Source organism: Grus americana, chromosome 1 (assembly GCF_028858705.1).
Source record: "Grus americana isolate bGruAme1 chromosome 1, bGruAme1.mat, whole genome shotgun sequence".
NCBI classification, from domain to species: domain Eukaryota; kingdom Metazoa; phylum Chordata; class Aves; order Gruiformes; family Gruidae; genus Grus; species Grus americana.
Window position 1 is genome coordinate 214,062,363 of NC_072852.1, and position 144,179 is coordinate 214,206,541.

The window sequence follows — 144,179 nt, forward strand, 5'->3', positions numbered from 1 at the left end:
CAAGCACAACTACAGGCTGGGCAGAGAATGGATTGGAAGCAGCCCCGAGGAGAAGGACTTGAGGGTATTGATTGATGAGAAGCTCAACATGAGCCAGCAGTGTGCGCTTGCAGCCCAGAAAGCCAACCATGTCCTGGGCTGCATCAAAAGCGGCGTGACCAGCAGGTCGAGGGAGGGGATTCTGCCCCTCTATTCTGCTCTGGTGAGACCCCACCTGGAGTACTGCGTCCAGCTCTGGGGGCCCCAGGACAAGAGAGACATGGAGCTGTTGGAGAGAGTCCAGAGGAGGCCACGGAGATGATTGGAGGGCTGGAGCACCTCTCCTATGAGAACAGGCTGACAGAGTTGGGGTTGTTCAGCCTGGAGAAAAGGCGGCTCCGGGGAGATCTAATTGTGGCTTACCAGTACCTGAAGGGGCCTACAGGAAAGATGGTGAGGGACTGTTTATCAGGGGGTGTAGTGACAGGACAAGGGGGAATGGTTTAAACTGAAAGAGGGTAGATTTAGGTTAGATATTAGGAAGAAATTTTTTACCATGAGGGTGGTGAGGCCCTGGCACAGGTTGCCCACAGAAGCTGTGGATGCCAGAGGTGGTTCAACTGGCAACTAAGTAACAGGTGGCCGCTTGCTCATTCCTCCTCCACCCGTAGGACGCGGAGAAGAACTGGAAGAAAAAGGCAAAACTCACAGGTTGGGATAAGGCCAGTTACTAACAGTACGAATAAAAGAATATACAAAGCTGGTGATACACAATGCAATTTTCTTACTGCCTGGATCTCAGCACTCAGTCCATCCCCAAGCATCCTCCTCCCTGGCCAACTCCCACCCTTATATACTGAATATGACATCATATGGTATTGAATATCCCTTTTGTTAGTTTGGGTCACCTGTCCTGGCTGTGTTCCCTCCCAGCCTCTTGTGAATATTAACTCTATCCCAGCTGAAAACTAGGATAATGCCGCATCCCTGGCAGTGTGGAAGGCCAGGTTGGATGGGGCTTTGGGCAACCTGGGCTAGTGGAGGGTGTCCCTGCCCATGGCAGGGGGGCTGGAACTAGATGGGCTTTAAGGTCTCTTCCAACCCAAACCATTCTATGATTCTATCACTGTTTTGTCAGGGTTTTTTTTAGTCAATAAATTGGTTCATCATTCTTTTATTTAAGGAAAGAAAGAAAACCTGGGAAATTCCAAGCGAAAAAAAAAAATCCCAACATTTTTGCTAAAAACTAAGTATAGTTGCTAAGTGCAAGCCATGTACTAATTTGCTGCCTCATATTTAAATCCCAAACCCTTAATGTCAGGGGAATTAATGGCTAAAGATATCATAATGCTTATGCTGAATACATTATAGATGTAAGAGGATTATTCTGATCAAACAGATGGAAATGCATATTTCATCACACTACTACAGCCTTAACTCTGGCCCAAAATAAACAGTGTTTTTCCATCAGTGATTTCAGAATGTAAACAGAGCATAGCACACAACCCTGCTGAAAAAGAAGCAGTTGTGGCTGAGGTTTTCTAAAGCAGCCAATGGATCTGAACAACTGTTTGACTCCCTAGGCTTTGTAAAATCCTTCCTAAAACTGTAATCTTTGTACACAGCTAACATGTCTAAAAGAAGAGGTAGCTCTGAAATTTATCAATTCATAACATTGCTTTTCTCTTAAGATCTCTAGGCTCTCTTCAGCTGCGCTTCGCAGTTTGTACAGACTGATACAGTACTAATTTTTTTTTTCTCTTGCTGAGGTAGACTTAATATTTGAATGTGTGAGGCATACAGATGGTTCCCTGAACCAGGACTGAGGTGCTGCTTCTGGTTACTCAAAGTAACCCTGTTTATATATTATCGGTTATTCCTGATCCTAGACTGATTTTCTCTTTTCTGAATGGTAACTTGCTTAATCTCGAATAAAATGTTTGAACATAAAAATGCAAAGGAAAAGATATTTTAGGGAAAAGTGAGAGAGCACAGCTTCAAGTAACTGCTTAATTCCTTTATAATCTTACAAAAACACACATTGAGGCGTGGAGAGTAATTTTACAATGCATAAAATAAACTTTGTCCCACCCTATATTAAGTTAATATAACTATCCCTAGGTTCATAAGAGAATCATTAGAAACCTCTTTGGACTTTTTTGCCCAGAGTCATTATTCCCCTCACATTCCTGTCTGTTGGCCAATCCAACACCTACACAAGCCTTTGGAAAGGATTTTATAAGCTTCTGGGGATGCTGAGGCATCTTGAGGATTCAGGACAGGAAACCCACCTGATATTATTGAAAAGATATCCGTTCTGTCTCTCTACCCCCCCCCCCCAAGAAATAACATTCAGTTCCTTTTTAAAAAAGGTCTCCATCACAGGTGAATGACTTGTTTTAGGCTCTCTACTTTCATTTTTAATGCAGAAGTTGTCCAACATGTTCATTAAAAAAGTCCCTTCTGACACTGAAATTTAGAGTTGCAAGGGTGACCTCTAAAGAAATTGCTGATTTCATTTTTCCTACCATCATTTTAAGAATTCATTTCACTTCTTGCCATTACTTATATATTTTTTCATAACATTTCAGTTGATTGGTTTGTTCTACACCTTCCCGGATTTTTCAACTGTCGCCAATGGGGTCTTCCAAGTGGAAGGCTCCACAATAAAGTTCAAGTTCACTGAAAACTCTTCAAAAATAACTTCTGAATTTAATCAATCAAAATAGCTGAGTACAGTAATGTCAGTATTTATTTTCTGGAAGGGAAAAGGAATATAAGCATGCCAGAATTTATATTTGTCTATCCATGTGTTTCAGACACACTCCGCACCATGAAATTCATGACTCTAAGTAAGCAGTGACAGGACACAAGTTATTCCAGTCTGAGTATCATGCACCAGTATCAAAAAACATAAGAACACACTAGATGGAACTCAGCCCTTTAAAATTCTGTGTTATTCTGATATATTTTAATTTTGTATTCTAGTTTATGAACCTTCAAGTCATTTTCCAATTGCTTCACCACTTCAAGTCTGATGAAGAGCAGCTGAGGGAACTGGGGTTGTTGAGCCTGGAGAAAAGGAGGCTGAGGGGAGACCTTCTTGCTCTCTACAACTGCCTGAAAGGAGGTTGTAGCCAGGTGGGGGTCAGTCTCTTCTCCCAAGTAACAAGTGATAGAACAAGAGGAAATGGCCTCAAGTTGTGCCAGGGGAGGTTTAGATTGGGTATTAGGAAAAATTTCTTCACTGAAAGGGTTGTCAATCATTGGAACAGGCTGCCTAGGGAAGCAGTTGAGTGACCATCCCTGGAGGTATTTAAAAGACGTGTAGATGTGGTCCTTAGGAACATGGTTTAGTGGCTGGACTTGGCAGTGCTAGGTTAATGGTTGGACATGGTGATCTTAAAGGTCTTTTTCAACCTAAACAATTCCATGATACTATGATTCATCTCAATTTTCCTGGTGGTGAAAAAAAGGTCACATGAAAGGAAAAGTTAATATAAGTGAACATGGAGAGGAAGTTCTTGTAGATCACAACATTTCTGACATATCTTCACAAACTTAGACTGAGCCACATATTGAGGAATGTTATTTAATGGGACCTTATCTATTGACTAATTTTAAATCTATGTATAGATGCAGAGCTCACTTGATTCCATAAGCTAGTATCTTTAGAAAAAAAGAACCAAAATAAGAGCAAGAATATAGCTAAGAGTCAGTACTGATATCCAGATACCATTTACAGACATTTACAGTAGTTTCTATACCTTTGGTATCTAGAGTTTACACTTACCTACGTCTTGTAAGTACCGCAGTGTATAAAATATATCATCAGTACAATGGTCTGAATTTTACTGCCAACATGGTTTAAAAGTTTAGATAATGCCAGCTGCATAGGAAATAGTAAACGGGGGGTGGGGTGGGTGGGGTGGTGGGCAGGAACAAAACAAAACAAAAAAACGTTTGTGAAGAGAATCACTCCTTCACTCCATACTGAAGACCTTTCCTTTCCTCATCTATGGGTTCATAGATTGGGAAATTTTTTACTCTTTCTTCCATTGTTGGTAAAGGGACCCTCACTTGCACTAGGCCCTTCACCTTTAGATATGAAGTTAGTTTAAATGCCAGTTTCTCAGAGCTGTTATCTTACTCCCAGTCTTATTCACGAAGGCTTGCAAGAGGATCCAGAAATAGGAATGGACTATCTTCTTCCTAATTTAGTGAAGTGGCATTATTCAGCTGTTCTGGTTGAAAGTCAGAACATCTAAACTGGTAATATAAAGTTAATCATCCGACACGTGGCTATTGAACAGATTTGGCTAAGTCTCAGCTTGAGTTCAATAATAGCTTTTTGATTATTCAGGTCCAACTGCAAAGAAGTCATTGCATTATCAATGTTACCGCTTCCTGGTTCCTGTGGGTTTTGAAAAGTATTCCTAGAGCAAATGAGAGAGGAAAGTGTGTATTGAAGTCACTCTTCTGTCTCCGCTGGAGAAGAATGTACTTGTAATTTCCTGTAATGAAGGAATAATATTCTGTACACAGTGATCTAATTAACAACTTAGAAAAACACTTTGCCAATACTTCTTCATAAACATGTGGGTGAGGATAAGAATGAGGCGGGGAAGACAAAAGTTATTTCTTGAATTAAAATTCAGAAATGTAACAATTTTATGCAACACTACAGTAATTACTATATGTGCTATTAAAGAGAGCGGATGGAATTAATTAGATATCTTCTAATATTACAGCAATAATAAGTTCTTAAGTTCTTGCAGCCAGCTGAACCGATGAATAGCTGCAAAGCTCAGTTTTCTTAGGAAAACTGTCATCATTGTGGATCAGATGAGTGGTTTATCTACTGCACTATCTTGCCTCCAGCCATGGCCACTGGCAGACAGTTCAGAGGCAAGCACCAAATCACCATAACAGACAACTGTGGATTTCAACTTGAGGACATATATCATGGAGCTTCACTGCTGTCTTGAAGATAAGGCTGGCTATCCTTAAATCTTTATCCTACATGGTGTAAATGCACCTTTTTCTCCTCTTATCCTTTCAGAGGTAGTTTACACTCCAAGTGGTAGTTTTGCTTTATGGTAGGTAATGTTACAATCTGGTTCATAAATAAACAATTGAACAACTCTTTGAACGAATTTGGAGAAACGCATGTTAATGGATTGCTGCTGCTGCCTACCGGTTATGTTCCCAGCCAGCAGTCAAAAATCATATCATGACTTTCTATTCATTAACTTTGCAAGTGGAACTGGTAGTCACAAAAATCACTGCAATTCACTTTGCTATCAGCCATACACGCCTTTGCGGTATCAGATGCTGTAGTTACACTGTGCCATGCATCACCATATAGAGGGACTGCCCTTAAAGACCAGCTCTCATATTTTAGAAGTTGACCTCTGTATTGAAACACCAAGACAATAGGCTTCTATCAGGTGAGAGAAGTAAAAATACCATCTACTGAGGAAGTCTTCAATTTCAGAAGAAACTCAGCCCTTCTACAGACTGGATTTGTTTAAAAAGTGTTTATTCTCACAGTTTCCCATTGGAGTCAGCGCTCAACCCTCCACAAAAGGAAACTGCAGCTATTTTCTTCCATCTGATACATTACCATTTTGCAATCCTTTGTTTATTATTATTTTCTGTATTTACTCCCAGCTGTGCCTAAATTGCCCCAGTGCTGTGAGATTGATAACAAGAAGCCAGAGGAGCGTATGGGGATTTTCTTTCTCTTGCTCTCCAAGACCCAGAAACTCTTCCACCAGAAATGGAACAATGGGAATTTTTAAGCTATTGTTCCCATTTCTTTGTATCAGCTTTCAGTTTTGCAGGTATCCTGTACAGGGAGGGGAAGAGGGGTGAAGAATAGGGAGGCGGAGAAACTGGAAGATATTTGATGATTAGCCAGGATGAGACAGGCGAGAGGTGTGGTTATTGTGAGATGAATCATACCCCAGGGGCTTCATGAGGCTTCATGTATGCTTAATGCTTCTAATTCTCCTGGGCTGCAATTATCTCAGGATAGGTAAAAGAGCTATTTTTAGAAATGTCAATTTTCTTGATTTATTGGAATTTAAGAGCTCAGGCAGCAGACTCAGGGAGTGGGATTTATCTGCCCTGTAAAGGTTGACACACCAGCCATTTCGCAGTAATAATCTGAGAGGAAGGAAACTCTCGATTTCCCCATCCCAGGAAGGCCAGCAGACCTTCTGAGACATTGATTTATGCCTAGTAAGTAGCTCTGCTTTCCTTTTTTCTGTTCTGTGTGGTTTCTTCATTTGCCTTTCTGCAACCAGCTCTTTAACCCTTAGAGCCTGTACTGTCCCCAGTGCATCACTGGGAGGGATCCCCCAGTCCCCCTTCAGCTGCAGCTCTGTATTCCCCTGTTCCCATATCTCCCCAGACTGCTTCAAAGCAAGCTTATTTCTTTATTCAAATCCCCTTCTATGTCTGTTTGCTTGTTATTTGCATCCTCTGTGATTTCGCCATCCTCAAAACAACTCCTTCCTTGACCATCTCCATGTTTGACACGAGGCCGGGGTTGAGGTTGTACGGAAAGCTGACGGTAAGGACAGGCGAAGGAATCTCAGCAGGGAGAACTGCTGAGACTGTAACCTGTGCAAGTCGTGAACACCCCTCCGCTGTGCACAGCTTTCATCACACTTGTGCCCTCAGCCTGTCCTGCTGCTAAAAAGCAGCCTGGGATTTGATATTTATTACACGGTGTATTTAGTGAGTTTCCCTGTACGTCTAGAAAAAAACCCCCCACCCGTTCCCAGAACAGACTCACGCACAAAAGGAAATCCTGCACATCGCGAAGTGTTGGAATTACAGGCTAAGAGAACAAAACCTTTATCCAGCAAATTATGCAGCTGCTATCTGTGTCACCGTGTGCTGTAGAAAAGAGGTCACTCAGTTCCTGGTTACACACAGCTGGTTGATTTAAGGTGCAGGTTCCACAGTAGAGAAGAATATGTATAACATTATTCATTTGTTTCAGGTGCAATTAAGTTATTGCTCTGTCTGGGTTCCCTGCTGAGTATTTATTCACAGTATGATCTAGAGCAAATCAGTCTCAGGCCCTGATTCAACAAACATTTAGCTACACTTACCAAGGAAGGTCTAATCACACACCTACGTGTTTTGCTCAAGTCATAATCCCCCAAAAAGTTACATAATACGGCATCTTTTGAATTTTTTTTTTTTTTCTTTTCAGTATAGCTTCATTAAAAACACTGGAGTTGTTATGGGTATGTGCCTGGTTAGCAATGATCAGAATTTCAAATCTGTTGGTTGCATTTTCATTCACCAGGGCAGATCAGAGTGTTGTATTAGTTAATGCTGTTATACCAGGGTTTACTCAGGTTTGCCTACGCACTGCTAAACATTTTTCTTTCATCTTTTAATCTTGCCCTTCCCCAAATCCTTTTTGTTAGCAATACAAGCAATAGATGGTCTCTTTTAAAACTAAATTAAAACGCTGTGATGACAAATATGTATAACAGTTATGTGTCCCCCTTAGAGTTTATGAACAGACATCTGTGCCTTTATTTTATCTTCTTGTGGTCAGAGTCAAGGTTGAAATAGGTACTCTGTGGGGTACAGTGGCTGTAGTATTTGGGAAGTTCACTCTCCCAGGGGAGACAAGATTTATCTCATCAGATAGAAGAGCAGAGTGCTTCCTTCTTTTAATGATTTTGCTTTATAATTTGGCTGTTATAACCCAAAGTTAAGTGACAAGCAAACCCCATTTAATTATACTAATATATGCCTGCATATTATTTTGATAAAAGAACTTGAGTTGTTTTTTTCAGGCAGAAACCCACTGCAGTGATTGCTGCGACAATGATAAAAATGTTTGGGTCTTAACGACCTGCTGTACCACAGCTTCCGCATTGTGTAGCAGAGCAGCTGAAGGCATTCACGTGACGTCCTCCTCTGCTGAGATTTGAATAGCTCCTGGGAACCCACTTCAATGTCGTTTGCAAGTTTGCCAAGCAGACCTTTATTGATCAGAATGTCAGTTATGGTTTCTCATATGCTTACATTAATTACCCTGTCCAAGAGAGTGTGGCAGAATGAAGGCTATCACGGCTGATATTAGGTTGTCAGACTATGAATTTGTAGCTCCTTGAGAACACCGAGACAATCATTTCAAGGATAAAATTGCACCGAAGATTTCTCACACAGCAGCTATATGTCATATTCTGATGTCCAAGCTCTTTCCAATATTTTCCCTTTCAGAATAAAAGAAGATCTCAGGCCTCATTAATGAAATCTATAGCCCAGTCTCATGTGATAATAAAAAATTAACTCAGAGAGCTCAGAAAGGGAATTAGCTCTATATGAATTAGTAGGTCATGCAGGTAAAGTCTGACACTGAAAGTGTTACCCACTCTGATATACAGAGGAAAACTTACGTTCTGGCATAAAATCTTAAATTCCAAACCAGGTTCCTTTAAAGAGATGCTGTCAGTCTGCTTTTATATTTCTACTATTTAATGATATAATAGTTCTTTGGATGTTTCCCTCCTAAATGAATACAGGAAAAATAAATCTAACATTGAGTTTAGCAAGTATATTTCATGCATCTGACTAACATTTTTAATTTAGATTTACTCTTTCCCTTGCCGAGCTCCTATCCAGTAAATAATCACAGGCACGCATGCAAACCACGCCAACTCTGAATGATTAGCACACGAGGAGCTAACACAACAGGGCTTCTCTCCTGCTTGAAAAGAAAAACGTGGTGGGCACTGCAGATTCAGGTCCTGCTGTTGGGTGACTCCCTTGGGCAGTGCATGGAAAACCGGCAGGAGAGCAAGGAACAGGGAGGAATGTGCAGCACCTCAAAGCTACTTTTAACTCATCATTTATTTAAAATTGCCCCCTTAAAAATGCAGCTCAATCTAATTTTTCATGATCCTAACTGAAATGCAGTATTTGGTCGATCTGTGCAGTGTTACATTATCGAAGCACGAGCTGCTGTGGAAGTTTCTAAGTCTACTTTGTAAACTATTTGTCACCCAGAATGTAAACATAACGTGGATTTTGTTACTGATTAAGAAAACTGTAAATTTAAGAAAATAAGTTGTCCCCCAAATCAAATTCTTCATAGCTTTCCATGAATTACAAGACTAATTATATGTTGGTCCAATCAAATATTCATTAAATCAGAAATTAACTCTATTTTTAAAGATTTTATATGAACTTATACATTAGGAAGTAATGGAGCCTCTCCAACAGTCCATGTCCCTCTCACACAGTATGTATGGAACAAGGTTTTACACCCCTTTGCACAGAGCCAGGTATTGAAAAAGAACCTTTTATCTCAGAAGGTAACACCAATTCTTCCAGGTATTTTATGGTAGACATCTTTCCACCTTTTCTATTGTATGTACTCTGTACGTTGTCCAAAGCAGAGAAAACCTCCACACCGCTACCACAGTGCAGAGGCTAGGGAGGAGAGGAAGAGAGAATATTAACTTGTGGTTTCTGCTCTGAGTATATTTTAGCTATTTTAGAGAAAGCGTGTGTCTGAAACAGGCACTCTGTTCTCCAAGGGAGAAGAAAAAGTTACCTTTAGTTATTCCCAAATTCATTCTAAGAAAAGTTTCACTTCAGTAGAGTACAGTAGACTTTGAGAAAAATAACTGTGGTGTCAATTGAATAGGATGTATAAGAAATTCTGCTTGGAGTGACTTAAAATATCTGCTGCATTGAATCATTCAAATAACGTTTTACAATGGCAATGCTAAAAAAAAAAAAAAGCAGCCCAACAACCCTTTAATAGCAGCAAGAATGAGATGCTATAAAGAGTGTACCTTGTGCAACCACAAAATTGCCTTTGTCTCCTTGCTCATTCTGTGCTCTTGAGTTTAAAAAGTCTAGGACAAGCTCAAGGAAAGATTTCTCCTGTTTTGTAAGTAAAAGGTAAGAACTAATAGGAGTGAGATTTATTTAAGGCGGAAAAAACAACCCCCAAACCCCAACAAAAAAATCCCACATTAGACCTCTCACGTTTGTCGTAAAAAAGAAGAGTGTAGTATCATAGGTCCAGAACTGTATCATTGGGCACAGTCTGCAATTTTTTCATCAGCTTCTCTCCAAGCAGAAATTACATAGCAAGATGAGCATCTTTAGGGGATCCAGAGGAGTAGTTCACATGAAGGCTGCATAGTCAAAATACTAAATCAGAACATTTCCATACTTGTCATACTCTTCACTGCATCCTCTTTTGGGGGTAACTTGTGCTGAACGGGGACATACATTCGAATACAGATAATGGGCATCTAGAAGTGGTATTCTCAAGGTGACTTGCGATTCTTGTAGATATTTTCCAGATCCTGTTCAGTTTTATCACAGCACTTACAAAAGGTCAGTACCATTATCGGAAGTAGTGCTTCAGTTATGATTTCATGCACCATCTCCTCAAAACTGCTCCTTATTCCCTCTTTTAAGGGATATGTTAAACCGTCTTTGGTTAAGGTGGCATAGTGGTTTCCTGGGTCACCTTGAACCAACCCCTTAAAAACTTCGTAAAATAGGAATAGTAGCACCTCTGCATTTTAGAGGGCTAATGTGGATGAATAAATCAAAGGCCTTCAGTGGATATTTAATGACCATGTGCCATTATAAGAGTCACTGCTTTTTAGGAAACAGGTGGATGCTTGTGATTTATATCCTTAACTCTAAATGAGTAAAGACCTTTCCAAAAGATACTCTTAAGAATGAAGTGGGTTAATCTAGTTATTTCTTTTTCTTCTGTACAGTTAGTATCTCATAAGGGCATTAGGAAGATAGATTCATTAATGTGTGTTAGGTTGAGACACTATGGTGATGAGCACCAGAGAAGCACCATTGAAACAATTAATAGTTTCTTACTCAGTTCAGGCTTTGAATAATGGCATTAATTAGGGTAGGGAGAGTCAGGCTGAAATTAAACTAAACAGCTATTTTTACAAGTTGTAAACCACATTGCGGGGCCGGGGCAGGGGGGAGTTGAAAATAACCTGTTCTGGAAAAAAAATTCTGCACGGTTGGAGAAATCCTGGAATGTCTATGTCTGTTTTTCTTTGTTCTCTGTAGATGTGTAGAGAAAGGATTCATTATTTCAATCTTTACTGTCATCATGAATCTCCACACAAAACCACCTAATTACATAACATTTTTTACAATTTTCCTTTATGCTCATGTGTGCCTTGTTATCCTATCCAAATCTCCCCAATATTTGTGTAGAAGTCAAGCAAATAGAGAATGAAAGGGCAAATTTGTAAACCAGAGCACATCTGGATCTGGCCAGAGGAAGTGGAAATGCCTGAGTGGTCACCTCTAGATTCACTGGGTCATGGGTAAATTTGCATATTTCTTCTCCAGATAAACATGTCTTTCAGAGGAATATTTTTATTATTGTTAACACACACATAAGCACACAGATACAGAATTATATGCTTATTTATGTGCATGAGCATGTAGATTTACACATATGCATTCCACATAATGACTTTCATGTGTGTGAAAGTGCTTTCACTTGTGCATTAAAATATAAGCTGAATTTTTATAATATTTGCAAAATATTTCACTGATGAGTATTTCTTAAATTATAAAAATAACATCCAGTAACAAGAATTACCACAGCTTTTAAAAAATATTAACTTATTATATCTAGACATTTATTTTCAAACAAATATTTTGCAAAAGAGATCAATCCAGATTTTCTCTAGTTTCCTCCAGGAGCACACTCCGCTCCTGCTCTACAAGCGTGTTGTTCAAGTCCGTTGTTGTACAAATAAAAACATTACATTTGCGTGGGCAAATGAATGAGAGACTCCTCTTTAAATTTGATACTATCATTTGGGCATAAACCAGTCACCAATTAGTGGCATCTAGTTTTAGATTAGTGACCCTAATACATTTATTGTTTCTATTTCGTAATTCTATCTCTCAGAGTCTGTAATCAAACTATGCACTATGCTGGAGGAGGCTGTATGAAAAGAGACTGTAGGAAGGTGTAAACAACAGTCACTTGTGTTTTACAAAATAACGAGTGGAAACCTGCCCCTGAAGACCTGCTCCTTAAGACCTGTCTGTTATTCCCAAATTTATGAGTTATTCTACAAGAAAACATAACTTTTTCCTGCCAGCCTTGCCTCACCTACTTTAAGACTCCTGAGAGGACTCTACACTGCAAAAAAAATCATGGAATATTCTTGGTCTGGAGAACAGCTCTTTTCATTGTCTGTACCTGAACTGCCACAATCACTAATCTGTTCTGAAAATCTGTCATATTATCTGACCTAAAAGCTTGGTAACCCATTAATAACCTTCAGAACTACCCAGTCTCCTCTGCAATATATGCGTTAATGATGGATGAAACACCCAAAGAAGAAGCTAGAGCATCAGAGAAGGAAACAAACAAGCTGGTGTTGCCCTTACAGTATTTGATTGATTTAGAGCATGTGTGGGAGCCGAGTAAAGGCTCTGCTGAGGTTTGACTAGAGTTGCCAAGGCAGTTGGTACTGTGAGAAAAGGTCAGAGGAGTTAGACGTAGCTGGTTTGTTCACAGATGGCTGATGCTGTCAGTTTTATTTGAAATAATCCATACTTGAGTTTCAAGGGATGAATCAGTCAGATTCTACCACCAAGAGGGCAGATTGCTCACAAGTTTTATTTTACTAATGCTTGTGGTTCTCTTGGAAGCCCTCTGCATACATAGTACCAGGAGCAAACAGGCACTAAACCTACAGTTTTCCAAATCCGTTTGATTAAAAGCAGAATTGTTATGCAGGACTTGAAGAGACATAACTCTTGGCATGGTGCCTCTGCTTTTTGTCATGTCTTTATTTACAGGTCTGGCAGAGAGCAGGTTCTGTGCTGATGTGATTTTATGACTTAAATTTGGGAGGGATGGACTCATGCTTTTACGCACCTGTAGCTTACTATGCTATTATTTCCACATAATGTGTCTTAATTTAGCATTCAAATACCGAATAAGCTTTGTAATTGTTTCTCTATTTTCCCTAGCCATTGCTTAGCATAAACATTATGAATAGCTGCACAAGGTAGAATTAGATGGTCAAATGTTTTCCTGCCTTCTTTAAAGGAAAAACAGGTTTTCAGTTTCCTGGAGTTTTTGCGGTAGTCAACCACTGTGTAGAAAATGAAGGTTCAAACCTGAAATATTTTGGTTAGGGGAAAAATATTTCTATTTTAAATCATTGCCTGGCTTCCTCATGGGAGCTTTAATTTTGCTACCACAAATCCCTAATCTCCCTTTAGGATGTCATAAAATAAGTGTGCAAAAACTTCATCTTTATCTCTTGGAGAGGGTGGACTTCCAGCCAAGGCTGCACGGAAAATATGTGTTTGATATTTGGCAACATCTTGATGGCTGGCCCATAACCTTCAAAGAATTGTATCATATGTGCTCTGAGGATGAACACTTCAATAATTAGAAACCTGTCTCACAGCATAAATCCTTCTCTGTGTTTCAAGTATATTGCAAAGTTAAGGCGCTCTTTCTGGCAAAACCAACACTGGCTTTACTGGGCAAGCTGGTGATTTTCTGAGCTGACAACTGTCTTCCAGTTTCTGTTATGGCCAGTTTTATTGGTGTAATCATTTATTTGGCTACATTTTATTATCTTCATCAAGAAGTGGATTTCTTGAGAGCACTTCTCTTTCTGAAAGTTGCTTATGGAAAATAGCAAATGATCACTCCACCATCGGAAACTACAAATGCATTTAGAAGCAGTTAAGGTGTTTCAGTGAGGAGACAGGTATTGGTGCTTTTCTGACAATACAGAAATGCCTGAAACCTCAAAATTTAGTCAGTCATTTACCTGAAAAATGACTAGAGCTTCTTTTTTCACGTTTGGAATAAAGTTTGTCTGGACCAAAGTGCTTTTAAGATATGGACATTGACAACACTGACATCCTCTCTAGTCTCACAGTTAGTCATGTTAAGGGTTAGTCAAAGCGTTATAAATATTTTTGCAAATAGTTATTGAGCTTTGAAATTATAGGACTATGGAACAAGTTGTCCTGGACTATCCTTCCTAACCCTCATATATCTCATCCTCTTGAAGAAGGTCTCAGGTATAGAGGAAATTCTAAATATCAGGAATGTATATGTTTATCTTCTGAACAGAGATGAAGAAAGAACTTTTTTTTTTGAGAGAGAGAGATCTGCCAGTACAATAAGATGGCATTTAATTTGCCAGAGACTTTGAAATTACTCCACAGTCAAGAGCTTGCATAACTTTTGTCCTGTAATTTTCTATTCTTTTTCCAACTTTCCTGAAGGTATTGGTAGAAGTGCAGGATCTTCTAGAAGATTTTAACAGTGATCATAAATGAACTTCAGTCATAGGGTACTTAACTCAAAAATTTCCATGTGGACCGTGTTCACAGCTGTTTGCATTTGTTAAAGTACCTGGAATTTGATGTGGTGCTGTGAATGCAAAATGTTTCCATTTTCAAATGCATTAGGTTTCCCTGACAGCTCCAGCCTTTCTTTACAGATGTTATTCAAGGCTGATGTTTCAATAGCGAGGACATCTTATTAGGATGTCCTTTATCTGTGTGTAGTCAATATCCCCAAAGTCTGTAATGATTTCATATGCAAATACTTTTCTGCCTGCAGAACAGAACTGAGCAGACTGAGGTATAATATTAACAACTTGTCTTAGCACCGATAGACAAAAATTACCCTAGGAAAATGATTATCAGCAGCTTGATCTCATTGATAAGTTTTGAGCCCTGAGACATTCATGTCTGAAGGGTAAGACTTGCTATGACGTCTGCCCCACATAGATGACAACAGATGGGTCTGTACCAGAGACATGTACTTGTCTTGGGGATGTTCAAGATCCTTAATGACATAAGGAAATATTCCTGGAAACACAAAGCAAAACAGTTCATCAGTAAAACAAAAGCTAATGGCTTATGGAAGGCAGGTACCTAAATTACATATTAAAGCAAACATCAACAGGCACATGGTTAAAGTATTCATCTACATTGATATTGTAATTTTCTTGGGACTGGAAAGATCGGTCTCCCACTTCCCAAAGGAAGTCCCAGCAAGCCTTTTCTGTAAACTGATATGTGCCTGAAAAAAATTAATTCCAAAACCAATGTCCTACTTTCTATAAATCAATCTGTTCTATTGAAACACAGTTTCAGTTAAAATCAACATAGCTGCATTCAGTGCCCAAATTTTCTTGTTTGTAAGCTTCAGTGCTGTTTTCAGTCTCATTCACAGAGATGCATCTCGTTGCTTTCCTATTACTTCTTTGATGTCTCTGATGCTCTAAGTGCTTGAAGAAACGAGCATTTCACATTCGCATGTTTGATGGCCTTCAGTATTTCAACCTTATGGTTGCCGTCATCCTTAAGAATGTGTGAGTATCAGGACACACGAGCTAAAAAGCATTCCAGTACAATGAAAGATAAATTCAGTAAATAGGTAACAAGAACTTTACACTAAAAGATTTGAATTCACAAATAAAAGTCACATAAAAATGTTTATCTATGGTACTCTAAAGCTGGTCACCATGTTTCAGGGTTACCCATGCTTAATAAAAGTACTTTTTGTAGTGAAGCTGTAGAAAGCATTATTGAATAAGAGGATGTCAGTTCAAGAAAAGATTTCAGGGAAACAAGGTGCTTTATTTTTATTAAACGAAATCCTTAAACTCATCATTAAAGCCTCCACATAGAAAGAAGTCCTTTATTCATCAGAGGACATTACTCAGTTATTTGAAATCTAGAATTTCTTTAATAGAAGTCAAAGATAAGTGATTTAGAAGAAAAACATCCTGTCCTCCTCACCTCCATTTTTTTTTTTTTCTTTTGAGAGAGACTTTTTTGCAAAGGACCTTATTCACAAAATGTGAAAGATAATCTATTGAAAGACTGTAAGTTTTAAACATTTCAGAGGAGATTGTAATCAGAACTATACAGGATGCATATTTCAATACAAAATTTCTATGTACATAGGTGTCTACGTACGCCTTACAAGTGGAAGGAAAAGCACTGTTGCTTCATCGCTGTGTTGCAATTCCCTTCATTCCCTGTCATGGGGATTTTGAGTCTTAGCAGTTCTTTAGGGAATCCACTTTTTACATCTCAAGTTGCAAATACAGCCTTTTATGTATCAAGATCCTCTGGAAGGTCCCCCATCCGGTGTGCAGTTGTGAATAAGCTGACAATCCTCACAGAAAGATTTCCTACAACCTAATCAACAAATGAAGAAATCCAAACAAGTTCGTGTTACATTTTCTTATGCACAAAGAGAGAACATACTGCATATACGAGGTTTATTGGTTATAAACAGGGAAGCTCAGAATTATTCAGAAATCCTCATTCTACAAATCTGGGGGCAGATTTACAGTCTCCATTAACTGCTGAGGGATTTAGGAAACTGGCTGGTTAACCTCTAGGTGACACTTAACCTCTAGGTTAAGCCCTCTCTGCACTCAGATCATTCTAGCCATCTAATTTAACTTGATAGAGGATGAATATCCAGGTTAAAGCCTGGTTCGTATAGAGGAGTCTGATCTGCACACAACAAGGCGTTCATCCAGCAGTCCTCTGCGTGCATCAGCTACAGGCACGTCAGGTTGTCTCCAGTCATGACTGCACCCTTTTTCCCACAGAATCTTTGGTGTCCAAGCCATGTTCTCCGAGCTAGAGATATACTTTCCTTTCTTTCCCAATGTATTTCTTTACGCAAGCTTTTATCATCATGTTTCCTTGGACTGTGATCATTAAGCTTGGCAGTTCAGATTGTCTCATAACAGCAACAAAGTGTCCTTCATGTTTTACAGTCCCGGTTTTACTGGGTTTCATGTTATCAATTCACTTAATCAAAAATATCTTTATATTGTCATCTAAATCAAGACTACGAATATTAACTAGCAGTGGAACAAGAGTGCTATTTTTGGGTGACCTTGTGTAATGAGTTCTTCTCGCACAAAATTAACAATTGCATTTTGCAATCTGTTAGTAAAGCAGATTTAATCCCTCTATCATAGGACTTAATCCATCCATCTTGCATAAAATTTAACTTTTAATCATGATGCCATGTGATACTATGCTATTTTTTCATATAAAATCAACTATACTCCACCTACCAGACTTGTACTTTTTATCATTTTATTTTATTTTATTTTATTTTATTTTATTTTAAATATTTTTTATAAACTCTCCTTCCAGAATCCAAGTGCTTCTGGTCTGCAGGTATTTTTGAATACGAGTATCATAAACGGAACTGCTGGATACAAATGAGCCTTGTCATATAACTTCGAAAATGTGTTCATGGTTGTCATTTTAGGTGATCTAATCCAACCTTAATTTATTTAGTTGATTATCTGTGAATGAAACCCATTGGATACTCTGCCATCATTTACAATCCTTAATCTTATCTGAATCTCTGTCTTAGCTTTCTTTTAAAAAATTAAAAAAAAATGCCCTTTATAATCATAAAAGGCAAGCAAACATTTTCTGTGTCTTTCCCTCCAAGCTTTCATTTCCATTTCCAGTTAAATCCCTCTTTTTTTCTGAGTAGGACAGTAATTAGAATTAGGTTAAAGAGTACTCAATACTTTCTCCAAATCTACTTCTCTCTCTCTTTTCTTGTTCTCTTCCCTCTCTTTCGCTTTTCCGTTCCTGTTGGTAATATCAGCATCCTGTCTATCTTTGTAACTCGTCAGTGGGGACCTGCTGCTGCTCTGCTCCCGCATTCTCAGTGGTTCAATACAATTTTTGCTCCTTCTGCTCATGCTTTGACATACCAGCCGATATGAGCCTAAATATCTATTTGCCAGCCCTTCTCCACTGTCCTTATAACAGCGTCTCCAAAACTGCCTGCCAGTTATTTCCTCTCGTTTGAGTACTATTGCATTCACAGTGGGTCAGAGGAAGGACAAAGAATTTTTTAATACCAGTAGAAGAATCAGCTAGGTTATTTCCATGTTGTGTTTGCCATGATTAGATTTCAAAAATGCTTTGGAAGCATTGGAAGACTGAGATAAGTTATACAAACAAAATAAGTACGCCACTACTGATTTTAACCTTGTTAGTGCTGGGTGGAATCCATGTCCTCTACGCAGGGCCAGAACATTCACCTGAAGTTGTCAAAGTTATTGGGTGAAAAGCACCATTTTTCATAATTTTTATATTTCTGATTTAGTTAATATATTAATTTGTGGCGTGGGAACACATATTGGTTTTGTTTCTTCCTCGCCTTTAGTTACTAAGAAATAATCACGTGGTTTAAAGGTAGGTTGTTTTGGGGGGTTTTGTTGTTGTTGCTGGTTTGTTTTGTTTTTCCAGTTAATAGATTTATGTGTATTAAAGTATTTCAGTGCAGGTATTAGATATCTTTACACTTATGCACTCCTATATAGTATAAGAAAATTCTTGGCCATTTCTAGTAGTAAGTACACCCATCATGTGCACGGCAAGGAGAACCTGTCCAGCCACGTGTTCATCATGTGGCTTGAAGTAGGGGCACCACGTTGTCCTATTGCCGTGTGTTGTGCACTTGAATTTTGAGATTTTGGGTGCCACGAGTGCTGTTACATTACACATTTTTATAAGTAACCGTTCTGCTCCCTGCTTAAGATTACAAGGTATTTCCACTGTACTATGTAATAGATACTTTGTATTAATATCATCATTTTATGTTCCTTAAAGGCAGAAAAAAGGATGTGGAGAGTTGTGTAGACCTGCCTAGAAATAAAACTTCGGGGCCTATAAAGGTAACAGAGTCTCTAAAATTTTCTGGGCTGGAAGGATTGTGCCGTTTTACCCATTTTTGTGTTGTACCCCTGTGAGGGTCACTCCTTGTCATCAGAAGAGTCCCCATAGTCATATAGCCCTGAGGAGTCACAAGTGGAGCTCCATAAAAACTGATGAATCAGCAGGACCCTCCAGGCTGAATCCTGCGTGACTCTAGTGAGACAACTTGTAGAAACATTAAGATCAGATTAGTTTCAGAGGAGCAGGCTGGGAGAAGATTTCTGACATGTAGTCAAGGTAAATCCAGTTCATAACGTTATTGGATTAGCCTTTCTTGAAGTTTAATTAAATTGGTTTTCCCTCTATTAAATGTTATAACTAGGAAATGGCAGATGAGAATGAAACTTCATCTCATTACAGTTTAATAAGTTAAATCTCTTCTTGTGTCTCTAATGCTAATAAATATGCATTATTTTATATGAATCAGACAAGTGGATTTTATGTTAGCAACTTCAGAACATGTACTATTGTCCATGTCTCATCCTCAGAGATTACCTACTTTTCAAGTGGTAAATTCACCATTACTGCCTTAGCCAATAAAATAGAAAGGGAAGAAGTTTTCTCTCCTGTGCAGGCAATCCCAAAGTAGGCATGCCATACTAAACTAAGTGAGAAAATAAAAATAATAATAAAAAAAAATCCAAAAAACAACACCCTACCTAAAAAGTATCAAGTACAACAAACTTAGTTACCTACTTCACCATCAAGTATTTAGATAAAGGCTACAAGACTTGCCCTCTTTCTCCCTTTTCAGAATAATACTTTCAAATTTTCCTCAGTTTTAGAGCATGAAGAAGTTTAGTGAGTTCAACAGGACTATTTAAATGGAAATAAATCGTAACATTAAAGTAGAATCCATGTTTAACTATATTCCTGCACTGCCATTGCAGAAGTACCTTAGAAAAACACATTTCTAAGTTGGATTATGAGCTTGAACAGAGGAACAGAGAGAGATGTTATTGCCTGGGTAAAAAGCAGTGGTGTATGCTGAGAATAGAAACCACCAGAATTGTATCCTCCTAATTGTGAACTTCAGGGACGTGAAGGCGGCAACCCAGAGGATGCTCCCTGAGACACTACCAGTCTCCTGCAAAATATGAGATTGGTAGAATCCATGGAGCCTTGTGCCCAGATGAGGAGGAGGAGAACAAGGCCGTGATAATAATGAGGCTTTGCTACTTCATGGACAAACTGAGAATTATGGTAGCAATTTGGAAGTGAATCATTTGGAACACTAGAAAAAATGATACTTTATCAGCCCAGATTTGAATTACAAAAAAGTGAAAGTGTTTTCTTGGATGTCTCAAGCTAACTGAAGGTTAAAGATTTCAGAGAGGCATTTTTGAAGCATCTCTACTCTGAAGGTCTTTCAAGGGGAGCAGAGGCTGGATTGTGCATAGATCCTCAGTGCTCTGAAATTTCCATTCCTGCTCTGTGAAGAGCTCTTTAGCCTAAGCTCTGTTACATCATATTTATTTTCTAAGTCTCACATCTATTTGTCTCTTTCACCAAAGTATTGAGTCCTCTCCGTCTATGTCTATGTTAGCAATCTAAACGTGTGCAAGACTTTCTCTGATTCTCAGCATAACCCATTCATGCTTGCAAAATAAATGAAATGAAATGAAATGAAATGAAAAGAAATGAAAACAAAACAAAACAAAACAAAACAAAACAAAACAAAACAAAACAATAAAATAAAATAAAATAAAATAAAATAAAATAAAACAAATAAAATATAAAATAAAAATAAAATGTGGCTGAATTCAAAATATGGACTGGGAACTGTCTCTGGTTCATACCACCTCCTGATCCATACTTCAGGATCATTTTGCAGAGTGCTACCTGGACCTGTTCAGAAACATGCTAAAGACCACTTTGACAATTTCACAGCATAAGCAATTGAATTCCAGTGCCTGGGACTATTTCTTGGTGCTTTTTAATTTATTAGTATAGATTTAGTTTCTGTCACTCATATTATGAGCTCTCTGGAAAACAACAGTGGTGTCTTGTTATTTCTCTATACTGAAAATAATAGAGTCTGATTTTTTATTGACCAGCTAGGTGCTTCCTGTAATGGAAATGAGTAATGATAATAATTATTATAATGGATTAAGAGAGAAAAAACCTTGTTGTATTTTAAAAAAATAACTAATGCAGACATTCAACTATTTTTTAAAAAAAATCTTTTGTGTTTAAGAACTCTACTGATAATAGTTGCATTAGCTTTTTAGAGATATCTTTTTTATTTCTTTATTTTTTATTTTCTTTACCATTGTGGTTCTTTTTTCTGTGGTGGAATAATAAAGCTGTTGACATATTGCAAACAGCTTTTCCCCTGAATTATTTTTAGTCTGACTAAAGTTAAAGAGTAACAGAAACTCAGAATAATTCTTATTCCTACAACACTTATAAAAATGTTTTGCAGAGCAGAAGATTGTGATGTGAAGCTGAACTGACATTAGTTTACTTCTGTTTGAGAAATATCTAATTTGTTGATTAATGATCACCACACATATGTTTCCAGACAGAAACAATATTTTCAAGATTATGAACAATTTTAGTTTTCAATTTACTTCTCATCTAACCATTTAATAGTAAACCTAAAATACCAGGTAGGTTACACTTGCCCTTGAATTGTGTTTGACTCCAGTAACGTCATGCTTTGACACCAGTAATGGCATGCAAATTCATACGAGTTCCTTTGGATCCTAATGTATTCAGTTGTAACAAAGACTTCTTATGCTGAGAATGCAAACCAAGATAAAGATTGCAGCTATCATGTTTCATGGTTTAATGGACTCAGAGCAGCATCGAGGAGAAGGACTTGGGGGTGTTGGGGGACAAGAAGCTCAACATGACCCAGCAATGTGTGCTGGCAGCCCAGAAAACCAACCATGTCCTGGGCTGAATCACCAGCAGCGTGACCAGCAGGTCAAGGGAGGTGATTCTGCCCCTCTATTCTGCTCTGGTGAGACCCCACCTGCAGTACTACGTCCAGCTCTGGGGTCCCCAGTACAAGAAAGACATTGAGCCGTTGGAGTGACTTCAGAGAGGGCCATGAAGATGATCAGAGGGCTGGAGCACCTGTGCTATGAAGGAAGGCTGAGAGAGTTGAAGTTGTTCAGCCTGGAGAAGGCTCTGGGGAGACCTTAGAGCCCCTTCCAGTCCCTACAGGGGCTACAGGAAAGCTGGAGAGGGGCTGGTGACAAGGGCAGGGAGTGACAGGACAAGGGGGAATGGCCTGAAGCTGCAGGAGGGGAGATGGAGATGAGATGTGAGGCAGAAATTCTTCCCTGTGAGGGTGCTGAGGCCCTGGCACAGGTTGCCCAGAGAAGCTGTGGCTGCCCCTGGCTCCCTGGCAGTGTTGAAGGCCAGGTTGGATGGGGCTTTGGGCAAGCTGGGCTAGTGGAGGGTGTCCCTGCCCATGGCAGGGGGGTTGGAACTAGATGGGCTTTGAGGTCCCTTCCAACCCAAACCATTCTATGGTTCTATGGTTATTCACTTTGTGTATGAGGCGTAGCCTTGATGACAAAGCTCAGTGAGTTTCTTATTTAATGGTACAGTATACACCTTCTTGTAGTTAAAGACTATGTTATTTTGCTTTTTTTTTTACTTTATTTTGTTTTCTCTCTGATGTACATGTACTGTTTTTTTAATTATTATTTCTTTACTAAATTTAAGGTGTCTGCTACCCTGTTAGAGAATAGAAGCATTCTCTCCCACATTCTGAAATGGCTCATTGGCAAAAGATACGTGGCGTTAGATAAATAGTCCCAGTTCCTTTGTCTTCCATTCTGTAAAATACAGAAGGGAGTTTTATTTTGTTCTACAGAGGTGTAAGGAAGAATGATTAACTATAGATTGGTCTGGAGATACTCAGTATCTGAAGGTTACACAGGGAGCTGTGAGAAATACTGGGTGTTCACACTTTCTGTAAGATGAGTTGTCACTATTTTTAAAAACTTAGAGAAGTTGAAAAATAGTTTGGAAATAATAGGGGAAAAAAAAAAGAAAGCTTGCAGTATATTATGTCTATTCTGCATTTCATTATTATTTAATGAACTTCTTTTTAAATGTGGTCTTCCAGAACAGACTTCCTCGAAAATCATACAAAATATTTTCAAATATCTGTCTGAATATTCTAATTACTTTATTACACTTCATACTGCCTGTAATGAAAGATAAAGACCACCAGGCTTTGCAAAAAGTAAATCTTTTATTGAATTTCCTTCACTGCATTTTAACATTATTGAAAGAAGAAGAACAAACAAATAAAACACAAGTCCGAACATGGAGTAAATTCTCTTCGGCAAGCTATCTTTTGAGGTGTAAACCTGTGTTCTCACCAAGATTGCAATTTACAGATGTAGTTCAGTGACAACCACTGGACAGTCCCCACTGCGGGAGCACTTGCTCCATTAGAACAAATCAACATCACAGCTCATTCCTGTGGTCCACTCTATGGTGTCTGCCTGTGGTGGGAATTTCTAATGGGCTCGACTCCGCAGCTGACAAACCTGGGGCATGCTGAGAGCCACTGGTCTTCAAGCCAGTGAACCAAAGGCCTAAACACACCAGCTGTGCTTCACACGCCAGCGCAGAACGTCTATCAGCTAAGGACAGTTATACTTTCTCTATGGATATTACCACCGAATTGTATCCACTTCCCACATCATCAGATTGAGCAAATGCTGCTTGTCACAGGAAATTAAAGAAAAAAAAAAAAAAAAAGAAAAGAAAAAATCCCTCCTCACACCAATAAAAAACAATCAAACAACAAAAACAAAAACCCAAAGCAAACAAACAGACAAAAATCTTCTGCAACCCCATATCAGCTTGGGAAGCACAGTCAAAGTATATTTTGATTCCTACCCATCTATTAGGTCATTAGTTCTCTTTGATTAATGTAGCCTTCAAAATTTCAGTCCCTAATGGTAGAGTCACACCCGTCACCGTAGACAACACTTTGCAAATGCTGTATCCTATAAATTGAAACAACCGCATCCACAATATAGATCCTGTTAAAAAACACATGAAAATTAGTATCTGTGGAAGAGACAATACCTATCAGGGAGGGACATGGCTTAATTGTAGTACGTCATACATATAGAAAAGATATTTATTCAGTTTATGATGTTTATTATCAAAGTTATGATTATTTGCTCTGAAGCTCCTCAAGAAATTTTTCAGTCTCCTCTGAGGATTAGGACTAAGAGATCAGAAACTAATTTTGTAGAAAATTATCTGTCACTGGTTACTGGCTGCTACAATCATTTCAGATTGTCTGTGCCATTCTGTTGTCAACTTTATTGTTGATTTTTGTGCATATAATTTCCTTGCAGAATGAAGTCAATCACATTTTGGGACCCTACTGGAAAAAAAGACACTTAGAATTTTCCCACAGATTTTGTTTTTGTTGCTGTTAATAGAAAACATGATTTATCTACTAAAATATATTTCTTTGCTTGCCCTTGCCTCTTGGGATGAGGCGTTGACTGGGAAATAGTTTACAGTTCAGAATCACGTTTTTGTAAAGGCCATGGAAGAGGTAATCACAAAATAGCTGTCAATCATATGGACACACAACAGTCAGCTACTTGCATATGGGGGACCCAAGCTCTTTGTCTGAACAGTGGACTTCTCTCCATGCCAGGAGAGTGCATGAATTTCTGGGGCACTGTGGTTTTGCTATCTTTCCCAGTCATAGGGTTTGTGGGAAGATCTCCTTTCCAAAACTAGATGCACCAGCATCACTGGAACAAGCTGAAGTTCTTAATCTATTTGTGTGGATGAATCTTTGCAAGAAGTTTTGTGGCAATTTGATGATTAGGTCACATTCAACTAACAGATTTAGTTGGGATGAAGAGAAGAGAAAAAAGAAGAAAAAAAATCCCTTTCATGTTGATTTTTGTTTATGTCCCTTGATAATTTTTAGATTTTACCTGGTTGGAAAAATGGGAACTTTCCCCATCTTCTGCTCTCATGCCTTTTTTGCAAGATATGCTATGGGCAACTCTTGTGGTGGATTATATTTTTCAAAGAGAAGAGTCTTCTACAGACTCAGACTTTGTGACTTTCAATTGCAAGTGATAGGACTAAACTCAGTTCTCTAGTATGAGATAATTGGGTGCATTTGCTGCTAATTAATGAAAATAATGTGAGGAAGGTGGCAGCAAATCAGTATTGGGAGTGTTTGACATTGCTCACAAACAGAGAGGCAGTAGCAATCAGGGAGTTTATGTAAAAAATATTTAAACCCAAATGTTTTAAACCCATTTACAAATAATTCCAAGTAAATTGTGTCATTTATGAAACATTTAAACAGAACACCCAAAATGTCATCAGCAAAAGAAAGTCGATGGTTGGCAAAGAAACAAAGGAAAATGGAGAGGAAGAGAGGAAAAGGCAAAAAACCCCACTTTAAACCAATCAACATTTATTTCATGAAAGTTAATATTTGTGTAGTCAATATTTACTTTATAAGCTAAACTGCATTGGCATAGCTTTGTAAGTATTTAACTTTATACAAAACCCTACCCAGATCATCACCCAGATTACTCTATGTCAGTCCTTTTCGCACAGTAACTAGCACTGAGAGACACAGCCAATATGAGTTTTACATTTCCAGCAGAGATTTATCTTGCTTTCTGTTGTTGTTAGACTCTTCTACACATGCACAAATATGAAAAGTAAAAGGGCATGAAAAGTATGAAACTGTAGATTCTTCAGTAGGTTATTTTCATCACTTTGACTGTGTCCTCATAAGTCTGTTTATAGGTACGAGACTGAAGAGTCATGAAGTTAGAAAATAAAAGCAAACTGGTTCTGCATGGTCAAACTAGTCCATACTGATATCTCTTTTATTGGGCGACTGTTGGTAATTCTCACTTACATTATTGGGATTTTTAAAATTCTTTCTGGTGTTTAAGAAATTATGACTCAGGTAGAATTTTTAAGTTGTCCCCCTTTCTCCCCCTTATCTCAATAGAGCTAGAACTTTGAAGTTTATTATATTCTATTTAAATATTTCTTATATTCCCTTATTTATGAAGCCTTGGCTTCTAAGGAAAACAAACAAACATATAATACTGCATTATATTACAATTATGCAAAAAACAATTGTGTCCTTTTGAGTAATTAAAACCCACCACCACCAACAAACAAACAAACTACAAATGATCCCTGATACAAGTACTGTTTGCTTTTATGGAATAAGGTCTCCTTCCTCACCCTCAGCCATAGTCAAGGCAGACAAGTCAGTAGAAAGGAAGATCCTGCTGCAGAACCACCCATGAAAGCTTCGAATGACAAGTACTAATCCTGCTGTTTAGCTACTGTTGCCAAGGTGAAGCTAGTAGAAAATTTTTTTGCATTGTCCTTCCTCATAATCAAGCATTAATACATTCGGTCACAAAAGGCTTCATGAAGATCTTTTTCTAAAGCCCCATTAGTTAAAGGGATGCATGCATCATCTGGGGAATTGTGTTTGTCAGTGGATGGAGCTTTGTAAACGTCTGTACAGATGTGGTTCATATATTTTTAACCAAAAGAGAGACAGGCTCATGTAGCATGATACATTTTCTTCAGTTAAGGTCTTTCTGGCTTTTGCCAAAATTCTGTATATCTGTAATTCTTTAAGTCTTTCAACACAGAATTACTTGGATTTTATATTGTACAATTACTATTTGAAATAAGTAGTAAGTTTCATCATGAGTTTTCTGTAAATCGGTAAATTAACAATTTTACATAATTCTTTAGATAAAAATTAAGATAGAGAATATTCCCACAAAATGAATTTCAAAGAGAGTTGCAGTGATTTCTTCCTTCTTTGCTGGGTACCTTCTATTGCACCATTGATTTCTACAGGCAAATAATATTCCATTTTTTAAAAATTCTTTTACAGTATTATTTTGTAGTAACAGTCCTTTGTAAGTATCAAAACGTCTTTATAAACAAAAGCTTCTTCTGCTGAATATTTAGGAGTTACAGGTTGATGTCCTGCAATCATCCATCACAGTGCAGAGACAGTGCAGGGACAGGTCCCTGACTCAGACGTACAAACAGCGTAGAAACAACCATTGAGAGCAGATATTTGGCTGCCTCTGTCAGCAGAAGTGCAGCTCACCCTCTGAATTACGCTGTGAATTTAGCAGATATCTGGAATTTGCTTTTATAATTCTTACCCAGACATTTTTTTTCCTGAGATTATCCAGGCTGCTGGCAAAGCGCTTAGCATGGGTCAGACTCCAAAATCTGGTTATGGGTACTGTAAAATCATTATAGTTTCCTGAGATTTGTATTAGCCTTTAGAAAAAAGGTACTAATTCTCATAAAACTCAGGTGGGGCAAACTGTCATGACCATGTGGCAGCTGTAGAAGTTGTTAATGAATTACTGAACTAAGTCACTGAGGGAGTGATACATGGAAGACCTGGAGTAATCTTGCCTTCCTTTAAATGTCAGTATCTGCACCTGAACCAGTTGTCCACACTCCTACAGCTGCTGGAAAGAAAAAAAAGATATTTTGGAATTGCTTTTTATATTTTGGTTTAATTATCTATCTAAAGAGGAGAAAAAACGTGGCCTATGTCCTTTTTCTCTCGATTACCTTCAGAAAGAATCTTGACAATTAATTCAGATCTACATGCCTACAATGTAGATGGTTAAAATGGGGTGAGGTGGATCTCACAGTAAGACATTTCTGTTCTCCGAGTCCCTGTTACAAAGGAAGAGGACCTGTTTTCACTACTGAGAAGACAAAGCCCTGGGCTATACCTGGCCCATCTGTGACGCCAGAGTAGTCAGAATGTCCTATAAAAAAATACATTCAATACAGTCCATGTCTCTCTCAGTGATTTCACCCTTGTAAATGCTATTCCGTTGCAGATCAACTGCAGCTGATAAAATCATTGTAGAGCATTATATAAAAAAATAAGGTGCTGTGTTATTTTTCCAGAGATATGAAGATCTCCAAGGAATTAAGCAGTATAAGGCAAGAATAATCTTTTATTAAAACTATCTCATCTTAACCCTTTAAAAACACTCTTCGAAAAGAGAAACTGCTTGGCATTCCTCTTTTTTATTTAAGTGATAAAGACTATTTCACTGACATAACTAGTAAAACAATTCTGAATGGTCATTGCCTTGGGCTTAGTGACCAAATTTCATATATATTTGCATAAAATTTTAAGAAACAGTTATTGAGACATCAATTCATGCATTGCCAAGTAGTAATGAGATCCCCATCTCAGTCCAAGTAGGTAGATATTTGGGTTTCTAATGACTGTCAAAAAATAAATCAATGTCACTGAGTTTTCAACACCGTATTGTTGTAATTAAATGCAAAATAGGACACTTTCCTGGGACTATGTACCAGTTTTATTATCATTTTCCTAGTTCACATAATTTTAGGCTGAATAAAAGCTCTAAAATGCTGCTTTAAGTAGAAATTTATTGAAACCAATCTTTTTCTTCTTTTTTTTTTTTTTTTTTTTTTTTACAAGAATGTCAATTTAAGTTAAAGGGGGCTTTTTAGATTTTGGGTTTTTTGAAGCTGTTCTAAAAGAAATAACATGCTGCTGCCCCATCCCGTGCCAGATATCTGTATAACAACGTTACATGACTAGGAAGGAAAACTCACGTTCAACAGCTGCTGCTTCTTTAACTTTTGTTTTCTTTCGATTTCCTTTTTTCTTTTTTTTCTTTTTTTTTCTTTTTTTTTCTTTTTTTTTCTTTTTTTTTTAGTCAAGGATTTGAACCCAAATCTGATACCTCTAACATGGGAGCCTGCATCACTGAAAAAAGGATTATTTTTATTTGTCTGCTGACAACCCTGAAAGGTTTGGATTTTACCCTGAGCCCAGACTTGCTGGCTAATAGATCATTGAAACTATTTTCCACCCAGTTCTACTCACAACCACCTTCACAGAAAGTGTTTCTGTGCCTTACTAACAAAGAGAAAAATTAATATTCTTTTACTCAAATGCTTAACACTTGGTTTACAATTAATTATTTTGCCATATTAGGTTCTCAGTAGAAAAAAAAAAAAAACAAACACATATGAAGCAATGTCAAGTATATATTAGGAAAGAAAAATATTTCTAAATTTAAAATGACAGAAGTAGCTAAAAATATTTTTGCCAGTCAATCAACCAGCTGAGATATACAGAGGCAATATCGACTGTAGAGTCCCATAATTATTCTTTCAGCCTGCCGCCACACTTTTTGAGTTCAGTTTATTTGTTTTTAAATTACTTTCTTTCAGCTATCTCCTATTTTTGAAGTGTGATAATAATATTGGCTGACATTACAACTTGTTCAAGATAAGAATTATCTGCTGTTGCAGAAAGTGAGCTTATCTGTAGCAGACTAATTCCTCAACCAAAGATTGTGACCCATTTCAAAGTTCAGTTGAATGCAAAATATTTAATACAATTGTTTATTTTTGTTTTGTGTATGAATATCTCTGTCCTGACAGATATATGTGAAAGACAGTCTCTGTCCTAAAGAGATAGAGATTTTTTATCTAAATAGATGAAAGAAATAAAAAAATGGGAAGATAAACAGTAGTACAGAGAAAGTGACTTGACCAGAGACCCACAGCAGATTAATTAGAATTAATACAAAGTGACATAAGCTCTCCTTAGGCCACTCACCTCATCATACCTCTACTGAGACTTGGCCTTAAACTGTCGGAAAATAGGGTCCATCACCTTCATAAGTAAGAATCGATACTGAAAGTAAGGTAAGACGATGTGTTATAGGCAAAGTCTACAAGCCCATATAGGAATGGCAGCATGAAATGTTTGCACAAGTAGTCAGAGAATATTCAGTCTCTCTACCCTAGTATCCCAGGAACTCGGTTAATGTTGGATGAAATTAGTGTCCTAATGCATAGCTTCATTTGTACTGAAGCTGGGATTTATGGTTTGGACTGTAACTGGAGTGAATCCATACGTGTTTCAGAAACTCTTGGGCTTTCAGAGAATATAGTTCTGTCTCAAACTAGGAGATGATTGGAAAAACAAGCCATATATAGTTTTAAACATAGGAACATTTAAACATTAAATGCTTTCAGGGAATGTTTTTCTAAATTATTTCCTTAGTTCTGATTTATAAATCTGAACAAATATGCAGGAATGTGTTTTCCATTACACACTTTTATTTTAAAGATCATATTTCGTTAAAATAATTTCTAAAAGAGTTGTCTCATCCCAAAGTGGATTTAAAAATCCACAGTCATCCGCCATTCTTTGTCTTCTTAAGACAGACAGACAAATTCAATGACAGATCTACAAATCATGTTAAAAATCCCTAAATAGAAAAACTTCAGCTACCCCACCTTATTTTACTCTTGAGATATATCTGACTTAGTCTATAAATGGTCTCTGAAATCCTGCCATAATAATCAAGTTTATAAATCCTGGTCATATTTAAATCTCTCATGATTTATAAATCCTTTTCAAATTTCATGTCTCTGATTTTCCCCCAAAGCAAAGATTTAGTAAAGAGCTCCAAGTTCATACTGAGTTCAACCAGGTGGCAAATTTTACATGACTACATTAACCATGGTAAATTCTCCCAGTGAACTTCAAGATAATCCAAGTATCTCATAAGTACCTAACCGCATGGCTCTGAGAAAGAGTCCATGTCTGAATGATCTGGTTGGGAGCAGTACAGAAGGCAGCAAATATGCATTTTTTTTTCAATAAATTCAAAGTAGTAAACTTATTTCCGTTACTCTTGAACTTCATTTTATGAACCTGCAAGATGAATAAGGAGTTAAAGTCAGGATTTTCCTCTAAGAAAGAGTCTAAATTCAGATCCAAAGCTGGTCATAAAGACATTTGAATTCCATCCTTAAGTGTCCTCTACTTAAATAATAATCATCACAGTGAAATGATTTGTCTCTCAAGCTAGAGTGTCTGTATTTTAACCAGTACGAGCTGTTCTAAGGCACTACAAAGAAAAAAACTGCAGTGCAGATCAGAAGGTCTGGTTGGTCTTACAAAACTTAGGAACTATGTGATACATTTCAAAATCCCATTTCATCTACTAACAAAATCTTTAGGGGTGTGTATGTTTTTGTGTATTTTTATACATTATTATATCTATATGCATGCATCTCCCAGTTTCAGAACATTCTGTTTCCCTAATTGCCACATCCACACATTTTTAAAATACCTCAGGGGATGGTGATGACTCAACCACTTCCCTGGGCAGCCTGTTCCAATGCCTGACAACCCTTTTGGTAAAGAAATTTTTCCTAATATCCAATCTAAACCTCCCCTGACACAACTTGAGGCCATTTCCTCTTGTCCTCTCACTTGTTACTTGGGAGAAGAGACTGGCACTGAACTCACTACAACAAGGATGCTATTGGCCTTCATGGCCACCTGCCAGCTCATATTCAGCTGGCTGTTGACCAACACCCCCAGGTCCTTTTCTGCCGGGCAGCTTTCCAGCCACTCTGCCCCAAGCCTGTAGCATTGCCTGGACTTGTTGTGACCCAAGTGCGGGACCTGGCACTGAGCCTTGTTGAACCTCATACAGTTGGCCTTGGCTCATTGATCCAGCCTGTCCAGATCCCTCTGCAGAGCCTTCCTACCCTCAAGCACATCTGGATGTCATCTCTAAGCATGTGGAAGAAAAGAATGTTATTGAGAGTGGTCAGCATGGATCCACCAGGGGAAAATCATGCTTGCCCAATCTGATAGCCTTCTATGATGGCATGACCAGCTGGGTAGATGAAGGGAGAGCAGTGGATGTGGTGTACCTCTACTTCAGCAAGTCTTTTGACACTGTCTATTATAACATCCTCATAGACAAGCTTAGGAAGTGTGGGTTAGATGAGTGGACAGTGAGTAGAGTTGAGAACTGGCTGAATGGCGGAGCCCAGAGGGTTGTGATAAGCAGTGCAGAGTCTAGTTGGAGCCCTGTAGCTAGTGGTGTTCCCCGAGGGTCAGTACTGGGTCCAGTCTTATTCAACATATTCATCAATGACCTGGACAAGGGGACAGAGTGTCCCCTCAGGAAGTTTGCTGATGATACAAAACTGGGGGGAGTGGCCGACATAGCAGAAGTCTGCACTGCCATTCAGTGAGACCTGGACAGGCTGGAGAGTTGGGCAGAGAGGAACCAAATGAAATTCAATAGGGGCAAGTGTACACCTAGGGAGGAATAATCACAAGCATCAGTACAGGTTTGGGGTTAACATACTGGGAAGCAGCTCTGCGGAGAAGGACCTGGGAGTCCTGGTGGACAACAAGCTCTCCATGAGCATCAGCGTGCCCTTATGGCCAAGAAGGCCAATGGTGTCCTGGAGCGCATTAAGAAGAGCGTGGCCAGCAGGTCGAGAGAGGTTCTCCTCCCCCTCTACTTTGCCCTGGTGAGGCCACATCTGGAATACTGTGTCCAGTTCTGGGTTCCCCAGTTCAAGAAAGACAGGGAACTACTGGGGAGAGTCCAGGGGAGGGCTGCGAGGACGATGAGGGGCCTGGAGCATCTCTCGTATGAGGAAAGGCTGAGAGAGCTGGGTCTGTTTAGCCTGGAGAAGAGAAGACTGAGAGGGGATCTGATCAACACTTATCAATATCTAAAGGGTGGGTGTCAAGAGGAAGGGGCCAGACTCTTTTCAGTGGTGCCCAGTGAGAGGACAAGGGGCAACGGGCACAAACTGGAACACAGGAAGTTCCATCTCAGTATGAGGAAAAACTTCTTCACTCTGAGGGTGACCAAGCGCTGGAGGAGGCTGCCCAGAGATGTTGTGGAGTCTCCTTCTCTGGAGATATTCAATATCCACCTGGACACAATCCTGTGCAACTTGCTCTAGGTGATCCTGCTTTAGCAGGGGGGTTGGACTAGATGATCTCCAGAGGTGCCTTCCAACCCCTACCAGTCTGTGATTCTGTGATTCTGTGAACACTGCCACTCAACTTGGTGTCATCTGCAAACTGAGGGTGCCCTTGATACCCTGGTCCAGATCATTGATAAAGGTATTAAAGAGAACTGCCCCCAATGCTGAGCCCTGGGGAACACCATGTGTGACCAGCCGCTAACTGGATTTAACTCCATTCACCACAACTCTGGGCCCGGACATACAGCCAGTTTTTTACCCAGCAAAGAGTACGCCCATCCAGTTTCTCCAGGAGAGTCCTGTGGGAAATGGTGTCAAAGGCTTTACTAAAGTTGAGGTAGACAACATCCACAGCTTTTCCCTCATCCACTAAGCGAGTCACCTTGCCATAGAAGGAGATTAGGTTGGTCAAGCAGGACCTGCCTTTCATCAGCCCATGCTGACTGGGCCTGATCCCCTGGTTGTCCTTTACATGCCACATAATGGCACTCAAGGTGATCTGCTCCATAACCTTCCCTGGCACCGAGGTCAGACTGACAGGCCTGTAGTTCCCCGGATCCCCCTTCCAACCCTTGTTGTGGATGGGTGTCACATTGGCTAGCCTCCAGTCAACTGGGACCTCCCCCGCCAGCCAGGACTGCTGATCAGTAATGGAAAGTGGCTTGGTGAGCACTTCCACCAGCTCCCTCAGTACCCTTGGGTGGATGCCATCTGGCTCTGCATGATTGTACAGTAACAAATAAACAACTTTTATGCAAATTAGTACTTCTTTCTATTTTTATGTATTTATTATCCTAGGGGCTTGTTAATATTTTATTTAATATTATCCTGGGGGGTTTGGATATTCATTGCTCAATATTCAGATCTTAACACACTGCAGACAAGCTTGTGTAAGGTAGCCATGAATATTTCACAGGGTATTCTAAAGCATTTCAGAAGTTTTGAGGATTTTGAAATTTCATTCCCTCTTGTCTTATGTTAAAGAGCTGAATATTCAGGCTAAATGGGTAGTACTAACATAGAGTCCTTTCTAGAGAGATAGAAAAAAAGTAGATCGAGTTATCTCTGCCAAGTACCATCAGAGCTGGAAGTTTTGCATTCAGAAATTCATATTCATATTCTTGCATATTCAAGAACTATAAAATTGTTTAGTTGGTTATCTCAGCTGAAGACTTTGGGAGGTTCATGACTGAACCTAGAATGGTATTGTCAAGTCCAAATATGCTTCTTGTTCTTACAGAACAAGGAATAACACATCATTAACTCCAGAACTGATTTTTGCTCAGTTTCTCTGTTCTTGCTATGTTAGATTCAATGGGATGCAATTTAATACAAGTATTGTATCATTTTTTGGTCCATTGCCTTCCCATATCTTCTTTCAATTCTGCATGCTATAAAGATGATTCTTTCATTGAAAGAGGAGAATTTGAAGATAATTGTGACAGTTTAACATGGCTGAGACAATCTTGTTCCCTGACCAGTTCAGATTATCACTTCTGTTGCCTCTAGTGATGTCAGTAGACAGATTTGTGGTGTTCCTGCATTAGGATCTAGTCCTCCACTTAACTATGAGTGTTCGTTTTATAACATAGTTGTTAAGAAGGTAAAGTCTAAAAAAAAAATAAATATATATATATATATAATTGAAATGGAAAAAGTTATACTAGAATAACTCTAGTTGACTGTCTGAGTTCATTCAGATTAGATAAAGCACTTACAATTAAGCACTTACTACTCAGGAGAATTAAAGTCTAACCACTCCTGTAGGAGTTATTATAGGAAGGCAAAGGGTGACTTCAGTAAACAATCTGTTAGTATTTTTGTATATAATCAAATCTGATGTATCCAATAAAGATATAAAATAGGGAAAACCAGGACAAAATCACGATAACTCTGCTAACTATATTCATATTTACAGTCTGATTCATTAAACGTAGCCTTGAGGGAAACCTCAAAGAACTTTATTTATTTATTTTTTAAATTCTTTTCCCAAAGAATTTCTTAGGTATATTTGGTTAATACCTCAAATAAAACTTTTCTGTTTTTCAAATTACTCATTTTGTCACGTTTAAAGCAGTTTTTATTATTGAATTATTATTGTTATATTACCATGACAATACCTTATATTACATTACTAATAGAAACAAGCAATCTACATTTTCTCATTTATCTATAGAATTATTAACTTAATCAACAACATTAATGTAGTTCTTGCAGGTAATAATCTATTTTCTATACATCAGCACATCCACAGTTTTTTTCATTCATGCCAAGCAGATTTTGTAGACTCAGGGTCTTTTAAATAAAAGGTCAATTTGTAAAAGGGACAGGGACTGTATGAGCTACAAGTTTGTATCATCATAAGAATGAACGTGATAAAAATATAACCATAAAAAATAATTTGTTCTCCTATTTGTTTAATTTTTTTGAGATGTAAGATTTGATGAGACATCATCCAAAATTATCAGCAATAATTCAATTTTCTTGGTAAATGTGTGTCTCCTTTTCAAGTCAGAAGGTCTAAATATAAGAGAAGACTTCAGTATTCTCTGAACTGTTTACATCTGCAAAGTTTATATAAAAATCTCTTATTTTCTGTTGTTCTTTCATGCATTCATCAAGATGTCTGTTTTCACACAAAGGTTTCCAGAATTCATCAAATAGTTGTAAAGGCTTAATGATTTTACATCTTGCCTTCATAAAGTCATTGAACTTTAATTTCTCTTGCTTTCTAGAGATATAGACCTCTCTGCTGTGGTGTGAACTTCCAAGTGTACTTGTCTAAATCATTACAAACTCACTGCAGTCTCCAAGGATAAGGGAAATGTTGGGAGGCTGTACTGACACACACACAAAAGAGGAAAAGTTGTGATTAAGTAGTCTTTAAGCCTTGTCACATAAAGCATATATTTAGGTATCACCTGGAGCGAATAGAAATCTCAGATACCTTGAAAAGGTAAAGAAGATTAAGTCTCTTTTTGTACAATCTTCCTTATAACTTTTTAACGTCCTAAATCATAGAATCACAGAATCATTCAGGTTGGAACAGACCTTTAAGATCATCAAGTCCAACTGTAAACCTAACACTGCCAAGTCCACCACTAAACCATGTCCCTAAGTGCCACATCTACACGTCTTTTAAATACCTCCAGGAATGGTGACTCAACCACTTCCCTGGGCAGCCTGTTACACTCCTTGACAACCCTTTTGGTGAAAAAATTTTTCCTAATATCCAATCTAAACCTCCCCTCGCACAACTTGAGGTCATTTCCTCTCATCTTATCACTTGTTACTTGGGAAAAAATACTGGAATCCCCCTCACTACAACCTCCTTTCAGGTAGCTGTAGAGAGCAAGAAGGTCTCCCCTCAGCCTCCTTTTCTCCAGGCTCAACAACCCCAGTTCCCTCAGCCGCTCCTCATCAGACTTGTGCTCTAGACCCTTCACCAGCTTCGTTGCCCTTCTCTGGACACGCTCCAGCACCTCCGTGTCTTTCTTGTAATGAGAGACCCAAATTAAACACAGTACTCAAGGTGTGGTCTCACCAGGGTATATTTTGACAAGTTTTCCAGCAAAAAGCTCAATAAATCATGTGTTCTGAAAACTGTCTGCACTAGCACTGAAAATAGTGTGGATAACACTGCTCAATAATTTCCTTCTGGGCTGGCTGCAGATGGTGTTACTAGATGGCAGTGATGTTGAAACAAACCAAAGTACCTACACGTCCTGTATAACCTTGCTCTGCAGCTGCCTGTGTTCTTAGCAGCCACCTTGTGTCACACAGCCACAGTATGAATTTTGCTCTTCCCTAGAGCTAGAACTGGCAGGGAGAAGTTGCAATTCTCTGACTGTGCTAGCTGTTGTGATTTTGCCCCAGCTGGTGGCTAAGCACCACACAGTCCCTCGCTCACTTTCCCTCTGGTGGGTTGGGGGAGAGAATCAAAGGAGTAAAAGTGAGAAAACTCGTGGGTGAGATAAAGACAGTTTAATAGCTAAAGCAAAAGCTGCACACACAAGCCAAGCAAAACAAGGAATTCATTCCCCACTTCCCATCACAGGCAGGTGTTCAGCCATCTCCAGGAAAGCAGGGCTCCATCGCGTGTAACGGTTACTTGGGAAGACAAACGCCATCACCTCTTTCTTCTTCCTCCAGCTTTATATGATTTATATGCTAAACATGACATCATATGGTATGGAATATCCCTTTGGTCATTGGGGTCAGCTGTCCCAGCTGTGTCCCCTCCCAACTCCCTGTGCACCCCCAGCTACTCACTGGTGGGGTGGTGCAAGGGGCAGAAAAGGCCTTGGCTCTGTGTGAGCACTGCTCAGCAGTAACGAGAAGATCTCTGTATTATCAACACTGTTTTCAGCACAAATCCAAAACACGGCCCCATACCAGCTACTGCGAAGAAAATTAACTCTACCCCAGCCAAAACCAGCACACTAGCCTATGGGCTCAGGATCTGGTCCATCACCTGGAAAAGCAGAAATTCCCATATTCAGGAAGGAACAAAAAATGAAGCAATATTCCAGGTTTTGCCAATGAAAAAAATAAGAGAATAAAGGCTCTGATCTATGTAAACAGACATTTAGGCTCAGGAATTTGTTATGTCCACAGTTTTGTGCTTGGATTGATGAACCTAATCTGTCCCACAGCCCATCAATATCTACAGTTTTTAACAAAACATTATAAAGTATGTGTAATATTCTAAAAATATTAACTGAGGAATCCACCAGGGCTTTGTTTTAATCAGTTCTTTTGGTATTTAAGCAATCTTTTCTATTAAACCATCTGACTGTACGTGGCAGAGCTTGACTTATGCTTAAATGATATCCCAATGAGAAATGCAAAATAAGCTGTGATTGCATTTATATAGAATGCATAAATAAACATACTTTGAAGGAATGAATCAAAGGAGTAGGAAGAAAAAAAAAATCCCAAAGCCTCACCCTGGCAGGTAGCTAGTAAAATAATTTTTTTTTTTATTTGGAAACCAAATTAAAATTCAGCTCTTTTGTTAGGAACACTTAAATGCAATGCAGTTTCCCTGCATTTAAATCAGTGTAACTAAGACCAGATTTTGATCTTCTGTATCTTGACTGCTCTTAAAATAAGGATAATCAAAGATGTTCAGAGAAAAAGATTGTGGCTAATACCATCAATATTGACAGTCATTTTTCCTTTTTGTAGCACTCAAGTCTTCTTTTTACACATTTCCACACTGCATAATACAGCACATTTTCAGAAGAAGATATATTATTCTAGCATTATAATTATGACCAATTGCAAGTAAATGTATGTGAAAATAAAAACCCCACAAGATCACACAAGGGAACAGAGTTACAGGGCTATTCAATCTGTTTGCCTTGCCATGCTAAAAAGGAAAGTGAAAAAAGAGACAGAGGGGTATGAGTGACAGATTTTTGTTCTTAATGTATCCATTCTGCTGTATATATTAGTGCACATTCATACTCGTAGGTTTATAGAGATATTTATCTTACAGAAATTTGTTTTCCTAAAAAGAACACATTAAGAAGTCTGTCAACTCATTATGGTGAGATATTTACCCTCAAACCAATATGAATTGTGATCAAAGAAGCATATGCGTTGATAAAGTGTCTTGAATCTCACTTCTTAAACCTTTGCAGATATATATTGAAAACTTGTAATGTTCATGCAATCCAGATAACCTGCAACATACTTTTCTGGGCACTTATATGTCCTATAAAGCCAAAATATTTGAATTTTCTTAAATAGTTGTCTTGATAAGACCACAAGTATATGGCATACCCAGGAATTCAATTAAGCAGTCTTGAATCTAGATGACAAGAAAAGGAGACAGCAGTAGATGTCTTCTTGACTTTAGCAATGTTTTCCACACTGCCTTCCATAGCAGAAAAACTGATGAAGTATGGACAGATAATTGGACCATGAAGTGGACTCAAAACTAGCTGAACTGCTGGGCTTAAAGGGTTGTTATGAGTGGCACAAAGTCCAGCTGGAGGTCTGTAATGACTGGTATACCCCAGGAGTTGTGCTGGAGCCAATACTCCATCTTCATTCATTACCTGGATGATAGAGCACAGTTCAACTTCAGCAAGTTTGTAGATGATACAAAGTCAGGAGAAGTGTTTGATAAACCAGATGTTTAATCAGAAGGACCTGACAGGCTAGAGAAATAGTCTGACATGGACCTCAAGTTCACCAAGGGGAAAAAGTTAGATCCTAGCTATGAGGAAGATCAGTCTCATGTACCAGTACAGGCTGAGGACCAGCCAGCTGCAAAGCAGCTTGGCAGAGATGGACCCAGGAGTCCTGGTAGACAACAACTTGAACATGAGCTAGCAATGTCCTGTTGTGGCAAAGAAAAATATCAGCTTCCTCAACTGCATTAGGCAGAAAGGTGCCAGCAGGTCAAGGGAGGTGATCCTTCCCCTCTGCTCAGCCCTGGTGAGACACATCGGGAGTGCTGAGTCTCTTTCTGGGCTCCCCTGTACAAGACAGACATGGACATATTGGAATAAGTTCAGCAAAGGGCAACAAAGTTTAGAGATTGGAGCATATTTCATATGAGGAGAGGCTGAGAGATGAGGTTGTTCAACCTGCAGTAGGAAAGGCTCAGGAGGATTGTATCCATATGTACAAGTACATGATGGGAAAGAATAAAGAAGATGGAGCCAGAACCTTCTCAGTGGTGCCAAGTGAGCAGACAAGAGGGAATGGGTACAATTTGAAATACAGAATATTCCACTTAACCATAAGAAAAAACTTTTTTTATTGAAGGTGATCAACATTGGAATAGGTTGCCCGTAGAGGTTGGGGACTCTCCATCCTTCAAAATATTCAAACCCTGACTGGACACTGTCCTGAGCAACCTAGCTGACCTTGCTTAAGCAGGGGGTTAGACTAGATGATCTTCAGAGGTGCCTTCCCATCTCATCCATTCTATGATTTTGTTAAGGACAGTTTAACGCCAAACAGCTGGTTTTGGGTTTTTTTTAATGATTGTAGTTGGCCTCAGATTTATATCAATTTCTTCATGTTCTCTTATAATAATACTCAAAAGGATATCTCCAGAGTTCACACATGTCGACATGCACTGTTGTTTCTCATATTTACTGGCCTGTTGGAAATAATTATAACAGAGAAAATCCAGAAAAATTTTTTTTTCTGAAGACGTGGTTACAACCAAACTAGCAGGAAAGTCTGTTTCTTAACATTACCCAGAAGAAAAGCGCAGCGGTCATTTTAAGCATCTTGTTGCATGTTGTGAATATTGAGAAGCTATTGGGGTTATTTTGTGGGGGTTTGGGGCTTTTTTTTTGGGGGGGGGAGTTGAGAAGATTTGGAAGATTTGAGATTTTTTAGTATAGCATGATATATAGGGTTGTGTGCATTAATATAATTGTAATTTAATATTTTATAAAAGAAGCCATCCATCATTATGACTGTAAAATGCAGTAGAGTAGTCAATAGTGTTAGCATGAAATTTCTCAGTATGAATACGTCAAACTTTTATTTTTATCAAATTACAAATCTCGGTGCAAGATTTTCACAGAAATTCCATAATTTGTCATTATGGCTACCTTCGGCTCTAATTATGCAAACTCCAGCCATTAGAAAGGAAAACAGACAGTAGGTGGAGTAAGCAGAATTAGTCTGTAGGATTAGATAGACTGGATAAATCACTGAAATAACCATATTAACAGCTATTGCCTCACCCAAAGATCATTTAAATCTTTTCAGGGCCTTTAATAGATTTTGGATCAGATCTCAGAACTGCAAGTTATTTATTTTTCCCTGAATAATTTTAACAAACACATAAACTCTTTAATCTAATCAAGGCTTTCATGATAAGAGCAGGATACATGAAGAGGAGAGAGACACACTGCTATTTCTAATCTACTTTCTCAGAAAATGTTCCAGTGCTCCAGTCTTGAGAGACCTTTAAATAAATAGCCCCTGACTGGGCAGGCAAACACTATCTAACAAAACAAATTACCATATATGTTTTATGTATTTTAATATTTTTCTAAATAGGCAAATAACATAACTACAAGAATGGGTAGACATACCTGGACCATCCATCCACTTTTTATATTCAGATGAATACCATCATTTCATTTTTGAAGGTATAATTTTTCAGTTTTTTTTTTTTTTCCCCACAACCAAGTTTTATTTGTTTATAGGGCCCATAACGATATTTAGATACAACTTTTTTTTTTCATTAAATGAAATCAGATTTTTACCACATGATCTTTTATTTCAGTCAGACCTTTTAATAAGTATTTTTTAATTTATAATAACAGTGCTTCAGCTTATGTTTACCACAGTAAATGCTCTACTGCTATTTTGGCTGCTCCCTAAATGTTCACAGCTTTAGGCAAAGGTGAAGACATTTTGTTAGGGACTCTGGCAGATTCTTAAAAGACTACAGGGGAAAAAAACCAGCTGTTTATTTAAATCTGCATTTAAAATAAAATGTACTTCAGTACTTCCTCCCAGCTCAGGAGCGATGCATCCCAACAAAGAGGAAGTCAGGCAAAAACACCAGGAGTCCTGCATGAATGAACAAGGAGCTCCTGGACAAACTCAAACAGAAAAAGGAAGCCTACAGAGGGTGGAAGCAAAGGAAGGGGAGGAATACAGAGAAACAGAAGCCTACCAGTCTGGGAGGAATACAGAGAAACTGTCTGAGCAGCCAGGCATCAGGTTAGGAAAGCTAAAGCCCTGATAGAATTAAATCTGTCCAGGGACTTCAAGGGCAAGAAGAAGAGCTTCTATAGGTATGTCAGTGATAAAAGAAAGACTAGGGAAAATGTGGGCTTTCTCATAAAGGAAATGGGAGACCTGGTTACCCAGGATATGGAGAAGGCTGAGGTACTCAATGACTTTTTTACCTCAGTCTTCACCAGCAAGTGCTCTAGCCACACCACTTGTGTCGCAGAAGGCAAAGACAGGGACTGGGAGAATGAACAACTGCCCACTGTAGGAGAAGATCGAGTTTGAGACCATTGAAGGAACCTGAAGATGCACAAGTCCATGGGACCCGATGAGTTGCATCCGCGGGTCCTGAGGGAACTGACGAATTAAGTGGTTAAGCCACTATGCATCGTATTTGAGAAGTCCTGGCAGTCCGGTGAGGTTCCCACCGATTGGAAAAGGGGAAACATAACCCCCATTTTTAAAAAGGAAGACTCAGGGAACTACAGGCCAGTCAGTCTCACCTCCGTGCCTGGCAAGATCATGGAGCAGATCCTCCTGGAGACTATGCTCAGGCACATGGAAAATAAGGAGGTGATTGGTGACAGCCAACATGGCTTCACTAAGGGCAAATCATGCTCGACAATTTTGGTGGCCTTCTATGATGGGATTATAGCATTGGTGGATAAGGGAAGAGTGACTGATGTCATCTACTTGGACTTGTGCAAAGTATTTGACACTGTCCCACATGACATGCTTGTCTCTAAATTGGAGAGACATGGATTCAATGGATGGACCACTCGGTGGATAAGGAATTGGGTGGACGGTCGTATTCAAAAAGTTGTGGTCAACGGCTCAGTGTCCAAGTGGAGAACAGTGACGAGTGGCATTCCTCAGGGGTCAGTATTGGGACCAGCACTGTTCAACATCTTTATCAGTGACATGGACACTGGGATCGAGTGCACCCTCAGCAAGTTTGATCACAACATCAAGCTGTGTGGTGTGGTCAACACACTGGAGGGAAGGGATGTCATCCAGAGGGACCTGGACAAGCTTGAGAGGCCTGTGCAAACCACATGAAGTTCAACAAGGCCAAGTGCAAGGTCCTGCACATGGGTCAGGGCAATCCCAAGCATGACTATAGGCTAGGTGGAGAATGGATTGATAGCAACCCAGAGGACTTGGGGGTGAAAGCCAGCAGTATCCTGGGCTGCATCAAAAGCAGCGTGACCAGCACGTCGAGGGAGGGGATTCTGTCCCTCTACTCTGCTCTTGTGAGACCCCCCTGCAGTACTGCATCCAGCTCTGGGGCTCCCAACATAAGAAGAACATGGAGCTGTTGGAGAGAGTCCAGAGGAGGTCACAAAGATGATCAGAGAGCTGGAGCACCTCTCCTATGAGGACAGGCTGGGGTTGTTCAGCCTGGAGAAGACAAGGCTCCGGGGAGACCTGATAGCAGCCTTCCAGTACCTGAAGGGATCTACAAGAAATCTGTAGCAGGACTGTTTACAAGGGCAGGTAGTGATCGGACAAGTGGTAATGGGTTTAAGCTGAAGGAGGGTATATTTAAATTAGATGTTAGGAAGAAATTCTTCCCTGTGAGGGTGGTGAGGCCCTGGCACAGGTTGCCCAGAGAAGCTGTGGCTGCTCCTGGATCCCTGGAAATGTTCAAGGCCAGGTTGGATGGGGCTTTGGGCAACATGGTCTAGTGGAGGTTGTCCCTGCCCATGGCAGGGCAGGGTGGAACTAGATGATCTTTGAGGTCCCTTCCAACCCAAACCATTCTATGATTCTATGATTCTATGATTCTATAAACATGCCATTGGAAATAATCTGTCAACAGTTTTTAAAAATGAGACATGGGCAAAACTTAAACCAGCACATAATTATGTGAAACCTATTTTCTTCTCTTATGTATTTGTACATCTTAAAAAAATATATTTTAAATGAGAAAACAATCTTATCTTACAGCAACACAAAACAAGGTAAGCTGTAAAATGTATAATGCAAAAGTCATGTAATTTATCACTCCAAAAACACTAGTCCCTTTGGAACCTTCCATTTCAGAAAATGATGTGTGTTCTTGAAACAAGAATTGTTAAAAGAAGTTTGTTTTCACATAATTATAGACACCGTAGAGACAATCCTGAAACACGTTGAAAGGAATAGTAAGCTTTGTACTATAAACACATTTGCAACGCTAATATACAAACAAGCAAAAAAATCAAAGGCTGAATGCTAAAAAGCTAAGACTAGAGAGGCCCAGGGGAGTGGTACTGAGATGTTAAACCACTTAGCATGACTTTAAATCTGCCCCACATTGTCAGTGACCTCAAGAATTTATAATATAAAGGCAGTGACCTATACAAAATAAAAATAAAAATAAAAGTCTGTTCCCTGTTTCTCTCTGTCTGCTATCACACATAAAGAGGTTTAGTTCAGCATTTTTCCTTTCTCCCTTCAGCCTGAGCTCCTCCAAAACTGGGGACTGGTTTAATTAACCAATCTATTAGCATAAGTTAGAACAACCTCAGAGTTTCATGTTGTACTACTCACAATCACCACAATCCCATACTACTAGTTCTTTTAACAAGCAACATCGACTGGGGATGGTATAAACCTCATTTAATTTCAGCTGTATAAAATTGGACATCTAGTCTTAACTAGTCTTGACAACTGATGGAAAAGAATGACATCTTCAGAAACTGATTAATTCCATCCTAAAGTGGAGTCTGAGAGAGGCAGTGTGAATTGCTTTCTGGAAGTACTGTCCTTTTTAAAAAAAAAAAAAAGTAGAAGGAAACGACGACTCTGTTGGAACAGAGGTGAAGTTCACTTCACAGATCAGGACATCTTAGTGCCACTGCCTTCATTAGGTACCTGCTGTGAGCCAGTTTTGTAGTGTAACCAGCATCCTCGGTTCAGAGAACCATGCTGCTCTCCTTGAAGCAGACACTTACATGTGATTAGCTGAGTGGATGCATAGACTTGTTTGATGGCATTGATAAGGGATTTGCCCCTAGAGCCATTTGAAATGTCCAAACCACGTCAGAGGTGAACCAGGACCTCTGTGAGAACATGCCCATCTTGAGCATTAGCTGGAAGTCAGGAAGGGTCTCCTCAGGACATCCCACTTGACTCTAGGTGTACGTGTGGGTCAACTGCACTGGGCCCCAGCTGTCTGCATTTTAGATAGCATGAGCTCCACTCTAAGGGCTCAATTCTGAAAAGTTCTCTAGCTTCAGTTCATGAAAAACTCGTACACATGAGCATATGTATTTTATTCTATTTTAACAGAGTATGAGTTTACCTTTAAGAACATGAGCATTACCCAGCACACATTAAGTTTTTTCATGGACTTGTTGCCTTCTAATGCTTCATTTGCAAACACACAATTCTCAAGTTATTAACATGCCACTTTTTTCCCATCAGTGGTTCACTCGTCATTCTTGTTTTACTACCATATTTTTTTTTCTTTTATTTTTTCCTTTTTTCTGATGCCCATTTCAGGAAATTCAGATTATTTACATGGGAAAGTACTGAAAGAAAACAAATAAACTTTTTTTCCAACTCACGTGATGAGGACAGCTTTATTTGAAATTAAAGGGGTGAAAATTGCAGAAGTCGCATGCATATTTTTTTTAATACTCAGTATTCATGAAAAAACTATGAAACACAGCTAGCACAGTTTGACATCAAATTCAGTACCAGGAATCACAAAAAAGACCTCGACAACTCATGTTTCCACATTCAAGCCATTCTAATGAACATACAGGACGAATTGAAAGTACATTGAGCTGGCAAGTTACATTAATTCAGTAGTGTTTATAAAAGGGTTTACAATATGGTATCATGGTTTGCCTGTGGTTCTGGCAAAAGAATAGAATAAATGAACCAGACTCTCCTTAAGATTACCTTGCAATCAGTTAAGTCTGGCAAGCTCATATCTTTTTTAGCTTCCAAACCATCCTTCTGATGTGCAAGAATCTTCTCCGAATAACTAAGGAAGGACATGGAGCTCCAGAATCCTGTTGATCCTCCTACAACTCTCCAGCTCATTTAGCAGACTTCATCTGGTTTATATTTTAACTCCTCAGAGATACACTAGGCACGTATGGTGTCACAGGTCCCTTAACGTATTTCATTATCTGTATACGCTTTGTACATAAGTAGTACAGGAGAATTCTTAGGACTGAATAATATCATCCCCATCAGTCCTTCTTTATTTTATTTTATTTTATTTTATTTTTTCATTTCATTTCATTTCATTTCATTTCATTTCATCATTTCATTTCATTTCATTTCATTTCATTATTTCATTTATTTTTATTTTAATTTTTATTTTAATTTTTATTTTTATTTTTATTTTTATTTTTATTTTTATTTTTATTTTTATTTTATTTTTATTTTTATTTTTATTTTTATTTTATTTTTATTTTATTTTTATTTTTATTTTTATTTTATATTTCATTTGGTTTGGTCATATTCTATTTTTATTTTTTTATTATTATTTTAATTTTAATTTAATTTTGTTGATAATTTTGGCTTGGAGAAACATTTGTGTTTAAAATGTGTCCATCCTCATTTTGAGTTGTACAGCTCATCAGAAAATGTAGGGTTCAAACTTTTTTTCCTCAAGCAACTTTCTACAGGAGTGTGGAGGGGGGGAAAGCCAAAGGAAAATGATCTGCTGAAGAAATGGGTAAAATTCTTAAGGCTCCGATGCTCCTTTGATTTCTTTGTCATGAATTTTGAGATACAAGCGCTACTACTTATGTACGAGGAGAGGATGAGAGAACTGGGTTCGTTCAGTTCAGCTTGTTCAGTTCAATGGCCAAGGGGGGATTTTATTGCTGTCCTTACCTGTCAAATGGGAAGATACGGAGAAGACAGAGCCAGGCTGTTCTCAGAGGTACACGTGAAAGGCAATGGGCACAAGCTACAAGGGAAAATCTGATTAGGTGTTAGGAAACAAGGCTTAACAATGAGATTTTGTGGAATGTCCATCCTCAGAGATTTTCCAACTTGACCAAGGAAGGCCCTGAGCAACCTTTCCAAAGTTGGCTCTGCAGAGATTTGCAGAGGTTTGAACTAGATCATGTGCTGAAGTCCATTTCAAACTAAATTCTTCTGGAGCAGAAACAGAGTTCTTTTCTGTTGCTATTTGTATAATTCATAGTGATTTCCACAACAGCAGATAAAGTTCATAAAGCAGAAGACAATTTGTGATTTAGTGAAGACATTGAAGTCTATTTGCCACCCGCATTATTCAGGTTATGGGACCTGCAGACAATTTCATTAGTCAGCTACACGTGAAAGACTTGTGGTGTCTTCCAGTGAGATCTTAACTGTTGAAGTGAAGGGTTGTTTATATGGAGTTCAGCACATGCAGTCTACCAACCATGCTTTCCCAGATGACTTACTGAGGTGGAAGCCTCCAACAGAGGCTACAGGAGAGAAAGAATATAGAAAAGATCATGAGGTAGTGAGAGAGTTAATTACATTCATTCCTAGTTGTAGGACTGTTAGGCATTTGGCAGGAAATAGTCCTACGAAAGCAACAGCTTGAATGGTGATTTCTCTGAGATACAGTAGAGACACTCAATCGAAACCATTTCAGGTGCTAAAAAATTAACATTTTCCAATTTTTAGCAATTTGGTGTAACTTTTTTTTTTTCCCCCTAAGAAAGTTTGATAATTTTCTTTTGGGCGGAGAAAGTAAAGCAAACAGAAAAGCATTTATTTAGCACTCAGTTCTGTTGAATATCACTTGAATCAAAAAAGCATTTCAGCTAGCTCTGGTTTGCATGTTCAAAATCTTTGTTTGTAAAGCATTTGCAAAGTATGAAAACCATAATTAGCATACCAACAACAAACTGTTGACAGAATCTTTTATTCTTTGAATAATAACTATTTCCATTGAGTATGTATCATTTTTTAAACTCTTGGCAGACAAAAAGTCCTTGCAGGCTAAAACTTTTAAGAAATTGCATTTCTCTCTCTTTTCAAATCAACATTTCCTCTATTCAGTATGTAGTTCTAACCTATCAGGTTGCTGAGAGTCCCTTTGATATATTTAGAGTGATAATTTAAGTGAAATGGGAATGAAAAGAAGGAAAAGGTCACAAGCTTGCAAATAGTTCCTTAGAAAATATTTCTTCAACTACCTGGTAAATATGCCACAGTAGGAACCTGGGTTAGGTTGAGGTTTGTAATCTCACCTCAAGCAGCTATTCCTCCTTATAAATATCACCATTCCACGGTAGTAGTTTCTGTAGGATTACTTCTTGCGAAGAACTGTGTGATTAATTCCCAAAGCAAGATTAATCTGAACATTTGTTCATTTTCCAGTTTTGAAATTGCTTGGAACTGCCTTTCCCCCTGTTTTGGAATGCAAGGTTATTCCCAGTGAGTGATTAGAGACTCACCACTCTCCAGCATCTTTCTTTTAACATTCCCATTTTTATTTATCCAGACCACCCTTTTTATGTAGCTGTCTCATGTTTTGTCTTTTCCACTTCACCAAAACTAAGAAATATTGTTAATTTTTGCTTCCTGATAATATATATTTTGACAGTATCTCAAAGATCCAGCCAAGATGAGGACCAGTCTGTGTTAGGTTGAACACAGACTCTGAGATTAGTTCCATATTTGAAGACTCAAAATGGTATTAATTTGAAGATAATGCTACTCTTTAAGCTTGTAATAAATTAGAATTATTAGTAGCAGTAATCCACCTGTAGATTTTAATAAGAATCAGAGCTATCTTGAGCTATGTACAGTAAGGAAAACACATTTTTTGGTAGATAATTTATGATCTGGATGTCTGAGAAGATGTTGCAAAAGGAAGAAATAGGTAGGATGATACTGTATTTAAAAGTATGCAAGTAAAGGAAATTTAGTTTATCTTTCTGAGAATCTGCGTTATGAAACAGCTTTCTGGTTGGTTCTCTTTTCGTCATATATAATAGGCAATAATGTAAAGATACAGACACAAAATACATCATTTACACAGGACAAAAATTTAATCTTTATTCTGAAAAAACTGTGTGTCCTCTCCAGCTAACCTTTACCCTCTGAGTGAAATTGTTCATTTCAGGTCTTATTTCTAGATGTTCTGACAAATGTGGAATACTTAGTTCCTTTCCAGGCCTTCTCCCACCTGCATTTCTGACTGTGTCTCTCCAAGCCACCCTAGGGACCGAGTCATGAGATTACCTCGCAATGACTAGAGATCCAGATTTCTGAGACGCTGATTTCAATCCTTTCAGGTTTTTTGAAGATTTTTTAATTATTTTGTTTTTACAACATCTTTCCCACCCCCTTTATGTTTTCAGCCAGAGATAACCATAGTAAACTCGTGTTTTCTGCCTACCCTTATGGACACAGGCAGGGAACACACACAACATCTGGGCAGCCAAGAGCCAGGACATTTTGGCTACTAGTAAATTGAACATGCCCAGAAATGTTTCCAGGCGCTGAGGCCAAGTACTATGTTTTGGCTTTCGATACAAGGTGGCTGTGTAGAAACTGGCTATTGGGAATCACCTCTGGAATATTTCGACAGCCAAACTGTAGCAGGGAACTGCGCAGAAAGACTGGCCAAATTAATGCCAAAGAACATATAAACAGCTTATTGACTAAGCAAACCCACTGTGGAACCTTCCTGAGCCCACGTGATTTATTACTGTGTACAGTCTTTGTACTGTTTTCATCTGAAAATTGGTTCAGGCGCATTTCTGACACAGGCTTAAATTATTAGAAGCTTTTAATATTTTTATCTTATTATTTTAAACTGTCCTTACAGAAAGGACATAATAACATAAATATGGGTTTCATCTCTGTGCACAGGCTCAGAACAAAACTTTATGAACCACTTGAGCCCTGAAGCCAGGAAATAAGTAGCTCTGTCCTAAATAATATTAAGATTACAAGAAAGACTAACTGCTAAAGCAGCCTGTCTGCTTCAGTCTTGGTAGGCTATTTGTACGGCTTCTGATGGCCATGCTTGGCTGGAAGATAGGCATTTGTTTTCCACTAGTGCCATTTTTGAAAATATTTTCTTTTGTTATGAATTGGAAGAAAACAGGAAAAAAAAGCTTACATTTCATCATCAGAAGGGAAGAAACAAAAATCATATTTTCAGCTTGGAAAACCTTTTGTCAGTTTTGTCTTCCCTCTCCAGGAGAAAGTAATTTCTGCCTAGCACCTCATGTTTCATTTTTCCTGGGAGAAAGTTCAAGGTTGTTTTCTTTTGTGCTTTTTATTTTATTTTTTTCCTTTCAGAAAAAAATAATAATTTCTTCTGTAGAAATTGTTGATTTTTTAAAGATAGTATCCTCTATTAAGAATTAATTAAATGAGAATCTCCTAGTCAGCTTGAGTTTCCCCACCTCTGTAAATAGACTGAATCCCAGAGAAAAGTTCGTTATTTTGCTGCAGTTACTGTGCTGATCAAGAATTTGCTAGATATTAAGAACTTAGCCAGAAAGATTTCTTGACAATGACCCTTCACTTTAACCCATTATAGATGCATTAAAATGATAAATCAGAGCTGATATCGTAAGGAATTCTTTTTTTTTTTTTTTTTCTTTTTTTGTAAGTGGGGCTTTAAATAAGTGTACATTGGTTACTTGCTTTTCAGGACAAATCTTTTCAGTTCTAACAAGAAATCCCTGACCAGGATAGCACTAATTGCATTGCCTAGGCACATTGAGTAGGGATTTCATTTCACACATCACAAACTATCCACACAACCTTGTCATAGTAATATTTCATACATAACTTTTTCCCAGCAAAGTCTAATCTTCCTATCCTAGTTTCACAGTCCACTACTCTGAAACAAAGCTCAGTTAAATCTTAATAAAAAAAAAAAAAAAAAGAAAAAAAATTAAAAAGAAAAAAGCCACTGTGGCTTCTGCCAGGCTATTGTCCCTGAACTTGCTGGAAGTTTCTGCAACCTCAGCTGGACTCCGGGGACAGGACTTCGGTAATCATCAATGGAGAGTGTTGCTGATACAGCATGTTCAAGGGGAAGGAAAATTGGGCATAGAAAGACACAATACTTAGAGTGAGGTGACTGTTATAGAGTTTAGTAACATTTTATTTTTTTTCTCATTGCTTGTAGAAGTGCTCTATTTGAAAGCTTTGATTTTTTTTTTTTTTTAAATTGACACAAATTATTTATAAATCAAAGGCAAAATTAATTTTTATGCTTTCTCTTCAAAAGGTTTTGGATGGTTCTTAAGTTAATTGTTGTCTATTGATTTTCTGCACGTGTTTTACCTGAAAATCATAGTTTTCAACCAGCATTGTAATGAGAACAAGGGAAATTCTCCTTTTGTAGACATGCTATTTCACTAAATGTGTCACAAAGATCTTAGATCCCCTTCTGAAGCACTTTTACAGGTCACTGTCAAAGTCAAAATATTAGCTGGTCCATTGGCCTGTTATGGTGTATGCTTCTGTATATTGCTTTTCACCTCTAGCTCTCAGACAGGTGTACAATAAGGTGAAATAATGGAACTCCTTCAATTTGACATAGGGCTAACTACATTTGTATATATCACAATCCCAATTTTTTTCAGAAAATAACTCTTCTCACAAAGTTATGTGGTCATTTGTTGTGGCTGAAATTTACTCCTGCCTGAAAATTCCTTAATAAAAATTTGCAGGAAACCAGTCCTCAACTGGAGTAAACTAATTAGAGTATGATAATTATTGGAACAATGGCGTCAAGTTTGCAACTGTTTGGATGCAAAGTTTGACTCAAATTGGAACAGTTCAGACCAAGTGATGATCTGTTCCTTTGTGTTTGATGTGTTGAAAAGTAGCTTCAGATTGAAAATCTGATTACTAGGAAAAATAGCAGGTATTTGAAAGTCTGCATACAGAGGAAAGTGGATTTTATTAAAAAGTAAGTAGATCTTTTTCTCCTTTGGAGTCAGAAATATGGAATACTAAGCACATGCTTTTCTCACAGGACTACTGAGAAGACCTGGACCAGAATACATTTTCTCTTTTTATGACTGTTTTAAATGCATCTTTTAGAAACTTGCATTTCCTTCTAATTATTTTTTAAGAGATTCTGAATCTTGTAAGATGTTCTTCTCTCGTTATTCCTCTGAAAAGAACATTGCTGCTCAGATAACAGTCATTGAAAACTAGATAGAATTGACATATCAATATTGTTAGCAGGTGTGCTTTCACTGTGGAGAAAGCAATTTACTATTTTCCTGCAATCCACTGAACTTTCCTCATTTTGGCGAAAATTTAGTGGATTTAGTGGACTTGCTTGATTTAGCCATTTTTAAGTGTCTGAATCTTTGAGAAAGATTAACAGGCATTTCGGCTGTTGTGCAATGCATTTGTGCCAAGTTTTATTCCATATATATTGTTTTCTATGCCTCAGTGTACTGAGATCACATTGTAACATACTACAGAGATGTAATTTCTGATAAATAAGGGAAAAAGTTGGCTATCATATTTTATTTATTTTTTAATTTTTGCTTAAATATAGTAATGTTTTTGCCACAGCTTGTGTTCTTTAAGCCACTGTGATTATTAGACAGGATGTTTAAACTTCCATGTCACGAACAGGAGAGTGCTATTGAGTAGTAGTTCAGTAGTTCGGCTAATTTTGTACATAAGGAGGTGCCTGCATCTCAAAATGTGTGTGCTTATGCATCCATATCTCCATTAAATAACTGCTGATATTTCAGACTGCTCTGACACAAAATTAGCCCTGCTTCTAACAAATTAAAGTATGCTTTCATTGTAGCATATTTGTTTATAATATCTAACAAGCTGCTCTGCCTGAGTGACTGATACAGATGAAACCATTGCCTTCTGCTTGGCAAGTCAAACGAATGTCACTATAGGATTGTTAAACTCTGATAAAACCATACATAAAAATCTGTGTTCCTGGACTCCTCTCTTCAGTGCATCTGTTCCAATCCTCCAAGCAAAGAGTATGGGATTCTTCAACGGGTTTCTGTAGAGTCAGTGGCTGTTTTCTGATGTGTGTCCATAGAGTCTGCCCTTGGCTAGAGTATTCCAGAGAAACTGAAAACACCCTGTGCTGGCTAATTAACGGAAGTACAAAAAGCTCGCTGCCAGGGAATCAAATGTTGGCAAACAGTTCCCTTTAGGCTCTTTCTGAGAAGGCTGGCAAATGCAAGCTGTCTACCCATTTGGCTCAGGATAAAACACAAGGCTAGACATGGGCTCTTTCATTATATTTTATTCTTTTTTTCTTTCACACAAAAAATTCTGCCATAACTTACACAGCTTAGACTGACTTCAATGCAATTATGCAGGGTGCAGGCCAATATGGAATTCATTCTGCACAATCATATGCTTCATATTGGGTTGTCATTCACTTTGTTACTCCAGGGTATAACTCAGGAATGAGTCCACCAAAGTCAGTGGAGTTACATTTTGTTTTAAAGCAGACAAAAAAGTAAGAAGAGAATAAAGCCTATATTGTGAGGGTAAGAGAAAAAAAAAAAAAAAAAGACCATGGAAGTTGAGTGGTATGGTTTCAAAATGACATGTTCTGGGAAAAAAAACCCCTCCATTTCCTAGTTTTAAATGAAATAGCTCTTTAACATGATACTAAGCTAGGCCTTGTTTTAAGTCCACACCTCTGTCCCTTACAGAGAGAACTGAGAGAGCTGACAAGAGTTCACTACTTCTTTTTTTTTTTTATTTTTTAACCTAAGAAACATATCTTTAGAATACTTCGTAATGCTATCACCTGATTTGGTATGTAGAAAAAGAGTCAATTATGAACATTTTCCAGTTGTGAAATTGGGGAGTCCTGCCTGGATGCCATCCTGCACAACATGCTCTAGGTGATCTTGCTTTAGCAGGGGGGTTGGACTAGATGATCTCCAGAGGTCCCTTCCAACTCCTACCAGTCTGTGATTCTGTGTTTCCCTTTGGAGCACCTCATATACCCTGTTCCACTCCTCAGCTTTAACTGACTTAAAATGTCCTCAGAGAAACATCTAACAACACCAAAAGACTAGGGTAGCTCCTTAGGTCCAGAAGAGAAATGACAAGTCAGAATAAGAGGAAAAAAGGCCCACTTGAGCGTAGCTGACAGCTTAGATGCCCAAATCCTTAAATGGCACATGGGATATGCACCACTTTCACATCCCTGTGATCCCAGTTTGGTGCAGGAGACATTTTTATCACAGCTTCTTCCATTTTAAGTGCTTATCCTCATCACACGGGCACTGTGCTTTTGCTACTCATAGAAGACCGTTCAAAAATCTTGGATTTGACCCCATGCAGCATGGAGACATTTCTGAAGTCTCAGTAACTTCTGCCACTGTGAAATCTGGTACTCAGCCAGGTGCCACAGTACCACTGGTCATGCCCTGTTGTCCCCGTTGTCCCTCTGGCTCGGATGCCCTAATGGCAGAATCATAGAATATCTCAAGCTGGAAGGGACCCATAATGATCATTCAGTCCAAGTCCCTGCTCCTAGCAGGGCTACCTAAAACTAAACCATATTGCCTAGAGCATTGTCTGGAGACTCCTTCATGTCATAGTAGAGGATTGCAACCACACTGTGACAGTCCCACGCTCACCATTACATGCCAACGTAGATCTTTCTGTGCCAATCACTGAGAAGAGCAAGCCATCCGTTCCTTAGGCAACCAGACCACAGAGTTCACATTACCTTAAAAAAAGCACCATTCTCTCTTAAATGAACTCTACTAAGATTGAAAATACTTTTTCACCTTCATAATGACCCAGTAAAAGTCAGAATCAATCCCAAGTATTGCATCTGGTTTTCAGTCCAGTTCATTCACGGTCCATTTTCATCTTGTATGCAAGCACCATCTTCATTCACCATTTCATATTTGCTCTCAAAGTGCCTTTTTTTTTTTTTTTTGGTCCCATGGCAATTGCCACCTACTGCTGTTGACAACGTGTAATGTAAATAAATTAGACCAGACCTTGGCAAACTCTTTAGGTTTTCAGATGCTTGTTTGTGAGAAGTAGGCAGACACTTGGAATAGAAATTTTCTCTAAGTGACACAATATGCATGCGAAGCTGTAAAATCAATACACCATTTACTGAAAAGGAGTTGATTTTCTGAAAAGTTGTGTTGATTGTATTTGCTTTAAAATGCTTTTTTATATAGCCCTAATTGATTATGGTCTTCCCTTTTGTGAAAACCTTTAATTAAAATGACATCACACTAAGAATAACTTATATATAAAATGAATAGTAGGACCGTGTTTTTATAATGAAAACTTTGATTAAAAAATAAAAGGAAGAAATAATTCTGCCTAAACATAAATGTGTCATGCAGATGCGCATAAAAGGCCAGCAACAAATTCCACTTATATTTGTCTTTAAGCAAGTAACCAAACCCCATGAGTCTTCACAGGATCAAGGACTATGTCAAGTGGGCTCTATATACAACACCAATTATTAAAACTTGCAGACAGTTGGAACACTGAAAATGTTGTTTTTTTACAGAAATTAGTTACTCTCTTGCTTTGTGGCAGTATGCAGCTTCTCCGTACCTAATTTCCAATCTTCATATCCAAATTTCTCAGCTGTTGAAATTTCCTAAGTTTCCTAGCAGTCTGTTTTGGTAATTCTGGCTGGTCTGGAGCACGATGGTGCGAATATAGAACAATCGTGAGCACATTGCTCAGGACAGCTTCTCCCACACTTCTTGCAAAGGAAGAATTAGCTGTGAGCAGCACAAGCTGTCATTACAGCTCAAGAGAGTTCTCTGCAAACTACATGCCAATAAACTCATACTACTCTCCAAGATGCTTTAGGTCCCAGTTTTCTGGGGAAATGCTTCTTTCCTTCTCTGCTACTGAGTTTAACATCTCAGGGCAGGTGATGAAAAATTCTCAAGAGAAGGCTCTCCCCTCTGGAACTAATTTCCACTAGTAATGCAGCAAAACCTGAAGGCATAGAGAAAAGCCCATCTGTTCAGACAGGCTTTTGCCTGAGGTAGATTAGTAGGATATTTCAGTCTGTCCTTGGTTTCTGTTTGAGGATGTACCTTTATATTTATGCTTGCTGGGTAGCACTCAAAGAAAACTAGAGAAAGTTGCTCAATTCAGCCAGCTATTGGTAAATATTTTAAAATGTTGTCTTTATATTTTATTTGTTAGAAATGAACTTGGACTATTAACAATGGAAGTGTGGTTTATTTATGCAAATAGAAATTACTTTCTGGTTTACATTGATGGAAGCATGAACAGAAGAGGCAAGAAGGGCTCAAATATCTCTCAGCTACTGATCTACCTCAGCTCCTTAAGCCCAAACTAACACTTTTGCTGTGAAGGCTGGAGATGAAGATGAATTATTTGTAATTACTGATTATCTAGCTGTGTGATTTTATGTTTCTTATTTTATAGTCACTACTGTGAGGATATAAGAATTGATTCCTGTGTACAGTATATTTGCAGTTTAGCAGTTATTAAAGCCGTGTGAAAGCAAAGGTGAAATTCAAAATTCTCCATACACTACAAATAAAAGAGCACAATAAGTTAAAAAGTAGCCAACCTCAATAAGAGAATAAAATATTGGTGTGTTAGAGCTACAGGGAGCTTTATGTTGCTAATGGCTGCTTGGAGTTAGGTTTCCTTAAGCATTGAGAATTCCCACCCTGAGACTACCCCAATTCTTTTTGGTGTTATGCAGAAGTTATATGCTTGAGAGGTACTGCTGTCCTGAGAAACGTTGAATTCAGACAAAGGTTGGAAAATGGGCAATACTGTCATCCCCAGTTCACAAAAGATACTTAGTAAGGAGAGATAAGTCCCCAGTGGAGAGGTTGCCCGTGAGTGGACCAGTGCCTTTTTGTAGGGTCCCTCGGATGTTTCAGAGTTCACTGCCTGGCAATGCCGCCTCAGTGCTTAGCTTGTATTTAAGCACATCAGGAAGGAGGCACATCTATAATCCCCACTGATTTTAATAGACTGTCGGTAGTTCATTTAGTCAAATTTAGATTGCGTGCTTAAGTGCTTTTCTAGATCAAAGCCCTCTCTGCTTTTCGACATCTGAGCTGTGCTGCCCTCTGTGTTAGCAGCTTCCTTGTATCTGAGACAATCTGAGGATTTGCAGTCCTTCCCTTTGGGGAAGGATGAAGGATGGTATATACTGGTCAAACCACCTCTTGTTAATAAGCTATTTTATTTTCTTATTCAATAATTAAGGTACAGCATTAGAAAAATAAACATAGTTTCAAAAGAGTGGACAAGCATATCCATCTGCTAAAATCCTATCTTCCTTTGAAATTTAGAGATACTTAGGTCTCCTTGACCGCTGTCTGGCTTTCTTCTACTTTTCATTGCCCCTCAAATCTTCCCTCATTTGTTTGGCTTTATTTTTGTCTCACATATTCCTAAGAACTGGAACATTCTTAATAATGCCAATTATGCCAGAGTACTACACACTGAGTAGGGTTCAAAGCAGCATGTCCTGCTACTAGTTTTCAGCAATTCTTTGGTACTAGTTCACAGGTAGATAACATGAGTCTTCCTTCTCCTTCCCATCTGCAAACCATTGAGATAAATCCAGACATTTTATACCAGTATATATATGTAGTAGTGTATGGCCAACCAGGCATATCGGATCCATGACCAATGCCAAAAAATAGCATTTCCATCTGTGGAGATATCCAAAACTCAACTCAACACGGTCCCGGGCAACCTGGTCTATCTGACCCCACCTGAGTAGTGAGGTTGGACTAGATGATCTCAAGACATTCCTTCCATTCTCAACAATTCTGTGATTAATAATTAGACCGTTTCAATCATTTTTTCAGCATCACACATGTTCACAGTTGAACCAGTTGAACTTACTATAGATGTGAGAAATAACATTAATTCTTATAATCCATAAGTGATAAAGCAAAACTCTTAGCACATCCGTTAACTATAAAAGTAAAGCATAATTAACTGACTCAACTAAACTCGTTCAAAAGGAAAAAATAAATATTTCCAACAGCATTAACATTAAAAGATTTAATTCCTTTCAGATGAGCAGGGACCCCTGGCTCTTTTGTCCACTTCAGTTCACTCTTGAAAGCAACAATGCAACATGATGTGCAGTTGGGTATGGAAATGACGCAACACTACCTCTCCCTGGGTTATGCAACTCTGTTAATAATCTACTGAGAACAATTAAATATAAGGGAGATAGGGATTTTAGTTCAGAAACTACTTAGCTGCTTCCAGGACTTGGGTCTCAACAAGTGGTCTGTCCACCCCAGAGAGAGAGCGCAAGGCTATGGGTACCCTGCGGAACTAAGGCAGAGCTCAGAATTTTGATGTCTCATTTTACATATTGTACAGATTGTACTCAACTAATATTTGTCTATCAGATAGTCTTTGATGTTATCTTTCAGGTACTAAAATGTGGCACCAATTTGGATTAAAATATTTGTAGAGTACTCAAATATAGTCTGTGACAAATTAGGAAAGAAACCTGCCAAAATGAAAGTATCACTGACTGTTCTGCTACTTACTTTTATACGGAATACAGATGGCAAATTCACCTTACACCAGTTTCCTTCTGCACAAATTTCTCAAGACATTGCAGTGAAGTAATGACACTTTAAACCCTGTTTGATGGGGTCAAAGTCAGTCATTAACATTATAGAACCTGTCCCTCTATTTCCTAAAGCAAAATTGATCTTTACAAAAGTTGCATTGTTAAAATCAGTATAGTTGTTGACTGGCAAACAATAATCCTTTCCAAAGCTTAACAGATCTTTTTGTGATAAAGCTTTTCTTCTTTGCTAAAATTTTCCTTTTTACGGTTTTTAAGGCATAATAAACTGCAAATTGATAAATATGCTTGATATATACTAGAGAAAGGATCAGCCCTATCTCTCTGCTCATTACCTCTAGACGAACATATTTCCTGACTCTGACAAATGTGGCTTTTTCCTTGGGTGTTTGCACTTTCACAATATTAAAGACCCTTAAAAAATTCTTATTTCTTCTGCCAGAAGAAGGTGTCACCAGCATCTGACACTGTGTCTCTTTAAAGCAGTACTCATAATAACTGTAGTTTCAGGAGTCAGGTTTGTGGACACCATATGTATCTAGTGAGTGGAATGATTAGCTGATCCTCAGAGAGGAGAATATTTTTTTTCTAAGTATCAAGAACCCATGGGATCCACAATTATTTCTTTCTTCTGAAAAGTAGACGCAGGACTCCTAATTTGTCCTTAGCAAACGGCTGATGGAAATTCATCTCGTCCAATTCACCTATCTACAAGGCAGGCGTCCTATCCCAACTCATCAATATGGGCTCCTTCAAAAGTCTTGGAAGGAAAGCAGCACTGTCATGGTAAAATTCATCTGACCTATTTTATGTGTCAGATTAAGATCCCTGGAAAGGGACTATGCCCCAACTCTGATATTACAGAAGTCAAAACTGGGTTTCATTTTCTGAAACTGGCATATAAACGTGTGAGATCAGTATAAAAGAATAACACACTTGTTTCTGTGATTTTGGAGTTTTAAAAGGTTCTTTGAACACTGCTGGCTAAAGTAAAAAATATAAGTTAGCGAAAATCTATGTATTTTCTGATGTTGAATCAGATTCTTAATTAACATGTAGCATTTCTCATTGCCCTTCTATTCTTGTGAAATTGAATGATAGGAGATTTTTAATGCAGTAAATGAAAATATCTATCTTATTAAAGATCATAAACACTTATGCTTTAAGTACCTAAAGCATAATAGGGTAAATTTAATAATACTCACATTAGTGACTAATTTCTGTGTGTTTCTCAATAACATAATTTGATACCTGTAAACCAGACAGCTTTTCTACTATCTTTTTTCTTTAATCTATAACTATAAAATCCAATTAATTAAACACTGTATAAAAATATTTCATTAGAAATTTTAGGATACCTTTGAGCCCTGAAATCTGTGGAAGATTACTCAGCTTATATTAGTCTGGGAGTAGCAACTGCAAGTGTCTTAATCCAGCTGTCAAACAAAATATATCAATAAGCAAAATAATATTATGAGATGATTATATCAAATCACATTTTTTGACAAAAGCAGCTCTGAAAGCAGGTCTGACAGCCAAGAGAAAAAGATAAACTGAAAATACATTTAATACATTTAAAAGATTTTAAATAATTAAAAGCATATCTTTTACAAGAATCTAATTTTTTTAAAGCATAGCTGAGAAACTGGAAGTGGATGTGCTGCTGTATTATGTGTGTTGCACAGGCAAAGCAGTATTTAAGCACACTAGCATAGGGTCTTTTTTTAAGAATAACAATTTGGAATGTGCTGAAGGGTTTTTGGATGAGGGGAGAGGAAATCTGAGAGACCCCTAATAAAGCAAAAAAAAGTTCTTTACTTGTGAAGCATACATAGTTTATGGGAAATAACTTAGGGACCGAAATTCGTTTCAGTAACACCGGTTCCTGTCTGGACATTGGTGAATACGTACAAACTTCTGTGTGTCTCTTGGGGAGAGTAGAGGAGAAGGATGTAGGTAAACAGGAATCTGACTGCTGTAAAAGGCTAGGGCAGGAATAAGACGCTGGAAATTTGCAGAATACTGTCAGAATACATTTAGTAACAACTGTGATAGTTACAGCACAGCACAGCGCAGCACAGCACAGAATAGAATAGAGTAGAACAGAACAGAACAGAACAGAACAGAACAGAATAGAATAGAATAGAATAGTTTCAATTGGAAGGGACCTACCATGATGATCTAGTCCCACTGCCTGACCAGTTCAGGGCTCACCAAGCTAAAGCATGTTTTAAGGGCATTGTCCAAACGCCTGTTAAACACTGACAGACTTGGGGCATGGACCACCTCTCTAGGAAGCCTGTTCCAGTGTTTGACCCCCCTCTCGGTAAAGAAATGCTTCCTCATGTCCAGTCTGAACCTCCCCTGGTGCAGCTTTGAGCCGTTCCCACGTGTCCTGTCACTGGATCCCAGGGAGAAGAGCTCAGCACCTCCCTCCCCACGTCCCCTCCTCAGGAAGCTGTAGGGAGCAATGAGGTCACCCCTCAGCCTCCTTTGCTCCAACCTAGACAACCCCAAAGTCCTTAGCTGCTCCTCACAGGACATGCCTTCCAGCCCTGTCACCAGCTTTGTTGCCCTCCTCTGGATGTAAGTTCAGGGATATCAGTGACCTAAGGTTTGCAGATAGACATCTTATCTTTTACTAAACCGGCTGTGAGAAGGGAAACATCAGCTGAGCTGTCAGGCGCATGAGCCCTTCTTTGTATCTGAACTAGAAGCAAGAAACTTCAAATCTAAATTCAAGCTGGGAACAACTGGTCATGGTTTAACTGTGTGTCTATCAGCTGGACTACCTTGATGGAAAAAGGCTGGTGGCAATGGGATGTTACTAAGTAAATTTGATAAAGTAGTGATTTCCCAGGAAAAAGGATGAGTAAAGTTGTTTATTGCTTGTGTAACACAGAGCTTAATGCCAACAGATGTCCACCACAGCCACAGTAAATAACAACACAAACATTGGCATTCACGGATCTTGCATCTCTATGTCCCGGGCTGTAACACTTTTCATCCCGGGTAGCAGTGTCCTCATGGTAGCAACATAGGATAAGCCAAGCAACAACTACACAGCAGGATGAACTCACACAATCAATAAAGAGCAGAAAAACCCCACTGACAATAACGGAACACTTCTTACAAAACAGTCACTCCCTCTCTCCTGATTCTCAATAAAGACTTAAAAAACCCTCTGAAATGAAGACTCTGGAAAATTCATAATTGTATTGAATACCAGAAACAATGAGCTAAGTAGAGATATTGATCTTTTCTCACATTGTAATCTCCTTCCCCCACACTAACCACAGACAATGACTATTTGTCTTCCTGTTTCTCATGAGAGAGAACGATCGAGATAACTGTCCTGTGACCCTACTGACATCCTCTCAGATCTACGCTGATTTCAGGGATGGCCTAACCTATAGCAAAGTGGACTGAGCATTTTTTCTTAACCTTAGCTTTTCTTAGTTTCAAAGTTTGATGCTTGAAAGAGGGACATGGATGTCCAGTAGCTTGTCAAATTTTTCCACATGTATGATTAGTGTGACGATGGGTGTTATCTCCATTTAAAAGGTTCATCTTCCTTACTGTTATAAGTGCATGCATAAGAGTGAAAACTCAAAGCCAAGTCCTGGCAGTTCATATTCTCAGTAAATTGTGACATTTAAGTTCTAGGATATAGCAACATAGGTAGATTATGATGTCAAATCAACAGATAGAAACATCTCTGAGACTTTTTGTTTTTTTTAACCAGAAAACCTCAGTTTTCCCATCACTGTGTAAGGAATGCAGGCTGTTTTTGGAGAGTGCATGTCTGAAATCTATCTTCCTCAAAATATGAGACTTTTCATGAATCTTCATGTTCTCTGTGGCTTTTCTACATTGTGATTCCTCTTAGCTCATGCTGTCTAAATGGGGAAGGATGGAAAGAGTTTGAACAGAGCTCAGGAACTTTCTCATTCCAATGCATAACCAGCAGAGTTAAATCTTAAAAATATAATGCAGTAGGATCCACCAGTTTAAATGGGTGCATCTTTTCTGGAACTGTATCACCATGGAAACAGGAAAAGATCATGGTCTTTGTACAATCTTTGCCTCTTTGTCCTCCCCTATTGAACTCCACAGGGGAAACCTTCACAGTTATCCTTCTTTCACAACATTTTATAGGGTCATTCTACAAAAAAAGGAGCAATTAACTCACCACAAATACCTCCAAGACATTCAACAAAACAAGTTTTATACTTTTGCATCCATGGCTGGTTTTCTATAAGTATAATATTATCTTTTAGCTCTTTTAGAGGAAAATAACAGAGGTTAGGGTTTCTGTTTCTCAGATATATAAAAAAAATAACTGTCTCTGTTTCACTATGTAGGGAAATTTTTCCTGGAACTTTCTATATGTTGGTCATATGTGTGAATTGATCATCAGTGTGTATAATTTAGAGTAGCTCTTTCTAGGCAGTGCTGTTTCACCCACTTTAATTGAATACTTTTTTTTTTTTTTTTTTTTTCCCAGTGAAATACCAAGAACCTCATTCGTCTTTCTTTGAAAGGATTCCTTTCTTGGGTAGAATTTTTTTTCCCAAAGATAGAAACAAAAAAATAGAAAACTCCTTTCTTATCTATGTTATAAAAAACTTGCTATCATATATAAGTAGACAAATTTCTTCTTCAATTTCTTTTAAGTGTTTTCTGAAATTTCTTATCCCTTATTTCTTTATTTTCACCTTCAATCTTTTTCTCAACTTGTTTTAGGAACTCTTCAAATTCTTCATCTTCCCAGTTTTGGGTTGGTTTTTTTTGTTTTGTTTTTGTTTTTTTTTTTCCCCTAAATGTCTCTTTTACTCTCTTTCAGCCTCTTATCATTCAAGATCTGTCAAAACCACAGTGTTTTTACTAAGGACTGAACATTGTTTCAGGTGGTTTTTTGTTTTGTTTTTAGCAATGCTTGGTTTATAGTACAACAACTACTATAAGTTAAGAACTGTACTAAATTCACTTTGATAGAATATACCATTGATCCCAGCAGGGCAATGGAACTGTCTCCCTGGCTTCCAAGAAATCATAAATAAGACTAGCTAGAAAAATTAAGCCACAAGTTGATTAAGGCAGAATGCAGCTATCCGGACTTTTCTGTGTCGGTTACTTAATTTCTCTTGCCTTAGCAACATTTAGATTTGTTTGCATTAGACAGTGATTTTTTTCATCCACTGGCAGTCTCCTAGCCTTGAACGCAGCATCATTAGTCGTGGCTCAATAGATGTTCTTAGGGACTACTACAGATCATTGCAGCTTGCACATGTCCTGCTCTGTATTATAACTATCATATTTTTCCTGATACATCATGAAAGCAAGAGGAAGATCAGTCAGTCTACTGGGAACAGCGGGCCCTAAAGAGCAGTGGATTCAATATCATTGCTCTTGTGCAATTAATATCAAGAGCAATTCACTGTGAATAATATGAAAATAAATTTCTCCCTCTGAGTTCTGGCTTAGAGGGTGTTTTATTAGATGTTGCACTATTAAAAATGAGCAGGACATATTCTTTTATTGCCCAATCATTAAATTAACATGATTTATTTCTGGCCCCAAGACTGGGTGGGTTTGGTAGCCAATGCCATATGTAAATGGACATAATAAACAAGTGTAGCTGCCTCATTTCATTCTTTGTTTCAGATGGGTTTTTAATAGCTGTTCAGGTTGCTACATGATAAGTAATATTTTATGCCATGGGAGATAACTCAGGAAAAAAATAATAATACACAAGACCCTAAAGATGGCTATTTGAACTGGCAGTTCTTTGTTGAAAGAGTCATTAAGGGCTGAGCTGTATTTAATACTTTAATAGAAATGTGTCAGAGAGATGACAATGGACTGTTAGCGTTTGTAAATGGGATTTTGCACTCTCTTGTTTCTTCCAAGAATCCATCCAGCTTGTACAGAAAATGTTCTCGGCAAATAAAAGCCAAGCCAACAGTTTCTCAGGGATGCTGCTGATGTTAATTAAATTGGCCCTTGTATTGTCCTCTACAAACTTACCCTTTTATACTCCTGTAAACAAATCTTGGATTCATTCTCTGCTATATTGCTGTGAGGTAAATCCAGAGCAACTTCAACGATCTCCAAGGGTCAGAGCCTCTGCTCACTGAAAGTCCAGGGTAAAATCACTGAAGTCATTGGCATTGCTTCAAGTTCATACAGCTATAAATGAAAAGAAACTGTATATTAAAATTTATATTATTAGTAGAAGTAATATGAAGGAAGCCCCTTCAGCCATGACCCAAATATATAGCTGTTGTGGTTTCCCCCCACACACACACTACTCTTTTCAATAAACAGAAAACATTTCATTCCCTTTAAACATGACAAAGAGAAAATCTATGATACTGTTAGAATACAGAAGAGAGAAGAAAAAACCTGCAGATTTCATTTTTGTAGAAGAATGCAAATATCCGAGAGGAAATGTGAGAAGGGTACTGAAAATAAAACCGCAGTGCTAACAAAAGTAGAACAGAAACTGAAATGATTGTTGGTGGTGCAGGTCACATTTTTATATCACCTTCCAGCATATTCTAGTATTCTTTTTAGTGGAAGATTTAATGAATGCAATGAGCTGTGGAATGGACTTTAGACAGAATATTACTTAAAATATAGTAGAGAAGGTCTCAAGGAAAAAAAAAAAAAAAAAAAAAAGAAAGAAATCCAACCGGGAAAAGTCCTGCAGTGAGAACAAATGTCATCTTCATTCTATCTTTACCTTTTCTGATGTTTCACGTAGAATTTTACCCAAATATCCTGAAGCTACCACAAAACAGGTGTGTCCTCCTGTTTTAATTTTGTTTGGGCAAAACCACTCATGATGGTATGGAGACTATTGAGAAGCAAAGCTGGAGGATGAGGGACAGTGACATAAAAATAATATTCTTTGAGAAGAAACATGTGAGCCATAACCTGCACGCGTTATAGTGCGCCATTGAACTGAGTCAGTTCATTGAAATCAGTGAGATTTGTCCCAATTTGATAACAGAGCATGGCCAGCAAACACTGGCTGATGAAAAACCTCAAACAGCTTGTGACTTGGAAGGACTGAATAGTGTTCCTGCAACTTGTTTCTTTAATGATGTCCTTTTATAAAACGTCGCTGCCAGGATTTCCTTTCTTGGGGGACAATTTGGAGCCTTTACGATGAAAGATGAGACCTTTATTGCGACAAGGCAGCAATCTAGTTTCTCTCTGGCACAGTTTACCATTTCCAGCGGTATAAATTGTAAGCCTGCTCAATGATGTCATTCCACATAATGCAGAATATAAAAAAGGGGAAGTAATTGTGGGCCTACATGTGGAAGGAAAAAGCAGTGAGCAATATGTTTCACTTTCCTCTGTGTGCTACTCTCGATTACCCTTAAATGCATCCCTGGAGCACTCTCACAACAGTGGAAATCTATGTGGGATTTGGATAATGACGTCACCATTTTCACTACCAATATGTTTGAGTCACGCTGCACATACTGGCAGGAAAGGTTCTGAATGTGCATAAAGTTTTTTGGTCCTGATTATCCTGCAGTGTAAATCCATAATATTCTCCAGTTATGATTTAATTTTGTAATTCTGTCTCACTTCGTGTGATGGAGTTACACTGCCCAAAAGTAAGATTATTTATGGTAATTTTGTTGGCTGTGCAACTAAGATATGAAATAGGACAATTTTTACAAATCTACATTAAAACAGAGAGGTGTAATTAATTCACTGAGTTCACAGATTAAAATCCACTACTGTATCAAACTGAGCTAGGATTGTTGAACTATTTACACAGTTATCCACACATTTATTGTGATACTGATTTATATTATTATAGCTTTTGGAAACCAAATTCAGAGGTCTGTGCTCCTTGCACTGGGAATTGTACCCAGCTGTAAGGAAAAGAGTTCCTATCTCACAGTTTTAGTGGCACGAGAAAAAGGTGTGCAGCTACTCAAACGGAAAAAATGGGAAGAAAATTTAACAGGGAGATTATTGTAATTTAGTGTAACAACCCGCCGTTAGTGCACCACAGACCCCAATGTCCAGCATTTATTCTATAACAATTTATCATTGGTGGCTGGAAAGTCACTTTTAAATCAGAGATGCTTCTCCCAGATGATTCATCTGCAGTCACCTGAATACGTTTTTAAAGCATAGATCTGTAGCTGATTTCTTCTCTCCTACTGAATGTCTCCCTTTGTGTCTGCTGGCAATTTTGAGCAGCGTGGTTCTGCACTCCTGTGTACTGTTGGTAACACGGAAGGGCTGCTAGAAACACAGTATGGGTTTGTCTACGTTGCAATTGAAGACAGAGACGTTGCACAAGTATTCATTCTCCAACGCCTTTAAAAAACAATTAGGTACTGGCGGATGATACAGGGCTGCCTGAAAACATGTGAACCAGGAGGGATCACGCTTTTGAAAAGTCACAAGAAACAATCAGCAAGATTAAAAAAACCTGCCATGCTCTTTTACCCTTGTGTAGACACAATCCAAAATATAAAATGTCCCAAGTAATAGAACTGCTCATTAGGTTGGTTAAGTATCTACTCAGAAATTTAGATATGTATGTTATATATTTTGTATTTCCCTTATTTTGGTATTTGAAAAAGTCTGGTGACCCAGAGGGACAAAAAGAATTTGCAGATACATGATAAGAACAAGCTAAGCTTAGAGATGGTTTAGGTTTAAAACTTCTCAGTTCACTCCATAGAAGTCAATAAAAATAAGAAAGAAAGGAAAAGAAAGAAAATGCCCAAATAAACTGTTAAAACATAAAGAATTTAAAAAGAATGGTTGTGTGTCTGTCCTGGAAGGGGATGAGGGGATGGGCCGCACATGAGAGCTACAAGTCATGTTGTGTAGCTACCAGAAGGCAACAGTTCCTTTGACTGCAGATGCAATTTCAGAACAGTGACAGTAAAGATGCTTTAAAAATCAAAGCTCAGGCAGAGAGTATTTTTGGATATTTGAACCCAGTGTGCGAAGAATGTTGAGAGACAGAGGATGGGGAGTGCTATCCATTCCTAGGGTGTTTTTTTATATATATTTACACTAAAAGAATTCAACATTTCTTACCCTGACTTTATTGCACTGTACCAGAACTTGATCTATCAGAAAGCCTGCAGTTAAGACCATCAAAGCTGAAATGGAAAAGACAAACACATTCAAAAAGAAATGTTATATTTAAACAGAAGAAAAAAAAATCTTTAATTCTCTGTTCCATTTGCCTTCTCACCCCCTCATGACACAATATAAGATTTTTAACCACTAAAGCTCCAGTGTCACGACCCCTCTGAATTTACCTAATGCTTAATGAATTAACTTTAGTGAGATTACTCACAGAAATAAAAATAAGCTTATAAATCACTCTTTGAAGTTTCAAAATTCTTTGTGAGAATAGTTTTTGAGCTTTCTTTAGCTCATACGCACAGAAACCTGCATATTTAAGCTGTATCAAGGAAAAATATAGTCTATAATTGCAGGCCAACAAAATATTTAGATATCAGCTATTTGTGCTCACAGAACGGAGAGCGTGATGGTACTTTTGGCCCCAGCAGCTGCCTTAAGTGGTTTGGAAGTGGTAACCTCCAATATGGAGAACAAATCTATAAATGGCCGCAAGGATGTCATCTCAGCTTTCGGGAATTAATTCACCTAGAAAAATCCCTTTCCTTAACCTGATGCTTATTTAACCTAAGGTCCTACTAACAAAGACAAATGGCACCGTGGCAGTTGGTATACAAGAAGCTTGACACGTGGGAGGCAAAAGGCCATCTGCCCTGATATTTTGCCAGTAGTTTGTTTTCCTCTCCCTCATCGGACTAAATACGTCAGTGCTGCTTGACATTAGATCTATACCACATGACTTCCACGTAGCTTCTTTCTTAAGCACGGTTAAAAACACCGCTTTCAGCATCATACGTAACAGATACTCTGCCTACAAAAGCAGAATTCAGTTAATAATTTGATCGAGGAAGGATTTTTCCTATTATTATCCAAAGTACGCATCCATTCCTAAATTTTTAATTTGGACCATTTTTTGACAGGAAAGAGGTTTGGGTTGTTTTTTGTTGTTTATGTGCAGGTTGGAGGAGCAGTGAATCAAAAAGACCTCGTAAATGCCCGCCTTAATTCTACCACTGTCTTTCATGGAAGAGGCTTTGAATACATGAATTATATGCAATAAATAAATGCTGCTCCCAGTGGTATATATGAAGAAATATTTCAAAATAAATTGAATTATAAAGACTAAATGTTAAAAAACAAGCAAACAAACAAACCACCCAACCTTTCTCTAGTCCCTGGTTAAACTACTTAAGCTGTTGTACACCACTGCCTCTCTTCATGCATGGGCAGATGAGTGTTCCTCGGCTGCAGTGTGTTATAGGAGATTTAAGTTCAGCAAAAAAGATCATAACATATATTAAAAAGAGTGCATTAATGAATAGAAGTGTCATCCCATTTTCAGGATGGCAAAATATTCTTTGTTAGTATCGCTTTTCATGTGAAAAAAAATATTTTTTTCAGAATTTTGCCTTCTGAAAACAAATCAAAAAGATGCATGGAAAGCAGGCTGTGGTTTAAAACATCTGACAGCCACATTTCTCTCCTGCAAACATATTCTGCTGAAAGTGTTTGGCCACCCATAGACAAACCAATGTCTTAATGAGTTTCTATAATAAAAAAGTGTGATTTTTTTTTTTTTTCAGTTAACATGTCGTAAGTATCTTTTGGAGATAATCCAAGAAGAAACAAAGCAAAAATTAAATTAGGTCATATAATCATTGATTATTTCCAGCTCTACCAATTCTTTCTCATTTGCAAGTGGAGAAGAAATCTATGGTTAATAATTGCTTATGCATTGTGTGGATTTGGTCACATATAGCCACACTTTCAGAGGGATTTATATCTTTGCAGATACAAACTTGAACCAGAAATTGCTGTAAAATAATGCACAGAATATGTGTGTATAGGGAAAGGGAAAATGTTGCTCTGGGATGTTTTTGCAACCAGATGTTGATATTTGTATCAAAAAATAATTGCAGAATTTCTGGAGGCAACTTTTCATGTAAGCCCTTAAAGTAGAACAAAAATTTGAGCGAATTTTATGTGTTCAGAATTACACAATTGTCTTAACTGGAAATGACCTCTGGAGTTGGTGGAGTCCAGGGTCCCACAAAAAGCAAGATTAACCTCAAAATTAGACCAGGTTGCTGAAGACCTTTTTCAGCCATGTCCTAAATATCTCTAAGCATGGAAATGTCACAATTTCTCTTGTCCCCTTTTACAGTGCTTGACTACTCCCATGATGAAATTGTATTTCCCTATACTTATTGGGTATTTCCTGTGTTCCAGCTTGTGTCTTTCATGTCTTGTCCTATCACTCTGCACATCTAAGACAGCTTCTATAATCATCCATTTGCCAGTTGAAGATGGCAATAAAATCTCCTTTTAAAGTCACAGAATCAGAGAATAATTTAGGTTGGAAGGGACTGCTGCAAGGCTTCTAGTCCAACCACCTGCTCAAAGCAGGTCTGGTTAGATCAGACTGTTCAAGGCTCTCTCCGGTTGAGTCTTAAACACACTCAAGGATAGAGATTGCACAGCCATTTTGGAAAACCTCCTCCAGTATTTGACCATCGTCCAATTAAAAAAAAAAAAAAAAAAAGAGAGAAAAGAAAAAAGAAAACAGAAATCAGAATTTCATTTGCCACTCTTGAACTTCATGCGGTTTCGGTCAGCCCATCTCACCAGCCTTTTGAGATCCCTCTGATCATCTTCAGTTAGCTGATTTACGCACTACTATGCCTCAACTTTGTTAAGAACCATCTAGTTCTCCCCTCCTCCTTTAAGGGAAACGTTCTAAGTATCTGAATCTATACAATGGAGTCTCTCTTCTAAAACTGAAAAGCACACCTTGATGCCATAAAATTGAATAGTTCAGTCGAATGAGTGATTTTCCCTTAGATCCTTAGTCTGATCCTTTTAAATCCACCGAAATGGGGGGAATCATTGGTTTTACTTTCTAATGTTGGCTTTTAATTTCATTAGTTTCCATTTATCGATAATTTAATTTACAATGCTTAATAATAAAAATAAAAAAATAATAATAAAAAAGATGGATCACTAATTTTATTAAATGAGCATCCTGATATTACAATACTAAAGATATAATAAACATTAATGCAAATATTTAACATACATGCAGATATGTTTGAGATTTCTGCCTACCCATGTGTATGTACAAAACTGCACAAAGTATCCAGACAGTAAAAATGAGGCCCTCAATACCAGGAAAGGCATTTTTATAAAGGTAATAATGTAGTTATCACCATGTCATGTAGTGCAATTGATAGCAGTATTCAAAATTAATGGACTTTGTAGTGCAGTGGATTAATGCACTCTGTGCACATGGCACAAATCTTCCTGTCTGGAATTTCATCTGGAATCCAGAACCAGACTGAATGTAAATGGCAGAGGAAGACTTTTTAGTCTCTGGGCTGTACTGAAAACTGTGCAGTGTTTTATAGCTTGACATTATTCATAAATAAAATTTATTAGCAGGACAGGTCTGTCTAGAATTCAGCAGCATGTCTTAAGAAAATACAAATATATGGCTTATACAGTTTTGATGTTTTTCTCATTAGTCTCAACAAATAAGTTCTTTCGTGTGCTTTAAGAAATATGATCCTAAATGATTAGAAGGCTGTAGCTTCAAAGGGAATGTGCTTTAAAATGCTGATTATATTGTTTTTTTCTGTGCTACAGTCAGTTATTCCTTGCTGTAAAAAGAAAATGATTTAAGACTGGAAATGTATGAAGTAAATTCTGCTTTCAGAAAACCATGTAAATATTCATAACAAATACTTTAATAATTATGCTACTTTGGATTTATATAGTTATAAGAAAAATCAGAATCCAGCATCACATTTCAATTACTGCTATGGAAAACCATGTAGCGCTCACAGAAGAAATAATTCCCATACTAAGTAATCTAGGTATTTTTTCCTCTAGCATTATTTTATAGTATTAGTTTATTTTGATAAATTTTAAGACTTCCAAAATCAGTGATTTTGGGCTTTTGGGGTTTTTTGTTTGTTTTATTTTGTTGTGGTTTTTTGTTGTTGTTTTGGTTTTTGTTTGGTCTCTTTTTTTTTTTTTAAAGCTGAAAATTTTGTCCCAAACCATATGGAATGCATATCTATTTTCAGTAGTCTCATTACTCAACGTATTTAGGTACTTACATGGAGAGGTGATAGTCTTTGTCATTACTGTCAAAACCAGTATCTATTATAATAAGCTATTTTAGCTTCCCACCCCTGCCCTGGAAATGGCCTTCTCTTCAGTGGCCTGGAGCAAAGCCAGCTATTCTTGCTTTCTCTGCCAGGTAGGATTTTCCTTACAGAAGGAGAATTCCCAGGAGTTTTACTAGCTCAGCACTGAGATAACAGGTTGGTGCAAAGGAGCTATACTGGGAGCCAAAGATTTAGATTAAAATAGTTTGTATCCCATCGTATTACACTAGATTCAATCCTACTTGCAAATTGTTTTCTCAACAGTTTTCTGCTTTTCTTATTTTTTTTTTTTTAAATTAGATAGACATGATTTTTCCATTTTTAATAGTGGCTGAAGGTTTCAGAATGTTGTTGCAGAATGAGGTTCCAGTTGAAATAGTCTTTTTGCATGTTGGAAAGAAAGAAATCACTGTACTGCAGCTTCCAGGTACTGTTCTATCAAAACTTCAATGGGAAATTTTTAAGAAAATCATGCTGGTAGCTTCCTCCTGCTGGGACAGCTTTTCTGCCAGGATGTTATGGTTCACTATCTACTCATCAGTTCTTTGCTATATAATTAGACTCAAAGAATCACAGCGTAATTAAGGTTGGAAAGACTTCTGAGATTACCTAGTCCCACTTTCTGCAGGTCCTCTACAGGACGAGCTTCAAAGTTAGACCAGGTTTCTCAGCGATGCACAGGGACCCTCTCCAAGGATGAAGACTCCATAGCCTCTGAGCAATCCGCTCCAGTGCTTAATCATTCTCATAACAAAAGTTATTACCCTAGTGTCCAAACTGAATTTCTCTTGTTGCCCCTCGTATTTTCACCGTGGATCTCAGAGGTGAACCTGTCTATGTTCTCTATCTCTTTTTCCTTCGTAGTTGAAGACAACTTTTTCTTTCCCCAGCTAAACAATTCCAGCGCTCTCAATTGCTCCTTGTATGCCATGGGCTCCAACCACTGTTCTTTTTGGTGGCTTCTACTGGACTTTCCTCAGCTTGTCACTCTCATACTGGGGAAGCCAAAACTAGCCATAGCACACCAGATATGGTCTCGTGATAGCTGAGTTGGGGGGAATCACCACTTTCCTCAGCTGACTGGCTGCACTGCTGTTGATGCAGCCCCAAAAGTGCTTAGCCCTTATGACAGCTAGGACATGCTGCAGATAATGATGTTCACCTTATTGCCCACCAAGGCACTACATCGTCTCCTGCAAAGATGCTCCCCAGAGTCTTGGTCATCAGACTGTGCTGTTGCATAGAGTGATTCCAATCCCAAGACTTTATTCTGCTCTTTACTGAGCCTGTAATTCCCTGAATCCCCCTCCTTACTCTTTCTAACTGATTGTAACATTACCTTTTTCCAGTTACTTGGTCCCTCCAGCAATTGTTGTGATCCTTCAAAATTGGAAGAAAGCAGTCTCAAAATGACATCAGCTCCTGCAGTATACTTGTAGATATCTCAGCTCTTTCCATGGCTTTATATACGTCCAGTTTGATAGAGTAGTTCCTGGTACCATTGTCCTTTCCCTCACTCCCCAAACTCTATTGTTAGGCACAGAGATCTGGTACAGTGAGAGCAGACTTAATGATAAAGACTGAGCAAAGAAAGTACAGAGTGGCTGAATCTTCTGTATTTTTCATCACTTTGTTGCCAATCCCCTTCAGCACAAGACAAGCACTTTCCCCAATCTGCTTTTTGCTGCTAATGTACTTACAGAAGCCCTCCTTGTTGCCTTCCACGTGCCTTGGTAGATTGAACCCCAGCTGAGTTGTGGGGCTCTTCTAACTCCATCCCTGCTCACTCAGGAAATGCCTCTATAGTCCTTTTAGAAAATCCATCTCTGCTTCTTCCTTCTTTGTACTTCCTTTTTGTGTTGGATTTCCCTGTTTATCCATACTGATCTTCTGCTACAGCTGCTTGAGTTCCTGTCCACTGGGATTGGCCATTCTTGCACTCTGAGAAGGTTGCCCTTGAAGATCAGCCAGGATTCCTGGGCCTCTTTGCCCTTTGTGGCAGTCTCCCATGGGGTCCTGCCTAAAAGTTCTTTGAAAAACTGTAGTTTGATCTCCTGAAGTCCCAAAGACAATGTCTTTATTTTGCTATTCACTTTCTTCAGTTCTCTCAGGATTTTAAATGCTACGATCTCACGGTCACAGCAGCCAAGTATAGTAGCAGCCTGAATAGCATGACATTCATTACATTGCATCCCTGAATTGGTGTCACATTCATGAGCAGCAGATCCACATCCTGTTTATTTCCCATTCCACATGCAGTTACGTGCAGTAAAAGCTACTCTGCTCAACCCACCAGCACCTGCATCAAAACAATCTGGAAATTTCTGGGATTTCTTGTGCCCTGCTGTGTGACCCTCTTAGCAAATATGGTTAAAGTCTTCCATCAGAACCAAGATTAGTGATCAAGAGATTTCAAGGAGGTTTCATCCACTGTGTCTTTTTGATCAGGCAGATACCAGACACAAGTTCCTTTTTTCTCATGACTTCCCCTCTGATCCTGACCCATGACCCATGCACATGCTGTCCATCCATACGTGCTCCACATGTGCATCTATCCATGTCTCCATTACCACACTCCAATTTTACAAGCTGTCCTGCCAACGATTGCATAGCTGTGCAGTTGTGCACAAACTTTTAGAAACACCTCCTGTCTAATTTCCCCCGCATATGTTGACACGTCCTTGGGATAGGCCTACAGTTTCTTGCAGGCCATTTCATTTGTCTAAATTACCAGTTGATTGTCATGTAATGTTCTGGTGGTAAAGGAGTTTTGTATTTTAACCCACTTTCCACTTCTTTTCATGCCTTTAATTAGTTCCTCCTTCAGAATACATTCCTCAGAAGTTGGAGTTAAAGACGTTTAGTAGTATGGATCACTTTTGTTCTCTTAAATTAAGCTATTAAACTTGATGTTTTCCAGTCATATGGTACCTTTCTGTCTTGAAAGGTTTGTTACAATCCTTGTGCCTGGATTACACTGACATACAAAGGAGCCATATGGTGTCACAATCTGGGAACTGGATGAAGACCACCGGATCATGTCACATAGCTCGCATACCAGCTTCTAGTCACTGGTAACACAAAATGAAAAGGTCTTCTAATCTGCTATCGGTACTTCAAGCCATACAGTTTATTCTTAGCACTGCTTTATACCCCATTCCTTTTAGCTGATAAAAGTGAAATTTGTGTGGAGGAGACAGAAATTATTCAGTTTCATTATATTTGTATTCTGTGGTTGGTACCTTTTCTAATGTTACTGTATCTATGATATATAGATCTATCACAACATGTGCTACTGTGCTCTAAATTTCAAGACTTAAAAAAAAATGATGAATGTAGACATTAGCATTCTCGTGGGCTTGGCCATCAATATTTCAGCTTAGGTAAACAGGAGCTTAGCCTAATTTATTGGTTCTCATTATATCTGGCATGTAGAAGCTGAATTCCCCTCTGCTTGGGAAATTCCCCATCTGCCTGGAAAATGACCTTTTCTGCTCTGCTAATCAATCTAGCAGAAGGGACACAGTTGGTTAATATTTTAGAAAAATGACTTCACTTGTCACCAACTAAATTGTCATGATTTTGCCCCATTTTGAAATTAGTTAACATTTGCTTCCTTTCTCATGTTTCATGCATAATTCATTTGGATTCTCACTATATTTGCTCAATGTTTCCGGAGTGCGGATGTTTTGTATAGTCACTCTTAAGAGCAATAGTAACACAACATTTGTCAAAGTGTCATAGTGAACAATGAAACCTCATTATGTGTCACTCAGAGAGCTGAATGAAAAGTGATGCTACATGTAGGCAATTTTATACCTAAATCATGGAAGGTGAAAGACGGAAAACAAGTTTTCATTGCTTTGATTGTATTCAAGTTTGATTTGTTCTCTGAGAGCTCTCTCATAAGTCAATGTTAATATTCTTGGTCTTGATCCTGCTCTGCTGGAGTTACTGGGAATTTCACCAGTGATTTCACTGGGAACAGAAATAAACTCCAAGTGAATGAAATTACTCATGTGTAAGAATTTGCGAGAAAAGATCCTCTAAGGCAGAGGCAGTTAATTTTGATTGCACTGCACAGCACTGAAGATATTCTTCATGCTAGAAAAAAGAAAAAAAAAAAAAAAAAAAGAAAAAGAGTTGAACACTGCATGCCATATATAATATATATAATCCCCCCCAAATAAGAGAGTCATTACTCAGATAGGAAAAACAGGCACTATGAACAGTTTAGTTTGACTGCTGAAGTGTATATTGAAAATTATCATTTCTAATTCCAAAAAAGATACTGAACATTTACACCCTATCTTTGGACAAATAGTTTTTTCTGTGCCTTTTTCCTTTTCACCTTGTCAGCTACCTGGATATATGGCTTTTTCTTATGGATGGCATTCTTTGCTACTATGGTGATGAAGTGTCTCTACCCACCAATCCTGAAGACAAAGAAAATTTCATCTATGTATTGATTATATCCTAAGTATTCAGATTCCACGCAGTAACATCTCTTTTCTCAAAGTTAAAATTTGCTCACATTCCACCAAATCCAGCTGTTCAATGGAAAAATGAGCAGAATCAAATATTCTTCATCAACTTACAACATTCAAAAACAAAGCAGGCAATATAAACCAGGCTTTCTTAAGCTGAGAGTATCCTCACCCTGAAGTGAAGGAACAGAAGAAGCATCAGTGTTCACTAGGTTTACCTACCACTTTACCCAAACCCCATCTTTCCCTAGAGCACAAGTTACTTCTATGGGTGTGGGGTGAATCAAGGCTTCCTGGCAGCATGATTTGGCTCCATCCAACAATTTCATTAGGAAAGGTTTATGTGATCAAAGACACTAAAAAAAATGAGTTAATCCAAGGATGACAATGTAAAAACATAAGCATAAGCTTCGCCGTGTCGACATACAGCCACACTGTCAGTCATTGTCAAAATTATAGAGCGTAGCAGCATATCATATCTTTTCCTGTCAAAATGTTCCTTCTGACAAAGGTCAGTGCCTTCATGACATAAATCTGTTATCCTATTATTGTCATAAGTATCATGAGAAGAAAGGAGTTGAGTCAAATGTTTGGAACAGATAGAGTCAATGCAACTTAATTCAGGAAAGGGCCATATTTCCCTTTTCCCTTTGTCAGGCTGCCAACCATCAGCATGAGCGTTCCCTCTCACAATCTGTTTGTGTTCCAGTGAGTAATAGCTTTTTACTGGCCTGGAAAATGACTATCCCATTACTAGCAAAGTGCATTCATGGGATCAAGTACCTTTTGAATAGTTAAGTACATTGTGGCCTTTAAATAGACCAGACGGCTTCAGATGAAACCTTTAAAACTATGGCCAATCTGTTGGAAAATTAAAATTATAGTAAATCCAGTGCTGAAAGCAGGCATATTTATGAGCTACTCAAATATACAGCCACTTAAAATAGTTTGTTACTTGGTGGAATTTATGAGGGGTTTTTTTTCTGCAAGAACCAGCAACATCTCCAATAAGTCATGTGCATTTGTAATAGTTGGAAAATAAAGTAAAATAATAATATCTGGCATAAATTATGCCAAATTGCTCACATCAGTGTTTTCCTTCACATCGATTTGAAAAGATCCCAAATCATGATAAAAACTGTGAGCATGACTCTCTTCCCAGTAATGCCAAGGTGAACTCGGAGTAAATGCAACCGAAATCAAAAAAAGTGCAACAGTGTAAAGCTACGGTAAATACCAGAACCATTGAGCCTACTGGATATAAACATGTGTAGGTTAAAACACACATAAACATGTATAAACACACGTCAGGAAGTGGAAATTATAGATATCAAGTTTTCTGGATAGGGCTGGCCTGTTGCTTATAATCAATGTAAGACTAAGTGGAAAAACCTCAGGATCCGAGGGAAATACCGCACAGGGCAACGCGAGTGCAGGATACGCGTGCCTGCTGCCTCCCAAATCCGATTCATCAATTCTATTCACATGTGCCACGTGACTTCAGAATTTACTTTGTCATTGTCAAGATAATGTTATAGCCATGCTAACAATAAACTTAAGGAAAATGAGAGTGGACAGGGACGTGGAGTTTACACTCTGGTTTAAACTGCAGAGTAAACTCTAGCGTGGAGTTTGACGGATCTGATTATTCAGTCACAGAATACAGAATTGCAGTGTTGGAGGACTGATTGGACTATTTTTCATCTCTTACTGGTTAAGTCTGTGATCTATACTAAATTGCTTTTTTTTTTTTTCTGTTGAAAATCAAACAAAAGCTTTGCAGATTTCATATATAAAACACCCGCTGATCCCTCCTTCTGAGTGAATGGACCTCCAGGATTTACAATTCTAATAACAGGAATTTTTAAAAGGAATGATAGAAAAAATATATTGTTTGCTTGTGTGTTTGACAGCCTCCTATCTTTAGAATCTCAAAATGGAAAAATACAGAAACTGAAAAGCAAAACAAAAAATCAACCAGTCTCAGATAAAATACAGAAAACATGGTCAACCCCATCTTTACTCCCTGAAGAAAAGAATTTAGAGCTTCATTCCCACCCACATCTGTTTCAAATACCTCAGTCCTGGTCTTGTCTCCTCCTGCAGTTAATACAACTGGAGAAACTTTCCTGGTGAAGGTCACATCAATCTGCAGCTTTCAGAAAACCTAATGCCTGTACGTTCCCCACAACTTCCTTCCTCGAGATATTTTATGGGTTCCAGCTGTAGCTCTAATGTCCTCTTTGCTCATGTTCCCTTTATGTACTGTTTCTCCATGGTATAGCTGGGAGAAGCCAACGCCTCAATACGTTTGCAAACAACCTGTAAGTAGGAAGCAGGCATTACAAGCCTGTATAGGAAGGTATGGGATGTCATCCGAGAAATCGGTTGATTGGGGTCTTCAACTCTGCAAGAAGGTGCTGTAATGGTATTTCTAAATTATCCAGTCAAATTAAAGCAAAATGAGGTGCAGAAGGGGAAGCAAGAACTTCGATCTGAAACCAGGAGATCTGTTTCTGTGGGTAGCAAATTTGAGGAGAAGATCTAGAAAGAACTTTATATTTGACTATTAGTTGAGTTACCTGGAAAAATATATCCTAAAAGGGTCTCAAAATGGGTGCTGTTACTTAGGCGCTTATTCTGTGATAAGTGGGGTGGGAAGTACAATCGCATTGAAATACAGGTTGCGTTGATGGACTCATGCTCTCAGTCTTCTAGGACATATCTGTATAAGGAAACTGAAGGTAAATGAGTGATAATTCAACTTCTCATTTTCAGGCTGTTTCATCCACCCCAGAGCAATTAGTGATCATGTCTCAGACATTGAAAACAAATCCCCAAACCTGTCCTTATAATACCCAATCTGGTCATTTCATCACAGAAACATGGAGGCCAAGGTATTTGAGTGAGAAGTTCTCCTATCAGAACTGAAAGAATTTGTCAGAGAGCAGAGGCAGGACTTAAAGCACACTAATTTTTACTTTTCTGTGAAGCCAGACATGAGGCCTCTTTACTATCTGTTTTGATGGCCACTTCTGGTTTTAGAGCTATCTTGTAGCGATGAGTTTTAGAAGCTCAATAAGAATCTTATGAAGAGATACGTGTTTCTTAATGAGCTTTAATTTTTCTTTCCTTGAGTTCTATTCAGTTTCCCCTTGCTTTTATATTGTGACTAAAAACTGAGTACTAATGCCAACAATTTGATCTTTTCATCACTCTTGGAATTATATGCCCTTATTTTTTACTGGTTGTCTTAAAATTGCATGAAGATAATATGCAATGTAAGATAATATAATTATTTTTAATACTTTTAATTTAAACTAATAGTAATTCTTATTTTAGCCTCCAAGAATCTGAATTTTTTAGTTTCATTAGTCTTAGACTTTCATTAAATCTTAAAAGAAAATTATGATAACCTGTGGAACTAAAAAAGAAACTTCCAGAAATCCAGAGAGAAGGTTCAGCTTTTGTTTTGAAATTAGTTGTCCTATTACTCGTATCACAAAAGATATGACCAGAAAGTATTTCAATCATTATTAATTTCCTCTATCATTTCTAATGCAATATATAGGCCGGTTTTATATGCTGATCAGACCTGGGACAAGAAAATTAATATTAGCAGCAAATATGTTTAAATGTTCATCTACAGTGGGGGTTAACCCAAGGTTGGGGAGGGCAGGAGGATGTGTATCTTCATGTATTTCTGGCATACAAAGTTCTCACCAGACTGGCTATCTTCATATATGTCACAGTCATCGTTTTGATTACAGTCTTTATTTTTACATGTATACAAAAAAGAATTTTTTTTTTTTTTATTTTTTTTTTAGGAAATTGACTGCATTTTCACTGGATTTATTCAGACATCCTGGTGGCTTCATTAAGGTAAGAGTACTAGATATGGACTATATATATTTTAAAAACATCTGTCATCAACTTTGATGTACAACTGAGTATAAAGTCAATTAAGAATTCATTATTTACGGATGATGCTGGGGATTTTGTTGTGTGGGAGAAGCAGATTGTGTCAGAGGAAAAAGTGTTGTCAAATTAAAGGAGTGGATAAAGCTATTAATTTTATGCATTAAAGTGGTGCAATTAGGTGAGCTGTTTTTGGAGGTCTGAGTCACCGTTACACGTGCCAGCTGCATGTCTCCTGCACCAAGCATTGTGGTATCTGTACTCTCTGCACCCTCCACGTACGAGAGAGGGAAGGACAAGGTTTCCATATCCAACAGCCATTTCTATTTCGATAGCTGCTCCATCCCTATTGTCTTGACCAGGTTGTTGATGCTCAGCACAGTCAGGCCATGCAGGTGTGAAAAAGCTGCTCAACTGGTGATTTCAATGGTAAAAAGAGAAAGAGGTGGAAAGCAGTGACTGTGTTTCTTTTTCCTTCTCCTTTTAAAAACAACGTCTCTCCCTTCTTCCCTATTAGCCTTGATATGGTTTTGGTTGTAACTTAAGAGTGCCAGAATCCTTTTGACTTGCATATGGATTTGTCCCAGGTTCCTTTGGAAATCATCGCTCTAAACTTCTGCTAGTTTTGCCATCTCAGGTATGGGGAAAGCTTTGCAATGGTTTGACAGCCTGGCGCCAGGCTCTGGTGTGTCATACCTTGGGCAATCCACCTGTCTGCAATTACTTCTCTTTTCTGCTAGACACCATTGCTATAATACTCGTGTCAGCTAATTTAAAAGATATATGGATTTCTCTGTGTGGTATTTTCACTGGTGGCTGGATTAAAGATGGCATTAGACTTATATTTCTAGCCATGAAAGGAGATAAATGGTCAAAATTTTAAAGCTTTCTCGTCAAAATACAGAATCCAAAGTTCAAAGCCAGATACCTGTTTGTAATTAGCAGCATGTGATTTAATCTCAAGGGGGGGTTACAGTTCATTCCCATCAATGAAATAACTGGGCCAAGAAAGCTGCATATTATTAGAAGTCAATGAAATATTTCGCGGTGAAACAAGACAGGCTTCCACTCTCTACCACAATGTTCTGCATGAGTGTAGTGAGAAGGGGACTACTATAATTTGCTTACTTTTAATTACCTTTGTTACTTTCTGTTATTTCATGTTCGTACTGAAATTATTTTGAAGTCTTGAACCAGGCTGGAGCCAATGACTGAATTTCACACAGGTAGAAAGACGTTGTATATCTACAGTCCTTTCCCCCAGAGAGCTGGTACTGTCATTCCAAGGAGTCAGGAAGAGGGGTTGAGAAGATTAAACCTTACAATACAAAAGAAATCAAACAGAAACCCAAAACTGGTTTAAACATTAAGACAACTTTTTAAAATACACATTTTTACTTCCATCTTCCTGGTTTGGTTTGGTATGATTTGGTGGTGGGTGTTTTTTGAATTATAGTCTATGTTATAATAAAAAAAATGAGGTTTTCCTAGGAGTCCTGGAGCTAAAGGTTTTACAAAAAAACATGCAAAGAGATGTGAGCAATGCAATAAAATTAAGAATATTAAAAGGAAAAATATAAAACCTAACTTCATATATACTTATGGTGGAATCAAGGACTTTATTTATTACCTATGCCTTATCCCTAATTACCCACGTCTCCACAATGCTATTGAAATCCCCCTCTCTCTCCCCTAAGATATTACACATTTGATAAAACAAAATAATATAAAGGGACGGGTACTTCCTGTGTTCCATATTTTCTCATATTAATTGCCATGCTTTTTTTTTCTTTTATGATGCATTCCAGACTAGTTTTGCATTAAGTCATTGCTTATGAAATTACTTATAATGCTTATAAAATTGCTCAACTCTTTGTTGTTTGCTTATTTCTCCATCATCCACCCGATACAAGAGCCATTGAGAAAAATGTGTAACATCCCTGACATTTAGAAGCTTCAGTAGAAAAAGCATGTGCTATAGCTACCCACCCTGCGAACATATGCGGAGCAGTTTGTGTGTGGTATATAGTGTCAAGAATGAAATCCTTGTGTTTGGCTACTGCATATGCAAGAGACGCAAGATTCTGTGGAACAGGCTTCTACGAGCGGCATATTGTGCGAGTGTGATTGTCACTATGGTCTTTCTAATGTAAATCCCCAAAACATGATGGGATACTGTTTGGAGCTTTTACGGTTCGGAGTCTGTCTCGCATGTCCAGTCTTGGCTGCCTCAGCATGTCCTGTTTATAGAAGATTTGTGGCTCCTCTGACATATGCTACTAATATCAAGTCTTTAAGGAGCTTGCACTTGCAGAGCTGAGCTCCACCGTGTTCCTCACACATCCTACACAAAATGCCCCCCAGTAGAAAATGGACAGAATCAGCATTATCGGCAGTTTTCTTCAGTACAAATGTGTCTAAATCCAGCTGCTTTACACTTTCTGATGAGAACAAAGAGAACAAATTGGAATCTGGCCTGAGGGTGTTTAATATTACATGAATTCAAGTTGTGCAAAGGCGCTCAAAGAATCCCTTTGTGATCTGATACCATGGGACTACAACCAATTGTGCAATCTCAGCTACCTTATGATGCCATACATATGCAAAGGGTCTCCAGCACGACAGAACGGTGGCTGAAGCCCCCAGCTGTGATATTGTCTTCTCTTTATTACTCTCTGCAGGTTGATTTTGGCACAATCTGCTCTTCACCCTGAGATCTTTATGGCTGGGAAAGAGTTTGGTTTGCCTTGCAAAACTCACTCAAGGCATCTCAGACTTCCCAAGCAAAGGGCAAGCCACTGGGATAACTTTGAAAGAGCAAGCTGGAAGGAGACAGTGTTTCCTATCAGGATCTATCCAACTGTTTATTAGTGCAATCAAGCCAGGACAAAATGTTGGTATTCACTCAGAATGGGAAAAAGCCATCTGCTGAATCCTCTGGGTTGCTTCCTCCTTTCTTCCTGATCTGACCATGGGTATTTCAGAAGTTGAGTTTAATAATATACCTCTGCTAAGCTGTAAGCCACGCTTTTGCTGCCCAACCGAAGAACTGAGAACTTCATGTTCTGTTAAATATCCCTTTCAGACCATTTCCTTTATTCAAAAGCTTCCTTTCCTCAATATGCTCATTCCCTGCAAAGAGAAGACCGTCATCACCTGTTCTCTGCTTGTTTGCATGCAGATAGCTCTTCTCTCATAAATTCCATTAATTAATGAATAGTCAGCAGGGAATTGTCTCCTCAGGCTCATTAAAGAAATGGACACTAAAATGATATGAAAGCAGCTGCCTCCTTTCTGTCATTCCCTTCTGACGGCTACTGCTTTCCTCATCAGTGCTAAATTATAACACTGCTTTGATTAGCAGTCCGGTTACTTGCTGCAGCTGCATTTGGAGATGGAAATCTTAACTACACAGTCATGTTTAATTGATATTCTCATCAAACTGTTAACATTGTAAAAAAATGCAGCACTTCAATACATCAAGCTTGTGTACGTATATTAAATTCTGCTGGAAGGTTTTTTGACCTTGCAGGCAGATTGAAAAGACATGTTGTTTCTGGAAGCTTTCTAATAAGCCACTGATTATTAGCTGAGCTCATTTGGAAACCGGAGGTAAAATTTGTGAAAAATTTTAGGCCAGAGATCATCCTAAACAGAAACATCTTTGATCACCATCCTGGTGCCTAAATGCGAATGCTCATTTGTATGCTGAAAAATCTACAAGCAAATGAACCAGTGTTTTGTACCACTTTTCTAAAAAAAAACCCAAAACCCCCAAAAAACCCCAAACCCAACAACCAAAACCAAAACAACCATACTTCTTTTCTAACACAAGAGTGATGAGTAACAGGTAACCTGAATTAACCTGAGCTGAGTTGTTTTTCATTTAGAAACGTACAGTGTATAGGTCTATAATGAATGTGTTTTGATTGAAGTAAGTTGTAGTTAGAGCCCTACTGGAAGTCCTGTGATGAAAACGCTTCTTCATCTGTTCCTTACTGCCTGAAGAGCCTTGCTGCTGGGATTATTGACAGTGGTTGACAGTGTGGTGAACTGCAGCTATTTCCACTCATCAGGAATCCAAGATTTTCCAAAGGCAAAGAATTATTTTTGCTTTTTGGACATCTGTGGTATTTTTGTTACCTTGGAGAATACGATAAAGAACACTTGTGCAGCACAAATGTAACAATATTTGGAGGAAAAATCAGTTAGGATGTAGTCTTTAGTTCAAGAAGGCTTCAATTGATGCAGGAAATTACTGACATCACTGAACTCTTCCTAGGTAGCGATGCCATAACAGCCCCTAATATGCTGACATCCTGCTTTGCTCTTGCCCAGAACTGTCCCAGTTTCAGCAAAAGTCCCCATGGCAGAGCACCTGTTTTGTTTTCCTTGTTCCGCTCATTTATTTGTATATATCCCTGTTTATTTTTTGTATCTCCTGTTTGGCTAATACCAATATCAACAACATACACTGTGTTTAGGGTGCGCATGCATTTGTTGTCACTGTACGGAGATGCATTTGCAGACAGATATCACATTCTTTTCTTGTTTATGGTTGATTTTCATGTATCAGTTTGTTCATTTTCTTTTTAGAAACCCAGAAAAACACATCATATATATTCATTGCTGGGTTTTTAACTCATTGGCCAGCAATTGAAATTAGTGGAAAAATACTACCATGTGAGAAGGTGAGCATGAAGATCATGTAGTAAGGTCATTATTTGCGCTAATTGCATTATTTGTACTAATATACTGTATAAATGAAAGCTGCACCAGTTCTTTGTCTATTCATGCAGATAACTCTAGGTTTCTGTAATTTCCAAATGTCTGAAAAAGGAAATACGCTTATACTTGTATGTAAAGCTTGCTTGCATCGTCAGGCAAGGAAATATATTCTCATTTATGTGGACTCCTCCTTTCTAGATATTCATACAAATGGATTAAAAGAAATGAAATAATCTAATCTAAATTGTTATGTAGAAAATGATCAATAGGTGAGACATTATTTCTAGCCATGTTTTTCATCTAATTCAAAGGGTCTTGAAACTAAATGGTATTGTTATGGATTTCCCTTTTTCATTTTTGATTTTCTATTATGATGATCTTCTTCAAACCATAACACCAATGTGAGCAGAACATGAGAGGAACATCCTTTCAGAGTTACACTGGGGCGCAGTGGCCACATTAGAAAGTGCCATGCCACTTTTGAGGAATGTGTAACAGCTCAGGATAAAGCAATGAAATGTTTAGTCATGAAGGACAATAAGAAGGTGCTGTCTTGTGTCAAAGCAAAATTATAATTGAGTATATCCGGGGTGGTACATAATTTATTTCAAAAAGAAAGCTTTCCTTCACTTCTTACCCTCCTCATTTCCAGTTAATCGGAAATAAATTGTCCTATTGTGAGTATGAAACTCCTGTTTACCCAGATATTAAAAAAAGGCATTTACTGGTCCTTTAAAGCAGAAGTTCAAATCAAACCACTGTCAAGCCTGTCAAAAGCATATTTTTCAGCTCTTTAGGAAGAAGGAATTTTGAAATTTTAATGATAATAATTGGAATTGTTTTGATAAATGACACAAAGGACATGTAATTGCTGAAGGAGAAAGAATAATTATTAATGTCTTCATATCTGCTGCACTATTTGTTGAAAATAAAATAAACAGATATGCATCCCATGCTAGATATGAAAACAGCTTCACTAGCAAGGAAAATAAAGGCATTAGAAGGATAAGGACTTTCCAAAGCCAGGAATGTGAATAATGATGAACAGAAGGAATTTAGGGTTATTTGGGGTTATCACAGCAACCCAAATAAAATGGATTTTAATGTTGATCTGTTTTTGTGAGATGCAAATTAAACACACAGATGCTTCAGAGAGGATCAAATTTAACAACTCCAAGCCTTTGCATATTTAAAAGCATAATATAAGTTTTACACGGCATTTGCATTGGGAAGTTCTGTGGATGGGGCTGTGGAGCTCACAGAATTCCAACCATTTACGCCAGCATTGTGGCACTGGGGCTCCCAGGAGACGTCTCACAAGGACAAAAGGGAAAGCTGCTATAAACCCTGGGATCAGTACCACGGCAAATTTCTGACTTCCAACCCCTGCCACCTTCCATAGACCTCAGACCTCCTGCTCCTTTCCTGCAGCACACTATAACCATGATTCTTCTTTTTTCTTTTTTTTCTTTTTTTTTTTTTTGGATGTTCTGGGCTATGTGGGATTTGGGAGGATATATGTGGAAGACAGTACATTTGCTGCATATTTCCTACAGGTACAGGTCACAGGACATGACGAGGTGATCATTCCAGTCTTTTTTTCTTAAGGAACTATTGGCCACTAAAAGTGCTACAATACCTTTGAGAAAATGACTCCTAAAGAACCCTTAATGAATCAGCTGATAAATTGCCATTATCAAGTTTCTTGTTACAAAATATTTATTTTGAAACAAATGACGTTGTACTCTAAGCTTTCACTGAGTGAAAACAGTACTCGGGGGGTCTTGAACAGTGGCCAGAAAAATATAAAACAAAATTAAAGAATTATTACATTTATGTGTTTACGTAGCAGATAGGTTGCTGAGATTGTGATGATTTTTATTTTCTCTTTGCATTCAGTCTACTCAGCTTTTAAAAGTGGGATTTGCTACACTATCAGCCATTGACAAAACTTATGATATTTTCAAATTTTGAGAAAAAAAATAAAATGTAAAGATCGTTGCATTTCAGACAAGGTGTATTTAGCAAACACAGCTTCCCCTGGAGCTTTGTACTCCACGTAATTACATTCCACATACAGTAATTGAAACTTGTGAATATGTCAAACTGTGTGTTTTCACAAACCAGCAGTAATCAACTCAAATTATTTAAATTCACTATTTGACATAATTGCTATAAATATGACAGAAAAAGATATTTCTAGGGTGCATTACTTCATAACTATATCGAATGACTACCTAGGGAGATAACAGCATTGTGTTCCTATGGAAATCTGCAGGATAGCAACACTCAGTACCAAATTCTTGTTTTTCCGCAAACTCTATTTAGATTTACTAAAAGATTACTAAAATAGAAGTGAAAGCTCTGCAGTCTGGGACCATCCGTGTACCTCTCTGACTCAGAAATTACCATAAAATCAAGCAATTGGAAACTGCTGGCCATAAGCTCAGCAGCTGTCAGCAGGAATAGCTCTACTGAAGTCAGAAAAAAACAATGCTAATTTTTACCAGCAGAGAATCAAAATTGCAGTTCAAGGAAGAATACCCATGCTGGTTGCCCTACATTGTTGCGATATTCTTGTTACCACCACAAAGACTACTCTAGGACCAGAGATTGTACTATTTGTTGTGCATTTCATGTGTGACAGGAATAGCTCTCTAGGGGTTCATGAAAGCCAAATGCTGATTGTAGTTTCCAGCCCTCCTGAACCTTTGGTATGGCATCAGTCCCTGAGAAAACGATTTCTCCAACACGTTTGCTTTCAGAAGTGCCGTGAGGATTGAAAGGGAAAGGAGAGGGCAGGGGGATGGAATGGGTCTGGATATCCTAAATTATAGTTGAATACTTCCTAGCATAAGGTGGAGGAGTTCATTTATCCCAGGCTGCAGGCTGGCTGGCAAAAAGGCACACAGGATATTAATTGATAATGTGTACTACTGATGGCAAAAAGAATAAATAGAGCCATTGCAGAAAACAGACACATAAGAAAATATTCGTACGGTGGTGTTAGGAAACGTGAGAACTTACCAGGGGTCTTTTAAAACATCTTAGTTCTACTCTTTGTTAGTCCCTGGAGGTAAGATGAATTAATGAACAGGAAAGAAAAAGCAGGAAGCCATGCAGGTAATTTTTCCATCCCTTTAATAATATTTGCATGGATTAAAAAAACCCAAACAAACAAACACCCAGCAAACCAAAAAACAACCAAAACATGCTGAAAATACCCCAGTTGCATCACAGATGTTAGAGAGTAATGTAAACACCAAGCATATATTACTGCAGCAGGAAAACAAGAGGAGCAGGCTGCTTAAAAGAGGTTGTTGTCTTTTACTTTGTCCCTCTCACCGTATGGTACGAGGCCGAATTTCAACTTGTGAAATCATCTTGTTTCTCTCTGTAAGTTCCCTGAAGAGTCAGAGCTCCCTGAGGACATTTCCTACAGCACTGCTCTAAAGTGGCTAGATGCAGAGAAATATCTTCGAAAGGAGAGCTAACTTGTTTATCATTATCTTTCTTCTTTTTTTTTTTTTTCCCTAAATATAGATATTGTGTGTTTTTCTTCTGAAAACAGACTGATCTGTACATATATATCTGTAGAACCACAATATTTTATTTTTTTAAAAAATCATATCTATCCAACACTTAGTTTAAGAAGAAATGATATAAAGAAAGATGTAGCTAAATGCCCCAGTTAGGAATCACGTATCACTACTTCAGCCTGTTTCACGCGTATGAGAAGTATTGGTCTGGTAATCCAACGCAACAATTGTTTCTCAAAAATCAAAGCTCCTTCTAGCTGCAGAATGGCCACTTAAGCTGTTCAGTGGCATGTAACCAGCTGAAATTGAAAACAACCAAATGTTCTTTTTAATCATAGACTCATAGAATGGTTTGGGTTAGAAGGAACCTTAAAGATCATCTAGATCCAATCCCCCTGCCATTGTAATCAATACAATGATTGACATTGAAGTTACATTCACCCTCTATCCAAAGCCTAGAGAGTCTGAGAAAAAGCCTCAAGCCATTGCACATTGAGGCGCATGAATAATTTTGCAGAGAATTTACACAGAATTCAAAGTATTCAAAAAAATAGGATTAATTCAAAAATAATAGTTAAAGCATCGTAAGATTAGGAAATGCTCAAAGAGAATGAAAATGCAGTAAGTACAGCGCGTCGTGCCTTATAAAAAAGAGCTGATATACACAAAGCAAACGGCTTCATTGGAGGGCGCATAGCAGAGGGATTACATCCCTTCCACGTGCCACGTAATATTCCCAGATGAAGCACATAAACAAACACGCCGCTCTTGCATTGCATGTCCCCCCACAAGATTGTCAATGCAGTGAGGTGCACGAGTAAAACTGGAAACCTGGGTGGCAATGGGAGGATCTTGGTTTGTGCAAAAAGATGGGAAGAAAAGAATTTTGACTTAGAAACTTTTCACGGTTTGTGAAGCTTAACAGAGCCTGGACTCAAGCACAGGGTGCAGAGAGAAGATATATGAGCTCCCAGGTTAAAGCCAGTGGCTTTTGTGGGCTTAGAATGATCAAGGAATCAAACAACTGGATTTTGGTCTTCACGTGATCTTCTTTTTGCTCTCCTATCAGGGCAATTATTCTTTGTGCCCATTCTCTGACCCCACCCTTAGGCAAATTTGCTCCTTACGTAGGAAATAAAGAGGCCTTGTGGAGGACTGCAAAAATCTTTGGAATGGATGGAATATGATTAACAGACAAGAAGTCATGGCCCTTGCCCTATAAGAAGCTATAAAAATATTTGGAAAGGAGAATTATGGGTTTTCAGTGTATATTGCATAAAACCCTATAAACAAAACTAATTAATTTTAGATATTTTTCTCTTTTTTTTCTTTTTTTTTTCCCCCACCTTTATTCCGCTCAGTGAACCTAGGGAGGGAAATGACAGATGCAGACAGACGTGTTTTTCCACAGACATTTTATATATTTACGGTGTATGTATACAAAATTATACCTTGGTCCAGGGTCTTTCTAGGGACTCAAGTCAGGAGCAGTACAAGAGAGGGCTGCAACGTAGGCCAGAGGTCCGTCCAGAAGATGGGACGAGAAAGATGACTGGAGGTAGGGTACCCAAAACATAGGTCCAAGGTCTGTCCAGGACAGGGCTGGAGACAGGCACACCTACAGCATAGCTCAGAAGGGGACTAGGGAACGTGTACAGAGAGGGTAGGTGAAGGTCCCAGATGAGGCTGGTCAGGGCAATTAAAGTTAATTAGTGTTCTCAGGGTCCTGACATAGGGATTGATTAATGTAAATTTAGTTAATTATAGATTTTTTATTTATTTCATATTAGTATCACTCCTGCCAGCAAACCAAGAGGACTTTTGGTCGGTAGGCAAATTTTATATTCTGCACCAGAAGTCCTTTCATTTAAAATATATCGTTAAAAGTAGATGGTTGGGAACAGAAAGAGTGTTTCAGGAGTATGTGTTCTTGTACACCCTGTTGGAGTTACACAAGATAAAGTCTCATTTGAGATGTGGTGGTTTCAGATTCAGTAATGGGCGTTCACAGTTAGGGATTTGGCTGCCTGATGACTCCGCCAATATTGTTTTAGAAGCTTACAGCCTTAATTGAGGTTAGCCCTTCTGCAAGTCCATTGGCACAGAAAATGAAGCATGATTGTTTATATTAATTTTTTGCTAGCAGCTGCTCTCAGAATATATTTGGTGGACTAAAAAATGCTAAATATCCTGGAACACATAATACGGGGATATTTTCTATTTCAGAAAACAGTAAGAAATTCCAAAATAATGCTAACAAGGCATGGTTTGTATTCTCCTGTTCTCCCCAGTCACAAACAAGCAGCTTATTTACAAGAAGGCTTATTGCTATTATGGTTACAAGTTCTTTCAGAATTATAATATAGCTTAACAAATAGATTTGTATCGGTGACACGTGCTAATGGTTGGGTTATCGCCTGAAAATGTGACACTCCTATTAACACATCTCAGTTCAGGTTCCCTAATGAGCATTCAAGTTGATTGTAAAAGACAGCGAAAAGAAAGTTATTACATATTAAACAGTTGCCACTTGTATATTTAGCACATTTACTGAATATTAACAGCAACAAGGGCTGTTCTCATTTGCATAGATTCTATCTACCGAATCTTCCAGTGGTGTCTGTTAGCACAGAACTATTTAAATCAGCTTCAGATTTACTTTGAGGCGTGCAAAAATCACACCAATTTAATGGAATCCAATTTATCAAAACCTTTTAAGGTTAAGGATTTAAGGAAATCTCTATATTAATTGTTTTTGTCTCTGTACTAAGTTAGATATTACCAATAGGAAAACAAAAGCTAAAGAGAATTGGATTTTAAAATATCAAGTGTGCCCATTGCCTGTAGTGTAACATAACATCAATCACATTAAAGTGTTGGTCCTAAAAGCTAGTGTCATATTGTGCTACCTGAACGTATTTTTAGGACATGCCGATAAATCGTTCTTTTGTACTATTTTCCTGGAAGGTTTTCACCACAAGAAATAGATCTAACTTTCTATTTACTCCAGCTTGGTATTAATAGCCTCTAGGACTCCATTTTTAGAGTAATTTGCAATTTTCCATTAATACACGATACCAAAGATTTGAGCACTGATGTTATGAATTGTGTTATAGCGTATTGCAACCTAAACTTCCGAAAATATCTTATTAACTCTTTTCTGAAAGTTCGTCTACTTTCCTTCTATCCAAAGTGAGTTAGTTATTGCACAGCCACACTGAGTAGATGTGATTTGTGAGTTAAAGCAGCAGAATCTCATGCATTCTGGAGAAATACAAATCTTTATACGCAGTTTGAGGCCCTGTTATTATTCAAAGTTGCATTAGACTACTGATGTGCTTTGCTGCAATTAAGTGAAATGATTTTCATGTAGTATAAGCCGAGGGAGCATTGCGAGTCCAGCTACTAGACACTATCTTGATACTAGATTTGATGTTCCTATTTCTTTTTGCACCTTCTTCAACTTGGCTGGAAGTTTTCGTTACCTCCTGGTACTCAATGCTAGCATCCTCATGATCTGCCAAGTCTACAGGATGAGGAGGAACATTCAGCCCTTTAAGACAGGATACTGATTTGAAGCTTTGGGAGAGACAAAGCACATTTTTTTCCTGAATAATCTCATTACCATATGAGCTAGGGGAGTTATTCTTTCCCTCTTAATTTCATATGCCCATCTGAGCCTTAGGCTTCACATTTTGGTGGTTTACTGGGTTCATATGTTCTTGCCAGAGAGGGGCCAGCAGAACAAAGAGTAGTGGTACTGATATCCTTCAACATGTAGCAGAGGATAAGTGCAGTACAATACCCAGGCAGACGAGGGAGATCGATGTTCTAAGGTCTATAGCCATGAAGCCCGTATAATCCTACAGAAAACTGTACGTATCCAAATAAGGTTGAAAACAATACATAAACACTCATTTATTCAGATTTCATAAACTAATGAGGATTTTTTAGAATGTAATGTGCAATTTAGATGTCTGGATTTAAAAGTCTGACCCCATCTTTTTAAAACCGAATGCATTTTCCTTTGTACTCTACAAACACCAAGTGTAATGATTTGTTTTCATTTCATAAGTGCTTTCACAAACATTGACACTATTCCTTTCTTAGTGTGCTCTGGTAAAATCATAGTTCTGGCTTTCAACTTAGCATGCCAGATGTTTCTGTACATAGAGTGAACTGCTCACATAAGAGCAAGCACAGCATCTTTATCTCACCTTAGCGTGGGTGGGATTTGTGTAAAAGGAACTGAGTACTGCTTTGGAACCACATTTAATATTTCTGGGCACAGGGTTTTTTTGTGGGGTTTTTTGGGTTTTTTTTGTTTTGGTTTGGTTGTGGGTTTTTTTGTTTGTTTGTTTGTTTTTTGAGAATGCCAACATCTCATGAGCCTGTCTTTAAGTAGGTTTTGGTTAGCAGCATTATGGAGGCTGAGTATACAGGTATGGAAGAGCCAGCTCTATGACTCACAGAAGTTATTTTCAGCATTGGCAAAGCAGTAATACAGGAATGCAGGACAACTGCTTAGTAATCCTAACAGGCAGGAAGGAAATATGACTGCGGACGTAGAGCTTCATCCGATCAGTGTTACACAATGTGGAGCAATGTAAGGTGCTTGGATCTGAAATAATATTGGTAGCTGGCTGTCAAAACCTTCCACCAGGCAGTCTGATCCTGAAAATTTTCTTGGGTTTTGTGCACACGGCCGCAAACAGTCTTCCCCTCAAGTGAATTACCCAGCGTGTAACATCATTTTTCCAGTCATCAATAAGGAGTGAAAGTCACACTATCGCCTCAGAAATTAATATGGAAGAAAGGGCTTCCTATAGCCTCAGAAATTCATATGGGAAAACAAACTTCCCTATGACGGGAGGTGGACCTACATTTGATTCTGCCGTGTCACTACCATTAACTATAATCTATGCCAGAGACTTAGGAGTCAAAAATATCTCAACCTGCCAGTTATCCTTATAACTGGCCTTACGTCTCACCTGGGAAATCGTAAAACCTGTTGATTCCCAGAACATGAGAGGTACAGAAAAAGGATCACCTTATAACAGACCTATTTCTCTTACTCCTCTCTACCTATTCAGCCCTCTCGTGCTGTAACTCACCCACGCTGCACCCTCTCTGCAGTATGGCCAACAGCTGCAGCACTATTGCTGGAGCATAATCCACTTAAACCCAAAGGGAAAACACACTTTATAGCACTCAGTGCGGACAAAGTGGGAAGGGCTTGAGAGGTGAAAGCCACCAACTGACTGTGGTCAAATCTCATCTTTGCGTTTGCAGATTTGACACTATGGGAGTTCTAAGCCGTGCTACATGTGTGGGCCTCATTTCTACAAAATATGAGACAGGGGATTACAGGATGGTCAGCCATGCTGTGTCCTGTGTTTTGCCTTCTCGAGGGAGCTTGTAGAGCGGGAATTCTCTGCATCTCTGCATTGGCATGGATTAACTGGGAGCCAGGCTGAGATTTCCTTGTGCAGGGTGGTGTTATCTCAAAGCAATAGCAGCAGCAACAGTTTTTAGAGTTGTATGCTGGAAATGTTAAACGTTGCTGCTCAGTGTAGATTATGTGCTTGCTGGTGCTCTGGCTCTGATTCACTCTGGCACGTGGTCCAGCCCGCATCAGGAGACACAGCCAGGAAACAGGCTTTTTATCAGGGAGGGCAGTGACAGGACGAGGGGTAATGGGTTTAAGCTGAAGAAGGGTCGATTTAGATTAGATGTTAGAATGAAATTCTTTACTATGAGGGTGCTGAGGCCCTGGTACAGGTTGCCCAGAGAAGCTGTGGCTGCCCCTGGATCCCTGGCAGTGTTGAAGGCCAGGTTGGATGGGGCTTTGGGCAGCCTGGTCTAGTGGAGGGTGTCCCTGCCCATGGCAGGGGATTGGAACTAGATGGGCTTTGAGGTCCCTTCCAACCCAAACCAGTCTGGGATTCTATGAAACCTTCTCCATGTTCTTTGGAGAGAGCTTCCCCGAAGGTAGCTGGAATACTGCTCTACCTTGGAGGTAAATACAAATTTGGCTGGGTATATATTGTTACATCTTAATCTCACACCATAGATCCTGTACAAGTGATACGTGGAAAACATTTCTGACCTATGTTACCCCTCATACTGCAAAGAAGTATTTGTGGTGCTTTGCCCTTTGCTCAACTAGAATGACCTTCGTTTGGATAACATTATAGTCATAGTGGGAGAAGGGACTGGAGACAAGTTAGCCTTTAGAAAATGCTTTAAAAACCTTTGTCTGGGTGCTGTATGAAGTATCCTGTCATTTCTTTGAGTTTTAGCATGTCCCTGTCACTTTTACTTATGTCCTCCTGTCTTTCACTTCCATATTCACAGTGGGGCTGCAGGTTTGTCATGGCAAATTAAAGAATAAGCAAAGGTAAAAATGCCTGCAATCGTGGAAATTAAGTCAGGATATACAAAAAAGCAATGGAGTTTTACTGACACCTTAATTATTTTTTTTTTTTCCAAAACGGATCCTTATTAATATGAATGGGTTTGGTAGAGACGGACTGTACGACATAATATTTTTCTGTAAAGATGTGATGTTTGTGTAAATTTCTTAGATGTTTTCCTTCCTTTGGCACTTGATGCCACCTGCATTTATTGTTAGGCATGAGGTGTTCAGACCTCTCAGATCTACCTCCCAAACCAGTCTTTTTCTTGATGATGTTTTTCTTTCTTATAACATAACTACCATTTAAAAAACCTGTGCTTTGCAATGTTAGGTTAGTGGGGTTTTTTCTTCTAAATTATATAGGAAATGGAGTTATCTAGGTAGATATGCAGTGGCTATTGGCACACTTTTGTATTTTATATAGTAAGTATGTTACCTACTCATCCTCAGACTGCTTTATGCATTTATAGATTGGAGGGAGGGGGCTCATCTCTGATACCACTGCTGACCTTTGCTCTCGCGGTTTGGTCTTGTCTCATGACTTACACATGAGCTACTCATTCACCTACAAGCTCTCAGATCAGAACAAAATTTCCAAAATGTCAAAATGTCCCTGGAGAAAGAACAGGGAAGCCTGTCAGGTACTATAAGACACTGATGACAACTATGACTTACAACCTCTGGTGATCTAACACAATGGAATAAAATAAAGATCCCGTGGATGATGGATCTTATGTTGCCATAAATTCAATAGACCTTTGTTCCCCCAAAACCTTGTGTAAGGTTACCCAGGCAAAATGGCTATAAAAATGCTGCAACTGAGAAAAGAGAATGTTTTCAATTTGTTTTGAATTCACTGTATACAGGTGAATAATGTACAGACCAATGGATTATTAGTGGAACCTCCTCTGAGTGGCTTTTTCTGACACAAATTTATGATATCCAAGATAATATTGGCTAACACTATTTTCTAGAGTAGGCGTAAGCCTATACATGCCATCATCCTTTCATTAACTTTCTGTGACAGTGACAATGTCCTCTCCTAAACTTGTCTACAGGGAACACGTTTGTAGTTTGGTTTCTTTACATGCTATTCCCTTTCCAGATGATTGCAAGCAAATTTAATAGCTAGGCTTTAAAGTCAGCATGTCTCTTGAGCTTGGTCCTTAGAGTTTAGAATGTGGGAAAGAAGTAGAGAGACAATCAAAGCTGATGGCTTTGTATTGCTGCACAATGTTTTTCCATGAAATATGAAGGACTTTGTTCTTAGGATAGGCATGAACACATTTTTGCTCATGCCATTGATTTCCAAGCTCTCCAGCATAACATTGGCTATTCAGTTCCTCACTCTCTTCAAATTACACATGGAATTCATTTGACCTAATGTCAGGATCAAGATTCAGCTGTCTATATACAGGTTTCCTCTGTCCTTTGAGATATCCTGATATACCCGAGACATCCTCATGGGGGTCACAGATATAACACAGGAGGTTTGTATCCCATTGGAGCCCTAGCTGAAAGACAAGTTCACGTAGTTTACATAGAGATATATAAACTCTGGTGCCTGAATATGGAACTGAACCCCACCCCAAAAGTTAGATGAGGTCAATCCTGCCCTTAGAAAAACTACAGTGGGAGCTTTTAGCCAATTATGCCTCATAACCATTGTGTAATACTAAATGGGGTTCATAGGATGATGCAGGTATTTTCACATTTCTGCTATGAGTTTTGACATCATTTAACACCATTTAATATTATTTGCATGAGTATGACTTTTGCACACTGAAAAAAAAAAAAAAAGCACAGACTTTCAGGTAAAGAGTAAGGTAAATGTTGGTGTAAACTTCACCACGATTGGTAGTTTTTCCTAGGTCTAACTGCCTATATGTTCAGTTGACTCACAAGACTGTTTGTAGCAGCACCATCTAGGGGCTACAGCTAAAACTAGTGCTAACATGTAGGGAAATTTCCAAAACCATTTTTCTGTCTCACTGGCACAGCTACATAGTTGAATAAGATTCATTTGGAATTTTAATATTTCTTTGTTCAGTGAGCTTCAGTGACTCTTTTTTTTTTTTTTTTTTTTTTTTTCTGAAATACAGAGACATGAGAAAAAAGAAAGAGATTTTGACTTGATTTTTAAATGAAATGTCTTGGTGAAAAGCTGGCTCCACTGAAAGCAATGTCTGTAAGCTGAGATTTCACTTGATTACTTTTCCTATTTAAACACATTCCTCTTTTAATGAAATACATTTACATCTATAACATCTGAGACAGACAATTCTAAGGCTTAATCTTTCTGTAGCATCTTTAAACTTGAGTTGAAGAGTTGAAAGCAAATCAGAAATAATAACCAGACATTTATGCTTTCCACTCAAGAGACTGTGCAGAAATGCATTAGTCTGTTTTGTCTGTTTCCCTTCCCTTTCCAATACATAAAACATTTCATCCATCAGTAGCTACTGCCTCAAAGCCCAAAAAACTCCATAAATCCTGGATTATCTCTGTAGTCCTTAATAAGAAAGAAAATATTTGAGGCCTGACCTTCATCTTAAATTTCCTAGTGAAAGCACAAGTAACTAATCATATCAGTAGAATTAAAGCAATAGAATTAATAGCATCAGAAGAATTATAAGCAGATATTAGGGTCCAGTTTCAACAATTATCTGCAACAATCATCTGCTAGCTTTGTTTTTCCCTCCTACCTATTCTATTTTAAAGGTTTTGGGTACAGGAATACTCATGATAATGTGTTCATAGCCAATTACCAAGCCTTTAATGGATTTTTAGAATAAATTACAAAATTATGTAGAAAGCTAAGATACTGCAAAAAGCCAAGACACTGTGAAGAAAATGCATGCTTGCTTTAATATTATTATTAGCTCAATTAGGCTAAACCAGGAACGGCGGTAGTACTTACCACACTTTTTTAAAAAACCATGAACTGGGGAACAGTAATAATAGCAGATAAGTAAGGAGGAAGAAAAGAGGAGTGAAAGAGAAGGCTGAGGGGCCTGTTGAGGTGTTCGAGCTTACTGTTGTGGTGGTTTGACCATGGCTGGATGCCAGGTGCCCACCAAGCTGCTCTATCACTCCCCTCTTCAGCAGGACAGGGGAGGGAAGAGAAAATAAGGTAGAAAAAAAATCATGGGTCAAGATAAAGGCTGTTTAATAAAGCAAAAGCAAAGGTTGCATGTGGAAGTGAAGGAAACCCACAAGATTTATTTTCAACTTCCCATCAGCAGGCGATGTCTGGCCCCTTCCTGGGAAGCAGGGCTTCAGTACGCATAGCGGTTGCTCTGGAAGACAAACATCGTAAATAACGAATGTTGTTGTCCCTCCCCACCTTCCTCCTCCTTTCTCTTAGCTTGGAATATCATAGAATCATAGAACCATAGAATCATAGAATGGTTTGGGTTGGAAGGGACCTCAAAGATCATCTAGTTCCAACCCCCATTGGGGAGGACCCAGACATCCCTTTGGTCAGTCTGGGTCAGCTCTCCTGGCTGTGTCCCCTCCCAAGATCTTGCCCACCCCCAGCCTACTGGTGAGGGGGAACGTTGGAGAGACAGCCTTGGTGTGTGCCAGCACTGCAGTAGCCAAACACCGGTGTGTTACCAACACCTTGGTGGCCACCAATACACAGCACGCACTGGGAGGGCGTCCTACGGGGTGAACTAACTCCATCTCAGCCTGACCCAATGCAGCTACTTAGCAGGTGTGCTCCCAGATTTCACCCTGGACTGCCAGAAGCTCAGTCCTAGACAGCACACACCAAAAGCTGCCAGAGTGTCACCACGTTGTATTTGACATAGTAAATGTGAGACACCTTTGGCACGGGACTTGGCTGAGGAACACCCAACTTTGCAGTTTGCACGAGGATTAAATTTCTGCCCTGATGCTTTATCTGAAAATAGCTGCTTAGCTAGAAATCCTAATGCAAACATTTCCTATCCTTGCTGGTCCATCACAGTGAGTTTTTATATTGAAGTAAAAGTGCAGATGATGAAAGGAGGAAGGACTTCTGATTATGAGCTTCCTAAGTGATTTTATTTTGGTTCAAACCAGACACCACTTTTGACCAGGTGGAATGTTTATAGTGTCATAAATTGCTGTGCTGTTACATTCATAGTCACTTTCTTGGGAAACTAGACATGCTACTCAACTACTAGGCAGCTAAATTGCAGATAAAGGGATGTGACTTCTGCAGGCTCCCCATCAAGTCACTCTGGGGAGACTGACACTTGTAAGGTGGCATTTGGAGCACATCCCATGGTCTAAAGTGGAATGGTCTGAACAAACTCAACTATGCCTTTGGAACAACAAGTTTGAAAATGCTTGAGAGTGCCACACTGACCCAAATTTTCTGACTACAAAGACCCCCCCCATCAAATCTGGCTTTCTATCACCTCCCACTGCAGTGGTTTACTTTTAGAGTTGTGAGTCCCAAGCTCATGGAGATGAGCTTCCATGTTGTAGGAACTAATAGGAGAGGGCATGTTACAGCCCCTAAATTTCCTCTGGCTGCACTTACCTTCGTACCCTGGGGAGATGGAGAGAGTCACAGCTGATCACACCCTGCATATAAAAGGGACAAAACGAGTAAAAAACTTTTATTCTGTTACAGGGTCTGGGGCTTCTTTGGCCCCAGTGTATGGTCATTCCATTTCTGAGGGTTTTGCCTTCGTCTCTTGCTCTTAATTTTAATTCATCATAAATACCGTGCTGACTCCTTTCAATACAAATACATTTCTGTTGCGTTTGATATTTTTGTTGCCTGAAAACTGCATAGCCGAATTTGAATATAACAATAAGGATGTCACCAAGCAGTGTGTTATTTTCCTTTATTTATTGCTTAGCCAAGTGTACTTTGTGTGCGTTTCACTGTGTATGTCTATACATACTTATGAGTTATTTCATAAATCACCTGATAATTTTGCCATTACTAATTGGTCAATAAGCTTGTGGGAAAGCTGTGAGATTTCTTTTAAATTCTTTTTTTTTTTTTTTTCTGAGGGAAATTGAGGAAGCTTTAAATTCTCTTTCCTCCGGCATAATACTGATACACAGTTGTCTGTGAAAGCACACCCACCAGGGCAAGAAATAATAGCATGAATACATTTCATATGGTGAATGAATGTTTATGGAAACATCTTCACGATATTTGCTTATTTCTTCAGAAATACTGTCATTTATGGATACTAAAAATTATTAGTAGAAAATGCAAAGAAAAATACAGCCACAGAAAGCACTATTATTTTGTGTGGTTTAGCTTCTTAACAGCTTGGCTTACCTTTATATCTGCTTCCTGATTATTATTATTCTATCAATGGTGATAAAAGTGAAGGAGAAGGAATAGTTGTTTAACGGAACTCATGCTTTTACTGAACACATTTCTATGTAAGATTAAAATCACCATAGAAGTGAAGGTATTTTTAACATTACAATGCACTTAAATGTCTGTTGCTCTGCACAGCCTACTTAGACAGAATCTCACAGCCTAAATTCAGCCCAGATCGCATCCTGATCATGTTAGAGACAATATTTTCCAGATCACTTTAATGAAATCTGAATTTGGCTCTATACAGAGCTTTTATGCTTTGCATCCATTTTAATCTAACAGCTGATCTTCTTGCACCCACCTAGTTAACATTTTGTTATAGAAAATCTGGTTTTGAATGAAATTGCTTGGCCTCAGTACAGTGGGAGCTTCCACGGGCCCATTCAAGAACTCCACACCACTGCCTTGCCTGTGACTGCTTTTTCACATCACCTTCAGGTCGGTGTTTACGTGATCTGATGCACATGCCAATGTTGCAGGACTCCTCAGAAAGTAGGGAGCCATAAGAAGTTGCCAAACTTGCTGAGTTGCTGTGGGGTTTTATGCCTAGCCTGCCTGCTAGAAAAAATCAAATCCACATTCCCATTTGAAAGAAAAAGTCAAGGAGAGTCCTACTGTCCTCTGCACTAGTTTTAAAACATGGTAAATGAAGTCAGCATGAGCACTCAGGTGTGTAAAATTGCATATATATTTATGTACTTGGCTGAACTGGGATCTTCTATTGATACAAATGGAAAGGGAAGGAAGAAAAGGCTTTTCCTCTTTAAACCATCCCAAATCAAAGGTATTTGCTGCAGTAAAGCCATCATCAAACTTCAGTGGCAGATTGCAGAGAATTCAAAAAATGAAATTGGCATGTCTTGTTGGAAACAGGGATACAGCTTCTCCTTACTACCTGTGGTGGGTTGACCCTGGCTGAAGGCCAGGTGCCCACCAGAGCCGCTCTCTCACTCCCCTCATTCACCAAACAGGGGAGAAAAGGCATAACGAAACGCTTGTAGGTCGAGATAAGGACAGGGAGAGATCACTCACTAATTGTTGTCACGAGCAAAACAGACTGAACTTAGAGAAGGAATTCATCTGATTTATTAATAGGCAAAACAGAGTAGAGGAATGAGAAAATAAAATCAACTCTTAAAACACCTCCCCCCACCCCTCCCATCTTCCCGGGCTCAACTTCACTCCCGGCTTCAACCTCCTCCCCCCTCAGCGGCACAGGGGGACGGGGAATGGGGGTTATGGTCAGTTCATCACATGGTGTTTCTGCCGCTTCTTCATCCTCAGGGGGAGGACTCCTCTCATCGTTCCCCTGCTCCAGCATGGAGTCCCTCTCACGGGGTGCAGACCTTCAGGAGCAAACTGCTCCAGCGTGGGGTCCCCCACGGGGCCACAAGTCCTGCCAGCAAACCTGCCCTGGCGTGGGCTCCCCTCTTCACGGGTCCACCGGTCCGGCCAGGAACTTGCTCCAGCGTGGGCTTCCCACGGGCCACAGCTTCCTTCAGGTGCCTCCACCTGCTCCAGCGTGGGGTCCTCCACGGGCTGCAGGTGGAATCGCTACACCCCCTCATCCTTCCTCCATGGGCTGCAGGGGGACAGCCTGCTTCACCATGGTCTTCACCATGGGCTGCAGGGGGATCTCTGCTCCAGCGCCTGGAGCTCCTCCTCCCCCTCCTTCTGCACTGACCTTGGTGTCTGCAGAGTTTCTTACATCTTCTCACTCCTCTCTCCGGCTGCAAAAGCTCTCTCTCTCTAAGTGTTTTTCTACTTCTTAAATATGTTATCACAGAGGCGCTGATTGGCTTGGCCTTGGCCAGCGGCGGGCCCGTCTTAGAGCCGGCTGGCATTGGCTCTATCAGACACGGGGAGCTTCTAGCAGCTTCTCACAGAAGCCACCCCTGTAGCCCCCCCGCTACCAAAACCTTGCCACACAAACCCAACACACTACCTCAGAAAGAAAGAGCAGCAGAAAACAAAACCTGTGGGGGAAGAAGGCTGAGATAGCTGAGTGGTAAATACAGATATAAGCAATGCTTGAATAATTTATATGTTCTGTGTGAAAGAGAATTTCCATCTTAGCCGTACAAATTCTCCTTGATCTGCTTTGCTACACATTTACATATCAGAGCTGAAGGTCATTTCAGAGTTATAGGGCAGAACCTTTCCATTGTGCTAATCACTTAACAACTCTAATTTCACACTACATCAGTCCTTTGTACTTGGACTCACAGAGTCCACGACAATCTCCCTCTAAAAATCTTATACCCAAAACCGCTTGCTCCCCGTGCATTCAAAACAAGGAGTATCTATGATATCCTAGATAGAGAAGGGAAGCATAAAAAAACTACGGAAAAATAATTTTTGGGTAAGCTGGAAGTGTTTTAGCTTCCGGTGCCTTTCAGGAAGCCCCAAAGCATCTCTGAGTAGTACTTAGCTGCCAGTAATTCTGACCCTGAAGGTATATGGAAATTAGAAGATTACCAATAAAGCATTTGTTTTTGAAATGGAGCTGCATCAGGTTAGGAAGACTTAGATTGACTCAATACTCAGCGTTCCAGTGTCCAAAATTCACCCTTCTGTATCTTTACAAGGGGTCTCATTACAATCTCCCAGCTCCGTGCCTGTTTAATCTTCTATTAGTATTCAGTCTTCAGAGTAAATTCCAGAGTACAGCAGCTCCTATTCAATTAATATAAACATGTATGATTTAGGTGTTTTCTATAATAAGATATATATCACTACATCTAATTATATATCATCACATCTGAAGGAAAGAAAAGATTTAGTATTAGATCATTACTTTTCCAGACAGAATAAAATATTTCCCAGTACCTTAATATCCTGCTTTAAAGATTATCAAATGTCATGTCTTTTCTTTTGGATTTTTCCATATTCTAACTTTTTTCCATATTCAGTATTTTCTCCTTCTTTTATAAATTTTGTTTGACATTCTAAATATTTTCTCCATGGTGCCTCGTGCCACTCTGACCCCTTCATGACTTTATACATTCTTAAACACTCCTGAATTTTCTTTTTAATTCAGCAAAATGCAGAAATACAAGCTAAAATCCATCCCTAAGCTGCAAAGACATTTTAAAACTACTTTTAAGTGCACTGCTGATTCAAGGCCTTAGCCTTACTGGGAGGAAACATTAAAGGAGAAGCCTTTATCCTTTGGATGAAGCTATATATAATTGGGGCATTTCAAAAATAAATATTGTTAGCCCTCTCATATTTTCAGTTTCTTCTCTCTAAGCTTATTACTGAGCATTAATTTCTGCCAGGCTATATGATACCCTGGAAATCAATGCACTGTTTCAGGTAGGCTGCAGCATAATATTCTGTATGGATGTTAATTATTCTTTTTACTAGAGTTCGGATTTAGAAATAAAAACCCATGGTGATTTACACTTCTTTGTAATTAGGTGTAATAATTGGAATTTCATTCATAGTGCATTCTGGCTTTGCTTTGAAGGAAGAGCAATATTTTCTACCAGTGATTTCCGATATTTATCAATTTTCCTACATGTCCTTGTGAGTCTCTCTACTGAAACTTCCCATCATGCTCACTCTGCTGCCATCACTGCAATGTTTATCACTTTCTATAGGTCAAGGAGTTTTGCATGAGTTTCTTACTTGCCTTACCTGCAATTTACTTGCTGGATCATTTCAAAGTGACCTTGTGAAAAGGGGTGATGTGTGTGAGGAAGGCACAGCACAAACCAAATGCGCCAAGGAATTTAGTCCAGCAAATTTGACTTTCCAGAGGAGTAAGGTCTCACATCACAAAGAGGTCTCCCATCACATCCTTCCAAACCCAATTTCGAGTGCTTTTGGTTGTGTATTTCCTTGGGCTCAGGTGGCAGCTCTCTGGGTCATCACTGAAAGATGAGATTGCATAAGGAGAATGGGCTAAATCTTTATTTACGTTGTAAACATATTAAATATGCAGCTCAGGAATAAACTTGGTTTTTAACAGCTGTCTAATATGTACTTTTTGCAAATAATCCCTTCATGCTGACAGCTGGAATTTCCTGGGTTTGAGAACAATCATTCCCCCTCTCATGGGGAATGACTAATTAAAAGTGTCTCTTCAGTCACCCCTCATCATCCAAGGATTCTCTAGTGCTGAGGGACATCTGCACAGAGCCAGGTATGCTACCTTTAGCACAGTCACAGTAAGCTAAGGAAAAAATATGAACCAAAATCCAACTTATTATCTAGAAGTGTCTCTGAGACATGATCATTGCCCTGATTTTGAATTGTCCACACAAAGATGTTAACATCCAGCACTTTTTTATCATTACTTAAGACGATGTAAAACAACAGTCAAATTCAGTTTTGGATTCAGGTTTTGATCAGTTAGTCCTAAAGATTTGAAGTGACGGATGAAAAGTCTGGTTTATGTTTTGTGTTTATTGTGCAGATCAGCTGATTTATCAAAATACCATCAACTGGTGAAATACAATGGCTTCATCCCTGGTTCCAATATTCTTTCGCTTTTGTTTCTGTTTTTAATATTATTTTTGTAGATTATTCCTCATTTTCATGGTAGTAGTGAATTATTGAAATATACAAAAACCCTGCAAGATATTTTTTATATTGACTTTTTAACTCTTGATTCAGTATTCCAAAGTTTCTTGAAGAAAGAAGCACAAGTGGAGGGAATTGAAGGTTCATAGTAACAGAAATCAAAGCACTGAACAATAAAGCAAGAACTCCATGGCTGAACAGAGAGCAGAATTATGGGGAAATTAGGAGACAACTGACACAGAAGCAAAGCTGAACACTGCAAAGGACATTTACACAGCTTAATAATGCGTAGTATTCCAAAACTAAGATATCCAGTCTGAGGTGAAAATTGGATGATTTTAGACTAGAAAAAACAAAAATATTTTTCTGCTCTTATTCAGATGTTCTAATGGAATTTCACAATAATAAAGGGTTGTCTTATATCTGAATTACAAAATTTCCAAAGTGAAGGATGCTTGGGTGTTAGTGACAGCTGAGAGCACAATGGCTAGAGAACCTATCACAGCAAGTGATGGCCTACATCAGTAAATGCAACCCAATATGCCAAGGAAAATAAAAGGATTTAAGAAAAACAAGGAGAGCCTGAAGGAGCCGGTTAATTCAGCTGTGAGAAGAGAATGATGAGGAGGGGACTTTTGTCTTCAGATAATAGACCCAGGCTTTTCTCAGTGGTGAACAGTAAAGGGCAAGAGGCTGTGAAAACAAGCTGCAGGAAGGAAAATTCTGGTTAAATATAAGGAGAAAGGGGAAAAAAAATCACAATGACAATGACTGAGTACAGAAAAAAGAGCCCAGAGAAGTTGTCCAATTTTCAGCCTTGATGGTTTTCAAAACTGAACTGCATGAGGCCCCTAGCAAAGTGTTTTAACATGTAAGCTGGCACTTCTGTAGTGGGAAGTTGGACTGGACAATCTCCAGAGGTTGCTTCTGATCTGTTGGTTTATGTTTTATGAGAGGATCGGTGTTAACAAAATTATCGTGTACGTGGTTGTTTGCCAATGCCAAGTTTGAGCCCGGACGCCATCTAGTTTTCTCTTACAGATGTTATAGATGTAGCCTATAATTCTGTCAGCCTATGACAATCACTAGCAATGCACATAATTTGAGCTGAGATACAGTTTTGCAAAGGTCGTTCTCACGTATTAGTATTAAAAAATATCAATGTGCGTGGTGTAACAAGCATATTTAGCCTGCTTCTTTAATACTAGTCATCTATCCAGCCCACAACACCCGTATAGAAGGAGCAAGTCATTTCAATTTGATAGCACTCTTCACCCACATTGTAGGAATATTTTTGATTGCCAAAAATTTGGGTATAATTTAAACTTCCTTGGATAGATTAAAATGACAGCTCCATTGGCCAAATATTGAGAGTACACAATAGTGCCTGGGATCGTTAAGTCATTTTGCTTTGTTATAATCAGGTTCTATTCTGTAGTACGCTTCTTACTAAGCTACCTTGCTCACAGGTTAATACAGACTGATGCTGTTGAGCATTTGCCCATAGTCTACAAGCATAATCAGAAAACAGAAATCATTTCAAACAGAACATAAGTAATTCTGATTCTCCAAAAACCTTCTAAATCATCTGTAACTGAGATTTCTGCTTTCAGGATCATTGCTTTTCCCCATTACATGGACTGAAATTAATGTTTGCTGAAAGCAAATAAGAGTAAAATTAAATATTTTCTGATACAAATGATAATTGGGCACTTGTCTGATAAGATGGTTTTATTTAAACAAAATGTACTTGTGTAACACTGCATTTCCGATTCTACAATCCTGTAATCTTCAGACTGCTTCTCTTTTCCAAGTCATCATAATTAAAGGCAGGTGTTCAATTTAGCCACCAGAAGGGATGAGTTAATGATGTAATTATTAGTTGTAAAAGATTTTTAATTAGAATTATAAAGTATTTAGGTGTGTAAAATGCAGGTAGATGCTCATAAGATTTTTTTTTAAGCACCTATCTCCAATAAAATGAGAAGGACTTCAGCTCCTAAGTATTTTCAAAATCTCATTAGGAGCTTATTTATGTCTCAAGGTACTAATTAAAAATGTTCCTTTGTGAAAAATTCAGTTGTAAATTGTTGTCCAAGCTTTCTGGTAACAAATATATATTACTAATAGAAGTTTAACACCTTCCTTGGTTACTAATGGAGTGGAAAGCATTACATTGTGTGTAGCATTTTATTCTGATTTTCTTTTTCCAAATAGAGAACAAAAATATTTATCAAATAGTTCTGACTTATCTACCTTGTTATTAACAAAGTTGTCCATTTAGTAATGTTGTGGTTTAACTCCAGCTGGTAACTGAGCACCACGCAGCTGCTAGCTCACCCCTTCTCCCACAAGGGGATGGGGAGGAGAATGGAAAAAACCCAAAAACCTCATGGGTTGAGATAAAGACAGTTTAATAGGATAGCAAAGGAAGAGAAGAAGAAGAATTGTAATAATGACAACAACAATAAATAATAATTAATAATAATGGATAATAATGAATAATAAATAATAAATAAAAGAAGTCATGCACAAATTTAATTGCTTACCGCATACAGAAGGAAAATAAAAATCCCAGTGCCCAGTCTGTTTCCAAGCAGCGATCCCACCTCCCAGCTCGCTTCCCCAGTTACATCTGGAGCATGACGTTGTATGGTCAGGAATCTCCCTTTGGCCAGTCTGGGCCAGCTGTCCTGGCTGTGCTCTCCCAGCTTCTTCTGCACCTGGCAGGGCGTGAGAAGCTGAAAATCCTTGACTTAGTCTAGACATGACAACTACGTAGCCACAACTAAAACCACTAGTGTGTTATCAATTTTATTCTCATATGAAATCCAAAATACAGCACTATACTGGCTACTAGAAAGAAAATTAGCTCTGACTCATCCAAAAACAGAATAAGCAGACAGTAGATTTATTTTTTTTTTTCCTCAACATATACTGAACACCTTCTTCTAAGCCACAGATTTTATTTTTGCCTTTAGGTTACACCACCAGGTTCTACACCTCATGAATAATTGCCTACTGCTTCATTCTTCAGATTTTATTAATTGCTCCCAAGTTTGCATGAAGCATAGCGTGCTGTTTTGTAGATTTCAAAATTTCATCGCTTTTTGACTGTATTTTGTTGAAAAGTGCAAAATTATCAACATACAGGGGAAAAAACACCCTATAACTATATGTATATAATGAGGACCTCTAAATTAGTCATTAATACTCAGGAAAGAGATCTTGGAGTTGCTATAGGTATTTCTTTGAAAGATTAAGATCAGTCTTCGGTACAGTCAGAAGACAAATAGAATATTGAGCTATAACTAGAAAAGGGGTAGAGAACAAAAGAACATCTCTATTTCATTGGATGGTTCCTTGTATGAATTTTTAATGACACATGTACTAGTCATCCTATCACAACAACAATTAGAAGAAATAGAAGAGTACTGAGAATAATGGCATGGAGGATCAGAGGAATGGAATAGCTTGCATGAAGGAAATTGATCAGGATTCTTCACTTTGAAGAAGACATGAGGGAAAGGTGTTTGGTAAGATCATAAATGGAGTGCACAAAACTGTGGAAAATGTAGATTTATTGCTTCTAAAGATAAATAGGATCTACCCTTCACCCTTGAAATTATGAGTAGAAAAATTCCATTGGTGGATATTAAAACTCACATTTCCCAACAAGCATTTAAATTGTTGACTTCTGGAATGTAGAAGAGCATGTTGTAGAAATAATCAGTTATTATTCTTTCTTTTTTGCTTAGGAAATGATGATTTCCTAAGCTTCAGCTCCTGGTCATGATTGGAAGGAAGCTATTGGACTAGATGGACCTTCAATTTGGCCTATTGTCATGTAGGTCTTATGTAGTTAGCTGCCGTAAAAATTGTTAACTTATTTTTCCAACAGTTTCAACTCAAAAATTTCTTCATTTTGGAGAAATAAACTCATATTCCAAACTTCATCTGACATTTTTTTTTTACACAATTTTGTTAGAATCATACCTGTATGTACCTGCAGGTTTCAAGTAACAGAATTTATTAAATGATGAATAAGCCTGCATATAATACAACAGACTCGTGATTAGGTCATGGAGACCAAAAAGGCACAATGTTTAACAAATATTGTGTTAAGGCAATAACAACTCTACCTACCATCCATACTCTTCTAAAAGAACCATATAAGAGTTGTAATAAGTGTTTATATTTTTCTACTGATAAATAAAATACTTAAATGGCTGAACACTTTTACCTACTGCAGGAGCACAGATGCTTTTTCCTCTCACTACGTTACTCCATGTTGTGTCTGCTCTCCCATAACTTCTAAAATGGCTTCATGACAAGTACATACTCATTACTTAATAGTAACTTTATTCTTTTTAATATAGAGTCCTCAGTCTTTTTTTTTTTTTTTTTTTTTTTACTTTCTGACACATCTCATCACATCTCATCACATGCATGTGCCATGTGCAGACAATGGACTTCTGTTAAATGGAGATTTTTGCAAAGTAACATAGTTGTCATGAATTCATACCTTTGAAGAGAATCTCAGTGCTGACCTAGCATAAACCCAAGCCATAAATTCAAGAATTCAAATAGGTGATTCATATTTCAAGAGTACATACTAATCATGATGTCCACCATCATATAAACCCTTCATCCTATTCATACTAATCAAAAGCTTTTCATATGCTCCAAGATTGTTTCGTCATTTCTGTTTATTGAGAATGGAAATGGCAGTCCGTTAGAGACCACATCAAGGCAGATCGTCCATCGTAATGGGTGAAAACACCCAAAGTGATGTACAATGTCTATGATGTCTATGCTTCCTACTTTCAATCAATACCAATGTGTGTGTTACAATGCTAGCATGCCTCTTGCACCGTCACAGGATCAAGACAAATTAATTGCCATTCAGACGTCATAGTTCCTCCCACATTCCCCTGTCAGCTTAGTTTCATCAGCCTTCTTTTGTAAATGGAAGTTTGCTGGCCTGTGCATGTTCGGCTAACTCAGGTAGTAAGCAGGACATGGTGTCTTTCTGGATGTCTACCTTTCCTTGACATTTTTTCTCCTTTTTCTATAGTCAGAGGCAATTTTTCTGATCCAGTAGAAAATCCGTGAGGAGCCTACTTATTTCCTCTCCAATATGGCTATGGGCAGATCATGACAATTTAAATGTGGATTAGCAGATATATATATTGGGATCCATCAGTACTTCTCTGTGTTTGAGCAATTCTTGTTAGAGAACGTATCACTTTGTAAAGCTAACTTATTTAATGCAGTCTTTTTCAGGCCAGCAGGCGATAATGAACCAACCAAGTAGCTTCAAAGTAATGAGTGTCGCAGAAACAGAAGGACCATGTTTAGACATAGTGAAATAGGTGTTCCCATTCATAATCATTTGTTATAAATAATAACAAAGTGATAAATAATAAAGGAGCACTGACTTGGGATGGGAAAAGCAAGCCAAAAAGCTACTGCTACATCAATTGATATGTCTACTTAATCTCTCAGACCTGAATCTTGTTTCAAAAAGTTGTCATTATTCAGTTTAGTGGGTTTTGGGTGGGTTTTTTTTTTTTTTTTTTTTTTGTTGTTTTTTTTTTTCCTGTTGTGCTTTCCAGTTTGGGACCAAACCAAACAGTTAAATCAGCTTATTTCATGGCATTTTTGTTCCCCAAAACCCAAGAAAAGCAGGAAGCGTTATCACCCCACTTTTTTTCTTCTACTCTTTTTGATTTTTAAAATTTTTCTACATTGTTTGATGGAATAACAGTCAGAAAAGATAAAGGCTTTTGAATCCTATATCAAACTATATACTTTGTAGTTCACTGATCCAGAAAATATCTGACCGTTCTGAAATATTTTCTTCTTAATACAGGCTTCAGAAAAGAAATGAAAAATTGATAAAGGGCATGGATACAGAACAAGTGTACTGGTTGTGATAATGTTATAGTGATACATTTTACGGTGCTCAAGACATTTAAATACGCAAAAAAAAAAAAAAATGCAACCCCTCAGGATTTGTCTTGCTTTCTTTTAAAATATAATAGTACTGACTTTATGTGAAATCTTTACTTACGTTGGTGAGCTGCTGTTGACGTGAATAGCCTCAGTCAACCTCTGAAACAGTTGTATGAGTGCGTGGTCTCCAACATCAATAAGATAAAGGAAAAAATGCACAGTTGATACGTGAAGGTATATATTTAATCAAGATCATATACACATTCATTTGTGCAGCCATGGGACAAATTCATTTCAATTTCCTATTGGTAAAATCAGAAAATTCATCAAAGGTAATTGCTAGATGAATATTACCTCCTTTGGACATGAGAACATGTATAAGGAACTAATAAAAACAAATTCACGGTAATATTATAAATTAAACTGATATTTATCTCTTGACAAAAAAAGATTAAGTGTAGACAGCTAAAACGTGTAAACCTGTAACTTGCTTAGGGTTTTTTCAGGAGTCAAATTTTGTTTCAGTTATCAATGCTGACTACCAAAAATAAAGACGTTTGATTAAAAAAGCGAGCAAGTTGGATCTTCTATGCTATCTACTTCTTCACTAAGCTTCTTGGATCAGAAAAATAAAAACAGAAATCATCCATGAAGTTATACTAAAGCCTGATAAATGCTTTCTTTGGCTTAAAGACAATAACTTGTGTTTTGACCAGGACAGACAGCTCAAAGTGCTCCAGAAAGCTGCTGCAGTAGCAGACTACATCCTAATAGAACATGTTCACATTAGCTCTTTCAGGGATGGCAAAGGATTGATTGCCTCTGTGGTCTAATTCATAGATGCAAACTGTCCAGGGCTATTGAGCACAAACATAACACTTCTGATTCTCAAGATCCTCTCCAAGACATAGGCTATTTGAAATGGTGGTTGTTGTACTCTGGCCATGCACTAATGGCTTTTTTTGAGATGGATTTCTGGGCTTGATGGGAATTTGGCTTGACTGAATATGATTTTTATTTTATTTTTTTTTCCTATACTTGTGTATTTTCTTGTAACAAAATAAACTAAACATATTTTCCAAAGCAAGGAGTGACAGTCTATCCAGTTAAATCAGCACCCGTTTAAACTGAATGGTCATGATTCATCTCACCTCACTGAAGAAATCTCTGGTGTGAATGTCTACGTCAGAGCTAGTAATCCACATCTTCTTCTCAATGGAGACAAATAGGCACTTTTAGATTGTGTTTCAGTGCATCTTAAAGCAGATATCTAAAAGGCATTATGTCATAAAACGGTGTTAACTGCCAATGTTGTGCAATAAATCCACAGAAATGCCCTAGCAGGATACTTACTGTTACATGTTTTTCACATGACCTTTTCACCCTGATGAGAAACCACTGGGATCCAATCAGAAATCTAAATATAATCATTCCTTTCTCTCACACATTCCTTCAGGACTCTTTAAAGGAAAGGTAAGAGGAAAAACTGCTGTCAAGGAACTTTATTTTACTCAGTTGCCAGGTCATTAATAAGCATACTTCATTTTTATTTCTAAAACAATTTCAATTTCAGTATTTAAAAGAACATAAGAAATATCCTGCTGTGAGGGACTATCTAGCCCTGTATTTGGCCTCCAGGAGGAGCAATAAGAGAAGCTGCTTATGAAAAGTATCAAATCCTGGCTACTGTCTGCACTCCACTTCTCTTGCATTCCACCAGCATCCAGAACTGTTGGTTTTGAGCTACTAGAAGCTACATCCCTGCCTTTTCAGTTTCTTTTAGCCTGTCCGATGTCTATGACTTTTTTTGACTCTTTTTATATCAGTTTCTCTTGACATCAGGTTTTGGAGGTTCACTTTTCACTGTTATCTGTTTTAAACTTGTCTCCTGCAAGCTTCATCCAGTGTCCCATCTTTCTCGTATTGTGAGTTTGGGGTGAAAAAAACACAAACAAACAATTCTGCATTCCCCCTATCTCCTCCCTTTTGACTTTGTAAACCATGATCATATGCCTCCTCGACCTTCTCCTGTCCAGAACCCCACCGTCCTCCCAGGATAGCTGCTCCACCTACTTGATCATTCTGATTAAGCTACTCTGAACCTTTTTTTAACTCCACAACATCCCTCTTGAGATGAGAACAGATCAGCACATAGCACTTCAAGGTGCGAGTACATAAGACTTTTACTGTGTGGCAAATGATGCTTTCTCTTCTGCTTGCAACACCTTTCCTGATGATGCTCAACATTAGTTGAACACTAGGACTTGTCCAAAACAGTGGAACTTCAAATAGGTGCCACAAATCAGGACCTAGGGAAGCATGTTTTTCCACTGGCCATGCAGAGAATCATCTAACTTTGAGTAGCCTCCTACACTAGAAATCTAGAGGTAGATGGTGTGAAAACTTCCTAAAATTGAAGTAAGGAAAACTCCATGCCTTTTGTTGAATTTCCTGGACTCTGCACCTAAAGTTGTTTGGCACTGGGGAAGACAGAGCTTAGAACTATAAGTCTCATGGATCTAAGTGAATAAGGAAAAGATAGTTTTATTTATATTTCATGTCTTAAGGGTAGGATTTACCCTGGTGGCGTTAAATGAGTCTTAAGAGATAAATGAGCCTTTGCAGAGGTTTAAATCCCATGCAAAGAAAATAAACAATGAATCAGAAACTACAGGATTTTGATGTGTGGGGTTTTAAGTAGGAAATATAAACTTCCCAAGAACGTAAGAAACATGAAGATTAATTGAGCTCATGATGGCATCAGTTTCCTTCAAGCATTTTTAACTGATTATATATTACTTGGACCTTTGTTCCCAAACAAAAATTAGAAGTCAAGTCATGGTACTTGAAGAAATTGATAGTAATTACAGTTGTAGCAGTAATGACTTACGCTTTCAGTCTAGCATGACAGTTCCTCATTAGATATATTTCACTACATAAGTTTTGTTCCAGTTCTCTTTACCTTCGGCACAAATACTATACATGGTTGTTTACACACACAAGGACCCACACGTGCAGACACACACACTCACACAAATTGCAGTGTTTCGCATGGTAAAGTCAGGTAAGGCCAAATGTTTATAGTCATGTATCAGTTTTAGCCCTGCAAAGGCTTGCAACCAGAAGCAAATTCTGCCAGAGAAAGTCAAGATTATAAGGTAACATGTTGGGCCACGATGTGCATTAACCACAGAATGAAAATTTGATGGATTTCTTTTTTTCTTTTCTTTTTTTTTTTTTTTTAAAGCAATAATCATGTGTGTGAAAAAGTCCTCTCTAACCAGCTTCAAGAAATTTTCTAAACTCCCTCCTTTTTTCATCCTCCAAGGCCTCCATCACTAGCTTGGATGGAATACCTTCACAAAACCCCCTATTAATTCAGCATTCAGCAAATGCCTTCTGGAAACAGCTGTAATACTGACTGCCAGATATATGTCTGTCTTCTGCATTGTAAAACAACAGCTGTAGATTCTGTCTTTAGTGAACATAAAGGGTGCAACAATGTCAGGCAATGCGTACGACGGAAATATCGTGTAATGCATTAAATCCTTCTGAGAAACTTCATGTAACATTAAGGGGGGAAAAAAAAGCAAAAAACAAAGCAAAATTTTCCTTGCATCTACTAGATTTCTATGCCTTTAATATAAATCCAGAAAAGATTTGAGAGGGCAGGCAATGTCAATTGTAACTCTGCTTCCTCCAGTTTCTCACAAAAGCATTTCCCTGAGCTAACGTGCTGTTTTAAAAGTCAAATCTGGGGATTATTTGTTACACATTTCTTGTAAAATCAATGAGGAGGAAAATGTACCTAAACCCCCACATTTTATTACTGCTCAGAAATTCTACAGTGCACTAAGCCAGCCTGTATGGTGTGATTTGTGCTGTGCTACAGCAGTCACTTGTTTGTTCTTTCTTTAATAAGATAACTTATAAGTTCATAATGTGCCTTACATGCATGATCCATTTTGCCTCCTGAAGGAGCTCCTTCAGCAAATCTTTTGTCATATTTGATCTTTGATTTTTATTTTTCTTTTCCTTCCTAATAACTCTGTGGTTATTGAAGTGCTTTAGCTGAGGAATGGTGAATCAGTCCATGAAACGCTATTAGTGTCTCATTATTAATGTCTCATTAGTGGATATTTGTAGGCAGGATTGCATGGGTACATAAACAAAACTAAACGGTGGAGAGAAATGATCTAGTAGCTGATATTGGGAATAGAAAAGCATATTTCAACTCACAAAGAATCACTGTTTTTTTCTGGCTTTATTGCTATATAATGTCTAGAAAACCAAGAAAGAGTATATATTTTTCATAGAATCATAGAATTATAGAATGGTTTGGGTTGGAAGGAACCATTAAGGGTCATCTAGTCCAACCATCCTGCAATGAGCAGGGACATCTTCAACTAGATCAGGTTGCTCAGACCCCTGTCCAACCAGGCCTTGTTTCCAGGGATGGGACATCTACAACCAGTCTGGGCAACCTGTGCCAGTGTTTCACCACCCTCAGCATCAAAAATGTTGATGTTAATCCAAGGTCAAGATAAACAACATGGGTCACATGGGTCACATGGGTCTTTGACATAGCTAAAGAAACACAATGACTAAATAAGCCAAAACACCACCATTATGAACAACTATTTTGTAAGGAAAAAATTAAATAAATGAATAAATAAAATAAAATAAAATAAAATAAAATAAAAAGAATGAAATGCAGCAAAACAGAAAAAAATAAAAATGCAAGTAGCAAAATAAGCACCAAAATTCATGAAGTCACTCTGATTTCCCATTGCTTGATGACTCATTTTTTAATTATTTTTTTTCAGTAGGGAGTGAACTCTGAAGCATCTGAAGCTGGCATATTTGTAAGAGCTTGTGCTGCTGTGGATGTTCTGGAGTCTAATACCCTCAGGCTGCTGCCTTGGCCTCCGCTTGGCCACCATCAGGTCTCTCTTCTCCCATAGCTCCTGCTTATCTTCGACTTGTCATCCATTCAGTCAGCTTTCGCTGAAGGTGGTAAATAGGCTTCAAATGTATCAAAGCTAAACAAACATTTGAATAGGCAGAATCCCTGATTATAAGGACGCTTCTTCTGTCGGAAGCTTGATGACAAATGGTTACATCGGCTGCGATTGCTTTTATATGCTGCTTTCTAGAAAACTATTAACAGAAATTGCACCTCTGAGTTTGGTTGTAAATTCTAAGTGTTAGTAATTTATTCCTAAAATTATTTGGGGGTTCTACTTCAGTATTCCATAAATAGCTCAATGGCCACATGAGATATTTTTGGCCCAGGGTTGTTAAAAATATTATTAGTTTATACATGGACACCAGTGAACAATCTCAAATCCTATTAAAGCAAAGCCAGTACCTTAGTTACTGACAAGAATATAAGAATAGTCTACTGAGGGAGAGCAAAGGTATACTGATGAGAACTCAGGTCTTTTTCTAGTCATTCTAACTTTCATTTATATGTACTGCTATGGTAAAATAAAATATCATTGCATTATCCCAGTACAATAAGTGAACTTATTGGTAGGACTCAACGGACTTTCTCCCACTGATCCGACTGGTATTTTAGAGGTTTTCTTTATTTACTGGAAGGCTGTTTTCTCTTGCTTTCCCTCTTGCAGTGTGGGATCCCTGCCCTAGCTCCTAATAACCTGCTAGACACTGTGTAACTGTGCTACAGAAGGATGTTGGTGTCTCAGAGTAGGATACCACGTACGCGCTGTGCTGCACTTGGGCTAAAGGCTATAATACTTTTTATATCAGAGCTAGTTTGTCACCAAAACTTCCCCTTGTGGTATGCTGAGAGTGATCTTGCCCTTAAAGTCAGTTTTTCTAGCACGGAAAAGTAAACCATTTTTTTTTCACTATTCTTGTTTTCTATTCTAAGATGTTCTCTTTAACATCTAACATGGTCTCAACTTCTAAGATGTAATTAGTATTCCGCATTACAGATCTACCTTTTTCTTTGGTATAGCTCAGTTGACTTCTGACTAATCTGGCCTTGTGCTTTATGACTTGTCATTTGCAGTGTATTTTCAACTCGTAACAAAAACATTCTATTAAATATTTTATATGAAATACAACAACTAATGTTTATATAACATTTTCCCAAATGTACTAAATTAAGTGAACTAGTTTTTCAAGGAAAAATAAGATAAAAGTACAAGCTGAAAGTTAGAACATGCACCTTGCAGTTATGCAATCACATCTGGGTATCTTTTGGGAGCGGTTCATGTTAGGGCTCTGTCTATTTGTCCGCCTATTTACAAAACCTAGTGCAGTGTTTCTCAAGACCGAACTTGAGTTTTAACCATCACCTGATTTTGGAAATGAAAATAACTACAATCGTGTTTGAGTTAATTTGTAAGATTTAGGTAAATGGTGGGAAGATGCATACCTGACGTTCATCTCCTTTACATAGTTATAGGCAACATGTTACCATGCCAGCCAACATTTCCTCTTCTCTCAATCATTTTATTTTGCTCAGTTGAAGCAAAATATTGAGTTAAACAGCTGTGAATCTCTTTGGGTATAGGGAGCTCTTACCTTATGACAAGAGAATTATATGAATACATTTAGACTACAGAAATTTCATTGAATCTCTCTCACACATAAGCTGGCTTGAAATTGTTATTTTTTCAACACGGTGGACGAGCCCTAACATATGTATACTTTGGTCTTCAAGAAAAGCGTTACTAGGGAATCCTTGCATAGGAGAGAATTCCTGCTGCTGTGTTTGAGTTGGGCTAAATTTGTTTGAAAAGGGTCTTATATTTTAAAGAGGTTCAGAAGTAAATTTTGTCAAGCAGTTTGATAAGGTGGGATGGCAAATGTAACACAGAAGAGGATATAGAGGCGATAAACCCTTTCTAAACAACACTGGTTAGAGAATACGTAAAGAGCAGCAACAGACTTCTTAGTATGACGGCAATGACTTGAGAGGAAAAAATAGTAGAACTAAACATCTGTGGTTTACCTTCACCAGATGCATCCTCTAATTGTGTGCAAATATCTGAAAAGCATAAACAACAAGGAACAACTCGTACACACCATGTGTGAGGGTGAGAGCAGGTGCGGTACAGCCCCTGAAGCCTGGGTGAACACCAGGAAAGGCCATGATTCACTCAGTCTTACCTTTCTTCTGTTCTTATTTTTTTCTGGTTTTATATTCCATCCAATGCAGCTAAAGATATTATACAAATTTCTCAGAGTACTGGAAGCTCTGTTTCTGAGTCATTTGGTCACTTGTTACAGTGAGTTCATTGGTTTCTTTCTGAACTGTGTTGTACAAAATTTCTATTTCCTTTCAGATGACGGATTTTTTTTTCCTTTACATTTCCCTTTGGTATTATATGAAGGAGTAAATAGAAACATTCAGTTCACTTGCATGACATCTCTGATTTAATAAGCCCCTGTGACATCAACCCTTACTTAACTCTGAAATTAAACAGCCCTGATCCTTTTTATCTCTCCTCACATGGCAGTTTTTTCATGCCTCTAATCATTTTCGTTGCCCTACTACAGACCTTTTCTACTTCTGTTATCTCTTTCTTTGAGATGGTATGACCAGAATTGAGCACAAGATTCAAGCGAGGACGTGCCATCAATTTATATAATGGCATAATAATAGTTTAGAAATTTGGGACATTGTTTGACTTACTGCATATACTTATTGTACAGTTCTGAACAGTTCACTAAATTCAGGGGATGATTATTATGCTATTAAGCTCTCAGAGGAGCAGAATTGAAGGGCTAAGGGTTCACTTTTTTTTTTTTTTCTTTTTTCATCTTTTTTGAGCTTCTGCACTGGCTTTGGCTGGGATAAAGTTAGTTTTATTCATTGTGGCTCATATGGGGCTATGTTTTGGATTTGTGCTGAAAACGGTATTGATAACACAGAGATGTTCTAGCTATTGCTGAGCAGTGATAACACAACATCAAGGCCTTTTCTGCTTCTCCTGCTGCCCCAATAGTGAGTAAACTGGGTGTGCAAAAGAAGTTGGGAAGGGACACAGCAGGGACAGCTGATCCCAACTGACCAACTGGGTCAGACCATACATACATATATTTATCTCTACATATATAGACCATATATATCTCTATATATATCCCAAACCATATGACATCACGCTCAGCAATAAAAGCTGGGGGAAGAAGAAGGAAAGGATGGACATTCAGAGTGATGGGATTTGTCTTCGCAAGTTACCATTACATGTGATGGAGCCCTGCTTTCCTGGAGATGGCTGAACACCTGCCTGCCCATGGGAAGTGGGGAATGAATTCCTTGTTTTGCTTTGCTTGTGCACACGGCTTTTGCTTTAGCTATTAAACTTTGCTTAACTCATAGATTTTTCTCACTCTTACTCTTACAATTCTCTCCCCCATCCCACTGGGGAGCAAGCAAGCAGCTCTGTGGGAGTTAGCTGCCTACTGGGCTTAAACCACGACAGGTACAGTACATGTGATGCACCCAGTAAGACAGACACAGTGCTTGCATTAAGTTCTTTTTTCTTACACAGAAGACCTGTGGGTTCATGAGCTCCGTAAGAACGAACAGATCCTGAATGTTAAAGGATGCTACTATCTCTTCTCCTTTTCTATAGCCAGCAGAGAAAGGGCAGTTTTCAGAGCATTTTGTACCTTATTACTGTGGATGACAGCCTGATTAAGCCTCTTTAGACACCTAACACTAGGAGTAGTGCATTTGTAAATACACACCATGTGCTGTTACTATCCCTTAGGATAACAATTGTCCAGGTTCCAGGAGAAGTGAGATAAATATGATTTTATCTTATTTCTATACCTGCATACCTTGACTTCTAGATGTTATTGAACTGACATGTTGACTCTTCAGCGGTAGAAGACAAACTCTTTCCCAAAGAGTGGAAAATCTAAGACATCATGGGTCCAGCAAGAACCCAGTCACAGTCTCTGGAAGACAGACATCTTTGATGACCCTTGGTACAAAACTGAATTCTGACTGTTCAATGAGAATTTTACTAAACTAGCTGTGTTCTTGTGGTTTGTGGCAGATATTTGAGTCCTAATTCTACTTATTCCTACACTGAAAAGGAGAGTAGAAATTTGGCTTACATCCCAATTTAGGCCCTCTATTAATGACGATATGATGATAAAAAGAAACAATACAAGAACTCAAAAAGAATTTGTGCATAAATAAGAACCTACATACTCACTAAATTACAGGGGAAATATCATTGCTAGGCAACAATTCTTCATGAACGATCAACTTCTACTTAAGACAGTTAGAAACATAATAAACATAAAGCAGCTTTAGATATAACCTTAGAAGAAGAGTACCACAAAGCAGAAGATTTCTATGATTTTCTATTAGTGTGAGAACAAGATTTGGTCCTTTTATCCCTAAACTGAAAATTAAGGCTGTCCATTACATAGCTTTACACCTTCTGCATTAACTGTCTTACTAATCAGTAGCTTGTCTGTGTGTTCTTCTCTGACCCTCTTCAAGCACAGTAACCTGCTGGAATGGTGATATTGAAGCTTTCACTATTGTACAGAAAGCTCTGTGTTGTCAAAATGTTTGACTGGTCTCTTCTGGATTAGTTGTGTATTTGGAATTAACTCATTCATTTAAAAAATCTTTTCACATTTAAAAAGATCTACTTTAGGCTCTTCCTAAGGGCTGGGGTCAGCCTGGTGACAAGAACCACTCAGGGTCATTCAACTCAGATGGACCATTCAGGTTTTCCAGACTCAAGGTCAGGTCTTAAATATGTTATTTTACAGCTGTTTATTACAATTTAATAGAGACTGTTGTGTTTCAGGCACAATGCACACTGCATGCCAAAAAAACATCCATTAACCCTTGTCACTAGAAGATGCCTACTGCTATCAGCAGCTCATATAGCTCGGTGGTAAAGCCTTCTGCCTGCTCCTGGGTTTCCCCAATTTGGTATGAGGTGTTGTGAACTTCAGAAATATACCAACAGTTTGGTTTGGTTTTAAATGAATTCCCAGCTTCACAAATGAAATAATGTCTTGCCAGCCTTCAAAAATCTCTCAACAACTGGAAAACCTTGCATTAAAAGTAATTAAATTGCTAAGACATCTTTAAAAACACAACTGGGAAAGCGATGTGAAAATCTCCCCCCTAAAAAAAGAAAGAAAGAAAAATATCAGAAAGTAGTCTGCAGTCTGTGTTGAGGGCTAGTACATGAATCCTGCTCTGGGAGGTACTACTTACAGAGCCCGTTTGTTTTCCAACACTTGCAAACCAAAGAAGTGGAAAATGTGCCTATTTCCTGTCCTCTAACCATCATTGAATTTATATGGCATTAGTGCTTTTAACAGAGAGTTCCTGCTTCTTTCCTTGCATTTGTTAGGGGAATATCCTAGTTTAACCAATATACTTTTTTTCCTTACATAAGCTTTAAAACTCCTTTGCTTTCTGCCACCTGACACAAGGGACAGTCATTTACACTGTTCTACACTGAATCACTGTTTGGCTAAGTCAGGTCATTACACCTTGGGCATTTTTTTTCTCCTTCTTTTCATCTTTTTACCACTTATTTACATATTCTTCCATCTTCCTTCATAGCTACCTCACTTAAAACTTCTGACACTTCTAACCATTTTTCCTTCTCAAAGTTCAGCTTTTTTGGTTCAAGTACTAATCCAACCAGCCTATATTGTGTTCAGTTTTGGTCACCACCATACAAAAAAGATGTTGACAGGCTGGAGAGGGTTCAGAGAAGGGCCATCAGGGTGATCAAAGGACTGGGAAGCCTGCTGTCTTCAGTTTTCTAGGTCCTGGTTCCACACTGAAGATAGAATACATTTGGACATCATAGCATCTACATTTGACATTAGTTTTTATGTTCTCTTCTTTCCTTAATTTATTAAGGGTTCCTAAGTTTGGATTGGGATTTTGAGACATTTTTACTTGCAGGAATCTCTTATTTTCTGGCCTCATCTGGTTTCTCCCTCTGATGACACAACTCTTAGGTCTGCATAAACTCTTGCTTTGTATTTTCAGCAGTAATTTATAGCTCTCACAACATCAGGAAACTGAAATTCCACCATCCTGAAAAGTGGTGTAGCAATGAAGACAACCTCAGCTTACCTGAAGTTAGAGCTCAAGAATACAGTCGATTTACCATTGTTAATCCAATTAGTAGGCATCTCTCAATCCCCAGTAACTCTTATTAACTGCATTACACTCAGATAACTATGGTGAGCAACAAGCACTATGCCCCTATTAAAAGCAGCTTTCCAAAGGTGCACAGGCTTATTTTTAAGATGAAATGGGGTATATGGTGCTTTCATGTGCTGAAGTATTTTGTGGTGGTACTACTTAGGAACTGCAGTCAGGGATCAGAGATGCTATGTGTTCAGATTTGTATACAACCTATAATGAAGATTATTCTCTATTGGAGAGCCAACAGTAAAAGGCAACAAGAAGCTACAGAAAAAAGGAGGACTAGAGAACAAGAAAACAGTGGGATGATCCTCATTAGCATATCTGCATCTTATAGTCATCCTAGAAAAGGTCACAGCTCCAATACCTCAGGATAAAAATCTAGAAATATCCTCTAAAAATTAGCCTTCCTGTTTGAATTTGTGACCTGAGCACAATAACTGCTGTTACCTCATTAAAAGCAAAACCACCTGTCTACAAGTGATCAAATAAACACCAAGTTAATGGTTTCTGTGATGGTGTTATTTCACAGGACAGCACTTAACTAGAATTCTGCATGACACATTCATTCTATAGTAATCAACGCTAAAATAATAATAAGGTTTAGTCGCTACTGGTATGAACAAGCTTTATATGATTTTGTATTTCTACAGTGTGTAGGCAAAAGGACGTATTCGTAATCTAAATAAACCAAAGGGGTGGGAAAGCATCTTCCAGGCATATTGTGATGACATATCTCAAAGAATGAGGATCTGGCTAAATTTCAAAAAGCCATTGTCATTATTCCTGCAGATTACTTTCCACCTGTGCAAAACACACTAATCACAATTATGTGGCAAAGTGTATGGTTTATCAAAGTGAATGCAGAAAAGTAAATCTTGATTTAACCTGTAGAACCTGGATACCCTGATACCTCGACCAAATGTGTTAATATGAATGAATTGACAGCATAATTGCAAAAGCTTCAATTATGATAATTAGACAGCATTCATGCTTCACTGATGCCACAATTATGCTGCTGTAACTACTCCAGCATCATAGCTTGGATACCACATCATTCTTCTTTCAGCAATAAGTTGAATCTAAGGTTGAGCTGAATTCAGAATTATTAATTTTACATAAATAGTTTAATAGAACAATGTTCCTAATATATGCTCTAAAAGTTTGGTGGGGTTTTTTGTTTGTTTGTTTGTTTTGGGTTTTTTTATTGCTACCTTTCCAAACAAAAGTTTTGGAAGTAAATACAGAAAACAATGGAGCTCCAGGTGAAACTCTGACCTGTCAAATAAATGTTTTAGCATGATTCCAGTGGGATCTTTACCATAAAGGTAAAGTGTAGAGCAAGAAATTTGGTGGCAATAATCTCTTTTGAATAAAATAAATGCTTTAGGTCTAATTCTATTTATTACTACAGATTCAGTGTAAAAAAGCTCCACCAATGCCCAGGCATCACCAGGAATATCTCTGTCATAGATAGGATTTGCCTGAAGGAGATCTAGGCTTGGAACCAAAATAATTTATGGTTGTGTTGGTACAGTTGCACCTGAACTCATTATCTCTCCTGAGAGGTAGAGATTATTAGATTAGTTAGTTCTGCACTACACTGTCTTGACATTTTGTTTTCAGGGTCTGAGCTAGAACTACAGACTCATAGAAATATTTCAGCGTGCTCAGAGTTATCTCAGAGATTTTTACCAAAGTGCTTTGTTGCTCTATGCAGGTAGACCTATCAATGGCTCACTGTATTATGACTAGTATAGTGGACTCATTTTGATATCACTTATGCTGCAATAAGTCGTAATTTCAGTATAGGAATCTGTTTAACTGTGTTGCAAGCAGGGCAGGATAGTACTGGCAATTTCTCCTTTACTCACATCGTTCAGCGTAAGACTAACCTCAACAACTTAATGGTGGAAGGCTGATGCACATGAGAAGAAAAGCAGAGCCTAAGAGAAAGAAATTATTATTGTTATTAGGTGAAAATAAAGCTATTTAGAAATTCCTGAAGGTGTTGACACACAGTCATGCATTTAAATGGAAGACTGTCAAGCAAAAGAACAACCACAAGCTTGGTCTCTATGTAAACAGCAATTACTTGCATAAAGGAGTTTTGTAAAGCAATAATCCTCTGGGTTTGGTTTTTGTTTTTTTTTTTTTTTTTGTTTTGTTTTGTTTTTAATAGTTCTTTTCCCCAGATAGCAAATATAAATAACTTTTGGAAAATATTTTTCCTGTCAAGATTTAAGGCAAGCAACTGCATCTTTTAATGTGATGCTACCTGCACAATGAACAAAGAGATTCTTCACCTGACAAGACCCTTCCACATTGTCTTTTCCTTCTCACTACTAAAACATATTTCTTGGCTGCTGCTTCAGAGCACTGGGAGTCTCATCCACATACCTACATATTATTACAAGTATTTGAAAATGGAGATAGATAGAAGACAATGTATCCAATCCTGAGATCATTTGGTGAAATCCCACGTAAAGCTGGTACTTGAGGTACTGCAGTCAACCTTGGAAATCCAGCTGAAATCCATAGATTTCAATGAATTTGAATGTTTCCTGTAATTTTTTGTCATTTCCCATAGAATTTTCCTGTAGAATAAGAGCAATATCTGTTTTCTTACTCTTATTCAAGATAGATAGAAAGTAGACACAGATGCTAGTCATAGGGTAATCCAAGAATTTGTGGCATCTGAGACTTCCTCTGAAAAAAAACCAAACACAAAACCAAATATATTTTTTTAAACATATATATAATTACATATATACGCATACACATGAAGACAAGTAGACAAGTGTATATATATGCATACACATGCAGACAGAAATTTAGACTGCATATGTATTCGTATATACATTCATATCCATGCACAAAGTTTATATTGTCTATCTCAAAACCTAAAGAACTGGTTTTCTTTTAGAGCTGCAGATTACAACGCAAATTGAACTGCACTTTACTTTTTTGTAGTGCTTCATTTTGTGCTGTTCTGAGCGGTTACTGGTCAGACAACAAATGCAGCAGACCATTGCCAGACACTTTAGTGCTAAATGATTCCTGACCTGCACGCTATGTGACCCAGCTAACAATATTTGTGGGGAGTTTTGGTTTTGTTGGGTTTTGGTTGGTTTTTTTTTTTTTTTGTCCTTCATGAACTAATTTAGAGAAAGGAAAAAAAATCTGAGTTTTATTATCAAGTTTCCTCTGGACGCTGAGATAAGAAGCATGGCTTTTAACTACATTATTTAGAGGTTGAGCATCTAACCTAATTTAGTTTTCTATAATCTTTTCAGAGAAAGACCTTCTCTCTTCTCTCTGAATCTGTGCCCGTTACCCAGATGGGGTAATTCCTGACTCCAAGGCCAAGTGTTGTAAAGACTCTGGTATTTACACTGGAGAGCCAGCTAACAGACTGGCAACTTGCCGGTGACCTGGGTCTCCCCTGCAGCTCTAAACCCTCCAGCCCAAAACATGCATGTGCCTGAAAGACAAGGAGGGCTATTTCTTACTCTGCTAGAGCAACGTTTTTACAGCCTGGTGCTCCGGCTTGTGTTACATGCCTTGGAGAGTGTCCTGACTTGGCAGGGATGTGCATGGACCACTGGACAAGTGTTAAGGAATCAGTTGAGTGCACAAGGCTAACCTGGCTTAGCCACCTCTAGGGTGCAAGGCTTATGGAAACACTCTGTAGAACCATATCCAGGCTTCTTCTTACGTAGAATTAGTTACTTTACTAATTTGCTAAATTGGTATGAGAATATTTGCACAGCGTACAAACTAGGGATCTGCTTTGTTTGCCATCATGGCTGTAGTTGTATGCTATTGCAAGATGAGACCAATCATGCCCCAGGTGTCCTTGTCCAGCTCTTTTGAACATAGAGAAAACCCATACAATAGTTTTAAAAAAGTTTATTTGCAATGGCTAACGTTCAGTGAGCTGCATCCCACCTGGTGTATTCACATGCATAGCAGCTGTTACGAAAATCTCTCTCCAGTCGAATCTACCTGTTTGTGTATCTCAGGCATAATCAGTTCAGCTAGCAGCTGAGGAAGCAGTTCAGACTCCAGATCATTAACCTCCCAGCAGTACAGCCAGGAGCGGAGACGCTGCAGAAAGTGCTTACTGCAAAGCTTGCCTTTCTGCTGCAAGCAGCCCCACGACTACTTCTCACATCTGTAACTCACACAAATCAAGTGTGGCTCATTTCACTAGTGATTAGTGACAAATAAAAACGTGACATTTTATCCTTATTCCCCGTGGTTTGTTAGTTTTGCTCATTTTTCTGAGGCTCCGACCTGTGGAATCAGCAGCTTGAGTACCAGTCCATTTTGTGATCCGCAGCACAACGTGTCCCATTAGGGGAGCAACAGGCTGGAGCAAAGAAGCTACTGGAGCATCTCGCTGTTTCCCATTTGAAATGCCGTTTGCTTTGCCCGTTGTTAATCAGCGGAAAACCTTGCAGTCTCAAAGAAACGAAACCCATGGTAATAAAGTAAATCTTCAAACTCTTAGCACCAATGGCAAAAGGAAGAAAGAACCCACACATTTATGGTCATCTTTTGGGGGGTTATTTATTTATTTATTTATTTAGTACTTAATGGCAAAGTGTCTATGGCAGTTTAAAATTTTAGACTGAGACAGTAATCACCTTTTAATTGAATTATTTAAAGTGTGTAATTTGTCACATCTAAAAGTAATTTTAATTACTTAATAAATTGCTTTGGTGTCATGTTTGAATCTCATTTTGAGTACTATATTTCTTAAAAATGACTGAATTTATTAATATTAAAATGTAAGTATTCAAATCAAGCAATTATTTAAGCAGTTAATTACTCACTGTGAACTCAGAAATAAGAGAAACGAATGTCAGCTAAACAGCATTAGAGTTTGACCCTGAATTCTTGACATAGTCAATATTTTAGCTGCATTCGGTGAAACCATTCTTGGAAATTAATATGAGTTTGAGTGTTCTAAGGATGAAAGTTAAGTACCTACTAGAGCTGCTTACTTATTTCTGTGTTCTCCCACAAAATGTTTGAGAGAACACACAAATAGGTAGAAATATTTGAGGTCAATGGAAGAATTCCAGCTTTCCAGGCAGGAGTGTTCAAAAAGGCATGAGGAATCTGAATTTGTTTTGCATGCATCATTGTTCAAATAGAAGGAATTCTGTTTGCACGTATTTGGTAATATGAGTTGTTGCAAAGGAAGATAGTCCAAATATTCATAGCTTGTAAAGATAAAAATTGCCATCACCTAATTTGATTTCCATATAGCAAAAGCCAAATGATACTCTTGTTTTTTTCCCAGTAAGTGATATTTCATGTCATAAAGAAGAAATAAACATATGCAGACATGAAACACCAATATATCCATCTGAAAGAGTTAAATTCAGAGCAAATAAGGAAAGAACCAGAACCATAATTTTCGATTCTAACATGCCCAACATCTAACTCATGTTAATATGCTAAAGTTCTCTTCACAGAAATTGAGCAAATTGGATGTACAATGAAAGTGGCCTTAAGCAACTACCTAGGGGAAGAAATTGATTGCCTAATTTTAACTAAAAGTCAAACAAATTAGTGTTGAAATCCTTAGGGACACTTAATGATCACAGGGGGGTTGGGGTTACTTATTGGTAGCAAAAAAGATCTAGTGCATTTTCAAGCTTTTGCTGCTTTTTCATTTTATGCATAACATTTGTTTTATCTCTATTAAGCTTCGGATTTCATGGCATTAATCAGCTTCCGCTTAACTAGTAATTAAGAGACAGAGCAGTATAACACAATCTAAAAAGTCAGAGGGCTCTCCAGTTCTCACCTTGCTTCATTTTTTTATAGCTGAAAACATCACTGAGTCACTCTGGGGCACGATGAACGCAGCGCAGGTGTGAACCAGGCTGTGCACTTGGCAATAGCTGATAGCTCCCCCCAGTCAGGTTTTTCAGCTGTGGCCACTGATGCTGAGTTTATCGCTATTCAAAAGGAAATCCTCTTAGGAAAAACAAACAAACAAACAAACAAACAAAAACAAAACAAAAAAAAACAAACAAAAAACCCACAAAACCCCACCCAAAACACTGTTGAGATAAACTAGAGGTTCTTGGAGTTCTTCTATGACATTTAGACCAACTCAGCTCCTTAAAGCAGCCTTCCTTCATGCTGTGATGTCAGGGATGTTCCTCCTATGTCAATGCAATTGCCAGCATTGTAGATGATACCGACCTGGGAGGGAAGTGAGCAGATAGAAAGAATCAAGCTGTGGAGTGACCTAGTGGCAACTGGGGCTGCAGGCAATGTCTGTGAGATTTAATACCAATAAACATCTGCCTAAATATTCATGAGGCATTTGGTGATATATGAACATCCAAGCATCTGTGGTACTATAGGGAAAGTTGGTAAAATGTACAGAATGAGGGGACTAATTGGTTGTTATTGCTGCCTTAAAAAAATTTAAAGTTAATGGCATCACTGTTTCCCACCTCCTAGCTGCTATACTTCACCTTGGGTGAAAAAAACCAACAACAAATAAAAATAAAAAACCCCTGATGCCTTGAAATTGCCTTTCCAGGTTTGATGATTCTGTTATCTTGGGAAATGTGTTGCCAGTCTAATCTTATGTTTGTCAGATCTTTCCATTTAAACTCAGCTCTTCCTACCTTCTGATAATATGCTGCTGTTACTTTGACTTTCCTACAACCCTTTCTGTATAAAAGAAGTTTGTAGACAAATTCATGTCTTCCTGCATGCTAAATTCTTTGTCAGAATCTGATATTTGCAGTCATCTGACAGGGAATTGGCTCATTCTCTGTGAGGCATGCAAAGAACGTGGAGTTCCTTGTTCCCACATAGAAAAGCAAGCAAGCTTTTTCACTCCTGTATTGGACCAGGACACAAAATAACCTTATTTTGTACCTGCTTCCAGAACATTTTTATGAGTTTTGGTAAATCTTGTAAATATATTAAGTTTTGGCTTTCTTTGTAGAAAGAGTGTACACACAGAGTGTACATATATTTACATATGTATACATATAGATTGGGTATATATAATTGGATAAATATGTACCTAATTGTATTTCTAGTTGAAAATTGCCTCAAAGAAGAGCTTTAATACTACATGAGTTAATGTTTGTGATGTGATCAGACAAAGTTTATAACTCATGTGATTAAGTACTCAGAATGTCCCTATTCTTGCATGATAAGGCTATGGAATAGGAATGTGACTGTAGATGGGGGTCATGAGCTTAGAGAAAGGAAAATTGGAATCTATAAAAACCCAGACTCTCCTTAACTAACATGTTGTCCAGGACAGCAAATTTGCTACTCTGTCTACCTCAGTAAGGAGAAAAAGCTAAACAGTGGAGTTAATGCACCCCACTGGAGTTAAGTGACATCTCTGTGGTTTTCCCCTTTCTTAATTGAAAAAGTTTGGGGATGAGAGGAAAAATAACATTAAGAACACTTATATGGGCTTTCTGTGGCTCCATTTTGTGCAATTCCCTACTTTGACGTCCTCTCTTGTATGACCTCGGGGAGGTAAATCATAAGACTCATATTTTTAGACACATTTTAGGCTCTTATCTAGGACTTCAAATCCCTTGAGCTTGGGAAAGTTTGTGTTTAGAGGTATACAAGTAATTCATTCTAGTTTGGTTTATTACCTTTCTCTTTCCGAGTACAATTAGTTGGAGCCATATAAATATTTAAGATTACCTATATAGGGAGATAGATACTCTATATAGATTACTTATGTAGAGTGATTCTACCACCTGAAAGGAGGTTGGGATGGAATTTAGTCTAATGAATCAAAAGAATATGTCAGAATATGTCCATTCAAGCAGAAGAAGGCCACATTATGAAATGATTAAGCCACTCAGCTGTGAGCAGGAGTCCAGTGTTCTGATCCACCTGCTTAGGATAATTTATGGGTTTTGCTTGGAAGTCATTTCACAGAAGTAATGATTAGATCAGAGATTGCAAACACTTCCTGCTCTTTACAGAGTAGATGAACGACCTCCAGGCTAGCCAACAAGGCTAGCTCAGTTCAGGACATGCCGCCAGAAGAAGACTTGGTTCTTAGGAATAAGAGCAGATAGAGATGGACCATGGACCTCCCTGGTGCTTCAGCAAGGTTCAAATATCCCTCTGTCAGGCAAAACTTCCTACTAACTGGCTGCAGAGCCCTGCGTAATACTAATACACAGATATCTAAATATTCATGTGCATTGTGGCCACACATAAAACATCTGAGCATCTGTGGTATTGCAGGAAAAGTCTGTAAAATATACAGGAGGTGAGTAATGACTTGCTATTGCTGCAACTCTACGTTATGGAAACTTGGAGTTATTGGCATCACTGCTTCCAACAACCTAGCTGCTATACTTCACCTGGGATTAAAAAAACAAAACAAAACAAAACAAAACAAAACACCAAGCCAACCTGGCAAATAACAGGAAAAAAAAAAAAAAAAGCCTTGATATTGCCTTTCAGGTTTGATGTGCCCATCACACGACTAAGAAGCCTAGCTACCTAAGTGGCACCCAGAATAATCCCTCTGCGAGGGGCATGTGTACTCTTTTGGTATAAAACACCTATGATGAGCATCAAAAGTGGGAATCCTGGCTTTACCCCATTGCTTCTCTTTACTTTACAAATCACCACAAGTACAGAAGACAGACATGTTTTCTTAAACAGATGAATTGGATCTACTGTATTTCAAAAAAGTTCCTTTTCAGTTGTTTTGTGTGTGTTTTGTTTTGTTACTTTTGCTGCGTTGGGGTTGTTTGGTTGGTTTTGGGTTTGTTTTGGGGTTTTTTTGTGGTTTGGTTTTTGGGTTTTTTTCCCTAAAGTAAAATTACCACTAATACCACACTGGTAACAAAAATGATATGCAATCAAGCACAAGATGGTTTAAAAAATAGATTTATGCTAAAATCACATCTTTTAAAATAAGCAATTCATTGCTCTAATCAGTTTTTCTTTCAGCTTTTCCACCCCTTACCATTAAAATAAGCAGGATTATTAAAGCGCATAAGCTTAGTCATTAGCAGATTGCTGAGATGCTGCAGTGATTGACATCTGTCTTTTTCTATATTAGCAGCTTAATCTGCTGGTATGGCCAATCAAAACGAAAAGTAGGTTGATTATTTGGTGAGTGTTTAGCTCTAACAGATAATTTAACTCGCTGTATAATCAGAATACTGATATTCTTTTATAGTTCACCCGATACAGGGAAACAATTCTGAAGGCTTTCAAATTACTGTGCCATCAGATTTGAAGCAAGTATGTGAGGCGAAACTCGTAGTGAAAAGCCTTGTCACTGGTTTTTTCCTAACTGATAAGTGTAATTCATTGTGTATGTATCTACATAAAACACCTTGAAAGTGGATGTGAAGTTTAGTTTTGTTCAGCAAGTTTTCCAATTGCTCTCATTCCAGGGGAAAAAAGAAAAAAAAAAAAAAAGAAAGAAAAAAAAAGAAGAAAAAAAGGCATTTAATTGAAGTTTAGTTTGCCTTCAGAGTGATTCCTTGGAGCTATCTTATTGTGCTTGTATTTTCAATTCCAACCAAAGTGACCTTACATTTTGTAAACAAGGCCTTTGAAGAAGGAAAGCAGTGTTTTCATGCTATTTCACTGCCAGCTGCATTGCCTTTCATCTTTTTTCTATTACAGAGCTTTTTCAAAGGAAACAACAATGGGATTTTGTAATTAACAGTACACCTTGACCTGCATCTCATGGTTAAAATATTTAAATTAGCAGTGTTTCAGATGGAAGTGAACAATGCTGCACTAAATCAGAAGGAGCAAAGCTTTTCAGAAAGGCTGCAAAGCCTTTTCACAAAAACTGCATGATAAAAATGCTGGAGCACTGAGTGCTCCTTAAATCAGAATATACATAACACTCTTAAAACGCCTTTAAAAAAGCAAATGAAACTTAATTTAGTAGTAGCAGTAAAAGCTCTTTCCATTAATGTTCCATGTTTCATCTAACATCTGCAAATGCCTAGGAAGCATAGGTTGATTAAACTTTAGAAAACTGTCGGTGTACTGCTGCACTGATATAAATTGAGGAGATGAGCATAGGACTACGTGCAGGCTTAGTATGGCAGTGTGCACAGTTAACATTTCTTAATTAAGTCATTGAAACTGCCTTATGTGCTGAAGTATAGCCCAACATACCGCCCCCACACACTTTCCCAGCCCCAATGTATTGACTTAAACCTAAAAAAAAAAAAAAATATTCAATTGATGGGGTTTCCTTCACATTTAGAGGAACTGAGAATACGAACATGGCAAATTGCTACAACTGTGCTTGTTTATGGGTACTTGAACTGCATACAGTTTAAAATATCTTAAGAAAAAATAAAATAATAGAATATATGATTTCTGAAGAATTAAAGTCATCAAGCTGCCAAAAATGCCACTGTTCATCCACAGCTGGTACTACAAGCAGATCATTAAGAAAATAGGGCATTGTCATAAGTCCTTGTGTTGAAAGTGGGCTGGGAAATAATAGTCATACATAAGACAGTAATTGGAGAATTTTTTTTATCTAATTGTCTTTTTTTTTTTATGTCAAGTTAGTATCAAAGTGGTAAATACAATCAATAACCCCTTTATTCTGATTTAAGCGTCAGAGTAAGTCATAGAATCATAAAATGGTTGGAAGGGACCTCAAAGCCCATCTAGGTCCACCCCCCTGCCATGGGCAGGGACACCCTCCACTAGCCCAGCTTGCCCAAAGCCCCATCCAACCTGGCCTTCAACATTTCCAGGGAGCCAGGGGCAGCCACAGCTTCTCGGGGCAACCTGTGCCAGGGCCTCAGCACCCTCACAGGGAAGAATTTCTTCCTTCTATCTAACCTAAATGTACCCTCCATCAGCTTAATCTACCCTCCTTCAGCTTAAAAAATGAAAGAAAATGAAGTAAAGCCAACAGACATTTATGTGTATTTATTATATGACAGTAAAGATAATAGTAATGTGAAATTAAATTAATTAATTCTTGGACCATACATGCTTGGACCCCAGGATGCTTGGATTGAGGGGGTTTAAAGTAATTCTACTAAATACACTGCCACAGTATGAAATATAAGATGGTGTGTCTTTCTCAACTAAATTCATGGAGTGAACTAAGCATTTCATGGCTAAAGATGTAATTTGTCATATTAATGAAATATTCCTTTTAAGAAATCTATATACAGCCTATTCTGCTGGTGAATAATTTATACCAACAATAGCGTTCTCTGAAAAAGAGTTCTCATTACCATTGCAAAGGAAAGGTAGTATATGGTCTTTCTGACCACATATCCTATTGTGATGCTAAGAGCACTTTATGTATGATTGAAAGACTTTTCCCCCCTAACTACAGTTATGTGACAGTAATAAAGTATTGCCTATTAAAGAAAAAACAGACATTCTTCCTTTTCGTGCAGGGTTAGGTTTCAGGGCTATACGTTCCACTCAGTCTCAGGTTCAGTCTGCCTGTCCTGAGATACTTACAGAAGTGCTAAAAAAAAGGGAAGTAGAATCACAATTTAAACTGGAAGGGACTCTGGAAGTCATCTACTCAAACCCCCTCCAAAACCAGACTAGGTCCTCTTTCAAAGTTGGATCTCAGCTTGAAATTAGACTGTGTGGATCAGAGCCTTGTGCAGTCAAGTTCTGAATATCTCCAAGAATGGAGATTGTGCAAGCTGTTCAATCAATGGTAAAAGAGAGAAACTTCCAGGGACGATTCATCTTCCTGAAAATCTGAATCACTCTTTAGAAGTGTCCTTCCAGCCATTTTTAAAAAAAAAAAAAAAAAAGAAAAAAAAAAGAAAAAAAAAGAAAAAAAAAAGAAAAAAAAAGAAAAAGACTATAGTCCTCATCAGTGGTCGAATTTGAGGAAAGAGAAATCAAATCCTAAAATTATGTTTCTACTTATGCTGTAGCAGAAAATCATATCAGACCTGTAGTCAACAATATTATGTTCTCTGTTTTATAACTGAATGCTTTATGATGAATCAGACTTCATGAAAAAAAGCAGCTGAAGGAGCTGTCTGTGGACATTAAAATAAGGTATCTTTTGATTGTTTAGTAGGTTCTGTCAGCCAATTTTACCTTTTTTTTTTTCCTTCTCTTTTGTACTCCACTGTTGTTGATCCCCAGGGCTACTGGAAAAGGCACCACTGATTTAGTACCTCATTCTGGTGGTATCTTACATTTGAGGTTTACCTTAGAACAGGATAGCGCTGAACAATAAACCTTAGAGACTGGTGTACATCCTTTAAAGAAAAGAGAATATATCTCATTTTATTGAGGTCAACATTATGAAGGCTATTATCAAGCAGTGTCTATATGGATTATTTTTTTTAGCACAGGGCCTCGTGAAGCAGCAGTACAAGTCTTGACAAAAGAAAATGCTATTGCTGGACTAGTGAAATCCCCTGATATGGCATTTTGCTGATCTGGGAAGGGAAAGCTTGTATAACTATAGTCTTTTTTCCAAAGCCTTTCTATTTAGTTCAGCATTAGTCTGTGTTATTTTTTTAACCCAAATCATCTGAATTAGATCTCAAATGTAAATAAGAAAGGGGTTGTGCAGTACAGATAGGAAATATGTGAAAAAGACAAAGCTGGCTTCTTCAGCCAGCATTGCAGCTATGAGGATACCTTCACGGTCACTCCTGTTCAAAGTTTGTTTTTCTTTCAAATCACGAGTGTCATTAACTTTTAGATAATATTAACTATGTCTCAGCTGTCATTCAAACCCTCTATTTATTGCTCATCGCATATAATATAAGCCGCTGCTTCTAGGAAAAAAAAAAAAAAAAAGAAAATGAACTCTACCTCGTTAATTTCCAAAGCAAGGTTTAGATTTAAATGGTTTTCAATTTTCTTGATCTTCAGTTTTATTATTACATTTCAATTGCTAACATTACAATTTCATTTGATTATGTAGGTCAGATCATCACTGGATGTAAATCACTGTACTTCTGACGTGCTGGTGCTGTACAATGACCTGCACAGTAGGAGACTTGCAAAATTCAGTTCTTGTTATTTTCCATTGATAAATAGTTTTGGTTATGATGTCACGCTGTTGAATCTACTTATACTACACCAAAATATTAATATAATTCAACAAGTCAGGGGAAAAAAATGGTTGGTTTAGAAACAATTATTTCTCTCTGTTTTTGGAGTTCTCTAGAATTTATGATTATTTTCTACTTAGAATCAAGACACAATGATATTATCATGCAGAACTGGTCTTTCCCATGGATGTGTGGAATATCCTGGAAGCTACAGAAACATGGGATAATTAAGGATAAGGATAAGGATAAGGATAAGGATAAGGATAAGGATAAGGAATTGGCTGGATGGTCACACTCAAAGAGTTGCAGTCAAGGACTCTATGTCCAAGTGGAGACTGGTGACGAGTGACATTTCTCAGGGGTCGGTACTGGGACCGGCACTGTTCAACATCTTTCTCAGCAACATGGACACTGGGATCGAGTGCACCCTCAGCAAGTTTGCCGATGACACCAAGCTGTGAGGTGTGGTCAACACACTGGAGGGAAGGGATGCCATCCAGAGGGACCTGGACAGGCTTGAGAGGCCCGTGCAAACCGCATGAAGTTCAACAAGGCAAGGTCAAGGTCCTGCACATGGGTCAGGGCAATCCCAAGCACAACTATAGGCTGGGTGAGGAATGGATTGAAAGCAGCCCCGAGGAGAAGGACGTGGGGGTATTGATTGATGAGAAGCTCAACATGAGCCGGCAGTGTGCGCTTGCAGCCCAGAAAGCCAACCGTGTCCTGGGCTGCATCAAAAGCAGCGTGACCAGCAGGTCGAGGGAGGGGATTCTGTCCCTCTACTCCGCTCTTGTGAGACCCCACCTGGAGTACTGTGTCCAGCTCTGGGAGCCCCAGTATAAGAAAGACATAAGAAGGACATGGAGCTGTTTGAGCAAGTCCAGATAAGGGCCATGGATGACCAGATGGCTGAAGCACCTCTCCTATGAGGACAGGCTGAGATAGTTGGGGCTATTCAGGCTGGAGAAGAGAAGGCTCCGGGGACACCTTATAGCAGCCTTCCAGTACCTAAAAGGGCCTACAAGAAAGCTGGAGAGGGACTGTTCACAAGGGTATGTAGTGACAGGACAAGGGCGAATAGTTTTAAACTGAAGGAGGGTAGATTTAGATTAGCTATTAGGAAGAAATTCTTTATTGTGAGGGTGGTGAGGCATTGGAACAGGTTGCCCAGAGAAGCTGTGGCTGCCCCTGGCTCCCTGGCAGTGTTGAAGGCCAGGTTGGATGGGGCTTTGGGCAACCTGGGCTAGTGGAGTGTGTCCCTGCCCATGGCAGGGATTTGGAACTAGATAATCTTTGAGGTCCCTTCCAACCCAAACCATTCTATGATTCTATATGGTATGGAAGATCCCTTTGGGCAGTTTCTGTGTCCCTGCCCAGCTTCTTGTGCACCTCCTGCCTCCTCACTGGCAGGGCAGTATGAGAAGCTGAAAAGTTCTTGACTTAGTGTAAGCATTGCCTAGCAACAACTAAAACATGAGCGTGTTGTAAACATTATTCTCATTTTAAACCCAAAACACAGCACTACACCAGCTACCAGGAAGAAAATTAACTCTATCCCGCCTTCCTTGTAGAGATCCCACAGAAAGTCTTCAGAGCTCTGAGATCTAGCAAGCAAGAGAAAATCATAAGGAATAAGATGCAGAAATGTTCAGTACTTCCTACCTTCTCATGTGCTACACAGCCCTAAAGTCCTAATTGTATGACTGAACAGTCCTTTAGGTGTTCTCATATCTATGATGTTAGACAATGTGCTTCTGTGACAGTGTGGGAATCTACCTATCACACAAACCAAGCTTTCAACAAGAGCAGGAGTCAGGAAACTCCTAACTCTCAGCTGAGTACTCTGTTTACTACTCTAGGATCATTCTGTAATGTTGGATGAGAAACAGATGGCTGTTCCTCTGTTTTAACATTATAACGAAAAAAATCAAATGTATTTTAATATTGTCCACTTGGAATACTGAATTCAAGGAAAAGTTATAATCTTAGGAAAAGTAACTTCTGTTAGTGTTCAATTTGTATTAGATAAAATTGTAAGAGATTCCTTTTATACAATGCAGAATATCTCCAGTGATCATGTTTCAAATCAAAATTCACCTATAATCAGAAATGAAGCATATTAGACTCATCTTGAATTAATAAATATGTATTTCCCTACTCTTCTGTGAAAGACTCAGGGGAAAAGTCAAGGAATTTTTTTTTTTCTTGCCCTTGAGATTTTTCTTATGATAAAATTCCATTGAGTTGTCTGTTACCATAATAAGGTCTTGACAAAGAGTTGAGAGGTTTTCCTTCAGTTCAGCAGAGGGCTCCAGAATACATGCAGGCTGGGGAGTTTCTGTCTTTATCACCTCCACAGTGCAATGGAGTGGTTAAATTCCATGCTGCAAGCTAATTACACTTCTCTGTTGCACAGAACCTTTGTCCTCCCATAATTAATTATGAGCAAGAAAAGAAAATGTCCTTTTGTTGTTTTTAATGAATTAATCCTTCATGAAAATCATTTCTGTGACATAATAACAAAAGGACATTTGTTCACTGTCCTCATCACCACACATACTGTAGTACATAAATGGCCTCATGTGGGGAGTCTCTTTGTCTCTTCTGTCCAGGAACATACTTTATTGCAGACATGTCACAGGAGTATTAATACCCTCAATTGCTGTACAGGCAGATAAGACTGTCTAGATGATTATAACAAAAAACTACAGAGGAAGAAGTCCAGTGTTTTGACTCTCACTCTAAAATCAAAGGAACAGTTCTATTAAATGGATTTTTCTTCAGACATAAAAAACCCACATTGCCCTACTTAATCTAGTCATTTGAAGCATGGCTTAGATAAATCTATTTGACTAAATGAAGAAAGTCAATCTCCGTTTGATTGCTCATCCAAGGTGTAGGAAAGGAATCCATTATGTCACAAGATTGAGTAACTCAAGACTGTGCTTTGTAAGATTAATGGGTATCATGACAAATGTATATTTAACTGGGTTGCGCTGAAGAGCCCGAATACAGTTAGAATATTTGGCATTTTGCTAAAACTGTCATAAGATGAAATTCTCTAACATTGCATGTAGTAGGTGTATTTCTTTAATTCTTCATGGAAGCTGAATGGATGCTCAAAGCTCAGTAGACAAATGTTTACATTACCAATGAGCTTCCACCAGTTTTGGTATGCTTTCAAGAAGGTAAAATGTAGACTGAGTTTATTTTAAGGGTGGGTGCTATGTTACCTACAGAAGACAAAAGCATCAAATGGACCTACTGAACGGCAGTAACATGCAACTGTTGTTCCATCTCTCGATATGGGAGTGAATACTACACCACCAGTGATAATGGGAGAATTTAATAGATTACTCACTCTAAATTCCTTCAGTAAGTTCACATCTGTTACTACAACAGCTATAGCAGGCATTACAAAACATGTTTATATTCATAATGATGATTTTTATGACAAAATGTTGATTCACACCACATTTCTCTTGGCCTATGACATTTTCTGTGGCATTCTTATTCATCTTGTCTTGAGATGTTTATAAAATTTACTGCCTTTTCATTTCCTTAAACTTACTTTTATAAGAAAAACTGGTATGAATTAACTTAAATTGTTGAAAATTGCAATGTATTTTTTGGTTAAAAATACAGAACTCATGCCACCAGGGGTTCTAGTATTTTAAATCCTGTATAACAAGAAGTTCATACATTTTCTGTACATCACTTTCATAATTTTCAACAGCTGTCCTTTACCCTTTGTGATGATCAATTAAATATTTTTATATACCCTGAGACAAATGCATTCCCCTTTCACTAGGGGGAATGAAAATGAAACATATTGAAGTCTTACCACTGGTAAACTCTTCTGTGACAGGATCTTTCCCATATGCCTTTAGAAATCTATTGTAAGGCAGCTGCCCAGACTCTTTCATGACTCAATGGAAAGAAACAACACAATCTATTCCATGAGTCAAAGACTTACTGTAACATTAGATGAAGCAGCTTCTCCAAGTGTCATCTTTCTGTACACACTCTACAGGAAGCCAAGATTATAACTCATTTTAGGTCACCTCGGCAAATACTAAGAAAAGCAATATTGTCCACTCCAACCGAAAATATTACCTTTTTTTCTGCAGAAACTTTGCACACACCAGGCAGGACATGCAGGCTCCCTGTGCAGAATGCAGGGTTAGGTGCTTGCACTTCAATTTAGTTCAAGCTTTTGTAACCCAGAGCACATCTCTATTTGGATTTTTAGCATCATTATGCTTTACTTACTCAAAGTGCAAAGTTCCTTCTTTGAGGCAACATGGTACTATAGGTTGGTAAGATATGCTTATAGCTGTCTTTCAGTCCCCTTAGTTACGGATCAGATGTAAGTGCTTAATTCAACAGCAACCTCATGTACTTTTTTGCTGCTGATTCTGTCTACACAAAGTTCCACAGAAAGCTCTTCAAACTACTCTTGAGAGCAAATATTGAGTAATAAAATTAAACAGTTGGAAAAAAAAATTCCCAGTAATTTAAAATGCTCGATGTACTGTACAGTAGAGAAAAAAAAGTGAAAAAATTGAGGTGAACCACATACCTGTTCCAATATGTGACTTGCAATATTTATATTGTGGTAATATTTATACAACTCTGGGAGTCTGATACATAAAAAGTATCTTTGTAGATCTAGGTCTGAATGACTGACACAAAGATACACACTTCCACGAAGAATACTGCAGCGAAACCAGCAGCTGAAGTCAGATCTCCTTCAGTCCCAGCTCAACATCTTGCCCTCAGGATCACCTTTTTGATATATACAGTGCCTGTGTATAAAGTACAGATCGAACACCTCAAGAGTCTGGTGAAATATATATCAGTCAGTAACATTTCACATATCTCTATTGACTTTCCCCCACTAAATACATCACTATTGACAGCTGCATTGCCCTTTACACAATGCTGCACTTCATCTGCATTGATCAAACAAATCTAGAGTGAATGAATGTAAAGTGCTATAGATAATTCATTCAATAGCTCCATGTGTCAAGGCTCCATCTGAGTAGATGTACTTTTAGATCTCAGGAATATCTCGTAAGTGTCTCTAAAATTCATGTTCCAGGCTGGAAACTTGATGATTTTTTTAAAATGTAACTTAAGGAAAGGAATATCCTGGTACAGGTGACAGCGTTTCATAACCGAAAATCTGTGTACGTTTGAGATATATGAATTGAGGCAACTACGGGATGCATCTACTGGATGTAGAAAGGTGTCCAGTAGGTACGTTTCTGGTCTTGTGGAGCTGGATACATGAGCTGTAACTAAACCTTTCAGTAATGGTGCTCAGACTAGATATTAGGAAGAAATTTTTTGTGGTGAGCATGGTGAAACACTGGAACAGGTTGCCCAGAGAGGTTGTAGATGCCCCATCCCTGGAAACATTCATGGTCAGGTTGGACAAGCCTCTGAGCAACCTGATCTAGTTGAAGATATCTCTTCTCGTTGCAGGAAGGTTGGCCTAGATGACCTTAAAAGTCCCTTTCAGCCTAAACTATTCTATTATTCTATGATGTCATATTCAGAAGGACAGTGTATTTCCAGTTACTTCTTTGCCATTTATGCTTTGCATCCAGTCATTTGAATTGTTTTATTTTTTCAGCACCAAGCCTTTTTCAACCTCATTTGCTCTTACCCTGTTTTATATGCTCATTTTTTCTAACTCACCAGAAATCAGTTATTGTGATCTGTAATCCTCATTGCCTTATAGAAAAGTCCATCATCAACAGCTTTTTTTGCTATTTTTTATCTAAGTGTTATGTATATTGGCACAGGGTAGCAAGCACTTCTAAAGCATCTTCCTGAAGAAATGTGCTGATATTCTTCCACAAACTACTGAAGAGTTGAATGAACAGTAAGCATAAGTTTGACTTCTGTCTGGCTGTTTGGGGTGGAGGTTAAGCGCAAACAAGAGCATTATTTATGAAGACACTTCAAAGATAGGAAAATAGCATAATTTTCTTAATGCATTGCAGGTTTGGGTCAACACACAGTTTATTTACCATGTCTGGTAAGCAACATTGTCTTTTGTGATGCTAATTGCCAAGCCAAAAGTTCATATAAGCTGCTGAAAAATACTGTATCATTACCTTCAGGTCTTGCTCTGGCCTAGAAATGTACTGTGTGTACTTCTTAAACAAAGGTCTTTGACATCTTTGTGGCTGCCTACAAGTGCTCTAAATTACAAAATAAATGTCAATTATTGTTTTTAATATTCTGAGTTACTTTGGCAATAATACTTAAAAAAAAAAAAATCTAAATGAAAACAGGAAAATGACTGCCTCATTTAAATCGCCAGAAGTATCTGATCTAATTCCAATGGCCTCAGCACTTCTGACTCCAGAAAGTCCTTCTTCGGCAGCCTGCCACCTCTCAGCAACCCCCTAGCACAGGAAATATGAGAGGACTTTAAAAAAGAAGGGGGGAGCAGAGTCATAAACAACTTATAATACAACATTTGATGGAGGCCTCTGCTGTTGACCTCCATTACAACAGAAATTTAAACCCACAGGAACCTGTTGTGTACATTTATTCAGCAATAATGCATATTGGTAAGTCTCCTTGAAACATAAGAAAAAGATGATCCTGCCTGTGCTTGGGCAGAAATGTTAGTACTGTTTGGAAGAATCCATGGAAGTCCTAGGAAAGTCAGATATGAAAGCAATCCAAAGGAGAAATTTAAGAATGGACTGAGACATATAACTAAAGTGCAGCTGATATTTAGACCAGCACAGATATCACTACTCCTTACGTTTATTTATTGTGTACAAGGTCTACCTGTTTTTGTCATCACACAAATTGTCAGTCATGGCCAACAGTCCAACAAGTAGGATGTCTGAGTTGGTAAAAGGTGGGCAGAATCCATTTTCTAGTAAGTCTTTGAAGGAAGTTAAAGCTGAAAGGGGAAAAGAGCAAAGGCTGGAGTAAAAGATTGGTTCTTTGGATCTGAGGTTAAAAAACAAGACTAAATGCAGGGGACAGAGATTAAAGGAATAAGAATAGGGGCAGAAGAGGCAAGTAGCTGAGACTGCATACAAACAAATATCATATAAGAAAGAGTGGAAGTTGAAAAGGATTTAAATATTTCAACCAAGACTGGGATATAGCAATGAATGTGCATAACTGTCAGGAAGAAGTTCATATGAATACTATTTTTTTTTCACTCAGCAAACACCTGGAAAAAATGAGAAATGGTGTAACAAAGACTTTGAGGGTTGTGCATATTCTTCAGAACTATAATGGAAAGGCATTAGTCCTTCCATAAAGGCAGTAATGGTTAAAATGTGATCTTCTTCTCCTCCTATAACATTGTCTTAGACAATCACAGTGGTTTAACTACTGCCCCACAGCAATGGAAAATGCTGCTGCATTTTGAAATAATCTTGCTGTCATGGATTTTGGTAGGAAGTGTGGGCATAACATTTCTGTCTTTGAAGTCAATCGGATTTTTCTTTCACCATCTACTTGAGTGGGAGCAAGATCAGGCACAATTAAAAATATTTTCAAGTGTGGGCTCTAATTTAAGCTGAACATGGGCAGCACAGTTTGGCTGCACAGCTTGAGATGCCTTGGGCTTAATTTTCATGATCAAAGCATATTCACAGCATTCCTGAACAAAGTGAAGACGGCCTCTCTCTAGCTGGGTGGTCATTTTTTTAAAAACATTGAATTTGTAAGTTCTTCTGAACATATTTCTGGCTGGCTGAAACTTAGAAAAAGCATCTATTCATAGCTTATAGCTAAAAGTAATTTAGTGTTAGCTTGCAAGAGGAAACCCCATGTTCTTGGATTCTTAAGATCAGAGGTCTTGTCTTCCCATTTCTATATTCCCAAGGAAAATAATGCATGCGTTCATTGTTTTGTCAGTATAAGATTTATAATGCCTTTAACTATTCATTTCCTTGCCATAAAGTGCATAGGTTTTGTAAATGATGTGAGAGTGACAACACTGTAGTTTCCTTGGCAACCTTAACTGGTTTTCAAAACAATGCTTTTCATGTTTGGAATAAGCATTGATTTGTACAATATGGCAGGGGGAAGGAAAAAAAAAAAAGAGGGGGGGAGAAAAATGCAAAGAAAGAAGGAGAGAAGGAGAGAAGGAGACAAAGAAAGAAAGAGAAAGAGAAAAAAACCCTCTTGAGGGAAACAACTGGCAGCTGTAAAGACTGCAAATCAGCCTTCTGCCACTTGGTCGTCTACATGATGTGAACTTTAAAGAGCTCAAATTTAAAGAAAAATGCATCTGATGCTGTCAAGGTTTTTTGTCTGCTTCGCTTGAAGTCCAGCAAAACTAGCCTTTTAGCTTAGATTCAGTATTGACCTTAATTTGGCCCTTTCCTCTTCAAAACTTGGATCACTCTGAATTTTAAAATCTGGGTCATGTTTAGACACTAATGAGATGCATATCTAGGCAACTGTTCTCCAGGCTTTGATTTTATTTTTTTTCTCTATTTTGAAAATTAAACACACTTAATACGACAGCATCACATAAGGGGAAGGTTAGGTAAGGTGAGTGCAGGATCAGGCCCCAGACGACATATCTTCATTTTTAAAATATTTTCTAAGGACTGACTGGAAAGAGAGCAGTTCAGTTAGCCTATATGGATCCTCAGTCTTGAGAGCAAGAAGATATAATGTTTCTTTTGATGAAACATGGTGTCCGTTAAAGGTTATTTCTTTAATCAACTTTTTAACACACACTCCCAAACAAAATTGCAATAATTGGAACAAGAATATATATTCTTTGGCATTTTGATTTATCTCTATGGTGTTTCCTCCATCCTTATAGTTTTGTAGATTCCTCAGTTACCAATTATGTAAAATAGAAAAAAAGAATGCCATGGTAATAATATCATTCCAGTGGCATGGAGGGGTCATGCATGTTGAAGTCATTTCATTCTCTCTCACTTTCCGTTCACCATTAGCCATAACCCTATAAAAACATTCAGTGTTAGAAGGTGCTTTCATTAATCTGAAACCTGATTCTCATTCAAAGTGGTTATTCAGAGTTATAAGCACCGAGCGATGAGAACAGAGAAAGCGGTAAAGCTGTTATATATGGGGAAACTGCAGATGTCATGATTTACCCACTCAGGCTTTGGATTGTGTGGTGATGAGCAGAAAATAGAATCATAGCTGGATGGAGTGTTGTGACTTGTAATGAGCTTGGGTATATGAGCTGAAGGTATAAGGGATGATTCTTTCATAGGAGCTGTGAGGTTGAAATCCCTATGTAGACCATACAAAGGCATAGCAAAAGGAAAGAACCAAACATGGAATTTGTATTCTGTGCGGTACCCTATCACATGCCAGTCATTATATCAACTGGGCATGAAAATTTCGGTCACTTCTTACTAACATCAAAGGTGGAATTCTTCTGCTGTATTAGACACCTGTGATTCACACGTCCATATGTGTTCTAGACACCCTTGAGATGAAAGGGACAGAAGAGCTGGGATCTACAAGGGTCCTGTAAGTGGTGATGCTCTGTGTTTTCTGGAGTTAAGAGAGTTTTACTAAAGTACAACATTTTTAAGAGTCTTTTGCTCTTGGAGTAATATCCTGTGTTTCATCTGTGTAAAGGAAATGCAGCTCCATGTCCTTGTAAAGGTTTTTTTGGACCTCATTTATTTCTGCCATCTTAGGATTTTGACAGTGCTTGATGCACAGCTTTGTGCATGCTGTTGCATCGCTAGTTTCTGAAAGGACCTTCTCTGACATTTGCCTCA